Below are 103,934 nucleotides of genomic sequence, written 5' to 3'. Positions count from 1 at the left end.
TCAAGTTCCTGCTATGGATCCTTTGCTATGATGACGAAAACCTGTAGGTTCAATGAAAGCCTTTCTCCTCTAAGTTACTTTATGTCGGGATATTTTATCTGAGGAAAAGAAGTGAAACTAGGACTAAGGACAGCTCCAAAGTGTAAAGGTTAATCCCGAGTGACATGTCTGGATTTAGAACCATCTAGGAGACACATCTTTGGGCTCTTTGATGGCGTTGTTGCCAGAAGAAGATAAATGTGCTGTCTAAGGGGAGGTCAATGAGTAAGGACCACACAGTTCTGTCATAATTATGATTACAGGATGTTATGTTTCAAACCCAGGACAAATGGCTTAGGTGTCTATTTAACACATCAAAGCAGACCAGCATCCCTCAGTCCCCACCTGTTATTGGGTATGGCTCTCATACCCCACCCTAGACCCTGTGCTCTCCGGCCCAGTGTGTGGGCTGCCCTTCCGCCAGAGACTCTTCCCTATACAATCCAGATATTTTGGCTACACAACTCCTGGCTGCTGCACCTGACTCCCATGTTCTCCTTTATCTCCCCTCTTCCTCTCCCTGAATGGCCCAGCTCAGTCCTCTTGTGTCCTCTCTGGATTCTCCCAGATGTCCCCATCTGGACCTACACTGTCCCTTTTATCTATAATAAACTTCCTTTTCTGCCATACCAAGGAGCAATCATGTTCTTTCTTTTTCTTTACTTATTTATTTTTCATTCATAGGCAAGCACATCTTTTGCTCACTTATACACATCCACTCTTCAAATACAACTGCTAAATACATCAAGGAGAGAATTGTTCAAAGCCTTGAATCACTTGGTCATGCATGACATGTTCTGTGAAGCTCAGCGGGAGAAAATCTGAACTGTGTACAGAAGCCGAGAGCACAGCCCTGCAGCAAAATCCTAGCCATCTCGGAATCTCTAAAAGGTGATTCTCCATTTCAGAACATCCCTAGAACAGAGGAACACACAGCAGCCATGCGACCAAGCCACACAAAGTTTTCTTTGGTCGATTGTTTCTTAATTCTTAAATCACCCCAATCTAGCCCTAGATGTTGATGTGTCCCCTGCTCGGGTGTCTGTCCACGTCACCCGACAACAATAATTCTTATCTCCTAATTATTGCGGGCCCAATTCAGAGCAATTTGTTCCCTGGGAATTCCTCTGCTTCATTTTCAGTAAGAGGCAGGTAAACATTCTTCCCAGAGTGCTCAGTGGAGTGCTCCCCGCATCATCTAGACTGTGAAAGATGTTCCCATATTTCCATTTCCCCCATCACACGCATCGAGAGTGCACAGTTAGCTTACAGTTAGTGCTAGTTAGTTTATACCTGTTCAACTTTGAAGGAAGAGACTGACTCAAACTTAGCCCCTGTGTCTGACCTTCTCCCGACTGTAAAAATGCCCTTGGCTCAGCTTGAAGGAAGTGTCAGTTAAAGAATCAATGCCCAAGCTGCAGTAAATACCTAGCCAAGCGTCTTCTGGAACGTTGGAGAAGACGTCACAAAAGGAGTGAGCTGCTTTAAGGGAAGTGATTCTTTTTCTCTCCTGACAGAAAATAAGCCCCGATTCTGAAGAACATTTTGCGGTAGCCTGTCTCCAGGGGAACCAGGGCTACGAGTAGGCGAGGCCGAGGCCGCCCACCAGAGAGGCTGTGAGAAGGGTTGGAGATGGTGAACTGTGGGTACTTGCCCTGAGTGGGTGGACCGACTAAAACAGGAAACTCTACGCCTGTATGGAGGAAGGACGGGAGCCAGAAGACTCCCAGGAGCCCGCCAGGGCTGGGTTATCCAGGGAAGCTGGTAGGGTAGAGGGGCGAGGAGTCCCAGAAGATGTAGATGTTGTGAGGGCCCCTGAGGAGGCAAGACAGGTGGAGGTGCCTGAAGCCGCCACGAATTTAAACATGTTGAGGGTCCCTGAGAGGGCAAGAAGGGTAGAAAGGCCTCGAGTCTCCAGGGATCTAAGCATGGTGAGGGGCTCAGATAAGGACCAGGTGGAAATCCTGGAGGAGGGAGGAGGAAGGATGGAGATGCTGAGAGTCCAGGAGACAGAAACTGGGGAGGAATCTGGGCTGTCTGGAGAGATCAGCGATTTGGTGGTCTCTAAAAGCAAGGTGCCAGGAAGGTCCAAAGGGAAGAGGAGGAGTCGCCAGCATATGGAGGAGCAAGTGGGTGGGCAACAGAATCAAGAAAGCCATTTAGTCCAGCCTAGCCAGGATCGGGAGGAGTTCTTAGATCCCAACTTGGAAGGGACAGTGCCTCGCTCTCGCTCCCCGATAATAAAACACAAGGGCGTAGCTGACAGTCTGATGGGTAGCCGCCGCCGCCGCAAGAGTCAGGCCAAGTACCGCCTGGAGAGGAAGCCCAGTGTGAAGAGCGGCTCTGGATCTTTGGCTCAGGGCCGCTTGTCCCTGGCACCTCGATCGTCCCTGGCTCCTGGATCGTCCCTGGCTCCCGGATCGTCCCTGGCTCCCAGGGTGCTCCCGGTTCCCAGGGTGTCCCTAGTGCCTCGTGTGTCTCTGGCGCCCCGGGTGTGCCTGGGTCTGGACTCAAATTGTTCTAGCTCCTTGAGGAGAGAGAGCTCCACTTGGTATCAAGGGCCAGAGCTGGAATACCGGCGGCCCACCATACGCTTCAGCCTCCGCCCCAAGACATCTCGCCGCCTGTCGCAGCGGTCAGCCGCCCCCTGCGTCTCGCTCATCAGTGCCTTCAACGAGCTGGCAAAGATGGGTGACCCGGACCTGTTGGAGATGGTGGAGGAGGAAGGTAGGACCGCAGGCTAGTGCTGAACAGGCGTGTGAAATTTCTCCGCGAGCGGTTTCTGGGGAACGTTCGCAGCGTGGTAAGCCCTGCCCTGTGCCTTTCCTGCCAGGTGGAGGGTGACATTCTGTGCCCCGCGATGGACCCCGATCCACCTGTGCACCTGACACCTGCAACCTGTGACTCCCTAGGATATCCGGGCATCTGTCTAGGACCCCTCTGACTTCGACTGATTAGCGTGTTGTAGTGTCCTGGGCCAGGGTTTTCCAAGGATAGTCTGCACAGTTGGTGATGCTTTTGTAAAGAACTTGCCCCGATGTCTTCCTATCAGCTCTCTGCAGACCCTTCAGACAGGTTTTGAGACAGTGATTACAGGATGGACTTGCCCAAGGTTCTAACAGCTCTTGGGAACACTATGGTGTGTGTGTGTGTGTGTGTGTGTGTGTGTGTGTGTGTGTGTGTTACACCGCTTTAAATGAAGCCTTATTTTATTGAAAACACTAGCTTACACTGACCTATGTTTTGTCGATTTATAGTCTAGTTAACACATTTTTCCTAAACATAGTTTTCCTTCTGGAACAACTAAGTCTCAGTTCTCTTAGTAATTCTGGAGCTTTTATTTGTTGTCTTCTTTTTTCCAGTATTTTGGACATAATAGGTGTTCTGGTATTGGAAGAGGAGAAGATAAAATCTCTCACTCTGTAGCCCAGGCAGACTTCGAACTCATGGCAGACTCCAGTTGCAGACTGAGTGCTGAGGCAGGAGCTCCTGGCTCTATTAAACGAAAATGATTAGAAGATACACGTGTAGTCTTCCTATTTGGTCTTAGCAAGACCAAGAATATTGTTGTTGTCTTTCCCACACCTGTTATTTTTCTTTTTGAAACAGAATCTCACTGTGTAGACTAGGCTAGCCTCAAACACACAGAGATCTGCCTACCTCTGCCTCCCGAGAACTGGGATTCAAGGCATGTAGCACCATTGCCTGCCTTATATCTTGCTGTGTTTCTGAGGTTCAGTCACATAGTACACCATTCCTTTTATTTGTCAAGCGGTATTCCATTGTGGAGGAATGCCACACCCACTCCATCACCAAATCCTGGGCAGAAAGTTAATTTCCCTCTTTATGCTACAGTGAACATACAGCAATGAACATTCGTTTCTAAGTTATTGTTCAAAATTATTTCTCATTTTTCTTGCATCTATCTCAGAAGGTCCATGGAACATGCAGTCACTCTGAGTCACTCTGTATTGACTAACTTAAGCCATGGCCACCGTTTTCTAAGGGTCTACATGTTTGTTTTTTTTTTAAATCCCACCAGTGGCTTCTATTTCTTTTCTGAATGAAAAAATATGAAACAAAAATATATACGCTGTGATAGTTTCTGGACAATAAAGAAAAATATTACCTTGCAGTCACATGGAGATGAACTATTTCATTTTTCAGTCGTGTGCAGGTCCATGTGATTTAGTCTTAGGGTAAGCCTACTTACCAGAAGCTGTGGGGCTAGCAACCCTTTGTCATGAGAACAAATGTAGCTTCTGTCTCTCCAAGGAGTTTCAGAACATTGCTGAGGCTCATCTCTTTTCATGGCAAATGGCATGGTGGAGTATCTTTCCTTATATAATCTCAGCTATCTCTATTATTTGAGTGAACATGGGAGAAAATTATATTAATGGGAAGTTTGGCATCTGAATCCTGGACCTGGCAGCAAGACACTCAAGAGAGCAGGGTATCGGCAGCCCAGTTCCTCAGACAACTCCTGTTTTTTTCAGGTGTAAAATGAGAAAGTCCCATGCTTTCCTTTATTGGTCTGGAAGCCCATTTGTTATAGTTGCTTCTCTGTTGCTGTGAAGGGATGCCAAGACTAAGGCAATTTATAAAAGAAAATGTTTATTGGGAATCACAGTTCCAGATGGTTAGAGTCCATGACCATCATGGCAGAGAACATGACAGCAAACACGACATTGGAGTCCTGATCCATGGGCATAATGCAGAGGGAGGAAAAGAGAGAGAGAGAGAGAGAGAGAGAGAGAGAGAGAGAGAGAGAGAGAGAGAGAGAACTAAATGGAAGTGATGTGATCTTCTGAAACCTCAGCATTCACCCCTAATGACATACTGTCTCCAATAAGGAACACCGCCCTATCCCTCCCAAACAGGTCCATGTGCAGAACTCAAGTATGTCAGCCTACAGGGGCCATTTTTATTCAAACTACCAGATTTTTTTATATGCTTCTGTGACTGCTATTGACCAGCTGTAACTGGAAAAAGTAGATTGAAGTTTAGCATTTGAAATGAAAGTTTAAAAGCTGGATGTAAAGTCATATCATTATAGCTATATTAAACAGTGTGTCTAATAAAACCACCCACCCCCACCCCTTAGCTATGAGGTTATTTGAGTTCCCAAGCAGTTGTTAGTTGTTCTCAATAGGAACACACTAAGAAATCTGCTGTGAGGTGATTTGAAAAGCCTGGTGGTAGAGCTCCCTCCTGCACATCAGGACACAGTATGAGCTTGGGAACACTAACCCATCTGTGGTCTGATATTTACCAAAACACTGCTCATGGTGCCACGTGGTTATACTTTATTTTGTGCTGCTGGTAAGCACGTAACATGAGATGATCTCTTGGCAAACACAGGGGCTATTTTGAGCTCTGCTTTTGCAAGAGAACGTGTTCATGGTAAGGTGCCTTCCATGGAAACCAGTCACCCATTCTGTGCTGGCTTTCCTCTGTAGTGTGTAAATGGTGACTCTCCTCAGAGGTTAGTACCACCCTTCACAACTCTGCTTTCTTGCCTACATACAGCAAGTTTCCAGGGCTGGAGGGATCTCAAAGTGCTCACGTAGAACTGGCTCCAAATTTGACCTTCTCAGGACCCTTTTTTTTTTAACATTTTAAAAAAAATTACTTTTAAGTGTTTTAAATTTTTGTTTATTTTATTTCATATGTATGAGAGTTTTATGTGTGTGTATGTGTACTACATGGATACATGGTGCCCTCAGAAACCAAAGAGGGCATTATATCCCCTGGGACTGGAGTTACAGATGGTTGTGAACAGCCATGCAAGTGCTGGGAAGGGAAACTGATCCTCTCTACAAGAGCAATATGTGTTCTAAAGTGCTGAGTCATCTCCTCAGCCCCTTATTTTTATCTTTGTGTGTCTTCGTGTCTGCTGTGTGATGCAGGTACCTGTAGAAGCCAGAAGAGACCTTTGGGTTCCTTGGAGCTATAATAACAGACATTTATCAGCTACAAGATATAGGTGCTGTGAGCAGAGCCTTGGTCCTCTGGAAGAACTCTGCTTACTCTGGACCTCTCAGCTCTCATTTCAGCCCCAGGCCTCATGCTTGGTGTGTGTGTCTGAGTCGTGAATATTTGTACCTGGGATAACAAGTGATCTGTGTGTGTGTGTGTGTGTGTGTGTGTGTGTGTGTGTGTGTGTCTAATATAGGAGGAAAAAGAATCTAACCTCCTCAAATACTGCTGCTCAGAAGATTCAACACACAGAAAAAAGAACTTATGAAGTGGTTTGGGGCAAGGGTAGGGAGAGGAGAATGTCTGAGCTGTCACAGTGTGAAGTATCAGCTGGGCAGAGCCAGTGCAGAGAGTTTACTCCAGGGAAGGGAAGCGGGGGATTAAAGGGTACAGAGTGAGGGGAGGGTAGCAGGGACCTTGGAAGACTTAGAGCAACCCTTGGCAAAATCTTCAAATCCATCTTGTCAAGTTCAGATGAGAGTTTGAAAGTGAAAGTGTCTCTCCTGCCTAATTTTATGTCAAACAGAGCAAAGGAGGCAGGTAAAGGAGGGTTTCCTGTTTAGAATTTTCACCTTTTTCTTCATAAAAAATGGAGCCATAAAGTGCTCTGTGTACCTTGTTTAAGGACTGCTTTTTGACGACTCTGTGATGCAATCCTATTTGTGGATTGCATTGTTCCTTGGTGTAATTGTGATAACTTGTCTTCCACCTCGGTAAGTTGGTGTCCCCTGCTACCATAACTTGAGATATAAATACATATCTCTGAGAGTCTTGATCCTAACTTCTTTGTCATAAAGCCTGTTAATTAATTTTTGTTGCTTTAATGAAGTGTCTGACAGTGATGGTATGTCAGGAGCAGAGCAGTATTTAGTTCACGCATTTAGAGCTGAGCTATCGACATATGTACAGCTTGAGGGATTTCTGGCTATGCCACATATCACGATGACTGATACTGCAAGAGCAAATGCAAGAGAACAATTTACAGTAAGACGCAATGCGAGAAAGACTCAGGGCATGACGGGCTCTTTCTCTCGCAGCTCATTCTCGCAAGGAATGACTGCAACCTCCTCTAGAGCTAAAGGAGTTTCTTCCAAATGGGATGCCTGCAGTGTTCCAGTTATGTGTGACTAGGCTCTTGATGGCTCAGCAGTTAAGATCACTGCCTGCTCTTCCAAAGGTCCTGAGTTCAGTTCCCAGCAACAACATGGTAACTCACTACTATCTGTAATGAGATCTGGTGCCTTCTTGAGGAAGAGACCTGGTCAGTTGTCCTCATAAATTAGGACCATGAAACCCAAATATGGACAAATTTAACAGAACCATCATATATGGGCTGCTCATTCATGCTTTGCCAGCGTACAAATTTTCTTTTTCTATTTCAGGTTCTTGCCTTCCCTTCTCAATATTGTCACACTGGAAGCCAGACCTCTGGCATGTGAAACTCTGGGAGACACACTCAAACCATAGCCAAAGGCATGCAAGAGTGATCAGTCTTCCCTTCACTCACAAGTCAACTGAGAACTGTTTGGGGCATTGTTGAATCCCAAGCTATATATTGAGGCATATTCACCGAGAAAGCCCTTGATGTTTGGTTTTTATGTTATATACTTTTCAAAGGATGTTTTATTTCTGTTTTTCTCTTTCACAAGAAAAAGTCCACACTCAGAAAATCTAAATGATACAGTTATTAAGGTTCATGTTGTGCTTTTTTTTTTTTTTTGGTTTTTTTTTTTTTAGTTTTTTTTTCATGTTGTGCTTTTAAGTGTTAACACCTTTCTGTTTGCTTGTTTTTATTGTTTTTACTGAGATATATATTTTTCCCACTCCCCTTCCTTCCTCCCCTTTTCCTTTTGGCCTCCCACCCCCACCATGCTCCCACTTAGAAAAAGGCAAGATCTGATGAGTTATTGGACGTGTTAACATCTTAAGAATGCCTCCTGCAACACAAAAATATGAATATAAAAATAATTACAAGAACTTTATTCTGAAACCTAAGCCAAATAATTTACAGAACTCCAGAAAAAAATGAATTTGGAATATAACATATCCTAATAATTGCAACAATATCAACAAGAATCTTCTATACACCAAGTACACACATCAGGTCACACACCTTACAAGGTGGAAGCCATTGTGTCATTGATGTGTCGGCTGAAAGGGAAGCTATGGGTGCTGTGTTGTTTACCATGATGCATTGTATCCACCTGTGTAGGGAACATAGCCTGAGGAACAAATGGGAGCCTGGAAGCACAGCTAATACTGAACTCTGTTATCTTTCTATGTTGCCCATGCTTTAGTGCGGCATGATTAATAAAAACTCACAGACAGATATTGGGGTTCAACCCAAAGACCAGAAAAGCAAAGCAGCCAGCCACTGGCTCTTACCTTGATCTCAGTCTGAAAGTGGTGACCCTGCCTCCAGGAAACTTCAAAATGAGCCTAAGATTAAGAGTTGTTTCCTCATATTTTATAATCCTCTCTAGTTATGGGTTTAAAGGCATGCACCACTAACATCTGGTATGTATGGCAAGCTAATGAGGCAACTGGGATTAAAGGTGTGTGGCTGTTTTACTTTTCTGATCTTCAGGCAAGCATTAGTTATTAAAATACAAATGAAATGCCATGCCACTACATTTTCCCTCTTTGTCTAAAATAAAATATAAGGCTATAACTAAGAAAAACCATATACAATAAGTACAATAACTATATGCAATATATACAGGCCATAAATGCATCAGTAATGTCTAGTCCATTTGCATTTGACAAATTCAGAGAAAATGCTCCATATCTATCCTATCTTGGTGAGTCCAAAGTCTTCTACTTTCTATCATAACTTGCTTTCTGCATCAGGTAAATTAAAAAAAAAACACATAACTATCTAGTCTTAACTCCCTCAGAGACTCAAGAGGGAAATAATATTAATTGAGTATGCAGGAAGTGCAAGCAAGTGACTTCCAAAAAATGTGAGTAAAAACAGAAACAGTAGTCTTCCTATACAGTCACCCAAAGTTCGTCTATAATGTTGAGACATCCATCCTCAGTCTACAAGCCTAGCATGTCTGACAGACTTTTCAGTGAAGCATGGTATTTAACAAATTCCATGTGGAGTTTCTTTGACGCCCATTATATTCTGTGAAGTAGATTGGTACTTCCAGAAATGGACATGTCTCATTGTCATGAAAAAGAGCCTATGCTATTGAAACATCTTAAATGCCATATTCTGTAGATCTTTAAAGTGTTTGAATATGACTAAAGAGTTGGTAATAATAATTTTCAAGGACTAGAAATTTGCCTTACATTGTTAAATGAGCTGTATCCTTGAACAAGATTAGAAATGAATGCACCATATGTTTTAACAAAATTAATATCAAATTTGTGTCAATATACAAAATTTGTATATAATATACAAAAGTCCAATTCAATGTAAAACATTTAAAATTAGTAGTTGCTTTTTAAAAGTACATTCAATAATCTACCTTTTTATTTTATCATATCTGTATGCTGCCTTTTTCTTTTCAGAGTAGATTCAATAATCTATCCTTTTATCCTATCATATCTATAATATCTATAATCCATTGAATGATCAAAAACCATCCACCCTACCTCTTGTGAATATGGGCATTGTATTCTTAAATTTACTTCCTGCTGTCTGGGGGCAACAGTATCTTTAGGAGCTCTTGAAAGAAAATTTTGGGTTAATTGTCAAGACCTGGGAATGGTGCCTATATCATTTTTTGTCCAGTATATGTGTAATGGAAAACTTCAGGACTTGTCCCAAGTCCTGGCTAGAGTAGTATATGAAACTGAATTATTTCATCTAGCCACTTCAAAATTGTTCCGAATTGTTTATAGTCCAAAACTAATCTTTAAGTGGTGTTATCACCTGAATGGCATCGTATGAACCACGTAGAATCCTTGTTGTGTGGCACCATCTTCTTCCCAGAGACTTCAAAAATTAGTGTAGAAAATTTTATTCACTGTAGAAAACTTAAACATTATATATATATACATATATATATATGTATATATATAAAGTTTAAATTTAAGTAGACATTGAAATAAAAGTACCATAGAGATGAAAATAGGTATAGGATAAGGTCGAATTTTGGAAAACAGTGTTTTGGTAATAACCTTAGTCCCCAAATTTTTATTTTTCTTCTGTCCCACACCAGATGACTCTCCTGATATAAGACAAAAACTCTTAGTTTTTTATTTAACAACATGTTTTGATTTATAGAAGTACTAAGCCGCAGACCAACTCCAAAGCCAGTTTTGATTTTTAAGTCAGTTGGGGCTACTATTATATTGAAAAGTAAGGAGATATTTATGTTTGGGGAGTGAGATTTTACCCTGCGGGGAATATTGGTATCATAAACCAAATTTTTCTTTATTTGGTGATTCTTTATGGACAGCTATCTTTTTTTCTTTAGGCATCTATATGTCTAAGATCTCTTGACATCTCAAAGATGGATATTTTCTATTTTCCTGCAAAGACAAGAACAGAATCCTGCCCCAGCCATTGTGAGGTTTCCTTACAACTTGTAGAATTGTCACCTCAATGAGGTTTGTCCTTTTCAAATTGAATATTGATAATTTTGATGGTATTTATAGCTTCTCTTCTCCTGTAGAAAAAAGGTGTGAAATCCTTTCCCCAACATAGTACATCTAGTTTCCATTCTGAGGTCAATACATCCTTAAAGTACACCAGCTATTTAATACAGAAGTTTTTTCTATTGTCCAGTGTCTCTGCAGTTGTTGTTCCTTTTTCTCACTGACATTAAAAAAATTCAAAGTTGCAATCAATTTCTAGGGGTGTTTATCATCCCTTTCTGTTTGTTTAACATATCCTTTGTACTTCAATTTAACCTTTCTATAACTGCCTGACCTGTAGGATTGTGTGGTATACCTGTATATGTTTTATATAGTAATATAATGTCTTAGAGACATATGCTGAAACATTGTCTTCTTCATTTGTCATTCTTACCCATGATGGCCATAATTTCTAATAAATGTATAATTAACAAATCAGCCTTTTCTGAATGCAAGGCAGTTGTCCATTAAAAATCTGAGTAGGTATCAATGGTATTATGTACATATTTTAGTTTTTTAAATTCTACAAAATGGAACATATCCATCTGCCAGATTTCATTCCTTTGCATACCCTTTGGGTTACTTCCTGCAGGTAGTGGTGTTTGGTTGTACAAAGAAAAAGGAGAAGATTTTCTAATGTTCTCCTTGGCTTGTTGTATGTATTTTAAAAGTCCTTTTAAAACATTTGCTATTGACATGATGTTTTTTATGAAATTCTACGGGTTTCATCACATTTCCTGTCAATAATTGATTTGTGCATTGCCTTATGCTAGAGGATCTGGCAGACTCATATGAGATGTGTGTTATGTACCTAAATAAGCAATAAAGTCAATTCTGTATCATCGGGTATAAATTCAGTGGTTTCAAATGCAAAACAACTCATTCTGCATATTGTGAATCAGTAACTATGTTGAGAGGGTCTTTAAATTCCCTTAGTACCTTGAAAATAGCATATAATTCTGACTTTTAGATAGAATCATAAGGACTATTTTCCACTTCGCTTAAATTTTCTGATTTGCAACCTACCTTTCCTGATTTATTTGTATCAGTATAGATGCCAGGTCTCCAGTTATTGGTGTTTCCCATACAATGTGAGGGAAGATCTAATTAGTTCTCTTTATAAGTCTAGTTCTCTCACTTTTGGAGCAGTTGTTGAGCTTTCCAAGAAAATTACTATAAGCTCTTTGCCAGTGTCCACTGACGTCCAATAATTTGTTAATTTCATCACTCACAAAAGATACTATAATTTCTTCTGTGTCTATACCTGCTAATTTACAACACAATTTATCTTTCTTTTTCTTATTTCTTCTAGGTTTAAGAGCCAAAGAAATAGACTATGCTTTCCAAAGGAGTGAGGTAAGTCTGTGTATTAACTTTATTATATGCAAAATACAAAGATTATGTCAAGGTTAGAACCTCAGATGTATAACTGCTTTGGACCCTGTTTATCCTCACCTATTATTCTCTGACTTGATCATCTTTTAATGTGAGACAGATCTCACACCTCATTCACTATTTAAACTTAACATTAGATTGGTGTTCTCACTAAGAAACCCAACCCTTTGCAAATAGTTTCACTGTCAGACAGTTGCTTGATTTAAGAGTCACACAAGTTCTAGAATTCATTTTAAAACACAATTTTTAAATGGAGCAAAGCAAGATATTGTTGTATTGGAAAAGTCTCATTTGAATTCATATTGAGGTTTCCTGTACAATAAGTTCAGATGTGCTGGGGTTTGATCTGCAAGACAATAACTTTAAACAAAACACTGTAAGGACGTGTAATGCTGGTTTGTGTGTGACACTTGTTTACACCATGGTTGTTGGGATGGAAAACATATTCTTACTGAGGGCTATCTGGTTCAAGTGACTCAAGAGTTAAGAAAACAATTTTTATCTAAAACAATAAAATCAAATACAGTTGCTGTCTGTATCTGCAAGTCCCAGCCTTGTGTAGTCAATCAACTAAGTCTTGACGGGAGGAAAAGTGAGATTGTCGTGTGACAGCATGTTGTGCGCCCGAAACACACATGATGGAGTAATGAGACAATCTGTGAGTCCTCTGAATGAATAAGACCACATTTGTTCCTTGTAGAAGTATGTGACATCCATCGACTTACCAGTGCTGTTCTATTTTGTATCAGTTTACTTAACTGGCTAGTGACTGGGCACTGGGAAGGAGGGCACACGACAATGAAAGCCGTGCCACTGTGGAGGAACCATAGGCTTGACCATAGTAAGGATTCTTCTTAGACATAACAAATCTAGGTTACAGGAGCCAATGAAATACACAGACAAGAGGTTAAAAATGAAGGAAGAAACTCTACTAGTTTATGTTTCAAGTTGGAGACATAATTGCCAGTTTGGGGTCAAATCTGAACAAACTGACCTTTTTTCTAAGGTGTGAGATAGTCAAGTTCCTGTGAGGACATTACTAGGACCATGTGGTTTGCTTCAGCCATTTCATATGTAAAACTACTGCTTTTTCTGTATGTTCATAGAATGCAGATGTTTTAAGGCTCTGGGATCAAACAAGGACAAACTAAGTTCCTTTACTGTCTTCATAGTGTAAATGTAGTTCTACCATTTATTTATATTTATTTTTCTGTTTTTTAAGTTTCCGTTGTGTGTGGGGGGGTTGTGATACACACATGTATTCAGGTGTCCCTGAAAGGCCAGAAGATGTAGGAGTTACATGTGATGCTAGGAACCAAATCAGGTACTCCAAAAGAATAGCAATTACTCTTAACTTCTGAGACATCACTCTATCTCTTTGTGGTTAGTTTGTAGAGACTGCCATTTCAGGACTGTTTGATGGGTTAGTTTTATTTGTTATTTTGTTACAGTCTTGCAGTCACCAGTATGATCTGTATCGGCTGAAGTAGTTTGAATATACCTGTGCTCAACCTGTCTTCTTCCTAGCTAAGAAGACAGAGAGACTATTGTTCCTTACAATCTACTGTGTAAACTCTACAACATGCAGTATATTCCCAAAAGCTCCTGAAGTGCCCTTAACCCACATTCACTGTTTTTCAAAACTGATTTGCCCAGAACCAAGCAGTTAGAGTGACATGTTGGATGTGATGCTCAAAGAGAGAGAGAGAGAGAGAGAGAGAGAGAGAGAGAGAGAGAGAGAGAGAGAGAGAAGAACTGAATATCCAATGTGGATATGGACTTCAGGTCACCTCTGGTCACTGGGGCCACTCCTGATCCTATCCCTGGAAATTGAGAAATTGGATAGGTGAGACCTCAGGAGCCAGATCTGTGGTGTGTGCACCATTGAGTAACAGGTGGATTGGAAACCCATGTCCAAGAAAGCAGACACACTTTCGTTGCATGTGGCTTGAGTGTATCATATCTGCACAGGGATTTGTCTTGCATTGTACACTGTTTTAAAGCATAATGTGTCCTCTTCAAAGCTACAAATTTTCAGTAACTTCAAACCAATGGCAAGAAACATGAAACATCCTGTCGGTGATGCGTGTTCCCTGTTGGTCCTGCCCAGAATCCTAAAAATACCACAGCTTCTGGTTATTTTACTGTGGGGTAGAAGGTTTGAAGCCTTTCACCTGTTGCAAATTGTCTCAGGACTTAGTAGAGCTTCCTCTACAACGTTTCTTTTCCTTCCTCTGTTCCTCCCATCTCTCTTTTTCTTTCCAACCTTACACAGATATGTGTACACCCGGGCATGTATGCACACATACTTGCAACTTCGTGTACCGTTTCAGATGGAGAAATCGAGTTCAGGTTTCAGGGTGTGGTATTTCTGCAGAGAGAACCTCACTCTTCTTGCTTTGGAAACTTAAATGTTACTTTTTTTACTCAGGCCATTCTTAACAACTCTGTATCTCCCCCTCCCTCCCTCACTTTTTGCTATTAACAGAGCCTGGTCTCCAGGGATACCAGCTTCCTCATCAGTGATGAGCCACAGCCATTGGTAAGCAATGACCCGTGATTCCTTTCTTGATAGACACATAGATGTCCTTCTGTGTCCTGACCTGGGGATACTAGCACATCAATCTCAGGTCCTTATGTGTGGTGTCTGAGAATATATGACTTTCAGAATATTTATTTTTTTAAGAAAAAGATTATAGCAGACATGGTAAGAAGAGCGGCACATAGGGAACATTAGTTTACACTTTTAATAAGTTTGGCTGTTGCAGAAACTTTGTGAAAACCACTCTGTGTTTATGGGGCAGGTCTTGGAATTGAACCTTCAGCCTTCTTACTCCACTACAGTATGCTTAGCTATAAATTAATGCCTAAGAATAATCATAATTTAAACTTCAAAAATTAAACTTAGATCCAACTCAGAAGTTATTGAACTTAAAATTTGATTAAGTTTGCTGAGTAAATAAGGATGCTCTTTGGGAAGACGGGAAATGGAGTTCAGGTGTCCTCGGTTTCCCCTGGCATTGTCTTTGAGGGTCCTTACTTGTGCTTAGTAGCTCTGTCTCCTCTGCACCTTCTGGTTGAGACAACTTTAAGTACTTCCTTGCACCTAGTAACCTCCACGGTTGATGCTGTCCTCTTACTTTGTAGAGCGCACCTCAGCTGGAGCCTTCCTAATGTCTTTCTCATGATTCAAACTGGAGGTGGAGAAAGTAGAAAGTCTCATCAGCTTTGCATCACGTCCTGGGCACACCGGGACACTTTAGCCTTGATTATTTGGCTTAAAGTGGGTTTGCTCAGGTTTCTCCACTACTGTGTTTCTGTATGTTCCTCTTCTTATGTACCACACTAGTCTCTGTGTCAGTATGCACATGAGTGCTAAGGGTTGTGCTTAATCTTAGAAGCAGATGATAGTAATAACTGTTTGGTTGGTTTTTCTTTTGCTGTCACTAACAGTGCCAAAACTTGAACCCAGGACCATCTAGACAAACATTCTACTGTTAAATCACATTTCCTTTCCCTGGACTTCTTCTGTGGCCTTTCCTTCCCCCCTCCTTCCTCCATCAGCATCACATCATAGATATTTATTTTATATCTTGTGTTATAAGCTCAATAATATTTTATTTCATTACATTAGAGAACTTTTTAGTGAAATTGGTATAACTTGGACACACTCCATGATTGTGTTCTGTTTTCTTCTTGGTGTTTTCTTCATTTTTGATACTACAAGATACTGCAAGCTCATCTTGTACATTTCTAGCCTTAATCCGAGAATGAATCGCTGATCCAGAGAACTTTTGTTCTCTTTACAACCAGTCAGCACGAAGTGCATCTGTGTCAGCCAAGATCTTTTTAGACGTGTTCAAAGTAGGATGCTTTGAGGAGCAGTTGTACGGATTGTCATAGTGCAGGAGATTCCCAACATACACAGGTATAGCAACCACGGACCCAGTGCAGCCCATGGGACCAGGGAACAGAGGAAAATGGACTGTTTCCAGAACCCAAAAGGGGAAAATCAGGTAATAAGACACTCTTGAATTCAAATATAGGACAGTGAGGAGAAAAGAAGCCTGGCTTATGGCTGGAGTATCATTGGGCTATTTTTCTAAAATGAATGTATTTTTTTTAATTTATGTTTCTCGTCTTTTTTCATTAATGACCTGTACCTTTAGTGTTCTCTTTAAGAAATAGGGGTAGAACTGACAGTTCTGTGGTGTGTATGATGCTTAAGGGGAGGAAGGATTCAGCCCAACAGTCACCACCAGAAATGGAGAGTTTACCAGCTTCCCTGTAGCACAGCAATGGTGGGCAAGATGCAAGAGAAACTCATGAACACAGGCTCTCTGAGGGGCAGCGTCTATGCAGGCATTAGGAGTGTTTTGGTGTCATGATTATTTGGAATAACTAATTCTGGGGCTTGTTGTAGTTACCCATGCCTGGTGTCAAGGCAGAGCAGGTCTCGCTAAGTCAGAACCATCTCAACAACAACACCCGCTCCAGCCCGACACCCATACTGTGAAGCCAGGGTTAGCTATGATAAACTCTTTCCACGTAGGTGGTGGCTGTACTTTCAGGAAGTAAACCATTCATCTTAGGGAACAACAGTCTTGCTCCAGGGCTGGAATGTCTCGCCATAGCCGTTCACCACAGAGCACAGCTTTATTGATGTGTGCCTGTGTGTTGAAGCCCAAAAGGATTTGCGCTGACTCTCCATTGGTTGCTCCACAGCCTCAGAAGCGATTCAATTTGTTCCTGAGGAGGCGTCTGATGGTAAAACAGTGCTGGCTGCTGATGCCTGTACCTGACTGTCTGCAGTAACAGCCTGGATGCTTTCTGAATACTGAAATCAATTCCATGAATGCTGTACACACAAGGGGGGGGGGGAGTGGCTTGATCACTGATTCCCAGTTAGCAGGCAGTTGGCATTTAATCATGGTAATCCTCAAGTCTTTTCTGTTTTATAAGCCCACTTCCTAAAAGCATACATGCAAACACACTTACACATACAGTGTAAATAACTTCAAAGGCTCAGGAGTCATCAGGATTATAAATGATAGGAAGCTAGATCCTAACTGTGTATTGCTTTGTAGTAACTGGGCATCTTTAAGGACAAGTATACACACAAATATATATATATATATATATATACTAAAGTGTGTTCTTCATGTCATGTTTTCAGTAAAATAAAAGCATGATGTATTTTAATGAAATCCACTTGTCTGTAAAAAAAAAAACTGAGTGGACTTTTTTCTGCTCCATTTAGCTCTTAATCAGTTTTTTAAGAATCTTAAGACTTGGGGCTGGAGAAATGACTCTGTGTTTACGAGAACTGGCTGCTTTTGCAGAAGTCCAGGGTTGAACCTCAGCAACCATCATGGCTCATAATCATCTGTAACTCCAAACCTAAGGGAATCCTATGGCTAGCCTTCTGAGAACTATAAACTCTTCTAAAAACAGGAATGATTTCCCCAGGGTTCTACTGTGAAAATCCTGGTTGTCACAAAACAAAAGATGGATGTTATTTTGCTTTCTGAATTTGTCTTTGATTATATGTGGACTAAACTATGCCTCTCTTGGCTTCCACACATTCTGGTGAACTTTATCAAATATGTTCATTTTGCAATGCTGTGCAACAATGGCAGTGAGTGTTTCATTTACTTTCTCCTTTTTAAAACTCACTTGAGGTAGAGGAGCTTTCGTTTCCCTCAGGTTTTTCCTTTCTTTTATGAAAGGGGAGGGGCTCTGGGTCTTCTTCTAGAGACAAGCAGATAAGTCAAGCCTTTGAATTAAATTTTTTTCTGATACTTGGTCTGTTCTCCTTAGATATTTTTGTGTGTTTGTTTCACCACTCTTATCCTCATATGCCTTAAGTGCCTCTTCCTCCTCCACCACAGGCACCAGTGACCCATAGGCAAATAGAATTACTGTGTTCACAGACCTCAGATCAAGCCCAAGATTTCTACCCCTTTTATGAGAAATCTCAGCTGAGTTGAAAAGTGTGGACCAGCACAAGGCCTGTAGAAGGTGCTCAGGAGTTAGCAGATGTACCTGCTTAAAAAAAAAAATCAAGGGATATAGCTCTCATTTACCAGTTCCAGGAAGCAACTGGGAGACCTCCCACCAAACTTTGCATAATGCTGAGCCTCTCACAAGGGACTGTCACTCAAAAGTACATAGTATTGTACCTTTCCCATGAATGGTGAGGAAGAAAATCAAATGTGAAATCTTTTTCTTCCCCTGAAATGCTCAGTACTGTTTTTGTTTGTTGTTTTCTTTTGCTATCACAAAAGGGAAGGAATTCATGAGCTGCACGTCATGTAAAAGGTGAACATGTAATTTTGATTATTTGAGAAAATTCATAAAATCATAAAGAAAGATGGGTGGTGGCTCACTTGAGACACTGATGACAGACATCTGTAGGACTTAGCCATGGGGATGCTGCTTGCCCACTCCCTGCTTCTGATTCTTAACTGCACCTTGTGTTTGACTGCGCCCTGAATGAAATGTGTAATAATGCAAGACTTAGTAGACTAGTTGGTGTGGTGTTCAATTAAAACCACACATTTCTGCCCGAGTATGTATTTTGCTGTCTGTGTATGAGTATGTCCATCTTATATTTTGGTCTACTTGCAGCATTTTTGTGAAAGCATGTGGTTAATGTGCTTTGCATGTACTTAAAACATTTCAGCCTTTCCTGAGTATATATCATCTAATCCTCTCTGTGAAATTTTATGTTATAAAAGGAACCTAATTTCTGTCATGTTTTGGCTTGCTTGCTGTGTTGAGTATGGAAAAAAAATAAAGTGGTGGCCAAGTTGCAATGACTTTCTTCATGTATTTGCCTTCTGAAATTACACAATAATGTAAAATCGTGTTAATTATGTCTTCTACAGTTTCAAAGAAGCGAACAAAGCAAAGATTCAATCTTCTTCAGAGATGGAGTTAGGCAGATCGACTTTGTCCTTTCTTATGTGGAAGATGTGAAGAAAGATGCAGAGCTAAAGGCAGTAAGTGCTTATCTGGGAGGAGCAGAAAAGAAAGATGAATATTCTAAGATGGAATTGACTGAGAATCTACTGAGGATGCAGCGTTTATCAGTTAACATTTACTTCCTGAATATTTTGGACTTGATAACTGAGTTAACTTCTTTCTTCTCCCCGTCCTTTTCTTTCTTCTTCCGTTCCCTTGTTCTGCCACTTCTCTTTCTATGTGACTGACATCAATTTCATTCACCTTGCTTTAGATATTAAGTGTGACCCCACAAATAGAGGTTTTATCTCTGAACCTGTACAGGGGTTCTCAACCTTCCTAATGCTGCAATCCTTTAATAAAGTCCCTCATGTTGTGGTGATCCCCAACCATAAAATTATTACATTGCTGCATCATAACTGATATTTGCTACTGTTGTGAATCATAATGTAATTATCTGATACACAGGATAGCTGATATGTAACTCCCAAAAGGTTAGAAACCATAGGACCACTGATCTACATACTCATAAGCATACACACACATATGTATACACACACACACATATATTAATCAGGTTCTAGTGTTAATCAGGTTCCAATCCTCTTGTGTGTTTTTTATCATAACTATTATCCTAATAATGTCATCTATCTGCTTTTGGTTTCAGGGAACTAACATAATTTTCCTTGGGCTTTAGCTGGCTCTTCTCTAGCTGTAGAACTAATGCCTTAAAGGGTGAACGGTTGACAGAGGTTTCTGTCCTGCTCAATTCCACAGCCAGTCTGGCTTCCTCTGTCATGACTGCTGATGGACTCTTTCCCCTTCCCAGAATTCTCCTGTTCTCATTGCTCCATCTATACTTCCTGCCTGGTCACCCCACCTATACTTTCTGCCTGGCTACTGGCCAATCAGCATTTTATTAAATTACTACAAGTGACAAGTCTTTACATAGTACAAGACCGTAGTATAAGTCCCACAGCAGTGAACCTCTTGCACAGTTTAGACTTGCATCTCACATGATGACTGTCCATTTAAGAAATGGTTAAAACTGCTTCTGTTTTTCACTTCATAATTTTGGACTAACTATTTATCTTCCATATTATTTGATTCTTTTCAACTCTAAAATGATAAATCTAGTCTTTCACTATTTAGAGTAAACTAACTAGTGCGTTAAAAAAAAACTGAACATAAGACCCAGTACAGACCATAATGAGGGCTATTTCCTCGATGGTAGCAGGAAATATTCCCTGAAGTTCAATTTTCATTATTGCTATCTTCTTCAGAACCAATAATCTTATGTTAAGGAAGAACAAAAAGAATAAATGGTTGATTATGTTTAATAAATCAAATCATTTGATGTATCCAAAGGATCTTATACTTGTGATACAATTGTGGTAATTTCCTTGGTATAAAGATTTTCTTTTTACTGTTTTTTAGTGATTCTGATAATGTCCAGTGAAATGTCTTTCTGGTTCTTGATTAAATTTTAATGATTCATTCAGGGAAATAAAAGTCAGAATCAGTAAATAAATTAAAAAAGAACCATTGATCTACTATCTCCTTCTAATATTCAGTTTTCATCTTCTAAGTGTGTAGTCAATCGATATAATAAAAAGATAGCTTTTGTGTTGAGCTCTAACCCTGGTTCTACCACTAATTGCTTCCTGAGTTTATTATTTTTTCTTTAATGCCTCTAAGACAGCAAGGTAGGTTCACAACACCAAGTATGTTGTCCTATTCCTTGTCCCATCCCCAGGTGCTCAGAATGCTGTTAGGCTTTGATGAGTGCTCCATAATTGAAATGATAAGAGACTTGACCTCCATGTATAAGGATTTATATGTGTGGACATATTATAGATATATATGTGCAGGTATTTATTTAAATGCTGAAACATTACACAGGTAATAGCTTGAAAACTGAGTGTCATCCCCAGAACCTAAACTTACTTAGCTTTGCATCTTTCTACCCTGTCTGAGGAACCATCTACTAATGCCTCTGAGATTTATAGACAACAGCCATCTTTGTATCTTTTTATATTTTCTATGGATGATTCCTTCACACCTGACCCTTTCTTGAGGATCTCTGCTTCTCATGGTCATCTTCTTTCCCAATAGGGACAGTACAGGCTGAGAGCCTTGTTGACTTTCTTCTTCCTCTTTTCTTCATAAAATTTCTGAGTTTTGAAACTCAGAAAATTGACTTCATTTTCTAGTGCGAGGGAGAGAGCCAGCTTGTTTGTCCTGGCTGCCTGGCTTGCTTAGTCCCCAAAATAACTACACAGAAACTATATTAATTAAATTACTGCTTGGTCCATTAGTTCTAGCCTCTCACATCTTGATTTAACCCATTTCTATTAATTTGTATTTTGCCATGTGGCTGTGGCTTACCAGCAAGATTCTAATCGGTGTCCATCTCAGGCAGAGAATACATAGCTTCTCTGACTCCGCTTTCTTCCTCACAAAACTCAGTTGCATTTTTTCCACCTACCTAAGTTCTTACCCTATTGGGCCAAGGCAGTTTCTTTATTCATTAACCAATACAAGCAGCATATAGAAAGAAGGACCTCCTATACCATTTCCCCTTTTCTGTTTAAACAAAAAGGAAGGCTTTAACTTTAACATAGTAAAATTACATATAACAAAACAGGTAGCAAATAAAAATTATAGTTATAATATTTATATCTACTTTATCTTTTATCATAACTAAGTAAAGCTATATTATTAGTATTTATTCATCAATTACATCAAAGACTCCAGAAGGATATAGTATTACCTAAGTAAACAGGAAGTACATTGTAAGCAACTCCTAAAATCTAGAATTTACAGAGACCTCTTGCTGCCTGGACAGTCACCCAAAGTTCTTCTGTACCATTGGGACATCCATCTTTAGCCCACAGTCCCATAGTATCCAGCAGACTTTTCCATGAAGCAGGAAAATTCAAAGACAGTTCAGTCACTTTCTTCTGTATTCTGCAGAATGTCTCACATAGTCTTTCATTAGGTGAAGGATCATCTCACCTTTAGGCAAGTTCAGCAGTCATTTCTCTGCATTTCATGCATGTCCAGTGAAGCAGTCCAGGTAAGAGCAGTTTCTTGCCCAAATGGCTAAGAAGCCTCTTCAGTGCCCACGTTCCTCTCGAAGTAGCTTGGTGCTTCCAGGAGCAGATGCTTCTCACTGTCATGAAAAGTTCTAAGTTCTTAAAGGTTTTAAATGCCATATTCTGAAGGTCTCTGAAAGGTTTGAAGAATACCTAACTGAAATATATCTCTATACATCTAGAAAATCTAACTAACATGATTAGAAGCTTGACTATTATAGATGATTATACATTAACCTATATTTCTCAATTATACATTACTTTTTTTATTAAAGATTTCTGTCTCTTCCCCACCGCCGCCTCCCCTTTCAAGTCCCCCTCCCTCGTCAGCCCAAAGAGCAATCAGGGTTCTCTGCCCTGTGGGAAGTCCAAGGACCACCCACCTCCATCCAGGTCTAGTAAGGTGAGCATCCAAACTGCCTAGGCTCCCGCAAAGCCAATACGTGCAGTAGGATCAAAAACCCATTGCCATTGTTATTGAGGTTTCAGTAGTCCTCATTGTCCACTATGTTCAGCGAGACCAGTTTTAACCCAGGCTTTTTCAGACCCAGGCCAGCTGGCCTTGGTGAGTTCCCGATAGAACATCCCCATTGTCTCAGTGTGTGGGTGCACCCCTCACAGTCCTGAGTTCCTTGCTCATGCTCTCTCTCCTTCTGCTCCTGATTTGGACCTTGAGATTTCAGTCTGGTGCTCCAATGTGGGTCTCTGTCTCTGTCTCCTTTCATCGCTTGATGAAGGTTAATGTTCAGGAGGATGCCTATATGTTTTTCTTTGGGTTCTCCTTCTTATTTAGCTTCTCTAAGAACCCGAATTATAGGCTCAATATCCTTTATTTATGGCTAGAAACCAAATATGAGTGAGTACATCCCACGTTCCTCTTTTTGGGTCTGGCTTGCCTCACTCAGGATAGTGTTTTCTATTTCCATCCATTTGCCTGCAAACTTTAAGAAGTCCTTGTTTTTTACTGCTGAGTAGTACTCTAATATGTATATATTCCATACTTTCTTCATCCATTCTTCAATTGAAGGGCATCTAGGTTGTTTCCAGGTTCTGGCTATTACAAACAATGCTGCTATGAACATAGTAGAGCATATACTTTTGTTGTATGATAAGGCCTCTCTTGGGTATATTCCCAAGAGTGATATTGCTGGGTCCATGGGTAGGTTGATCCCGAATTTCCTGAGAAACCTCCACACTGCTTTCCAGAACACGTGGGCACAGGAGACCACTTCCTACGTATAACCCCAGCAGCACAGACAGTAAGGGCTTTATTGAATAAATGGGACCTTCTGAGACTGAGAAACTTCTGTAAAGCAAAGGACATTGTTGCTAAGACAGAAAGGCAACCCACTGACTGGGAGAAAATCTTCACCAACCCCGCAACTGACAAAGGTCTGATCTCCAAAATATATAAAGAACTCAAGAAAATAAACTGTAAAAGGCTAATCAATCCAATTATAAAATGGGGCACTGAGCTGAACAGAGATCTCTCAACAGAAGAAGTTCAAATGGCCAAAGGACACCTAAGGTCATGCTCAACTTCCTTAGCGATCAGGGAAATGCAAATCAAGACAACTCTAAGATACCATCTTACACCTGTCAGAATGGCGAAAATCAAAAACACCAATGATAGCCTTTGCTGGAAAGGTTGTGGATGAAGGGGTACCCTCATCCATTGCTGGTGGGAATACATTACATTTTTTTAAATGAACTACACAATTACAACACCTCAATCAAGAGCAGAAATATACATATAACAAGATTGACCTTAAATTTGTATCAATAAACCAAAATCCATACCAGTGAAAATTATTCATATCTATATCATATCCCCTTTAAATATAAAAGAACATTTATATACAATATTTGGGAATATGGGCACAGTTTTTTCTCTCCAAACTGCTTCCTGCTGTATGTGTGCACTGTTAATCAGGTTTTCCATGGTGTATCTTGTGTGCTAGGTTCATCTCAGCCAGACATTGGGTGAAGAAATTTTTTGAGGGTGTTTATGACAACCTTTCAGGAGGCCTTGGTCTATGACATCATATTTGCTTGTAGGCAATCCACAGTTTCTCATCCTCTGTGAAAACAAAAGAAGAACCTCTTTTCCCAAGCAACATGTTCTTAGACCCAAATTCTGAAGTCAAGATACCTTTATAATATACATTCTGGTTTAGCTAAGCAGCCCATACAATGAAATATCTCTGTACTTAGTTCCTTCACAGTTGAAATACTCAAAGATAACAAAATATACATAATCCAGATTCTCTTTTAATTTTCCATTTTTATGTGCCAATTGTTGTAAGGAGAAGGAATACAGTTTCTGTGTGATTATTTCATGTGTAAGCTAGCCAGGCGGCTGGGACAGACAAGTGGGCCCTCTCCCTTACATTTTCCTTATCCACCCCAGGCTCCTCACTATTTCTGCCACTGTTTTCTCTGCCTCACTACCACTCTCTCCTCCAACACTCCTTTCTAATGACCCATGAATATAACACATGCATGAATGTGTATTTTGTCATTTGTCATTTCTGTTCTTAAATGTCTTTTACCAACACCCTTAGCTTTTATTTAACCACCCATTCTCCAAAATTATATCACTGTAAGTGACTGTAACTCTGTAAGTTTGTTCCATTTGCTTTTTTTAACCCACCTCCCAAACATTCATGCTCATAAACTTTTTTCATCACACAGACCGTTAAAGATACTATTATATTGCCGTAGTTTTCTTCCTTCCTCCCTTGAAACACAATTAATAAAAACTCAGGGTCAGAAATTGGGATTCAACCTGAAGATCTGAAAAGCAAAACAACCATCCACTAGCTCTCACCTTGACCTTAAATAGCAATCTTGCCTCCAGGAATCTCAGAATAAGACTGTGTTAAGAGCTGTTTCCTCCCATTTTATAATCTTCTCTAGGTCTGGGATTAAAGGCATGCACCACTGGGATTAAAAGCATGCATCAACGAATTACTATGACAACTAGTGTGGCTACTGGGATTAAAGGTGTGCATGTCAATGTGGCTACTAGGATTAAAGTTATGTGTTACCATAACCTGGTCTGTAAGGCTATCCAGTCGGACTGTTTTACTCTCAGATCTTTAAGCCGTCTTTATTTATTAGAATACAACTGAAATACCAGTACATTTCCCCCTTTTGTCTAAAATAAAAAAGAATATAACTAATATCAGAAAACTATATACAATAAATACAATGACTATGTACTATATATAGACAATAAATACATCAACAATATCTAGTCCATTTGCATTTGACAAATTTAGAGAAAATATTTTGTATCTATTCTATCTTGGTAAGTCCAAAGTCTTATACCTAATTTACTTTCTATCATAACTTGCTTTCTGTGTCTGGTAAGCTATAACTATAGATGTCTAATCTTTAACTCCCTTAAAGACCCGAGAAGGAAATAATATTAACTCAGTAAGCAAGAAGTGCAAACAAGCGACTTCCAAAAAATGTGAGTAATGACAGAAACAGCTGGCTGCCTGGACTTTCACCAAAGTTCCTCTGCAATGTTGGGGCATCCATCTTTGGCCTACAGGCTTAGCATTTTCAACAGACTTTTCTGTGAATCAGAATATTTTGTGTCCTTGTTTAATTAGGACAGCATAATGTCAGCAGTTGAGGCAGGGACATTTTCTTGCCCAGTGGCTTACTTTTGCCACAAAGAAAGTAAACTCCAGAAAGTCTGGTAGAACTCTTTACTAAAACCATCTGGTCCCGTACTTTGTATTTATTCATTTATTTATTTTTGGTTGATTAGGAAACTTTTAATGACTGCTTCTATTGCCTTAGGAATTATCATTCTATTCAAATTGTTTATCTGATCTCCATTTATCTGTGATAAGTGGTATCTGTCAAGCAATTTGTTCATTTCTCTTAGATTTTCCAATTTTGTGGAGTAAAGTTTTTTTTAAATATATATATAAAAGAAAATGACAGCTTAGAATGCAAAAAGATACTCGGACTTTTATAGGTTAGATCAGACTTATATTCGTTTTTTTTTTTTAAATTTTCATTGAGTTCTACATTTTTCTCTGTTCCCTTCCCTGCCATTCCCATTCCTCTTCAACCCTCCCCCAAGGTTCCCATGCTCCCAATTTGCTCAGGAGATCTTGTCTTTTTCTACTTCCCATATACATTAGATCTATGTAAGTCTCTCTTAGTGTCCTCATTGTTGTCTAGGTTCTCTAGGATTGTGGTTTGTTGTTATATTAGGGGCATGGGCCCCTTGTTCCAACTGGCCCACTTACCTTACACCCTAAATAACCACGCAGAAATTGTATTAATTAAATCACTGCCTGACCCATTATTTTTAGCTTCTTATCAGCTAACTCTCACAGCTTGATTTTACCCATTTCTAATAATCTGTATGTCACCACGTGGTCGTGGCTTTCTGAGAAAGATTCAGCAGGTCTAACCTAGTGGCTGGCTCCATGGTGGCTGTCTGAGTCTGCTCTGTTCCTCCCAGAATTCAGTTCTCTTTTCCCCACCTACCTAAGTTTCTGCTCTATCAAAAGGCCAAGGCATTTTCCTTATTTGACCAATAAAAGCAACACGTAGAAAGAAGAACCTTCCATACCAGTTTTTAGGCTAGTTTTCTTTGCTTTATGTTTAAAAACCATCTATGAGTGAGTACATGTGATAATTGCCTTTCTGGGTCTGGGTTACGTCACTCAAAATAATGTTTTCTAGCTCCATCCATTTTCCTGCAAAACTCAAGCTATCATTTTTTCTGCTGTGTAGTACTCCATTGTGTAAATGTACATTTCCTTATCCATTCTTTGGTCGAGGGTCATTTTGGTTGTTTCCAGGTTCTGGCTATGACAAACAAAGCTGCTATGATCCTAATTGAGAACGTTTTTGTAGCATGATTGAGTATCTTTTGGATATATACCCAAAAGTGGTATTACTGGGTCTTGAGGAAGGTTGTTTCTCATATTTCTAAGAAATCACCCCACTGATATCCAAAGGGGTTGTACCAGCTTGCATTTCCACCAGCAATGCAGAAGTGTTCCCTTTTCCCTACAACCTCTACAGCATAAGCTGTCATCAGTGTTTTTGACCTTGACCATTCTTACAGGTGTAAGATGGAATGAGTTACTTTGATTTGCATTTATCTAATGAGTAAGGATTTTGAACATTTTCTTAAGTGTCTTTCAGACATTTTAGATTCCTCTGTTGAGAGTTCTCTGTTTAGGTCTGTACTCCATTTATTTTTTTTAATTGGATTATGTGATCTTTTGGTGTCTGATTTCCTGAGTTCTTTGTATATTTTGGAGAGCAGACCTCTGTCTGATGTGGGGTTAGTGAAGATCTTTTCCCATTATGTAGGCTGTCATTTTGTTTTGTTGACTGTGTCCTTTGCTTTACAGAAGATTTTCAGTTTCAGGAGGTCCCATTTATTAATTGTTTTTCTCAGTATCTGTGCTGCTGGGGTTATATTTAGGAAGTGGTTCCCTGTGCCAATGTGTTCAAGTGTACTTCCCACTTTCTCTTTTATAAGGTTCAGTGTGGCTGGCTTTCTTTTGAGGTCTTTGATCCATTTGGACTTGAGTTTTGTGCATAGATATGAGTCTATTTTCATTCTTCTACATGTTGATATCCAGTTATGCCAGTACCACTTGTTAAATATGCTTTTTTTTCCCATTTGATATTTTTTGTTTCTTTACCAAAGATCAGGTATTCAAAGATGTGTGGAATGATATCTATTTGGTTCCATTGGTCCTCCTGTCTTTTCTTATGCAAATGTCAGGCTGTTTTCAGTACTTTAGCTCTATAGTAGAGTTTGAAGTCAGGGATTGTGATGCCTCCAGAAGTTCTTTTATTGTACAGAATTGCTTTGGCTATCCTGGTTTTTTTTTTTTTTCTTTTCCATATGAAGTTGAGTGTAGTAAGAAGAGCGGTGGGCTGTGTCCCACCACCCGGCTAGCTTATACCCTGAATTAACAACACACAAATTATATTCATTTCAACACTGCCTGGGCCATTATTTCTAGCCTCTTATTGGCCCATGCCTGATCTAACCCATTTCTAATAATCTGTATGTCATTACGAGGTTGCGGCTTACAAGCATGAGTCTAACCAGCATCCATTTTGGGAAAGAGAATCATGGCACTTACCACACTTCCCTTCTTCCCAGAATTCTGTTCTGTCTACTCCACCCACTTAAGGGCTACCCTATCAAAAGGCCAAGGCAGTTTCTTTATTCAACCAATGAAACAACACATCCTACACCATTTCCCCTTTTCTGTTTAAACGAAAAGGAAGGCTTTAACATAGTAAAATACATATAACAGGTATCAAGCAAGAATTACAGTTATAATATTTTGATATATTTTATCTTTTATTATAACAATGGGAAACTATAACTATGGCTTTTCATTCTTCAACTCCATCAAAGACTACAGAAGGATATAATATTCCCTAAGTAAACAAGAAGTAAGCAACTTCCAAAACTCTAGAATTGACAGAGACATCTTGCTGCTTGTACAGTTACCCAAAGTCCTTCTGTACCATTGGGGCATCCATCTTTGGCCTTCAGGATTATAGTATCCAGCAGACATTTTCATGAAGCAGGAAATTTTAAAGACAGTTCAGTCACTTTCTTTTGTATCCTGCAGAATGTCTCATAGACTCTCTTAAGAATGAAGAACCCCAAAGGAACATCTCACTTTTAGGCAAGTTTAGCAGTCTTCTCTCTGTGGATTCTTTGTGTCCAGTTTATGCAACAGTCCAGGCAAGAGCAGTTTCTTGCCAAAATGGCTAACCAACTCCATGAGGAGCTTCTTCGATGCCCATCTTCCTCTTGAAGTAGATTGGTGCTGCCAGAAACATATGTGTCTTGTTGGCATGAAAAGCCCTAAGTTATTGAAACATTAAATGCCATATTCTGCAGTCTTTGAAAGATATGACAAATGCCTATCTAACTGAAATATATTTCTGTATATCTAGAAAATCTGACTAACATGACTACAAGCTTGATTATTATTGATGATTATCTAATAACAACCTATATTTCCTAATTATACATTACATTTTTAAATGAACTACACAATCACAATACCTTAATAAAGATCAGAAAAGCACATATAACAAAATTGACCTTAAACTTGTATGAATAAATCAAGATTTATACCAATGCAAATTATTCATATCTATATCATATCCCCTTTAAATGTAAAAGAACATTTACAAACAATATTTGGGAATATGGGCACAGTTATTTCTCTCCAAACTGCTTCATGCTGAACGGGGGTGCTGTTAATCAGGCCTTTTATGGTGTATTCTATGTGCTAGGTTCATCTCAGTCAACAGTTGAGTGAAGTAATTTTCTGAAAGTGTTCACAGCAACCTTTCAGGAGGGCATGGTCTATCATATCATATTGGTATAGAAGCAATCCACAGGGTCTCATCCTCTGTGAAAACAAAAGAAGGACCTCTTTTCCAAAGCATCATACCCTTAGATCCAAATTCTGAAGTCATAATACCTTTATAATATCCATTCTGGTTTAGCTTGGCAGCCCATATAATGAGATGTCTCTCTCTACTTAGCCTCTTCACAGTCAAAAATTTAAAGAAAACACAATAATACATATAATCCAGACTCTCTGTGAATTTTCCATTTTTACATGGCTTATTTCTCTATACTTCTTTTAATCTATGACTATCTGTACTCTGTCTCTTTAAAGACTTTACCCTTTTTTAAGCATTAACTTTACTTTAGACTTGTTAATACTCTTTTTCTACTCTCTCCCAAGTCTATGTATTTCTGTCTAACACTACAACCCATTTAGAGGTCTTTTATGTCTGAATCTGTCTTATTGGATTGTCTGTAATTCTCTACTGTCTTGAAGAGCTTTTAAAATGCTAAGCTTTTAAGAATCTAAACTGCGACAATGCCAGTCATTACAGGTACTGCCTGCTTGCCCACCCAGCCCAACATGGCGAAGCCTCTTGTGTCTCTGAGCTGTGTGCACTGCACTGCTAGCATGGTGAAGCTGCTCTGGATGTTGACTCCACCTCTCTCCCATATCAAAATGATGAACATACCCTATCTGCTAGCTCTAGGGCCGACAGGTAGGAGCCACACTCAGCACTTTAGCCCTGAGACTGAGCATGGGGTATATAAATTCTTTCTGAGTTACAGCCAAATCTGCCATGCAGAGCACTGTGCAGCCTGGAAACTCTCAGTATGGTGGCAGGAATCCACCATGCTCTCTCACCTGCCCAAGCCTGATTCCACCATCTGCTTAGGCAGGAAGAGCTGAGTCACAGGCAAGGTCTCAGCTACTTTTTTCAGTTCAGTCTGAGGGGCAGTCAGGGTTCCCTGCCCTGTGGAAAGTCCAAAGTCCTCCCCGCTCCATCCTGGTCTAGGAAGGTGGACATCCAAACTGGCTAGGCTCCCACAAAGCCAGAACATGAAGTAGGATCAAAACCCCTTGCCATTGTCCTTGGCTTCTCAGCAGCCCTCATTGTCCGCCATATTCAGAGAGTCCGGTTTTATCCCATGGTTTTTCAGTCGCAGTCCAGCTGGCCTTGGTGAGCTCACAATAGATCAGCCCCACTGTCTCCGTGGGTGGGTGCACCCCTCGTGGTCCTGACTTCTTTGCTCATATTTTCCCTCCTTCTGCTCCTCCTTGGGACATTGGGAGCTCAGTCCGGTGCTCCAGTGTGGGTCTCTGTCTCTATCTCCATCCATCTCCAGATGAAGGTTCTATGGTGATATGCAAGATATTCATCAGTATGGCTATAGGATAGGGTCATTTCAGGTTCTCTGTCCTCAGCTGCCCCAGGAACTAACTGGGGACATCGCCCTGGGCACCTGGGAGCACCAAATCTCTTGCCAACCCTAAGATGGCTCCCTTAATTAAGATGTGTGCTTCCCTGCTCCCCTATCCGACCTTCCTTTATCCCAAACATCCCGTTTCCCAAGTTCCCCCCAACCTCCCCTTCTCACTTTTCTCTCCCCATCTCCCCTTACCTCCCTCCCCCCCTCCCCCAAGATCCCATTTTTTGCCCGGCAATCTTGTCTACTTCCCATAATCAGGAGGATAGCTATATGTTTTTCTTTGGGATCACCTTCTTATTTAGCTTCTTTAGGAGATCAAATTATAGACTCACTGACCTTTATTTATCTCTAGAAACCAATTATGAGTGAGTACATCCCAAGTTCATCTTTTTGGGTCTGGGTTACCTCACTCAGGATAGTGTGTTCTATTTCCATCCATTTGCATGCAAAATTCGAGAAGTCATTGTTTTTTACCGCTGAGTAGTATTCTAATGTGTATATATTCCACACTTTCTTCATCCATTCTTCCATTGAAGGACATCTAGGTTGTTTCCAGGTTCTGGCTATTACAAATAATGCTGCTATGAACATAGTTGAACAAATGCCCCTGTCATATGATCGGGCCTCTCTTGGGTATATTCCCAAGAGTGGCATTGCTGGGTCCAGGGGTAGGTTGATCCCGAATTTCCTGAGAAACCGCCACACTGCTTTCCAAAGTGGTTGCACAAGTTTGCATTCCCACCAGCAATGGATGAGGGTACCCCTTTCTCCACAACCTCTCCAGCAAAGGATATCATTGGTGTTTTTGATTTTAGCCATTCTGACAGGTGTAAGATGATATCTCAAAGTTGTTTTGATTTGCATTTCCCTGATCGCTAAGGAGGTTGAGCATATCCTTAAGTGTCTTTTAGCCATTTGAATTTCATCTGTTGAGAATTCTCTGTTCAGGTCAGTGCCCCATTTTTTAATTGGGTTAATTAGCATTTTAACGTCTAGTTTCTTGAGTTCTTTATATATTTTGGAGATCAGACCTTTGTCTGTTGCGGGGGTGGTGAAGATCTTCTCCCAGTCAGTGGGTTGCCTTTTTGTCTTAGTGACAGTGTCCTTTGCTTTGCAGAAGCTTCTCAGTTTCAGTAGGTCCCATTTATTCAATGTTGCCCTTAATGTCTGTGCTGCTGGGGTTATACATAGGAAGCGATCGCCTGTGCCCATCTGTTGTAGGGTACTTCCCACTTTCTCTTCTATCAGGTTCAGTGTGTTCAGACTGATATTGAGGTCTTTGATCCATTTGGACTTGAGTTTTGTGCATGGTGATAGATATGGGTCTATTTTCATTCTTCTACAGGTTGACATCCAGTTGTGCCAGCACCATTTGTTGAAGATGCTTTCTTTCTTCCATTGTATACTTTTAGCTCCTTTATCGAAAATGAGGTGTTCATAGGTTTGTGGGTTAAAATCTGGATCTTCTATACGATTCCATTGGTCAACTTCTCTGTTTTTATGCCAATACCAAGCTGTTTTCAATACTGAAGCTCTGTAATAGAGTTTGAAGTCAGGGATGGTAATGCCTCCCGAAGTTCCTTTATTGTATAAGATTGTTTTGGCAATCCTGGGTTTTTTGTTTTTCCATATAAAGTTGATTATTGTCCTCTCAAGATCTGTGAAGAATTTTGATGGGACCTTGATGGGGATTGCATTGAATCTATAAATTGCCTTTGGTAGAATTGCCATTTTTACTATGTTGATCCTCCCAATCCAAGAGCAAGGAAGATCCTTCCATTTTCTGGTATCCTCTTCAATTTCTTTCTTCAATGCCTTAAAGTTCTTGTCAAATAGATCTTTCACTTCCTTGGTTAGAGTTACTCCAAGATATTTTATGCTGTTTGTGGCTATCGTGAAAGGTGATGTTTCTCTGATTTCCCTCTCTGCTTCCATATCCTTTGTGTATAGGAGGGCGACTGATTTTTTGGAGTTGATCTTGTATCCTGCCACATTACTAAAGGTGTTTATCAGCTGTAGGAGTTCTTTGGTGGAGTTTTTGGGGTCGCTTATGTACACTATCATATCATCTGCAAATAATGAAAGTTTAACTTCTTCCTTTCCAATTCGAATCCCCTTGATCCCCTTATGTTGTCTTATTGCTATTGCTAAAACTTCAAGCACTATATTGAAGAGGTATGGAGAGAGTGGACAGCCTTGTCGTGTTCCTGACTTTAGTGGGATGGCTTTGAGTTTCTCTCCGTTTAGTTTGATGTTAGCTGTCGGTTTGCTGTAAATAGCTTTTATTATATTTAGGTATGACCCTTGTATCCCTAATCTCTCCAAGACTTTTATCATAAAGGGATGTTGAATTTTGTCAAAAGCTTTTTCAGCATCTAATGAAATGATCATATGGTTTTTTTCTTTCAGTTTATTTATATGGTGGATTACATTAATAGATTTTCGTATGTTGAACCAGCCCTGCATCTCTGGGATAAAGCCTACTTGATCATAATGGATAATTTTTCTAATGTGTTCTTGGATACGGTTTGCCAGTATTTTGTTGAGGATTTTTGCGTCGATGTTCATGAGTGAGATTGGCCTGTAGTTCTCTTTCTTGGTTGAGTCTTTGTGTGGTTTTGGTATCAGAGTGACTGTAGCTTCATAAAAGGAATTTGGCAATGACTCTTCTGCTTCTATATTGTGAAATACATTAAGGAGTATAGGTATTAGGTCTTCTTGGAAGTTCTGGTAGAATTCCGCATTGAAACCATCAGGTCCTGGGCTTTTTTTGGTAGGGAGGTTTTTGATAACAGCTTCTAGTTCTTCGCGACTAACAGGTCTATTTAGGTTGTTCACCTGGTCCTGGTTTAACTTTGGTATATGGTATTTATCTAAAAACGTGTCCATTTCTTTTACATTTTCCAGTTTTGTGCCATACAGGCCTTTGTAGTAAGATCTAATGATTCTTTGAATTTCCTCTGTGTCTGTGGTTATGTCCCCCTTTTCATTTCTGATCTTATTAATTTGCATATTCACTCTCTGGCGTTTTATTAGTTTGGATAGAGGTTTATCAATCTTGTTGATTTTCTCCAGGAACCAGCTTTTTGTTTCATTGATTCTTTGGATTGTTTTCTGTGTTTCTATTTTGTTGATTTCAGCCCTCAGTTTGATTATTTCCAGTCTTCTACTCCTCCTAGGTGAGTCTGCTTCTTTTTTTTCTAGAGCTTTCAGGTGGGCTGTTAAGTCTCCAATGTGTGCCTTCTCTGTTTTCTTTAAGTGGGCACTTAGTGCTATGAACTTTCCTCTCAGGACTGCTTTCATAGTGTCCCATAAGTTTGAGTAGGTTGTTTCTTTATTTTCATTGAATTCAAGGAAGACTTTAATTTCTTTCTTTATTTCTTCCTTGATCCAGGTGTGGTTCAGTAGTTGACTGTTCAGTTTCCATGAGTTTGTAGGCTTTCTGGGGGTAGGGTTGTTGTTGAATTCTAACTTTAATCCATGGTGATCTGATAAGATACAGGTGGTTACTAATATGTTTTTGTACCTGTGGAAGTTTGCTTTGTTACCGAGTATGTGGTCAATTTTCGAGAAGGTTCCATGAGCTGCAGAGAAGAAGGTATATTCTTTCCGATTTGGGTGGAATATTCTATAGATGTCTGTCAAGTCCAATTGATTCATTACCTCCATTAATTCTCTTAGTTCTCTGTTAGGTTTCTGTCTGATTGACCTGTCCATTGGTGAGAGAGGAGTGTTGAAGTCTCCCACTATTAGTGTGTGCGGTTTGATGGCTGCCTTGAGTTTTAGTAATGTTTCTTTTACGTATGTGGGTGCTTTTATATTAGGGGCGTAGATATTCAGGATTGAGACTTCCTCTTGATGAATTGATCCTGTTATGAGTATAAAATGTCCCTCTCCATCTCTTCTGATTGATTTAAGTTTGAAGTCAAGTTTGTTAGAAATTAGTATGGCCACACCTGCTTGTTTCTTAGGTCCATTTGCTTGATAAGCCTTTTCCCAGCCCTTTACTCTGAGTAGGTGCCTGTCTCTGTGTTTGAGGTGTGTTTCTTGTAAACAGCAGAATGTTGGATCCTGATTTCGTATCCAATCTCTTAGCCTGTGCCTTTTTATAGGTGAGTTGAGCCCATTGACATTAAGTGATATTAATGACCAGGGGATGTTAACTCCGGTCACTTCTTTAGTAGTAGAGTTCGTGTGCGTCCCTTCTTTGAGTTGCGCTGGTGACGGGTCTCTAGATGTCTGAGTTATTGTGGTCATTGTTGGACTCCTTGGTTAGAGATTTTCCTTCTATTACTTTCTGTAAGGCTGGGTTTGTGGCTACGTATTGTTTAAATTTGTTTTTATCCTGGAAAATTTTGTTTTCTCCATTTATGGTGAATGAAAGCTTGGCTGGGTATAGTAGTCTGGGCTTGCATCCATGGTCTCTTAGTTTTTGCAGTACATCTATCCAGGACCTTCTGGCTTTCATGGTTTCCATAGAGAAGTCAGGTGTAAGTCTGATAGGTTTACCTTTGTAAGTAACTTGGCCTTTTTCCTTTGCGGCTCTTAATATTCTTTCTTTATTCTGTATGTTTTGTGTTTTGATTATTATATGGCGAGGGGATGTTTTTTTTTTTTTTTTTTATCCAGCCTATTCGGTGTTCTGTATGCTTCTTGAACCTTCATAGGTACATCTTTCTTTAGGTTGGGAAAGTTTTCTTCTATAATTTTATTAAATATATTTTCTGGGCCGTTGAGTTGCACCTCTTCTCCTTCTTCTACTCCAATTATTCTTAGGTTTGGTCTTTTTATTGTGTCCCATATTTCCTGAATGTTTTGTGATGAGAATTTGTTGGTTTTGCTGTTTTCTTTGATCAGTGTGTTTATTTTCTCTATGGTATCTTCAGTATCTGATATTCTTTCTTCTATCTCTTGTATTCTGTTGGTAGTACTTGTCTCTGTAGTTCCTGTTCGTTTACCCAGATTTTCCATCTCCAATCTTCCCTCGGTTTGTGTTTTCTTCATTACTTCCATTTCATTCTTCAAGTCTTGAACTGCTTCCCGTACCTGTCTGATTGCTTTTTCATGTTTCTCTTGATTTTCTTGGGTATCTTTAAGCGATTTATTCATTTCCTCTACCTTTTTGTTTGTAATCTCTAATTGTTTATGGCAGTTTTTCACCTCCTGCTTAAGGTCTTCTATTATTTTCATATAATTCACTTTTGAGTCGATTTCTTCTAATTCTTCTGGAGTAGGGTGTACAATTCTTCTTATTTCGGGATCCCTTGATTCTGGTGAAGTCATGTTGCCTTTCAGGTTGTTGGAGGAAGTCTTGCATTGGCGCCTTCCCATCTCCTCCTTCAAATGGAGCCAGGAGAGGCCTGGTGTCCTCGTCCAGTCTTTGCTGTGAATGAGTCTCTGGGTGTATCTCTTCATTGTAGAAGCAGGGACTGTCCCGTCAAGCTGGAACTCCTTAGCACCCAAACATGGACTACCGTCCAGATGGAACTCCTCAGCACCTCTCTGGGTGGGTTGTGGATGCAAGCCCTATGTCTCTCCTGGTGTCCGGATCTGATCTCCTTGCTGCTTGGGTGGCTAGTAAACAAAGGGCCCCAATGATGTCTCTCCTGGTGCCCGGACTGGATCTCCTTGCTGCTTGGGTGGCTCATAAACAAAGGGCCTACTTTGCTTGCTGCAGGCAGGCTATCTGGACGAAGGAGCTACCACCCTCCCGATTCAGATTCGGTCCTAGAGCCCGAACAGGCTGAGCTGGGAGATGTTATGTGGTCAAAGAGGGGAGGGAGTCAGACGGAGGGAGGGGGAGGGTTGTGGATGCAATCTGGGTGGGATAGGAAGAGAGAGGAGGTATTGGGCAGAATAGCCCCTGAGGATGACCAGGAAGTGTAGGAGGGATGAGGAACATCTGAGTTCCCTGTCTCGGGCTGCTGCCGCGGTCAGAAACTCACTCACCCCAATGATGTCTCTCCTGGTGCCTGGACTGGATCTCCTTGCTGCTTGGGTGGCTCTTAAACAAAGGGTCTACCTAGCTCGCTGCAGGCAGGCTATTGGGGCAAAGGAGCTACCACCCTCCCATTTGCCCTCTGATTCGGATTCGGTCCTAGCTCTAACCCATTTCTAATAATCTGTATGTCACCACGAGGTCGCGACTTACCTGCATGAGTCTAACCAGCGTCCATCTCAGGAAGGAGAATCATGGCATCAGCTACACTTCCCTTCCTCCCAGCATTCTGTTATGTCTACTTTGCCCACTTAAGGGCTGCCCTATCAAAAGGCCAAGGCAGTCTCTTAATTCAACCTATGAAAGCAAAACATCCTACATCAGTTGAGTACCATTCTTTTGAGGTATTTGAAGATTTTTCTGGGATTTTGATGGGCATTGTGTTGAATCCATAGATTGCTTTTGGTAAGATTGCCATTTTTACTATGTTAATTTTGACTACCCAATAGTAAGGAAGATCTTTCTACTTTCTGGTGTCTTTTTCAATATCTTTCTTTAAAGATTTAAAGTTCTTCTCATACAAGTCTTCCACTTGTTTGGTTAGAGTTACTCTGAGATATTTTATTCTATTTGTGGCTATTGTGAAGGGTGTTGATTCTCTGATTTCTTCCGCAGACCTTTTATCATCTGTGTACAGGAGGTCTACTGATTTTTTTTGAGTTAATCTTGTATCCTGCTACATTGCTGAAAGTGTTTGAGTTGTAGAAGTTCCTTGGTAGAATTTTTGGGATCACTTATGTAAACTATCATATCATCAGCAAACAGTGAGAGTTTTAATTCCTCTTTTTCGATTTGTATCCCCTTGATCTCTTTTTGATGTGTTATTGCTCTAGCTAAGACCTCAGGAACTATATTGAATAGATATGGAGAGAGTGGACAACCTTGTCTTGTTCCTGATTTCAGTGGAAGTGCTGTGAGTTTCTCTCTATTTAGTTTGATATTGGCTGTTGGCTTGGTGTATATTGCCTTTATTATGTTTAGGTAAGTTCTTTGTATCCCTGCTCTCTGCAAAACCTTTATCATGAAGGCATGTTGTATTTTGTCAAAAGCTTTTTTGACATCTAACTAGATGATTATGTGGTTTTTATTTTTCAGTTTGTTTATATGGTAGATTATGTTGACAGATTTTTGTATGTTGAACCATACCTGCATCTGTGGGATCAAGCCAACTTCATCATGGTGGATGATGGTTCTGATGTGTTCTTGGATTCGATTTGCCAGTATTTTGTTTAGTATTTTTGCATCAATATTCATGAGTGAGATTGATCTGTTATTCTCTTTCTTACTAATGTCTTTCTGTGGTTTGAGTATCAGGGTAATTGTAGCCTCATAAAAAGAGTTTGGCAATGTTCCCTCTGTTTCTATTGTGTGGAATAATTTGAGGAGTATTGGTATTAGTTCTTCTTTGAAAGTCTTGTAGAATTCTGAGCTGAAATCATTTGGTCCTGGGCTGTATTTGGTTGGGAGATTTTTGATGACTGTTTCTATTTCTTCAGCAGTTATGGGTCTGTTAAATTTTACTGTCTGGTCTTGATTTAATTTTGGTAAGTGATATTTATCCAGGAAGTTGTCCATTTCCTTTAAGTTTTCCAATTTTGTGGAGTACAGGTTTTCAAAACTTGACCTGGTGATCCTCTGTATTTCCTCCATGTCTGCTGTTATATTTCCCTTTTCATTTCTGATTCTGTTAATTTGGATATTCTCTCTCTGCCTTTTGGTTAGTTTGGATAAAGGTTTGTCTATTTTGTTGATTTTCTCGAAAAACCAACTCTGTCTCATTGATTCTTTGTATTGTTTTCTTTGTTTCTATTTTGTTGATTTCAGCTCTCAATTTGATTATTTCCTGCCATCTAGGTCTCTTAGGCATGTTTGCTTCGTTTTGTTCTAAAGTTTTCAAATGTTTTGTTAATTCACTAGTGTGGGATTTTTCCAGATTCTTTATGTAGGCATTTAGTGCTATGAACTTGGTTATGTTGTGTGGTCATTTTCATTGAATTTTAGGAAGTCTTATTTTCCCCCTTTATTTCTTCCTTGATCCGTTGATGATTCTGGTGAGTATTGTTTAATTTCCACGTATTTGTAGGTTTTCTGGAATTATTATTGCTGTTGATTTCTGGTTTTTATCCATGGTGATCTGATAAGATACATTGGGTTATTTTAATTTTTTGTATTTGTTGAGGTTTGTTTTGTTATTGTATATGTGGTCAATTTTTGAGAAGATTCTATGAGGTGCTAAGAAGAAGGTATGTTCTTTTCTGTTTGGATGAAATATTTTATATATGTCTGTTAAGTCCATTTGAGTCATAACATTTGTTAGTTCTCTTATATCTCTGTTCATTTTTCATCTGACTGACCTGTCCAGTGGTGAAAGGGGAGTGTTGAAGTCTCCCACTATTAGTGTGTGGGGTTTAATGTGTGATTTAAGCTTCAGAAGTGTTGCTTTTACATACATGTGTGCCCTTTTATTTCGAGCATAGATGTTCAGTATTGAAATTTCCTCTTGATGTATTTTTCCTGTGACTGATATGAAATGATCTTCTTTGTCTTTTTTGACTGATTTTAGCTTGAAGTCTATTTTGTTAGATATTAAGATAGCTACACCCACTTGTTTCTTAGGTCCATTTGATTGGTTCAGTTCTTTCCAACCCTTTACTCGAGATGATGTCTGTCCTTGATGTTTAGATGTGTTTCTTGTATGCAGGACAAGGATGGATTCTGTGCATTTTTAAGGTAAATTCAGTCTATTTACATTAAGGGATATTAATGACCAGCGATTGCTACCTCCTGTTAATTTAGTTTTGATTGTTGGTGATGTTAGTTTGTGTGTTTTTGTTTTCTTTGGGATTTTCTGCTTTGTGACCATCAGTTGTCTGTGTTTTTGTTGGTGTAGCCATCTTCCTTGGGTTGGAGTTTTCCCTCTAGTATTTTGTGTAGGGCTGGGTTTGTGACTAAGTATTGCTGAAACCTAGATTTGTCATGGAATATCTTGTTTTGTCTTTCTATGGTGATTGACAGTTTTGCTGGGTATAGTAGTCTGGACTGGCGTAGGTGGTCTCAATGTCTGCATAATGCTTGATCATGACCTTCTGACTTTCATTGTCTCCAATGAGAAGCCAGGTGTAATTCTGATAGGTCTACCTTTATATGTTACTTGGCCTTTTTCCTTTGCAGCTCTTAATATTCTTTCTTTACTCTGTATGTTTTGTGTTTTGATTATTATGAGCAAGAAAACTTTTTTTTTTGATCCAGTCTATTTGGTGTTCTGTAAGCTTCTTGTACCTTCATAGGCATATCTTTCTTTAGGTTGGGAAAGTTTTCTTCTATGATTTTATTAAACATATTTTCTGTGCTTTTGAGTTGAAATTTTTTTCTATACATATTATTCTTAGATTTGGCCTTTTCATAGTATCCCATATTTTCTGAATATTTTGGGTTGAGCTTTTCTTAGATTTAATGTTTTCTTTAACTGATGAGTCTGTTTCCTCTATTATATCTTCAGTGCTTCAGATTCTCTCTTCCATCTCTTGTATTCTGCTGTTTATACTTGCATTTGTGGTTCCTGATCATTTTTTCATGATTTCTGTTTCTTTTATTCCTTCGGCTTGTGTTTTCTTTATTGTCTCTATTTTAGTTTTCAAGTCTTGAATAGTTTCTTTCATATGTTTGATTTATTTTTCTTGGTTTTCTTTAAGTGGTTTGCTGCTGTCTTCCAATTTTTTGTTTGTCTTTTTCTCCATTTCTTTAAGGGAATTTTCACTTCCTCTTTAAGAGTTTCAATCATTCTATTGAAGTTATTTTTTAGGTACTTTTCTTCTGCTTCATCTATATTTGGTTGTTCATTCCTTGCTGTTTTAGGGTCTTTAGGTTTTACTGGCGTTGTTTTGCTCTTTGTAGTGTTGCATGTGTTCTTACCTTTTCTACTCATCTTTTCCTCTAATAGGTGTGGTTGGAGCTTTCTGAGATTATGTTGAATAATATTCTAGGTGCCAGTGAATCCAAAGCTCAGATGTTTGCTACTCGTGGTACAGTCAGTGCCACAGTTCTAGTTACCCATTGGTTACTCTGTGTTTTTAGGTATATCTCAGTGTTTCTGTGCTTTGGTCTGCTCCCTTGGAGTTTTCTGTCTCAGGCCTACTTTGGCCTAGTTCAACCAACTTTGACCTGTTTCTGTAAATACTGGTCTGGATTCCCTCTTGCAGACTTTCCCGTCTTGGAGTTGATCCTGCAAATGTTTCTGGCTCCAGTCTACTGCCTCAAAGTTCCCAGGCTTGGTTGCACCCAGAACAGCAGAGGACCTAACTCATGTCTACTCTTTCAGAGGACCCAGATTCATGCTTGGACCCACAGAGGATCCGGATTCCTGCTTATTCCCTTTGATGTCCCAGACCAATGCCTGGACCCACAGAGATCCTGGCTCAGGCCTACTTCCTCTGAGGTTCCAGACTCATACCTGGCCCCAGAGAGATCTCTGATTCCTGCCTACTCCCTCAGTGGTCCCAGATTAATACCCAGACTGGCAGAGGTCCTGACTCAGGCCTAGTACCTGAGAGGTCCTAGACTTATGCCTAGACCCACAGGGGTCCTGGCTTAGGTCTACTCCCTTGAAAATCCCAGATTCACATCCAGACCCTCAGCAGTCTCTAGTTCTGGAACACTCACTCAGTGGTTACTTCCCTGTACCTGTTCTAGTGGAGATCACTGACTCTGGATCAGGTCGTTGGCTCAATCCTGGTTTGCCAGTGTCCCAGGACTCCTATCTTGGCATTTTCAAAAGCCAGAAATTCAATAAGAACTCCTCTGTCTTCCTATTCTATAGCCTTAGTTAATCTTTGTAAAAAGTCACTAAAGGGTTCTCTTTGGCCTTCTTTAACCCTAGTATATATTCAATTCTTTTGCTTAGTTATTGAATCCTGCCCCAAGCATTTACCTTTTTGGCATAGGTAAAGGATGTGCTCATCATAAAGAGCTTGATCCTGCAGATAAGCATAAGTGCTCTTACCAGGTATTTGATCTTGGGAAGCCTCAAATCCTTTGTTCTTCTCTGGTGTCCTAAAATTTTTGCCTCTTCTCTCCATTAGCATCTCTACAGCAGTTGTGGCCCATCTTCTAGGATTGCTGAAACTAACTGATACCAGTCATGTGTGATAGCCTTATTGCTGGAAACCCACATTTTCACCATCTCCATAACAAATGGTGAATACAAGTCATAAGATACTAGTGCTTGTTTAATTTCCATTAGATCATTCATACCTATAGGTTTCCATTCACATTCTCTGAATGCTTTAGGGTATTTAATGCTGAATGATTTTTTTTTAGAGGTGATTACAGGATAAGTAGCTAAAACCCTTGGTATGTCATCTCTGACTCTGACAGGTAATAGTGATGTTAAATCCCGTCCTTTTACCTCCACCTCCCTTTATCAGTTCTGATAATTTCCTCAATCATTTCAAATCTTTTTACCACTGTTTTTGTAAAGCATTAATCTCTTGACCTGTGAATATATCTAATGACTTAAATTACTCACATAATCTCTGGGCCTCATTCTACATGTATGATTTCAAGGTATAAAATTTTTCCAATAATGATAACTTCTCATCCTTGGATAGTACTTGGATGGTGTGCAGAATACCTTCCTGAAGAGATACTCTATCTGCTAACTTAACATAACTTTTTAACAGATTTTGATTGTCACATTCAAAACTATGAATTCTTTCAGATAATTTTTCAGCACTCTTTATCATGGCTTGAACTTTTCTGGAAAATTAATAATATCCATTTCAATGGTATTAATTTTTTTAGCTAACTTTTGATTTTTGATGGTATATATACTGTCAGCTAGCTGGTCATTATTAGTCCATAAAGACTGTATCATTTCCAAAAGTACTTCATTCTTGGCTCTGTTATGATCCCATTTTTAAAGGAATATGAAAAATAAAGGCAAGTCACATTATTAAGTAAATGGATGCATCAGAAAAACAATATAAGCCCTGCAGAATATCATCTATGATATAATGAAAAGATTATTAAATTCCTTGATGGTGATATTTTCTACAATTATATAACTTCTAAATTTATTTATTGATTGATTTATTAATCAAATGAACCTATGTTTATTATAATATCTCAGTAAATTGTTTTCTGGGAATATAAACCTGAAGCTGTTCAAGTCACAGCATAGCGGGGTGGCTGGGAGTGTACACGATCCTAGGAAATTGCCAAGTCACCATGCAGCAGGTCTCCCAAAGGGGTAGCTCGGCTCTGGCAGGGTTTTGGCAGAAAAAATACTTATTGGGTAAAATCATGCCAAGTGGGTAGGGATGGGAAACCTTTGGACATGGCCCTTTTGAGCCAGTTTTAGTAGGCATGGAGTTGGAATCCACATGAGTTCCAAATGAAGCACAATTAATAAAAGCTCGGGGTCAGAAACTGGAGTTCAACCTGAAGATCTGAAAAGCAAAACAGCCAGCCACTGGCTCTTACCTCAAACTCAGTCTTAAATGGCTATCCTGCCTCTCAGAATCTCAGAATGAGACTGTGGTTTGAGAGCTGTCTCTTCCCATTTTATAATCTTTTCTAGGGCAGGGATTAAAGGCATGCACCACAGGGATTAAAGCCATACACCACCAGATTTCTATGACAACTAGTGTGGCTACTGGGATTAAATTGCATGTTATTGTGGCTACTAGGATTAAAGGTGTGTGTTACTATAACCTGGTCTGTCAGGCTGACCAGTGGGACTGTTTTACTATCAGATCTTCAAGCAGTCTTTATTTATTAAAATACAATTGAAATGCCATTATACTCCCTCTCTTCCTGCATCCACCCATCCATTTTTCCATCCATCCCTCTCTTACTTCCTTCTTTCCTTTTGTAAACCTTCTTTAGCAATTGTTGGTTATGGGATGTGGGACATTCTCATATTTGCCTATCACATGTTTTGATCATGCTCACCCATCTGTTTCTTTCTCCCTCTTCCACATCTTTATGTCCTCCTTTCACTCTCACACCCTCTTCACACCATGACAATACTTGTTTTGTTAGTCCAGCCTTCTTCTTTTAACACCATAATCTCCAGTTTCTGATGTATTCATGACACAATTTCATTCTTCTCCATTATGTATATATCATTTGTTCTTGTCCACTCACTCCTCTGTTGTTGTAGTCAGTGTTGTATTGCTGTGAAAAGACACCACGACCACAACAACTCCTATAAAGGAAAGCTTCTAATTGGGGCTTTCTTACAGTTTCAGAGGTTTAGTCCATTATCATCATAGCAGGGAGCATGGGTAACATGCAGGCTGAATGGTGCTGAAGGAGTAGCTGAGAGTTCTACATCTGGATCCACAGGCACGAAGAAGAGAGAGAGAGAGAGGGAGAGCTACTGGGCATGGGTTAGGCTCTCAAAGTCATAAAAGCCACAGGAAGTGACACATATCCTTTAAGAAGGCCCCCTAATTCTAAGTAGTGCTACACCCTGATGACTAAGCACTCATATGAGTCTGTGGGGGCCATTATTATTCAAAGCAGCACATCTGTTGATGAGCACCCAGGCTGGCTCACTCCATAATTTAGCTTATGTGATACAGCTGCCGTAGATGAGGTTCGGAAAGCATTTTATAGTAACTGCTCCTTACCCCTCTTATCTTCATCCAGCTTAAGTCTGATAGTCAAAAATTGTTATCATTCTCATATATATATATATATATCTATATATCCCTTCCCTACATATTATTACTTATTTGCCAAAAAATCTTTAAATAAAACCTTTCGTGTAGTATATGCAAAGGTCCATGTACCCCAACCTCAAAGTCCATCTCCACATGTAAAGCAATAGCCAAATCTCAGTTCTTGTCTTGCTTAACTAGTGTATTACTAAACATTTTCTAGAGTAGCAGAACTGATAGAATAGTCTCTCTCTCTCTCTCTCTCTCTCTATATATATNATATGATAGAATTGGATCAGTAGTTAAGAGCATGTACTATATGATAGAATTGGATCAGTAGTTAAGAGCATGTACTGCCCTTGCAAAGGACATGACTTCAGTTCCCGGCACACATATGGGTCAGCTCACAAGTGCCTATCACTCCAGTCCCAGGACATTGATGCCCTCTTCAGGCCTCCACAGCCATGGTACTTACATGTACAAATACATACACAGAAACACAACATAAGTTTTTAAAGATATAATGTATATTTTATAAATTAACTCCAAGAATATGTATATAAAAATTGAATTACATAAAAATTAGACACATGCTTTCATCCATTGTTTTTTTAAGATCTATAAGAAGAAACCTCTCACAGCTAAAATTTTTCCTCACCTAAAATTTTCATTTTATTTTTCACACATTTTTTCTTATGTAAATTGCTGCCCTTGTGCATCTTCTATTTCTCATCAAATCATTATTTTGTAACAATAAACATAATTAGATTGGTTGACATATTTTTCTCTTTAGCCATAATATTCTAAGATATAATTTTACTTTGAGTATTGATTAACATTACAGCTATGTGTATTTATGATTAAATGCGCACATATTTGATTGAACATCACTGATATTATACAAAATATAACCAGAAAAATTTTAATGTAAGTAGCATGGATAACATAAATGCATTAATTGACAAGGTATAGGGACTAATCATTGTTTTCTTCATTTATGCATGAATAAAATCATTCTTAGAATCAAAGAGTTACGGTCCAATTATGTTCTTTGTTCTTATACATCTTGGTGCAAAGTAAGGTGATTTGGATCAATAGGATGGAATTACTGAATTATAGATTTCTCACAACCCCTGAGTTTTGTGCAAGTAATTTTAAAAGGTGGATTGAGAGGTAGCTCAGTAGTTAAGGGCATTAGAAGCTCTTATAGAAACATGTATGTGTGGTTCCCAGAATATACTTGGAGGCTCAGTACTGTCCATATCACCAGTCCTAGGAGTCCATATGTCCCCCTTTGTCCTCTGTGGACACTCCACAAATATGGTGCACAGGCATAGATGCAGGCAAGATACTCACACATATCAAGGTTTGTATTGGGGTTAAGTCCCACTAAAACTCTCAGGATTCAAAAAGATTTGCTCTATCAGGCAAAAACCTGACTAATTAGGTCTGAGCATAAACAAAATAAATTAACTAACATAAATCTTTTCATCATATCCCGTTTCTTCTGTCTATGTTCTCTCTAATCATACTGTTTCTTGTTCCTTGCTGCTGCTGCTGTTCTTGCTGTGCTTGCTGCTCTTCCCCCTCACATGAGGTTTCCAGTTTATATAACCCACACAGGCATTAAGGATGGTATCAACATGCACTTCAGAATCATAAAGAAAAAATAGATAGAACCTGAAAAAGAAGCACTCCAAAAAAAAAATGACACCATTCAGGAAGAGCCAGCATCCAAGGGGAAATACCTGACATTGCAAACCATTAGACAAGATCTGTAGACATTTCTGAACCTTGGACTCCTCTCCCCTCACCCCAATCTCTATTGGGATAACTAGCTTTGGTAACATCCAGACCTGTTTGTCAGTAAGAGCTGAAAGGCTGTCTTCCTATCTTTTAAAAATCCCTAATGTGGTCTATTAGCAAAGGTAATTGTGGGGGACTGACTTTAAGTAGATTTGGCTATTAGACCCAAGAGTGGATGTTATCACTCTAAGGCCCCATGGGACAGTCATTCCCTTGCCCATACAGGAGGGAAATACTTGCTGAGGTATTTTGGGAATGAATTCCATTTTGAAGGGTAGAAGATGCATAGCTTCACAAGGTTTCTGTAAAATTGACAGTGACTATCCAAAAGACAAGTGTTCCTGAAGCTCTACAAGTCAGGTCCCCCACAAGTTGTACACTGTGGGTCTGTCTAAGAATCTGTCAGCTGTACACATACTGTATAGCACCCCTTGCTCCAACACATACACATAAAATAAAAATTAAGAGAATTTTTAAGAAATTTAGAACAATTTCATTAATTACAAAGCATTAAAGTTTAAAATAATGTTTAATGACCTGGAATTCACTCTTATTTCTGCCATCTGCTCTGTTGAACTCTTAGGGTGGGTGACTGTCTAAGTTACAAAACCCCTTGTCTTTGCAACTGGAGATTTAGTCACTTTGTTGGTGCTGGATGAAGGATTTTAAATTATACTCCATTCCTACTGGATTTTTAATTTTGTTATATATTGAAGAAATATATTTAAGTCAGGATAGTTGAGTGGGGATGGTTTTTAGACATAGGCTCCTTCACATTAACACTGGAAGGAGAAAGGAAGCAGAGATTCCTTGTTGTGCCTGCCAGAACTTCAATGTAAAGGAACTTACTGATCATAAATGACTCAATACATCCTAGTGAAGCCTTTCAAAGTTCAGTTTTCTGAACTGCTCACAATGAAGGATGGAAGAGGCTTTGTCTAAATCTTACAGTAATTATTTGCAAGCCATGATTTGTGGTGAATCTTAACCTTCTTTCTCTAAGTGAAAGTCCTCTTGCTAGTCACAATCAAAAACCATGATGAGATTATGGCCTGCTGTGTCACGTAGAGGGATGCTATAAAAATAGTCCCACACTACCTCAGAATTGAGATTAATAAAGAGTTCTTTATTTAGGGGTAGATTCACAGATCACAGTCTTGTGCATGAGCAGGGAACAGGAACTGAACCCAGAAGTTGAGTAAGGGAGGCCTCACAAGCTTTACATTTATATTTATAGTAAAAAGAGGCCATGCCCAAGTAGACTGGTATCTTAAAGGCTATTGACTGAAGGAGTTCCCACAGCATCTCCCCCTTTTGTCTAAATAAGAGAGTTCTAAGCCTAATACAAAACTATAGAATAAAAACAAGTATCAAGTATAAAAATTAGAATTACAACCAGCATAAACAATATCAAGCAAGAAACATATTCTTAATGTTTCAATAATTATCCTATCCTAAGGAGTCTAAGTCTTGTATTAGAAATGGCTTGGCTAAGTCATGAGAGGGAAATAACTACAACGATCTAGTCTTCAACCCCATTGAAGACCTGAGAAGGGAAATAATATTACTTGAGTAAACAGGAAGTTAATCAAGCAACTTTTAAAATATGCAATAAATGACAGAGACAACTGACTATCTGGGCAATCACCCACAGTCTCAATTGCAATGTTGGAGCAACCAACTTTGGTTAAGGCCTAGAGTAACTGACAGACCATTTTCAGAGGCAGGAAAGTTTTCAACCATCTTCCCCTGTCTTGGCAAGGTTTGGTAGTCTTTTTTTCTTGTATCCTGCTTGTTCTGCACAGACATTGTGAATTTTGTCAGTGGTCAAGGCATGGGCAGTTCTTTACCCAAAGGCCAATTTTGCCAAGAAGAAAACGAGCTCAAAGTGGAGTGTCTTCAGTGCTCAATGTTCTCTCAGGAATAGATGGGTGCTGCCAGGAGCAATTGTGTTTGGCGCCAGATGTAGATGGATGCTATAAAGTAGTCCTAGCTGAGAATTGATATAATAAAGGGTTCTTTATTTAAGGGTAGATACACAGATCACAGTTCTCTGCACAAGTGGGTAAGAGGAACCAAGTCCAGTAGCCAAGAGAAAGGCTGTGCAAGCTTTACTTCTATATTTATAGTACAAGAGGCCATGCCCAAGTAGGCTGATATCTTAAAGGCTATTGGCTGAAGGAGTTCCCACAGCAGTGGCATTAGAATTATTTGTTTAAAGATCACTGATCTTTGTAATGTTGAGCCTGTACCAGCTAAGAGCCTGTGTGTCTCTGTCTCCAAGTTTTTCATACTGTCAAATCACTCAGTGAAAGTTTGTGTGTATCATCAAATGTGAATCTTGTGAACCTTAGAGATTGTTCCTATTTTGTATTCCCAGAGTTTTGTTATTCATGGTATAGGTCAAAATCAGCCCATGACCTGAAGTCAGAATGTTTTATAGTGCATTTTTACATACAACCATGGAAGGTTCTAGAACCCATGGAAGCACAGCCTTGAGTCTGCCTAGCCCTTAATAAGCTGTCACCAAGGTTAGCCAGGCATGTCAGCTAGCATAGAGTGTTAGCCTGTCCCTGTGCACTAACACAAAGAGTCGCCCTGGCACTGCCCACAAATGCAAGGGTTGGCCTGGCATTGTCAGCTCCCACAGAGTATCAGGCTGGCACTGTCCACTAAGGCAGAGTATCTGCAGCACCATTTCATTTATTTCTGCCATAGGAAAGAAGACGCGAGTTTGAACTAAATCTCAGGAGAACGGGTCTTGAGTTGGAAATTGAAGATAAAATGGTAACTATATTTGATAAATTATGCAAGGATTTTATTTTAAGTGGGTTTTTCTCCTATTCATGTATTTGGCTAGATAGATAGTGGGTTTGGAGCAATACATAAATCTTTTACAAGACATCCTGCATTTTCACAGGTCAGTAGTCAGTGAGGTGACGTTTCAGTGAAGCTTCTTAAAATGCGCAGGAGCATAGGAAGTCGAAGAAAGGCCAATCTGTAAAGTGCTTGCCATACAAGTTTCACCCAGAAACCATATAAAACTTGGGATATGGTAATATGTTCTTATAATGACAACTGTGGTAAACAAGTGGGCCCCTGGGACATAGTGTCCATCGAGTCTACCCTCATTGGTGAGCCCCAGTCCCAGTGAAAGACCATCTCAGAGCAAACAAGCAAACAAGGTGGATGACTCCTATGGAGCTACACACAAGACTGACTTCAGTCACACACATCCACACACTACATATGCAATATCAGACACATGTGTGCATGCACGTGCACACGCACACACACACGTGTCTTCCACTAAGGGTATAGAAAGATGAAGCACTTTATTTACATATCTGTTTTACCTTGATGCTGCCTGTCACATTGCACACTGGGCCTGGCTGTCTTGCAGGATAGCCACTATTTAACCCATGGTACTCTGTTCATGAATAGGTAACATTATTTCATTCTGTAACTGTATTCATGTTTATTATTGCTTCTCTACAATTACCTTTAAAGTTGTGTTTAAGCCCTACTTAAGATCACATTCTATCTGTGACTCTTCTGAAATCCTCCAACTTTGTTTTCATTTTCTAACTATTATTTCTCATCAGTTTTTACTGATACAATCAATGAATGTGTGTAATATAACACAATATATAACTTACTTTCCTTTGTAGTGGACCTTCAGGTCGGGTCTATGAAGGAACTATGGAAGAAGAATGGGAATATCTAACAGCATGCGTATAATATAATGTAATGTAGTACAATGTAATATAATATAATAAATTTTAATAACCTCACTGATTATCGAAACAAAATCCTGAGATGATGCTTATCAAAACTATTATAGTGTGTAGAATTATATATATCACTGTGAATCAGTCTAGTGCTGAGTGAACTAGACACACTAAAGTATATTATAGATGATATTGAGTATATTTATGCTAGTATAGGCATATACCTGAAGTATATTTCAAAAAAATTCTCTCTCAGTCTCCATGTGTTTCTGTAGCACTCCTCCTTGTGGCATGCATATATACACATGTAAATAATATATATGTGTTAATTTTTATGTTAGTACATGTCTTAGTTTCTTTTCTTTCACTATGATAAGATACCATGGCCAAGGCAACTTATAAAACAAAGTTTTGGGGGGAGCAATGATTTCAGAGGTTTAGAATATGTGATGGAGAAGCACTTTGTAGAGGCAGGAACAGTTGAGAGATTCCATCTTGATCCGTGACCTGATAAGACACTGGACCTGATAAGACACTGGACCTGATAAGACACTGGACCTGAAGTATGCATTTGAAACTTCAAGGCTCTCTTTCAGTGACACACTTCCTCCAACAAATCCACACCTTCTCATCCTTCTCAAATTATTCCACTAGCTAGGGACAAAGCACTCAAACGTATGAACCTATGGAAGCTCTTTTCCTTCAAACTACCATAGTACACACACATAAAGATCTTAGAGGAATCTCATTTCTTAAAAGTTTTGCTTAAAAATTGATTAAATTGAAAATTTATTTTCATCATTGAGAATTTGAGATTTGCTTTCTTTTATCCTTAACTTTATTTCACTCTGTCTCTTTTTTATGCAGAACTCTGAAGATGGAAAAACCTTTTTTGTGAAGATCCACGCCCCATGGGAGGTCCTAGTCACTTATGCTGAAGTGCTAGGAATCAAGATGCCTATTAAGTTGAGTGACATCCCACGACCAAAGCACACACCTCTGACATACATGCTTGGGCCTGTGAAGCTCCCAGCCACTGTGAAGTACCCTCACCCTGAGTATTTCACTGCCCAGTTCAGCAGACATCGTCAGGAGCTCTTCCTCATTGAAGACGAGGCCACTTTCTTTCCATCTTCAGCGAGAAACAGAATTGTAAGTGGTGAAGGCTTTGGACACCTCTCTCCATGTGTGCCGTGTAAGACTCTGTTCTTACGGGATTGTGCAGGCTCAAAACTAAGCACTCAGGGTTTTCCTAGGCATGGCAAATATAACCATCTCATAGGATTATGCAGGGATGGAGTCTGTTAGATCCAGTTTTAACTTATAAAAATCCCTATTCCTCAAATACTATTTAAGAGCAGGTGATTGATAGTAGATCCAACAGTATAGGAGGAATTACATAACTCCAGAACAGCCTATCACTGACAGCCCAAGGGTTTGTGCATTATATCATCATTGTAAATTGATTCCTTGATCTTAAAATTGGATTTTATAAATTTAACATCAGAATATCGATCAGTTTAATTCAGTTTGAATATTTTAATTTCTTTTTATATAGATAGGCTTCAAGGAGCCTCAGACATTTTCTCCCCAATTAAATCATCTTCAGGCTTTTCAACAATATTTCTTCTCCTTCTGTAGTCCTAGGTCTTGTACATTGCTGACTGGAAGCCCCAGACACCACTGTTTCCTTGTGTTGGGTTGAGATCACATACATTTCTTATGTTACCCTGAAACTTAAGTGAATTCATTTGCAAACAACTTTGAACAACACTTAATATACAGCAACTGCTCAGTGGGAAAGAGCTCTCATTCTCATTAGATCTGATTTCAGAAGAACAAAGACCATGTTGGTCTTGCCTTTGTATTGTATGTGTGTGTGTGTGCATGTGCACACATGTGTGTGATTTAATTATACCATCTGATTCCCAGCCACTACAGACCTATTTGCCCTTGAGACCCACACATTCTCTGCTTATAAGTAGAAGATATGGCACATTCAATTTTCTTACTAGTTTTTTTTAAAAAAAAACTTATTTATTATGTGTACAATATTCTGTCTGTGTGTATGTCTGCAGGCCAGAAGAGAGCACCAGACCTCATTACAGATGGTTGTGAGCCACCATGTGGTTGCTGGGAATTGAACTCAGGACCTTTGGAAGAGCAGGCAATGCTCTTAACCACTGAGCCATCTCTCCAGCCCTCTTTCTAGTTCTTAAATCATTATTTTTATTTAAATTGACAGAGATATCAAACAGATGTAGCTACTAAAATTTTGGTACGATGAAAACTGAATATGAATTGGGAAAGAACATTTTCATTTTCCCAGAAGAATTAAAAGATACAAAGGCCTACACGTCAAACCAGCACCTTTCAGGGAATAGAGAGGCGCTGCTGTTGTATCAGAAAGCTTCTTTTCAAGCCGTAATGTTGCTGTTTCCTAAATAAGTAACTTCTCTGGAAGCAGAGGTCCTATTACTGTCCTGTGCTGGAATGAAAATGTAGTCAGTAACTTGTTCTCTATTGTTCTAATTATATTCTGATAATGACTGAGGATGCTACTAATTGCCGAGCGCCAGCCTAATGTATACAAAGCGCTGGATTTAGGCTTTATCCCACCTTCTACAAAGATGGACCAGGAGACTGTTCACTGCAGGAAGGTCACTGCTATTCCTTCACCTCATCCTTTGCTGCTCATTGTCGCTTGTAAACCTTGCCAGTGTGTTTTGTAAGTAGGAGTATGGGCTCCATTCCTTCTCTAGCACAGAAGCACCACGCTCACTGTTTAAAAGGCTGATGTAGAAAGAGTCCCTTCCTTCCTGTCCCACTCAGCATTTTAATCTGTGTATGGACACAATGAATAAATCTCTGGAGCATCATACTAGGACAGACCCTCATATTTGAAAGCATCTTCCCAAACACCACAGTAAGAAATTATATATGCATGCATGTGACACACATATATAATGTTCAATCGAGAGTCCCCATGACGCAGATGTGTGTGCACACCATCGTAATAGAAAATGTATTGAATTTTTGATATAGATTTAGCCACCTGTGTAGGTGGGAAAGCTTACACAGTTAACATGAGTTCTGAATTGAATCTCTGCTTAATGCATCTGCATGGAAAGAGAAACCGATAAGAAATTTTCTGTCACTTTGGTCATAAGAACAGACCTGACTTTCAGAGCACACTAAAGGGAGGGCACCAGCTTCCTGTCCATCTGTGGTGGACACATTCCATTGCTATAGTACATACATGTGCCACTTGGCTGAGATTCAGTGACACCATGTTTTCTAAATATTGGTGGAACCCTGCCTCGAGAAGCTCTAGAAACAACACCTCCCCAACTGGACATAACATTTTTATTTCTCCATGTGTCTATGTGACCGTTAGATTCCTTCCTGAATATCACAAATTGACCATTGTGGAGTGGACTTGCTGGGCCTGGCATTTCATACCTGGAATACAGGCCCTTCAAAGGCTGAAGCAGGAAGACCACCATTAAGTGTGGGACCACCCTGGAGTATGCAGTCAGCTCCAGCCAGTTCTGAGAAATAAAGTTAAGACCCTATCTCAAAACAAATAAGCAAATAAATAAATAAATAAATCCATGAAGATAATAATCTTGCACACATACAAAAGCTGAATTGGTAGATAATGTTGGCTATATTTTGACTATTCCCTTAACTAGCATTCCCCTTCATCTCTCTGACACTCCCTAAGATCCCTTCTCCCTGAGACAAAACACCATGAAAATTGGTCTAGGCATACAATGTCACATTGATCTCTGTGTGATCAAGTTAAAGTTCCTTAGTTTGAATCAAAAGCCAGGAGTGAGAAAACTTCATAAGACAGATTTGTGAAATGCTGAGGATGGCCAGCTGTTCGGCCACTTGTGCCAGTCAGTTAGATCTTGGACACCGAGGAGACATTCCTGAAGGAAATTGAAAGTGTATTGCAGTTGACAGACATCCAGTAAGACAGCTTTTTCAGCCTTGTGGCTGAACCTTTTGGGGTGTGGATAGATCAAACCTTTAAGCCAACATTACCTTACATCAAACCTAATGTGGCTTTAGACCCTACCCTCAGTCTGTGAAGCCAGGGCGATGTGAAGAAACTGCTGCAGAAGACCTTGACAACTGTGAAGATGGTTTCTGGGGGTTTACATGAAGACGCTATGTCCTGCACACCTGGGTGCACAGCAGAAGTCACAAAGAAGGAGCTACAGCTTGCTGTCCACAAGATCTGGGTCAGGGAACTGGTGACTGTGGCTGTGCTCTTAGCAGATTCTCAGTGTAGATGCAGAAGTTTCCTGTCAGACCCGAGGGGTCCTCTTTTCCCCAGGCCTGTTGGCCACCATGTGGAGAGGGGAATGAAGCAGATTGGGCAGCAGAAATCTTTGGTGGCCCTTGAGCACGAATAGAGACAGTCCTCTGGGAGACAGATTTCTGTGTATCAGCTCAACTTTGTTCCAGATTTAAGGAATATATAGGACTGGGGAGCCTGGGAACAAACTTACTTTGCATTAAGTGGCATCTCCTAACACAAGGCTTTGCATGTGACAGTAGGGTCCTATAGCGAGCTCCTAGTGCAAGTCTTCTTAGTCGGGGTCTGTGCCCAGTGTCAAGGTAAGGATGACTCAGGCATCTGACTTAGAGACAGCTTTAAGTTAAGGTCAGTCCTTCAGGCCCACATACATTCTCCAGAGAAGGCTGGGTGGAGAACAGGAAGCTTTACTGGAGAGAAAGAGTTCTGTGCTGTGGAGCTGAGGAGTAATCTGCCCGGCCACAGGGAAGCTGTGACCTCAACCAGCCAGCAGTGTCCTCTAACATCAGAAGATGCCCACTAGGACTTCCCTGTAGAAGTGGAGAGGCTGACTTCAGAGCATCAAAGGGCAGGATGATGCTTTTGCTGGGGGCCCAGGCAGTGGACAACTTTAAATTGAAACCCATGCTCACATGGCATTCTGAAAAGTCAAGTGCATATTAGAACTAGAGCATCTATCTCCCTCTGTACCCTGTAACAGGACAACGAAGCCCAGGGGCCAGCACATCTGCCTACACTGAACATGCTAACCCACAGATGGAGTGCACTTTGCAGGAAACAACTTCTCTTGTTACTTCAGGAAGCACACAACTCCCTGGCACTCAAACTGAGACGCACAATGGCTCCTCTCCATGCTGCAAGCATGACCTCCACTCTGCAGCCCATGGATCACTGGTTTCGGGTCCTTTGATGCAGCAAATGTGTTCGTGTTTTGTACAGCTCTGACTGAGAGAGATAGTGACCGTTATGATGAATTGAAAATCTTCTAGAAATGATTCACTATCCTAGATGTCATTAAGATATTCACAACTCATTGGGGGAGATCAAATATGAAAACTATGAAGAGCTTGCAAGGAGTTGATTTCAATATGAATGAAGGGCACAAGATTTCAGGGGCAAAAGATGCTGCAGATGTAAGCTGCAGGTGGGCCAGAACTAGGTGGAGCTTGGAGACAGGTCTAACAAGGTCACTAGGAGTTTTAGGGTAAAAGCCCCACCATCTAGGCTCTAGGTGTCTCAAGGACTGAGCTTGACCAACAGTCCCAGTATGATAAACAACATAACATCTGGCAAAGGCCCCATCTATATCATCAGAGTGATAGGCTGAAGAAATACTGAAACCAACCTGGCCACGTATCAATTTAGTCCCCTATTTCTCCAAGTGAACTATTAATAATGGCACTTGAAACACCGATTCTAGTAAAAATTTATAGCATGGGAGTGTCTCAGAGGTATTTGATACAAGAGAAGAAAATTAAATGATGATTCATGCACCCCCCAGGCCCCAAACAAGGCAATGGGGTGTTGTCAGAACCTAGGAATAAAACTCCTGCCAATTCCATCTAGCGCCTCAATCTATGGCCTCTCACGGTCCGTGAAGAAAAGCATTTTTCTGTAGTCAGGGCCTGTGTCCATTCAAAGTAGACACTGAGCACTTGTGATTATCAAAGTGTGAAAAGTTTGAAGTTCTGCAAGGTGCTGAAGTGTCTTCACATTTAACTTAGGTTTACTGTCTTAGTCCCTGCATTTTTACCTCAAATATTCAACATATTGAAGTCCCTGCATACTTGTGTGCTGTAGGTGGAATTCATATACTGACTCCTTCTGGTACCTACCTGGCAGGTTTACTATATTCTGTCACGATGCCCTTTTGGAGTTGAAGAGGGGAAGAAAAAGATTGGAATTGAAAGATTGCTAAACTCCAACACTTACTTATCTGCCTACCCACTCCACGATGTGAGTACCTTCCCAAGGGATCCAACAATAGTCCAACATTTTTCCTTTTTTTTTTTTTTTTTTTTTTTTTTTTTACAAACTGCTTAGTTCTCCTAGGCAAAGGGAAAACATCCAGACTCCCTGCTTCTAACCTAAGGAGTGTACTCGCGGGGCTAAAGTGCATTCAATGCCTTATTATGCTGGCATTTCTAATGAAAAGTACTTTGAATGATCGTTTGTATTTGCACACAGTATTTTCTTTAGGATCCATTCTTGAATTATTATATATTTGGGTGACACATTACTCAGAAAGTTCTATCCTGTCTTTACTCATAGATTTTGAATCTTTTAATGAGTAAATGTACTCATGTTTATCCATCCAATAGAGAAGTGGATTCAATCACAGGGAAAGTATTTTGCTGGCTATTATTTTCACACAACCATGAATTCAAGTTCAGAGGTCAGGACCGCCTAGAAAAGAAGCAGATGTTTAGTGCATTCCTAGGAATTCCTCTAGTGCCAGGTGTTTTGCTAGACCCACAGTGGCTCCCTCTATCAAAACATCTCCAAGATCCTCTCTACCTCTCCTCCCACCCAAATCCACACCTCTCTCTCTCTCTCTCTCTCTCTCTCTCTCTCTCTCTCTCTCTCTATCTATCTATCTATCTATCTATCTCATTAGAAATGATTTTGAAGGCCTGCAGCCAAACTTTTCCACATGACTTAAACTGCAACCAAGCATTCAACAGTATGAAACATGACTTTAAGTTGGTTCTGCAAGGATGACTGTGATCTGATTCCTGTAGGCTGCAGCAGCAATTACATAGAAGCATTTTCCCCTTTTAACACACCTGTGATCCTTTAACATAAAGGTGGGAAACTGTCCGCCCTCCTATAATGCCTCCCACCCCAAGATGTTCATAGTCTTCCGGAGAAAAACAGTGTGGGGGTTCCAGTCAAGAGACCAATATATGCCATACTTAGGAAGATCTATGCTATACTTAGGAAGATATATGCTATACTTAGGAAGATATATGCTATATTTAGGAGGATCCTGTTGGAGTAGTGCACATATTGCCAGGCATTTTTGTTAATCTTTACTTACAAAGGCTATTATGCTTTGAAGACTTTGAGGATTTTATTTACCTGCAGGACATTGTTTTTTTTTTTTGTTTTTTTTTTTGTTTTGTTTTGTTTTGTTTTGCCCATTGCCCTGTTATAAATCCAGTACCTGCTGTGGTCCCAGGGTATTTTAAGCTGTGCGTCCAGCCTTTTGGCACAGCTTCCCTTGCTCATTGGAAATCAGTGGCACTGAGCTGTCTTTAGGAGGAGCTGGACTTCACCATCTTTGACATCTGCCAACTTTGAAGTGCTGGGCTTTCTCTCGTGTGCTTTTTAGAGAAGTGATTTACACCAGCCCCAAACACCACCTTCAGGACGCCGTCTTCAATTTTTACTCACTAAAAGTCAGTGGTATTACCTACAGAACAACAAAATTCTTGAATTTGTATGGTATAAAATGCCACTTTTTATCATCAACCTTCACTTGTGTTCAACTTGAAGCTGGGTACTCATGCACACTGTGCTCAGTCATTCTCTTCTCCGCAGTTCTCATGTCCACGTAATGCTCTAACAGTTTATCAGCTGTTGTGTAAATGGCACTTCGTTTCCTGGGCCAGATTAATAAATAAATCACCCTGACTGTGGTTTCTTAGGAAAATGTTAGCAAATGACTCTATATGACTGGAGTAAGAATTAGAAGTCAATCAGCAAAAGATGCTGTCAGTTTTGTCCACCTGTCCAGAGAGGCTCCCTCCCCACCATCTGGGTCTTTCATGTTCTCCTCTTATACTCTCCTTGACTGTGCACAGGGCCAGTACTGGAAGCCATCCAGGACTCCTTATCACATCAATGAGAGGTACACCCTTCACCAGAACTGGGCTCGGTTTTCCTACTTTTACAAGGAGCAGCCTTTAGATTTGATTCGGTAAGTCATTGTGCGTCATGACCACAGGAGACCTTGCTCAGTGCCCTTGCTACCCACTGTGTTTCCCAGCCCCTCTCTTTACTATTGATTATTCATTTGGAAGAAGATGCTTGTTGCCACCATCTAGGAAAGGAAGGACTCAACATGACTATTAAGGGTCAGGACCTACCTAGCTTTTAGCTAAGCTGTAATCAGTCTAGTTCCTGCTTTGTACAAGCAGCTCCCACTTGGTCATGGTACCGAAATGCTGTGTGGTGCATCTTGTAATGTGGCAATGATGCTTTATTTTCCTTTGAAAATATAATATGATATGTCTACATTTTAGTTTAAGTATATATACGAAGTTCGTTTTCTTCCCTAGTAGAAGAACTTAGAATACAGGAGAAACTGGTCTGTGAGTTTGGATGTGTTCGTCTCAGAGATCTGTAAAGATATTGGTTCTATAATCTCAATCTTTTTAACATGCTTGCAATCAATGCAAATAGGTGACAGAATCAAAGGATATATGTGGATTTTTTAAATTATTTTTTTTTATTTTTCTGTGTATCTGAAATTGTTTCCAAACAGGAACGATAATAAAAATGAAAGCTCATAAATAGACTTATATATGATAACGATTTGATTTTCAACAAAGGGAACTAAAAAGTCCATGTGAGAAGAGGCAGTGTAAGAGTAAATGACCCTGGTACAGGTGATGAACACACAAGATGACAACAAAAAGGCAGCCATGAATGTGGGCAGGGGCTGTAAAATTGGGATGGAAATCAGAAAGGAAAGTTAATGGTACATGTATGAGATGGCCAAAGAACGAACAAACAAAATGGATGAAAAGTAAGATGAGGGACATGGTTACAGCCTAGTGTTAAAATGTTTGCTTAGTATGAAAGTTACACATACTCAAAGGTTTAGTTGTTAGCCTGTGGTTTTAAATTTATTAGTCAAGTGCACCGTTTAGTAAAAAACAAACAAACAAACAAACAAACAAAAACGCTTTTTATGCATCTTCATTTTATAAACAATAAATTCTCATTCGATCCCATTTAGGAAATAACTCAACAATTTCCTACATTGTGACTATTTTAATAAAAAGTATAGGTCTATAGGCCTTTTAGGAATTTAATATCAAGAAATATTATTCTTGAAATTTGAAAGGGAGATGAAAGTGGTCATTTTAAATTAGTCACAAAGGTCATCAAAGTAACTAACCATGACCTGATTTGAATAAAGTCCCACTCAGTGAAAGGGAACCCATGCTCAACACTGCCTAAATGGCCAAGAACCTGAGATTAGATAGGCCGGAAACCTAGGGGAAAACTAACTACTACTACTGTTCTGCTAAAGGAACACAGCAATAAAAATGACTCCTAATGGCATCTGCTGAATTCATAGACCAGCGTCTTACTTGGCCGCCATCAGGGAAGCTCCCTCCTGCAACAGATGGGAACAAATTCAGAGACTCACAACTGCACAATGTGAGAGACCTTGAAACACTCAGTCCAAAATAGAGTGTCTCCCTCAAATCCCTCCCCTCAGGACTCAAGGAACTCTGAAGAGGCACAGAGATTGTAGAAACCAGAGTGGGTGGTGAACACCAAGAAAATATGGTCTTCTAAACACAACAGAACACGTATGAATTCAGAGACTATGGCAACCTACAAAAGGCCTGCACAGGGCTGCCCCAGATAAGGTCCAAGAGTTGACATGGGACACAAGTCCCCATCCCTAACCTAGAACTTATATCCAATTGTATCAATTATATCACAAAAAAATAGTTTCTTCTAAAAGAGTTTCACTGGGTTTACAAACCATACTTAAGGGCAGGCCCCAGGCTTGGCAGTAAGTGGCCAACACAGACATAAAAATGAGCTCTACGGTGTTTTGGGAGGGTTTCAGTCGTGCAATGTTTTGACAGCATTTTTTACTGTTAGATTATTTATTTTTACTGTACAGGTCTTTTGTTGATAAGTTATGGATTCTGAATTTGTTTTTATGAATATTCTGTATGTGCATCAATGTCTACAGGTGTCTCTTATGCTTTTCCTTTGGCTTTTTTTCCTGTCTGTTTTTTGCTATTCTGGATTGCTTTTACTTTATCTTATTATTTAGATGCCTGTTTGTATTGAGAGAGAGAGAGAGAGAAAGAGAGAGAGAGAGAGAGAGAGAGCACAGAAAAGTGTGTATTTGGGTGTGTAGGGAGGAAGGGAAGATCTGGAAGGAGTTGGGAGAAGAGAACCATAATCAAAATATACTATATGGAAAAAATTCTATTTCCAATGAAGAAAAAAAGAGATTCCATAAAAGAAAAACAAGACAAAATCCGGGTTTTCAAGATATCCAGTTTCTTCATAAATTCCTAAGAATTCTTGTGTTTGTAGCAACTGTATCTCCTAAGATGGATTCTGAGAAGTTTAGGGAAAAAATATAAAAATATAGGTACCAAAAATTAGAATGTAGAAAGAAAGACATATAAAATTGTAATCCTAAAAACAAGAACAAACTACCAACAGCCTTCTCAGCAGCTTAAGGATCAATTATCAGCAGAGGATTATTTCATTTTGTAACTGGCTGCTTTGTTTACAAGAAAAAAGCATCCCATGTTTCTGGCTGTGGTCTCAGCTAGCTGACAAGCTTTGGTGCCCCACAGAGTTTTTATACTTTTCTTTTTTCTGGAATGAAGCTTCCTGGTTTACTAGACTTTGGTGGTCTGTCCCTATCTATGCATGACCCCGTGGACCCAGCATTCTGCAAACATTAATAATGTGAAAGCAGAGCAAATAGAATATATTCCAAAATAAAACACTTAGGAGTGAACCTGGTTCCTCCGAGGGAATAGGCAGGAACCAGAAATCTCAGTTGAGCCAGGCGTGAGTCTGGGACCTCAGAGAGAGTAGGCTTGAGCCAGGACCTCTGTGAGTTAGGGCATTGGTCTGGGACATCAAAGGCAATAGGCAGGAACCTGGAACCTCTGCAGGTCCAAGCATGAGTCTGGGACCTCTGAGGAAGTAAGCAGGTCCTATGCAGGTCTGGGTGCACCACAACCTGGGACCTCCAAGGCAGTAGACTGGAACCAGAAACCTTTCCAGGTCCAACTCCAATTCAGGGAGTTCTGCAGGAGGGAACCCAGACCAGGATTTACAGATACAAGTCAAAGCCAATAACCTAGGACAAAGTTGCCCTGAGGCAAAGAACTCCACCGTGGGCAACAAATTCCACAGGAGTGGGACTGAACAAGGAACTGAGGAAACAAACTATACTAGGAGCAGAAGCCAGGAGCAAATCCAGTCCCGGGAGCCTACCCAGTCCCAGATCACTGGCAGATCAGGACTGAACCAGCAACCAGATCGAGAGTAAGCGATCTCCACCATAACAGGTCCAACTCCAAGCCAGGGTCTTCTGCCAGAGGGGATCTAGATCAGGATTTACAAAAAAAAAAAAAAAAAAAAAAAAAAAAAAAAAAAAAAAAAAAAAAAAAAAAAAAAAAAAAAAAAAAAAAAAAAAAAAAAACCCAGATCAAAGCCAGCAACCTAGGCTAAAGTAGGGCTGAGAAAGCAAACTCTAAGGGAACAGACCAAAGCAAGGAAAACTGAGATATCTCCAGGAACAGGAGTAACCAACTGGGTAACTAGAACTGTGACACTAACTGCATTACCAGGAATAACCATCTGAGCTTTGAATTCTTTTGCATCTAGAAGATTATTCAACAGAATCTCAGACAGCCCCAACCACACCTAATAGAGGAAAAGATGAGTAGAAAAGGTAAGATCGCATGCTACACCACAAAGAGCAACACAATACCAGGAAATCTAAAGACCCTACACCAGCAAGTCATGAACAATGAAATATGGACGAACCAGAAGAAAATGACCAAAAAATAACCTCAAGATAATGTTTGAAATTCTTAAAATTGAAATGCAGAATTTCCTTAAAGAAATGGAGGAAATGACAAACAAAAAATTGGAAGATATCAGCAAACCACTTAAAGAAAACCAAGAAAAAGACATCAAACATATGAAAGAAACTATCCAGAACTTGAAAACTGAAATAGAAACAATAAAAAAAAACACACAAGCTGAAGGAAATATAAGCAGAAATCATGAGAAAAAAATCAGGAACCACAAACAAAAGCATGAACAGCAGAATGCAAGAGATGGAAGAGAGAATCTGAAGCACTGAAGATACAATAGAGGAAATAGACTCATCAGTTAAAGAAAAAATTAAATCTAACAAAAGCTTAACCCAAAATATCCATGAAATATGAGACACCATGAAAAGCCCAAATCATAGAATAATAGGTATAGAAGAAGGAGAAGTTCAACTCAAAGGCAGAGAAAATATATGTAACAAAATCATAGAAGAAAGTTTTCCCTACCTCAAGAAAGATATGCCTATGGAGACACAAGAAACTTACAGAACATCAAATAGACTGGATCCAAAAAAAAGTCCTCTTGCCACATAATAATCAAAACACTACACATACATAATAAAGAAAGAATATTAAGAGCTGCAAAGGAAAAAAAAAGGCCAAGTAACATATAAAGAAAGACCTTCTCACTGAAGACAACAGAAGCCCAAAGGTCATGGTCAAGCATTATGTAGACATTAAGAGACAACCAATGCCAGCCCATACTATATACCCAGCAAAACTGTCAATTACCATGGAAGGACAAGACAATATTTCCATGATAAATCTAGATTCCACTAATACCTAGCCACAAACCCAGCCCTACACAAAATACTAGAAGGAAAACTCCAACCCAAAAAAAGATGGCTACACCAACAAAAACAATTGATGATCTCATTACAGCAAATCCTGAAGAAGAAAAAATGCACAAATTAACATAACCAATGATAAAAACTAAATTAACAGGAGATATCAAGCACCGGCCATTTATCCCTTAATATAAATGGACTCAACTCACCTATAAAAAGGCACAGGCTAACAGACTGCATATGAAAACAGAATCTAACCTTCTTCTGCACACAAGAAACACATCTGAACATCAAAGACAGACATCTTCTTAGAGTAAAGTGTTGGGAAAAAGTATATCAATCAAATGGACATAAAAAACAAGTGAGTGTATCTATCCTAATATCTAACAAAATAGACTTCAAGCTAAAATTAGTCTTTTAAAAGAGACAAAGAAGATCATTTCATATTAGTCACAGGAAAAATCTATCAAGAGGAAATTTCAATACTGAACATCTATGCCCTAAATACAAGGGCACCTTCATATGTCAAAGAAAAACTTCTAAAGCTTAAATCATATATTAAACCCCACACACTAATAGTGGGAGACTTCAACACCACCCTCTCACAAGTGGACAGGTCAATCAGACAAAAAAATGAACAGAAAAATAATAGAACTAGCATGTTAAGACTCAAATGTACTTAACAGACATCTATAGAATATTCCATCCAAACAGAAAAGAACATACCTCCTTCTCGGCACCTCATGGAACCTTCCCAAGAATTGACCATATACTCAGTAACAAAACAAACTTCAACAAATACAAAAAAAATTGTAATAACCCAATGTACTTTATCAGATCACCATGGTCTAAAACTAGAAGTCAACAGCAATACAAGAAGCCAACAGCCAATATCAAACTAAATGGAGAGAAACTCATAGCAATTCCACTGAAATCAGGAACAAGATAAGGTGGTCCACTCTCTCCATATCTATTCAACATAGTTCTTGAGGTTCTAGCTAGAACAATAACACACCAAAAGGAGATCAAGAGGATATAAATTGAAAAAGAAGAAGTCAAACTCTCACTGTTTGCTGATGATATGATCGTTTACATAAGTGATCCCAAAAATTCTACCAAGGAAATTTTACAACTCATAAACACTTTTAGCAGTGTAGCAGGATACAAGATTAACTCAAAAAAATCAGTAGACTTCCTGTACACAGATGATAAAATGGCTGGGGAAGAAATCAGAGAATCAACACTATTCATAATAGCTACAAATAGCATAAAATATCTCAGAGTAACTCTAACCAAACAAGTGGAAGACTTGTATGACAAGAACTTTAAATCTATGAAGAAAGAAATTGAAAAAGACACCAGAAGATGGAAAGATCTTCCATACTCTTTGGTAGTCAGAATTAACATAATAAAAATGGCAATCTTACCAAAATCAATCTACAGATTCAACACAATGCCCATCAAAATCTCAGTAAAATTCTTCAAAGACTTCGAAAGAACATTACTCAACTTCTTATGGAAAAGCAAAAAACCCAGGATAGCCAAAACAATCCTGTACAATAAAATAACTTTTGGAGGCATCACAATCCCTGACATCAAACTCTACTACAGAGCTACAGTACTGAAAACAGCCTGGTATTGGCATAAGAACAGACAGGAGGACCAATGAAACCGAATAGAAGACCCAGATATCAATCTACACATCTTTGAACACCCGATCTTTGGTAAAGAAGCAAAAAATATGAAATGGAAAAAAAGAAAGCATATTTAAAAAGTGGTGCTGACATAACTGAATATCAACATGTAGAAGAATGAAAATAGACTCATATCTATCACCATGCACAAAACTCAAGTCCAAATGGATCCAAGACCTCAACATAAAGCCAGCCACACTGAACCTTATAGAAGAGAAAGTGGGAAGTGCACTTGAACGCATTGGCACAGGGAACCACTTCCTAAATATAACCCCAGCAGCACAGACACTGAGAGAAATAATAAATGGGACCTCCTGAAACTGAAAAGCTCTGCGAAGCAAAAGACATGGTCAACAAGACAAAACAAAGCCTACAGAATGGGAAAAGATCTTCACTAACCCCACATCAGACAGAGGTCTGCTCTCCAAAATATACAAAGAACTCAAGAAACTGGACACCAAAAGAACACATAATCCAATAAAAAATAAATGGAGTACAGACCTAAACAGAGAACTCTCAACAGAGGAATCTAAAATGTCTGAAAGACACTTAAGAAAATGTTCAAAATCGTTAGTCATTAGAGAAATGCAAATCAAAACAACTCTGAGATTCCATCTTATACCTGTAAGAATGGCCAAGATCAAAAACACTGATGACAACTTATGCTGGAGAGGTTGTGGGGTAAAGGGAACACTTCTGCATTGCTGGTGGTACAGCCCCTTTGGATGTCAGTGTGGAAATTTCTCAGAAAATTAGGAAACAACCTTCCTCATGACCCAGTAATAGCACTTTTGGGTATATATCCAAAGGATGCTAAATTGTGCCACAAAGACATGTGCTCAACTATGTTCATAGCAGCTTTGTTTGTCATAGCCAGAACCTGGAAACAACCTAAATGCCCCTCAACCAAAGAATGGATAAGGAAAATATGGTATGTTTGTACAATGGAGTACTACACAGCAGAAAAAAAAATAATGACAGCTTGAATTTTGCAGGAAAATAGATGGAGCTAGAAAATATTATTTAGAGTGAGGTAACCCAGAAACAGAAAGACAATTATCACATGTACTCACACATAGGTGTTTTTTAAACATAAAGCAAAGAAAACCAGCCTACAAACCACAATCCCAAAGAACTTAGACAACAATGCAGACACAAAGAGAGACACTAAGAGAAAGTAGAAAAAGACAAGATCTCCTGAGTAAATTGGGAGCATGGAGACCTTGCGGTAGGATTGAATGGGGGAGGGGAGAGGCAGGGATGGGAGCAGAAGAAAGTGTAGAACTCAATAAATATCAATAAAAAAACCACTTAGTACTTAAATATATTGCAGTCATTCATTGTCATCCCGGCATGGAGGGAGAATTGGTTAGAGTTCAAGGCTAGTCTAGGCTACAGAGTGAGACTGTCTCACAAACGAAGGACTGAAAGGAAAAGAGAAAAGAATAGTAGTGTCTTTTTGGTGATCTTGATGTTGTGTAGTATTATAGAAATTGCTTTACTCTTTAATAAAATCTCAGAGAGATGCAGCAGGGCCATTGACATTTACTGTGGGGAAGTGTCAACTGTTGATGGCCTAGGGACCGACACAGACAGCATTGGGAAATAGAAAAGCAAACTGCAAAAATGTTTATCAGCACTGAAAAGAGAACACAATACACACAGAGACACCTATTTAATTAGAAAGGTTTCAAAAGCTGAAGAATTAATGTGCGGCATGAGAAATCTATTTAAAATCTGCTTAAATGGTCTCCGTGGGAGGTAAGAGCTATGTCCCTCTTGTTTGCTCACTATTGTCTCCCCCAGGGCAAACTTGGAAGCTGCAGGTCACCATTGTAGTTCTCAAAGTATTAAGTAGCAAGCTTTCAGACCCTAAGGGTAGTGAAACCTGTGAGAGATCGCAGTCTGGTGATGGAGTTCTCTAGGAGGAGAGGGCTGTCCGCAGGTCTCTGAGGGTGTGCTCAGCTAAACCTGGCCCCGAGTACAAGCAGGTGTGGAACAACACTGTCAACCTCTCTACTCTGCTGCAGTCATGCCTGAGTGCCATCAGAACACCCGGTTCCACTGTGGAAAGAAGCGGGGCAATAGGGCAGACAATGTCTGTCTCTTTAATTTGTCAGTTGTTACAGGCTACATTTCTTTAATAACTTAGTATGTATTTGTTTACTGTTTAATACTGTACTTTAAACACATGGAAGTTTCAAGATGCATGAGTTCTCAATATGATATTATTTAAAATTTAGATTCTATCATGATGGCTTCCTTCTTCCATGGGCTATTTCTTTTCATCTTTACTACTATAAACTTGCCTGCCAGCGTGGAGCAGGGCACCTGGCTCATAGTTTTTCTTCCAGCCTCTGATTCTGTCTCTCGTTCACAGGAATTATTATGGAGAAAAGATCGGTATCTATTTTGTGTTTCTCGGGTATTACACGGAAATGCTGCTGATTGCGGCTCTGGTTGGCTTAGCCTGCTTCATCTACGGTTTGTTATCAATGGGAAATAACCAAACTAGGTGAGCACAAGAGACTAGCACACATGGAGACTGCCTTGGCCTAAGCTTCTGCAGCCTCCTTATTTCCCCACATTTACTTCAATGTTTCCTGTGGCCGCAGGCAGTATTTTCAAAGCAGACTCATGTGTAATGCTTCTACGTGCCAAGGGCTTTATGGAAACTGCCTTTTGCTATTATCTTGGCTTTAATTTCATTTATTCTTTTCATTTTGGAGAATTTCATAATGCATACAAAGTGTTTTTATCAAACCCACCTCCGCCTGCTCAGTTCCTCCTCGGTGTTCCACCATTTTCCTTCCCAAGTTTCATGTGTTCATTTTAAAACGCAAGTCCGCTTGGTGTTGACCTCACGTGCATGCATGGAGGACTATGTTCTGGGGCGTGTGGTCTCACTCCCATTCCCCAGCACCAGCCATCGATTGTCCATAGCTCTTCCGCTAGTGTGGGACCACATGACTCCTCATTCCGCATCCATCCTAACGTTGTCTGACTCAATCCTGTTTGGGTCTTCAACGTCAGGCTGCATTTAAAAATGTACCCTAAGGAGTCTGTTTCCTATCCTATGGCTTCCACCAAGATAGAAACCTTTGCTTTGTCCCCACCTTTGCCGTGAGTGGACGCTCATTGAACACTCCGTCTGGTGAGAACTGCTTGGATGTTTCACTCCAAACTGCATTGCTTTTTATCTGACTTCTCTGGGCAGCACTGAAATCTGTGATCCTAACATCGGAGGTCAAATGATCATGTGTCCACTTTGTGATGGAGTCTGTGATTACTGGAGACTCAACACCACGTGCCTGCATTCGAAGGTAAGTGTGCCGTGGGGCGGGACGGAGACTGGCACTTCCTTCTGGTGCTGACGTCTTTCATATTAAGAGGGTTTTATGATGGTATTGCTTTTACAGTTCTCCCATCTGTTTGATAATGAGTCAACCGTGTTCTTTGCACTCTTCATGGGGATCTGGGGTGAGTACAAAGTCTCCTCCAATTTTTTTTTGTATTATGACCATTCATGAATTTATCGCATTTTGTCTAATCTGTTGTGTAATTTGTATAACTGCCTGTTTGTTTGCTTGTTTTCCTTTTACCACCTGAAATAGCTCTGGAATAATATTTTCTTTTTTGAGACAAGATCTCATAAAGTGCTGAATTCTCTGTGTAGCTGAGGATGGCCTTTATCTCCTGCCTTTGCCTTCTAAATTCTGGGATTAGTAGTGTGTACTGTGGCACAGAATATAGGTGTTGCTGGAGATAGAACCCTGGAACGGTTTCTAGGCCAGCACTCTATCCACCTACTAAAACAAGTATCTTTATATATTTATATAACAACCTTATAAGAATAAAACTTAGCATGTGAATTTGTGGGAAAAAATTGTATATGCAACTTAAAAGCTTTACTACATTCTTATATNNNTATATCAAACTTTTAAACACATTCTGATTTTAGCTTTTAACGCTGGAGATGCCATTTGATGTCTTCCCATTATAGTTTTCATTTTCAGTTGTTTGATCACAAGTGTTTTTGGTATTTGATATTGGACCAACAAACATGATCTCAGCATTTCCAACTGACAACATGTGAAGTGCTTTGCAAACAAAATGATTGACAGCAGACATGAACATTTCTTTTTGAAGATTTATTCTTATTGGTTTCAATTGTATGTGCCCCCATCACGAGCATGCGCACGCCATATGTGAACATCCGGTGCCCAATGAGGAAAAATGTCATTGGATCTCCTTGACTTGGAGTAAAGGTGGTTGTGACCCCCCAGAATGGATGCTGGGTACGGAACTCAGATCCTCTGCTCGAGCAGCAGGTCTACTCCACTGTAAGGCGCCCCTCCTGCCCCTAGGGTTGCTGCCTTGCAACTTTTATTTGTCAAACAAACTTTTGCTTGACCGTCTATTGATGGCTCCACCCTGATGCTTCTTTCTACTGTAGTCACACTGTTTCTGGAGTTTTGGAAGCAGCGACAAGCCAGGCTTGAGTATGAGTGGGATCTGGTGGACTTTGAAGAAGAGCAACAGCAGCTCCAGCTGCGGCCCGAGTTTGAAGCCATGTGTAAACGGAAGAAGTTGAATCCTGTGACGAAGGTACAGTAAGCTATGGAGTGGGAGCTTGCTTCAGGGGACCCTCTGCTATCGGCTGCCCTGGAATAGTCATGTTCCATCTATGTGCAAGTTAATTCACAAAATTTCTATCTTTTCTGATGTATGCTTAGTCATATATCTGAAAAAGTTCAAACCTATTTACAAATAGAAAGCTATACTTAAACCCATAGGTGGAACTACTACTCAGCATTGCGTTTTCACCCCAGAGACAGGATTTTCTCACATGTATCCTCACGCCTGCTCTCTGGATTATTTCTAAAGCAAATGCAATGCATCACAGTATGAAATGTGCGATTTTTGCTACTATGTGAGAAAAGATGAAATAGAAGCCAGGGCGTGTGGAAATGAGTTAATGGGTTAAAGGGTATCTGTGTTAAGACAGTGGACTTATGAGAGAGAATTTTATTTGAGCAAATTTCTCTTCCCATGATACTTTTACACTGATTGCCTGGGAAAGACACTGCATTGGAAGTGAGCAGTGTCTAAATTTTCAAATCTTTAACCATCAATCTGTCTGTTCTTGACTAAGGCATCTTGTAACATCCATATACTCATTTGAAAGTGAAATATGCTTTATTAGCTTCATAGGCTTGGAGCCACTATGTGCTATGTGGAAGGCAGTGTGTTCTTCCTCAAGTTCCCTGTCTTCTGTAGAATCTCATCCTTCCTTGAAGGCACCCTAGCAGTACAACTCTCAAGATTCTTGTCGCAACTTAGGGATGAGCCAAATATCTCTTAATTGTGACTGAAATGCCATGTCAATGTGCAGCATTTGGGTTCTGGTGGCCTTCTCTAAGAGAAGGGATTACTTTCCATGGGCTATATAATGAGAAACCCTTTGTGAGGTCTCTACCTTTAGCATGTGCCTTGATTTTTCTACTGTTATTTGGAGTCCCAACTGTGAGGCCAAAGTGTGACTTTGTTATTTCTCCAATATTGCAGGAGATGGAGCCACACATGCCCCCGTGCCATCGCATCCCATGGTACTTTGTGTCAGGGACCACAGTGATTTTTGGGGTAAGCACCATTTATGAAACTTTGACCATTTCTCTAGGACACAATTCTTTATGAACCACAGTATCTCCTTAACCCTGTCTGCATCAGCTCTTGGCTCATTCCTGCAACGCCCCATTCTTGCTATATTGCATATTTCTCTTATACAAACATGACAGAATTTACATAGATTTTCCCTCCAAGACTGAAGTTTGTAAATAGATGTGTGGGAGAGTCCTGGCTTCCCAGCTTGTTCTTATTTGTATCACTGACTGACACCTGGTACCAAGCAGAATGTCATGTTCATCATTGCAGTCTTTGGTTAATGTTGTCAGCATCACTCATTCCCTTAAAGTATCTGTGCATATGATACGATGAACTATTGCCACTTTCTTTTTGTTGAGACACAGACTCAAATCTGAGGAAGACAAATCTATGGGGGGAGACGTTCCTCTCCGTATCTATAGCTACTATATTTATCCACCATTGTGACTTTTTGTCCTTTCCTTTCTAAATCTGTGTACTGGTCACAGTTGGATTTTATTTTTTTAAGATTTATTTATTTATTATGCATGCAATGTGTTGCTGGCATGTATGCCCACACACCAGAAGAGGGCACCAGAACTCATTACAAATGTTTGTGAGCCACCGTGTGGTTGCTGGAAATTGAACTCAGGTCCTCTGGAAGAGCAGACAGTACTCTTAACCTCTGAGCCATCTCTCCAGCCCCACAGTTGGATTTTAATTTTGGGAAGAGGGATGGGCGTGTTGGCTTCTGAGAGAATGTGATATTGAGGTATAAACAAATAAACTATTTTAGAGTGTGATTTAACTCTCTCCAATGTGTGTGTCTGTGTATGTGCCTGTGTGTGTCTATGTGTGTTTCTGTGTGCCTGTGTGTGTATGCATCTGTCTGTGTGTGTGCATGTGTCTATGTGTTTGTGCATGAGTCTGTGTGTGCATCTGTCTCTGTGTGTGTCTGTGTGTGTGTGTCTGTATGTGTCTGTGTGTGTGTATGCATGGGTCTGTATATGTGCGTGTGCCTGTATTGTGTCTGTGTGTATATACTGTGATTTTTAACAGCTCTTATTAAAATATTTCGTATATCTTGAAAGAATTAGTTTGGGTGTATTTTCTTACTTACATGACAACTTGTAGAAGAAAAATGAATGGGTCAGCAGATAATAGACAAACAGACAAACAATCGGGTAGATAGACAGATAGACAGACAGAGGATAAATGATAAATGATAAATGATAGATGATAAACTTATCTCAAGAGCCACACCAAAGCATACCAAGCCAGGGGTAGGATTCAGAAATATGACTGTCATTTGTAAACACTGAGAAAATGAATTTAAAATTTAAATGTAATAATCACCACTCATATTACTATGATGAAATAACTGTCAAGAATCAATTGAAAAGAGTTAATTGGTTCAGAGCTCAAGGACATAGCCCATCGAGGCGAAGAATGTGTGGCAATGGGAGCTTGAGGCAGCGGGCTACATTGATTGAGAATCACAAAGCAGAGACAGAGAGAGAAATGCCAGTCCTCAACTCAATTTCCCCTTTCATCCTATCCAGATCCCAGGCACAGGGAGTGGCCTCACTCCCAGTTAAGATGGATCTCCATCACAATTAACCTAATCTAGATAACTCACTCACAGATGGATCTCCTGTTAAGTTGACAGTGTTTTTCATCCCGGGAAATAATGGTTTTCTCTAGTTCGTGTTTAACCCATAGCAATCAAATGATTTTTTTCCAGTTTTTTTCCCTCGCGGTGTCTTATCTGATGCTTCTGTGGTAAAAGTAGATGCGGTGCCTAAGCAGCCGCTGAGCAGCATAACAGAATGGGAAAATAGCGCATCCCGTGGTTCTCGCTTTCCCCCTCAGATGGCTCTCCTCCTCAGCAGCATGGTGTCCATCATTGTGTATCGCCTGTCAGTCTTTGCCACTTTTGCCAGCTTCATGGAAAGTGAAGCCTCCCTGCAGAATGTGAAGAGCTTCCTCACCCCCCAGCTGGCCACCTCTCTCTCTGGATCATGCCTGAACTGCATTGTCATCTTGATCTTGAATTTTTTCTATGAGAAGATATCTGCCTGGATTACAAAAATGGGTAAGCTGGCCAAATTCTGAGAGTGATTTAAACACAGGTTTTAGCCAACACTGCCCATCCATCTTTGGACCCTCTCTCAGGAACTGGCAACTAAAGAGCACAATTTTCAGGCTGTTTTGTTCTCTAAGTAGATCCGCACTTGGTTTTTAATTCCTTAACATCCATCCATTCAGTCACTTCACAATGGAAGCAAGAAAAACTGTAAGACTAAGTACACCTTGGGCCATTTTGAGGGCTCTTATCTCAACATTCCCTGCGTGGAGCTAGCTGAATCCTAATCAAAATCCACACCTTACTAGAAACATGGGATATTCTGGTTTTACATATTTTCTTCATGGAGGATATTTGCTTCTAGAAATCATTCTGAAATAGAAAAAAAATAACAAAAACGAACAGAGCAGCAGTTCCTCATGCATAGCCCCAAAATATGGTGCCTTTCTGTCTATGTAGCATCTGTTACAACCCAGATTATTTTCTTGGTAAAGTTTTTAAATTTCTCCTGAAGTGAGAAGTGCTGGGGTCAAGGGTAAAAGACTTGAGCAAGGAATACTGCAAAGAACACGTGTCCTTCTGCTCCCACCTTGAACAAGTTAGAGAGAGACAAGGCTAGCCATTTATCTAGCAGTAAGGGCCATCCCTTCTCACGGCTCCACACAAAGGCAAGCACTGCCTGGAAGCAGCCCTTGCATCATCTTCAGATATTGAGTTCTCAGTCAAGTTTACTTTTTCTCTGGGTAAAGTGTTTTAAAAGATATCAAGAATTATGGCTCTATTCAGTGAAAATTGTTCCGAACCTCCTACCTGAGATGTTTTTAATAAATTCACGTGAGCTTCAGCAAAATGGAAGTTATCTGTGTCTTAGAATATTTTGTTCTCCTGAAAGTGTCATGGGAGTGTCTGCTCTATGGGGAAATCACAGACTCCTGATAGGAAGTGTATTCCCTTACTCTTAGCACTCCCCAAAATGATCTAGGCATTGGGGAGAAATTAATTCTTTTTTTATCTTTAGAATTTGTTACATTGGAAACCATGACTGCATTTTAATTAAGGAGAAAGAAGGCATATATTATCTCTGTCAGCATTGTAGGCAGAGTTTAGTACATGAGAAGAAAGTAGAATGTAGTTAAAAACCATCTCAGCTCTGGACATAGTTCTCAACATAAGCTTACCTGGTTTACACCAGCTTGACCATTATGAGAGGAGGCAGAAGCATGATGGGATTTTTGTTAGTGTTTAGCAGTGATGGGAAGGAGCACTGCCCATTTTGTAGAAACCCCACATTCAGACCGTCTTATACGGAGAGCAACCCCACCCTTGAAATGGAGTAACTGCTTCCGAGACTCTGTCAGCCACGGGATCAACACAACATGAGCAACAGGAAGCCAGCACAAAAGCACAGCTCTTCAGCATTGGTCAGCTGAGGTCAGCTAGAGGAGCATGTTTACACACTTTGGAATGGCATGCCTAGATGTCCACTTCTAAGTACAGAATTCAGGGAAAGTCCATTAATTCCTGGTGGTTTCTCTTGGCAGAAATTCCTCGAACTTACCAGGAGTATGAGAGCAGTCTCACTCTGAAGATATTTCTCTTCCAGTTTGTGAATTATTACTCAGCTTGCTTTTACGTGGCCTTCTTTAAAGGGAAGTTCGTGGGCTATCCTGGAAAGTACAAATACATGTTTAACTTATGGAGAAGTGAAGAGGTAAGGTCTCTCGTCCAACTCAGATTTATGGTTTCAGATAGTTAAGACTTACCTTTCTCCCTAGTACTAACTCAGTTATTGTCAAGTTGTAGAAGTCCAGACACTGACTCCGCCCTCTGATCAGTCTTATGGTGTTAGATGTTTCGTTCCCTTTGAGCAAGAACTTATATGGCACCAGTCTTGCTTGGTTTTCTGTTGCTATAATCAAATGCCCTGGCAAATGAAACCCATGGGAGAAAGGACTTATTTCCTCACTTCAAGAGTGTACCTTATCATGGCAGGAAAGTCAAAGCAGCCGGACACATGGCATCCAAAGTCAGGAATCAAAGAGCAATGAATGCCTTTGGCTGCTCAGCACCCTTTCTCCACTTACCCAGTTCAGGGTCCCATCAAGAGAATGATGCCACCCACAGTGGGGAGGTTTTCCCACTTCAATTGCTGTAATAGAAATGACCCTGCATAGGCATGTCCAGATGTTCATTGCCCAAATGATTCTATTACATTCTAACAGGGTAACAGTTGACAGTAACCATCCAAGAGTCTATGATCTGTTCATAAGACATAGAACTTTTTTTCTTGAAAGCATCCTGCAAAAGGTCAAGAGTCAAGAAAAGGCTTTTCTATGGCCCATGAGACAAGACTGATAGTTTTCAAACTGATCACATGAAAATTATAGCACCTTTTGATCCTAGCACAGACATAAGTATTCAGAATTTTTTTAAAACTCAGAGTCTGTATTTCCATCACAGTCCACAAATGGGTGTGCTGCAGCTACCCTGGTACTAGTCCCACGTGATTTGTGGACTGAATGGCTCTGGAATATCCTCATTGCCTCTCCTGACCATATTATAACCTCTTGAGTTTCTGACATTCCGGGTGTTGCAAAATTCTGTTTCTCCTCTTTCTCTGTTTTCTCCTCTCTTGTTTCTGAATAGTGTGATCCTGCAGGCTGTCTGATAGAGCTGACAACCCAGCTAACTATCATCATGATTGCAAAACAGCTTTATACTAACGTCTATGAAGCCTGTCAACCGTATGTATGGATGGGAATTTTTTTTTCTGTCATGGTATCTTTGTCAGAAAATGTCTAAGCAAACAGGAACAATTTGTGTTTAGTCCAGAGTGCATAATGCCTCTGGTAATAGAGATTATGCAGTATTTATTTAATTGCATGGCCATCAAGGATTTTCCTCCAGGTCAGGAGGTGGTGCATGCCTTTAATCCCAACACGTGGGAGTCAGAGACAGGCAGATCTCTGAGTTCAAGGGCAACCTGAACTACAGAGTTTCAGGACAGCCCCACTACACAGAAAATCTCTGTCTCAAAACTAAAAAACAGAAAAGTTTTTCTTCTTTAGTTCTGTCCTTTAGTTTTATTTTTGATTGATAAATAACTCTTATGTTTCCTCACTTGCATGTACATATTTACTGATTGCAATGCAATGTTTCCATGAAGGCTTTTTTGTGTGTTTTTGAGAGGGTCTTACCACATGGTATGGGCTGGCCTAGAACTAATAACTCATAGAGATCCAACAGCCTCTGCTTCCTGTAGTGTTGGGATTAAAGGCATGAACCTTAAAACCTGTGGCACGTTTAAGTGAATATTTCTGTTGTTGAGTGAAGCTATAAAGATTTAACTGAGAATCAATACAGTAAATCCCTAGTAGAATATTCTGCAAACTGCATATTATACTTTTGGAATTTAAAATTTTTTAATATAAAATGTGTGTATTTCGTTGAGAATTTCATGCTTGCATACACTGTACTTTAATTCTATGCAGTCCACTATTCCCTAACTCCCCCTCCATCCACTGCTCTCCATCTCCCCAGCCACTTCCCACTTCCTAGTCTTTCTTTCACTTTTCTTTGGCTGTGGTCCACTGAGGTCAGTTTATACTACGATTGTTCTCATGCATGTGTGGTCATCCACTGGAGGGTGGTCAACCTACCAGGGGCCTCAGCTTCAAAGAAAACTTATACTTCCTCTCCCAGAAGCCATCAGCTATCAATAGCTACTCATCCATTGGTGGGGATTCATCACCCCCCGAAACACACTCATCATGACTTCATGCTGGAAGGCTGAGTGCCTCAATCTTATGTGCAATAGGCACAGCTGTGAGTTCCTGAGTACAACAGTCCCATCATCTACAGAAGACACTGTTTCTCCAGCACATAGTCCTGCGGAACTCTGGGCTTTACTGTCTTTCTTCCCTCTCCTCGGCAATATTGCCTGTGCTTTGGTGTGGATTGCGTTTGGGGTGGGTTACTCAGTCTAGGGGTTAGTAACCCACCCGCAATCAAGTTACTCCAGGGTCTCGGAGGGGCGCTACCTGGAAGGGAGTGAGCTAAGACAGAAGAAGGAGGCCAAGCAGTTTTGTCAAAGCCTCCGTTTATTAGGGACGGGTTACAGTTTATATATGGTAAGGAATGGGGGGCAGGGTAACTGGATTCTTGCCACGTGTTCCAGGTCACGTAGGCCAGGAGGTAGGCTAGGAAGTCAAGTGGCCACACCTGGTTCCCTGGATAGCTGGAATGTGAGGCGGGTTCCGCTAAGAGATTGCTGCTAATTGGGTGAGGGGCATTCTGCAGACTCCCCAGGGTGATGGTTCCTGTAATGATTGTTAGTGGGGAAATGGCTCCTGACACTTTGGGATGCTACGTATAATTGTTACTATGAGTAAAAGTTGAACCTTTGATGTTTGTTTTATAATTCTTGCATTATGTTGTGTAGTCATAGAAATACTAAAGAACTTAGGTCATTTGATGAGGGAGGAGTTGCTCCCTCATCCAATAGCACAAAAATCATGAGTGTATTGTATATATGTAGTATATGTGTGTGTGTATGTGTGTGTGTGTATACACACACACACACATATACACTAACTAAAACACCAGCTCATATTACACATCAAAGGAGCATTTCTTCCAAGGGAAAAGAGAAAGGATAAAAATGGTCTCAGTTTTTGTTGGGGATTGTCACTGGGTAAGAAGCAGTTTAAAGTCGGGTTGGTTTTATTTCTTATTTAATACACAAAATTGAAAACACATTAATGGCGATAAATGGTGTTTTCAGGGTTGGAAGTCACAACATAGAAAAACTATCCATTATCCCTATGCTGACACATGCACATAGTTTATTTCAGTGAAAACATCAGCATTGTTGGCTGTATAGATGAGCAGATTCTAAATGTTAACTGGGAGGTCAAGAAACTAGAAAATAGAGGAATTGCTCCATTTAATTTTAAAACTAACTATAAAACTTTATTAATGACAATAATATGGAATTGGAAACAAGCTGGTTCTATAGGTAATGGGGAAATGAAGATGTCAAAATCTGTGATCTGTGCGAACATGACTAGATTATTTTAGCCTGGTTGCAAAAGGATATGTATGTATGTATGTATGTATGTATGTATGTATGTATATAAACCTGTAAGCTTTCAAGTTAGAAAATGTTTAAAAAATCAAACATGTGTACCAAAATATAAAAATTGGGACAAACCTCAGTTATTCAAAAATAGTTCCAAATAGATCATAGGTACCAAAACTGATTTCAATGGACCAGAAGTAGAGGTAGCCAGCCAGTAGACCTTTGAAAAGCTGCCCATGTCACCCCTCTCTGTGGGCCCTCCCTTTCTTTTTAGGTTTATCTTGTTCTCTTTGTGTTCCAATTTGGATGTGTGCTACATGTAAATAATTATTCTTTTCAATCCACAAAGGCTGCAGCTGTCCGAATGATAATATAATTTTATCTGTTGATCCATTTGCTTGTATGAACTCCACCTCTTTGGGCTCTTATTTTTCATTTGCCTAATTAATTAGCATGAAGGGACAGCTCTCCGTCTGGGTGCAATTCCTTTGCAGGGGTGCGTGCACTTGTTCCTGTTGTTTGATGCCTCTCCCACCCGACTGCTTCTCTTTGTTCATTTGCACTAATGCTTCACAAGCTTTAGCTCCAAACTCTCCTTTGTTTTCTTCCTTTCTGAGAATATGTGTAGAAAATATTTTGTCTTATCATAGTTTTAAATAATCTCATGAGGGTGCTCAAACTTTGATTTAGCTGAGGCATCTCCATGTTTCTATTTGCAGGGCTGTATTCTTGAAGTCACCACGAGGTGGAGCCACCACCTCTACGTTGTGACAGCTAAACCTCCCTGCAAAATCACTCTGACTGGGAGGCACTGCTTTAAATGCTTAAAAAGGGGGAGTTTGAAAGTCAGGTTGCGCATCGTGGTATTATTTGGTCTCCTATCTTTGGTAGATTTTTTCTTTTTCTTTTTAGACACCTACGAATGTGTTTGCTTGTTTTTTTTTTTTTCTTCCATTCCCAGAACTTAGCAGGTGAAGCGGTGATACTCTCTGTTTCATAACCTCAGTGATTGTTTTATTTCATTTATTTGTTTTTATTCATGCTATTCTCTTGAATGTGGTCATGTACATTTTCACTTCAGTTTTTATTCCAAATGTCTTTACAGCAACAAGGAATCTCTATCTTGCTGGATGCTTGTTCACACTGCCATCTTGATTTCATGAATGTATTTGATACTAAGCGCTATTGGGTTTGCATTAAATCTGCCAGCATGTCTATTGTGTTGGTTAATTCTAGTTAAACAACAAACTTTTACTTTGGCTCAATCCTACACTATCATAATCTCCTTGTATGGTTTGGACCTTGGCCCGAGGTTTGTAGTACTATTGCACTTACTCAGATAAGCCTCTGCTCTTCTTTCATGTCCCTTCTCTGTTATGTCCGATGTCTCACTTCTGCAAGTGCTTTCTGAGCTTTGCAGTGGTTTGGAGATTGGCCATTGCCCCGGCCCTGCCCACCTTCTTCACATGCTCTGTCACCTGGACTGCCTCTGACTGAGTGTTCTTCTTGTCAGCAGGGAGAGGCAGAGCCACTTGCCTTCTCCTCACCTCCCTGTGTGGCAAAAGCAAATACTATGTCTTCATTTGGACTTCATCTCCTATTGTGCTAGATTAAGGAACTCAGCCTCTATGACCATTTCCAGACTTGACATACTGGCTCTCTTACTTCTTTCTTCAAGTGTCAACTTCTATCATTTCTAACAGCTTGGTTTTTAATTGGTGGAGACGCCGAAGAGCCAGGACCAACTCTGAGAAGCTATACAGTCGCTGGGAGCAAGATCATGACCTTCAACCTTTTGGACAACTTGGGCTGTTCTATGAGTACTTGGAAACAGGTAATTTCCAATCATGGTTCTCAGGCAGCAATAACACTGATAAAATGAATAGTTTTTATCTCTTGCAATTTCCTTCTGTCTTATGTATCATAGATGTTTAAATTACTGAATAAAAAGATAGAAGAATGGATGGATAGATGATGGCTATATGGATAGTTGGCAGGTGGATGGATGATGATAGATACATGAATAGTGGCAAATGGATTGATGGATGGAAAGGTGAGTTGTCTATATCTAGGTGAATAGTGGGTAGGTAGATGAATGGATGTGAGTATAGATTAATAGATGACAGATGTTCACACACGCATATTGAGGGAGGAAAGATGGATGGATGTATTGATTGTGGAGAGATGTATAAACAGCAGGTAAATATATATACAGATGGCAGGGATATGATATATGGATAGCAGAAGGATGGAAGAAGATTCATGGCTATCTATGGAAGATAGGTGAATGGATAGATAAATGGTGATTGGATAGATGGGTAGATAGAGAAAATGATTCGGTTTTCCTTTGTCCCAGTGATTGAACAGAGATGAAACACTGAGGTGAGATCTTAGGGAACCAGTGCTCAGGCTGTTTGTGTGGTCTACCAAGGGTATTTCTGCTCATCAATATCCCATGATATGCTTTGGTAGAACTATAAAGGGCACTTTATGTACTTATTATTAAGACCCTGGTGCAAAGAGAGAGATTATCTGAACACCATTAAGTGATTAATATTTTAGATATGCTATATATTTATCTTAAAATCTGTCAGTGTAACAGAAAACATTTTATGCTTCATGATAAACCAATGTTACTATAGTTTACTTTATGTTGTGCGGTATTAGTTGGGTAATACTATGCACATTGTTGGGTAAAGAGATGGGAATTCTTGTTTCATGCAGCTCACTATGCAATTAGGTAGTTCTTGCTTTATAGGATGATGAAACACTGTATTTTCTCACTGTGGAGGATCTGAATAAATGTGTATTCACAGGCAGGGGAGCTTAGTACTGACAGAGATGCAAAATATCATTTATATCAAAATTAGTTTCGGTGTCTTAAGAGTCAACCAAGGCTTAGTTTATACTGAAAACTCTCACACATTCTTCTAGTCATAAAATAACTATACAGTGAACTGATTGCCTGACTTTTTTTACTCTTGGTTTTAAAGATACCCAAATCAAATACATTAGTTTTCTAGGTAAAGATCTGAGACTAACACCTTGAAACACATACTACCTCTTCCTCAGAATAGTTATAGTTCCTTAAGAAAAGAGAGGAATGGACTAATGTAATTGGAGACTGCTCATTTGTTTCCCAGTGGCTCAGACCCAAATAATCACACAGAAACTGTATTAGTTACAACACTGTTTGGCCAATGACTCTGGAATATTTCTAGGTAGTCCTTACATCTTAAATTAACACATTTCTATTTATCTTTGTAATACCATTAGGCTGTGTCTTACCATTAAGTTTCCAGCATTCTCCTTTGACAGCTACATGGATTTCCTCTGCCTACTCTCTCATTATATTTCTATTTAGATTTCCCATCTGGCTATATTCTTCCATGCTACAGGCAAAGAAGCTTCTTTATTAACCAATGGTAATAAAACATACAGCATAAAAAGAAGAATCCCACATCATTTCCCCTTTTCTGTCTATATACAAAGGAAGGTTTTAACTTTAACATAGTAAAATTACATAAAATAAAACAGTTACCAAGCAAAACTTATAGTCACAATATTTCTTTTTTACTCTAAAGTTTCAGTATCTAATTTATCTTTTATCATAACTAAGGAAAACTAGGGCTGGAGAGATGGCTCAGTGGTTAAGAGCATAGCCTGCTCTTCCAAAGGTCCTGAGTTCAATTCCCAGCAACCACATGGTGGCTCACAACAAGAGGTCTGGTGCCCTCTTCTGGCCTGCAGGCATACATACAGACAGAATATTGTATACATACATAATAAATAAATAAATAAATATTTAAAAAAAAGAAAACTATAACTATCTAGCCTTCAACTTCATCAAAGACCCCACAAGGATATAATATTACCTAAGTAAACAGAAAGTGCATTGGAAGCACTTTTAAAACTCTGAAATTGACAGAGATGTCTTGTTGCCTAGATAGTGCCCTGAAATTCTTCTTTAACATTGGGGCATCCATCTTCAGCCTACAGTCCCATACTATCGAACAGACATTTTCATGAGGCAGGAAATTTGAAATATGATTCTGTTTATGTTGGCAGTTTGTCAGTCACTTTCTTTTGTATCCTGAAGAATCTCTAGCAGACCCTTTCATGAAGCAGAAACCCTGAAAGACTGTGTCATCTTATTTAGGCAAGTTCAGCAGTCATTTTTCTATGGGTCCTGCATGTCCAGTTCATACAGCACACCATCAGGCAGTTAAGGTAAGAGAAGTTTCTTGCCCAAATGGCTAGCCTTGTCACATTAAAGGCAAATTCCATAACAAGTATTTAATGTTCATCAACCTCTCTGAAGTAATTGGTGCTTCCAGAAGCAGATATGTCTCACTGTCAAAAAAGTCTAAGTTCTTACAACATTTTAAATGCCATATTCTGTAGGCTTTTGGTAGGCTTTAAGAATACTTATCCATCTGAAGTATATCTCTGTACATCTAGATAACCTAACATGAGTACAGTTTGACACTTATAGATGACTATTTATTAATCCATAATTTTTAATTATATATTACATTTTTAAATGAGCTGTATAAACATAATACCATAAACAAGAGTAGAAATTTACATATAACAAAATTGACCTTAAACTTGTATCAATAAACCAAAGTCCATACAAATGTAAAGGATTTATTTCTATATGATATCTCCCCCCTTTTTATAGAAGGTGATTGACTGTGACTATTTAACCATTTATATCCTTCACCTTTTAAATAAAAACAAGCATTTATAAATAATCATTTTTGGAAATTGGGCATAGTTTTCTCCAAACTGCTTCCTGCTGTTTGTTGGGTGAAGTATTTTTAGGATTAGTGGAAACCTTCTGGGGGTCTTATTCAATCAAACCACATTATCTTGGAAAGAATCCACTGGTTCTCATCTTCTATTAAAACAAAAGCAGACCCTCTTTTCCAAAGTAACACACCCTTAGACTCAAATTTTGAAGTCAAGATACCTTTAAAATATATATATTGGTTTAGCATAGAAGCCTGTACAATTATATGTCTCTCTGTATTTAGCTCATTCATGGTCAAAAAATTTAAAGGAAACACAATAATATATATAATTCAGACTCTGTGTATTTTCACTCTTTACGTGGCTTTTTTTTTTACTCTACTTCTTTTAATATTTATTTTATTATCATTACTTCTTTACTTTCACTGTCTCCTTAAAAACTCTGTTTTTCTAAAACTATTAATTTTTATAACTGTCTATATACTTTTCCCTCTCTCCTAAGCTTATGTACATTTTTAAACACACTGTATCCTATTGAGAGATCTTTCATATCTGAATCTGTCCTATTGTATATCTGTGATCATTTTCTGACCAGGAACACCTTTTTTTAAAAAAAATGCTAAGCAGGCAAGGCCAGGACCAACTCCACAACCCTGCCTGTTTTCTCCACCCAGTCCAACATGGTGGAGGCATATTCACTGCCTCTGTGAGCCATGCTTACCAGCCAACCTTCAGGGACATAGTGGGTCTATGTTATGATTAAACAATTTGTAACACATTGTTTACAGACTCCATTTAAGTACTCTATCATAGGACCAGCAAGAACCAGGAAACAAGCTCTTAAAGTAGCTGCACAATTTTTGCTACTAATGCTGAGTCAGGAAGCCTTCTCTTAAAGAAATTGTACATCTACTTGTCTCTAGCAGAACCCACCTGAGAAAATACTACTATCTAGAAACCATACTTAACTCTGTGTTTTGTGTCTAGAACTCCTTCCTAAGCTCTCTCAGGTTTTATGTGGATATCGTTGCTCCACATTGGCACCATTTGTAATTGGAGACTGCTCATTCATTTCCCAGCTTCTTAAACCTAAATAATTACACAGAAACTATATTGATTACAAAACTGCTTGGCCAATGACTCAGGGATATTTCTAGAAAATTCTTTCATATTAAATTGGCCCATTTCTATAAATCTATGTATCACCACAAGGCTGCGGCCTACTAGTAAGTTTCCAGCATCCTTCTCCTTCAGCAGCTACATGGCTTCTCTTTGACTCTGCCTATTGTCTCTATATATCTGTCTTTGGATTTTCTACCTGGCTATATTCTGTCCTGCCACAGGCCAAAGCAGCCTCTTTATTAACCAATGGCAATAAAACACATTCACAGCATATAGAGGAGAATCCTGTATCAGACTAGTATAACTGTACACTTCATAACAAGACAGGTGAAAAGAGAGAGTGAGGTTCCAAGTGGCAGGGCTAGACTGAATGGCCCTTTATCTCTTTGGTAATGATGGGTGACCTGTGTTCTTTCAGTTATCCAGTTTGGGTTTGTCACGCTGTTTGTGGCCTCCTTTCCCCTGGCCCCCTTGTTTGCGCTCATAAACAACATTATGGAGATCCGAGTGGATGCCTGGAAGCTGACGACTCAGTACAGGAGACCTGTGGCTGCAAAAGCTCACTCCATAGGTGTCTGGCAGGACATTCTCTATGGAATGGCCATCATTTCCATTGCAACTAATGTAAGTGCTTCTTTCCATGGAATGACTTTGCCCTTCTTTTTGCTTCTGTTGGGGTGGAGGATTGTGAATGATACAGGACTCAATCCTCATGGGCACCAATTTCATCACAGAGTTGATTGCTAAGGACAAGCCACCTGAAACTTTGCTTTCTGAGCAAGAACAATGACAAGAAAATAGTATTTTCTCATTGAAATTTTATGATGTTGTTTTACAGATTTGCTAATCTAGGTATAAAATCGGTGACAATGTAACATGTATGAACAATGGAGTGAAAAATTGATTATACACAAATATGTATAATATAAAGAATACATGTTGGGGTCTGGAGAGATTGCTCAGAGGCTAAGAGCACTGGCTATTCTTCCAAAGGTCCTTAGTTCCCGGCAACCACATGGTGGCTCACAACCATCTGTAATGGGGTCTGCTGCCCTCTTCTGGCCTGCAGGCATACACACAGACCAAATATTGTATACATAATAAATAAATAAATAGAATTCATGTTTACTTACTTTTATTTACAAAATGATTTTTGAAAACTAAATCTCACAAACACTACTTTAAATCCCTTATATCTATATCTAAAATTGTTTTTATCAATTAAAGTTTTTCTCGAGTTAATCAAAAGGAAATTTGATACCTGAATATTTGTGGTTTATTTTCGAAAACTTTATGTAAAGGAAATGTGGCTGAAACTCTGGAGCTTAAATATGGTAGAACTATAAAGAGATATGGAGCACAGTTACAGAAAAATCCATGGCTGGAAATGCTTTTTAAAAACTGAGACAGGAAAACCTAACCTAAGCATGTGACTTCAGCCACCAAAGGAAAACACATAACTAAAAGCAGTAAAAAAATTAAGTTAAAATTATTCATAAATAGTCAACTTAGAAGATAAAAGGGCGATTAACACAAATACTGAGTTAGTTTGTTATAAAGACATAAAACAAAAAAATGCCAGGTGGTGGTGGCATATGCCTTTAATCCTAGCACTCAGGCAGCAGAGGCAGGTAAACCTCTAAGTTAAAGGCCAGCCTTGTCTACAGAGTGAATTTCAGGACAGCCAGGACCACACAGAGAAACTCTGTCTTGAAAAAAAACATACAAACAAAACAAATAGACAATAAACAAGAACAAACAAAACACCCAAATCCATGAAAACAATAGACTTCTTTTTAGCAGATTGTAAAATTTTGCTTGAAATGACCAATTACTAGATATTTAAATATTAGATTATTAAAGAATCAATGGAAATACCAAATGTATTCATTGAGATAGAAGTAACAGACAAGTTTTTTTCTAAAAAAAATATACCACAAACTACACAGGTGCCAGAGTTAGACAGATGGTTTTAAATGCACTCATATGGTCTAGAATAAACAAACTATTTCTGTGATCATTAGGCTTAAAAAGAAGAATAACACCCCCATATAATGAGGTTCTGAAATTAATTGTTCTAAGCTACAAGAAAAATGTCAAACCACACTCTCCTTTTATTCATCAGCCTATTATTGACACAATGCACATACACAAGACACAGACTCACACAGGTACACAGAAAGACACAGTCATAAATACACACTGGTACATTCATACATCATTATACATCATTCATACATACATATACATATGGTCACACATAAGCATGTACACACAGATTTTACAGATGTATACAGATGCTCACAAATACAAACAGAAACACACATATAGATGTGAAAATACACAGAGATACAGACATATGAATTCTCCTATTTCCCCACCTGTCTCTCTTCTAGACCACACAAGGGAATCTAAGAAAAATGAATATGTCAATCAAAAACATGAGTCATGGCAAGGTCAAGGAGAGAGAGCATGTTTTGGGGCAGCAAATACACATAGGTTCAATTCTTAACTTAGCTATTCTGTAGCTATGAAATTTTGAAAATCAGTTCCAGACTACCCATGTGCCTTCAAAAGTTTTAGAGTGGTGTTTGAGTTACCTCATGTTCATGTTACTCACGGAAGTGGGCTTGCATGCAAGTCAGACTTTGTGCACTGGACTGGGCTCATTGTTGTTCTTTCCCTTTGTCCATCAGGCCTTTATTGTTGCCTTCACATCTGACATCATCCCACGGTTAGTTTACTTCTATGCCTACTCAAGCAATTCCACAGAGCCCTTGAGTGGATATGTCAATAACAGCCTGTCAGTGTTCCTGATAGCTGATTTCCCCAACGACACAGCGCCCATGGAGAAAAAAGACTTCACCACTTGCAGGTCTCCTTCTGTCTAGGTTTTAGTACTGTACTTTTAATGTCTCTCTTAAATTATCTTTTTCCTGATGTTTGTCTTGTGGTGTAAAAGGTTTACTTGATACAAGGCATTTCCTGGGTTGATATCATACATCATTTCTGGAATTCATACAGTGTATGACCTGACAAACTATACAAAAGGAAGTAATATTATGGGCCAAGGTCATGTTGTTCTTAAATAGTTTCTTAGTTTTGAATTATTTTTGAAAATGATGCTCACTAAATAGGACAGGATCCCTGGACTTGAGCTATAACATCGGTCACTCAGTATGATTAATTAAGTGAATTTTACCATTTATTTTGAGAAAAAGAAATAGAGAAATAACAATGTAATAATGGGACTAGTACACAAGCCATCATTCCACTTAAAGATTTTCTTTAGTGTAGAATTGTGAGGGGGATTTGTGAATTGTTACCACACCCAGTTTATCATGTTCTGTGGGGATCTTTATACCATAGACTATTAAAACAATACTAAGTAGGTGGTTAGATAATAGAGATATTATAGTTTATAGATCACTGATGGATATATGCAGGTAGTTGGATAGATAGATAGATAGATAGATAGATAGATAGATAGATAGATAGAGATAGATAGATAGATAAAAGAGGTATATGATGAAGATAGATTGATTAGATATACATGTAGAGAAAGAGTTGATCGATTGTAGACATACATGGTAAAGGTATGCATATATATAAGATAAAGATTGATGGGTAGAAGATAGCGATAAGTAGGTAGATTGTATTGATATATGCATGGATAAATTGATATGTAGAAATAATTTATTACAGATTGATGATACAGGTAGATAGTAGATCATAAATAAATAGTAGATAGATAACAGACAGACTGATAGACATGTGCACACATATGTACACAAAAAGGTCTTGAAAATTGACTTCATCCTCATATTAACTTCTCACTTTGGGATTCCAACAATGAGAAAGGAAGCCATTTCAGGACAATAGGAAAAAAACACTGATCTGTGGCACATTTGGGTAGGAAGGAATCATGGCACAGTGTTCAAGACTGGGATCTCTGTTGTCTGATCTCTGGGTTTCAACCACTTTCTAAAAGCTAGATTGAGTGATTGAAGAACATCAGTCTAGTGAGCTTGTAGAAGGGAATCATCCAAAAGTCTGAGCATGAGAAGAACACAGAAAGAGAACACTGCTTTGTCAATACATCTGAAAGGAAAAGGCATGTTCCAGGAAACAGAAGTGGTCCACATAGCATAGTGAGTTGGTTGGGTCAGATAGGAGGAGGATTTCTACAAAATGCCATCATAGCTTGGTCTCTCATGGAAGAAACTGAACTAGACCAAGGAAGTTTTCCTGGTTTATGTCTCCTTAGGTAGGTAATATGGGTAAGTAGCACAAGCCTGGGGCTGGAGAACAGAAAAAAGGTTTAACTGTTTCTTTCCTGTGACCTGAGTTTGTACTCAACTTCAATCTAAGAGAAATGATAAAAGTTTATTCCAGGTCTGTTCATGAAACTTGCCACAAATGTCATCTGTCATTCTGTCTACCTGTCATATATATATAATATCTATCTAAATATCACAGATTATCAATGTCTCCATCTATCTCCACATCTATCTTCGTATCTACCTATCATCTATAAACTATTTATCATATGTATCTATCACAGACCCTCTCTCTGTCCATCTATCTACCTGTCTACTATCTATCACATCTATGTGGCATAAATCATCTCTCTATATATGTTTCCCTATCCATGTTCATTTTTGGTCTTATTCTCTGTTTTGTAGGTACAGAGATTACAGGAACCCTCCTGATCATGAAAACAAGTATGTCCATAACATGCAGTTCTGGCATGTCCTTGCCGCCAAGATGGCCTTCATCATAGTGATGGAAGTAAGCTGACCTGAGTCTCCCACATCTCTTTCATCTCACCTGTCTATTTTTTAAAAATATTTATTTATTTATTTATTTATTATGTATACAATATTCTGTCTGTGTGTGTGTGTCCGCAGGCCAGAAGAGGGCACCAGACCTCATTACAGATGGTTGTGACTCACCATGTGGTTGCTGGGAATTGAACTCATGACCTTTGGAAGAGCAGGCAATGCTCTTAACCACTGAGCCATCTCTCCAGCCCCTCACCTGTCTCTTTTGCCACTCCCCGAAGCAACTTTTCTAAACACACCTGTTACCAGAAAATTAGCGCTCTCTTCTTTCGTTTGAAAAAATCACTTGTCATAAGTTGCAACTCCACTATGGGAGCTTGATATTCACTTACAATTGGTACAGGCCCCTTGGCAAGAGAAAAAGAAAGGAAATGCCTGGCAAGGTCAGGAAAAGGGGAATTTGTAGAGCACCTGTTCCAAAGGCTCTGTTTCAGCCATTCTCATCATCTAGCCTTCCTTTGTTTTTACCTTTGACAGATGAACCTGATATTCATCAAAATATGTCATTGGCTTAAGGTTAATTAGCTACTATCGGAGCTGGGATTTGGGGGCAGACAGATCTCTGTTAGTTCATCAAGACCAATCTTGTCTACAAGAGCCACTTCCAGGACAGGCTCCAAAGCTACAGAGAAACCCTGACTCAAAAAAAAAAAAAAAACAAAAAAAAAACAAAAAAAAAACAGACAAGCAATTTTCTTTCCTTTTGTTACATAAGATTAGAGGGTGCTCTGAAGGAGGTACTTTAGATTGGGTTATAATAGTTATAATATGATGAGGGGAAACCAGAAATCACTAGCATCGTCAAGAGTTTGCTGGTGAGACTCCTAAGTGGAGGTTCATGCCTGAGAAGGGAGAGAAGGCTTTAGTGTTGATAATTGTGCTGGGACTCTGTTCTCAGGTGGCCTGGGGGTTCAGCCAGCCTCCTGGGTGAGAATTTCTTCTCCTCCCTGTGTCCCCAGGTTTTGCTCTATCTTTCCTGCCCATGCTCAGTATTCTGAATTTCACTGTTTAGAAAGTGTGCTTTTAATATGTGTCCCACCTCCACTCTACACCACAGCCTCTGCCCTTTCTGTTATAAAGATAAAAACCGTTCACTGTTGAAATGACCTGGTGCAAGTGAGAAGGAAACATGGAACATGCAACAAACCCACTTAGAAGTTTATTAGAGGGGCCATGTACAGGCCTGGGGAAAGTCAGTGTGCACAGAGAGAGGAAGAGGGCACACCCTGCTTTAAAAGCTGCCTAGCGCATGCACACAGGGGGTTGATGTGATTACATCATACACAGGTGACGGGGCTCATGCAGACACTCAGGGGCTTAGCTGAGTCAAATGTGGATGATGCAACCATGCTTGTATGGGTCACATGGGGCCCCAGGGCCATTAGACACTTCTGCCTGAGGGTTTGTCTGCACATACATGGCCCTAGAACCCGAAGTGTCAGCCTCATTGTGGCTGAAATCATAATATTCCACCCTTTTATTATAAAATTTGGGGAGTTTGGGGTCTTTAATGTGTGGGAATGGGGTGTTGTAAGGTCTCTCTTGACTGCTTCCTGCTGATTTTGTGGGCCTCAGAGAGTTCAGAGAGTTGAAATGCTTGACCACGTTCTGGGGTGACTGATTACTGTTGGGTTTTGTGGGGTTTTTTTTCTTTTTTCTTTTCTTTTTTTTTCTTTTTGAGCTCTGTAAAACTGGCTGGCTGGCTGGCAGCTTGGACCTTGCAAAAATGCTGGAAAAGCAGAAAATTATGTCTGGAAAAAATTCTAGATCCCAGTGATTAGGGAGGAAAGTCCCAAGATGGAAGATAGAGGGTTTGGGGGGCGTGGCATGGAGGAGGAATTTCCCAGTGATAAGGGAAGAATTAAATGATATTTATTCTGAGTGGGTCTTGTCTGCTTATGTCCAATTGGCTCCCTGGAGCTCATGAAAACAATTTTGAAAAGAAATAAATTTTAGACATATTAAAAGCTTATAATTACTATGGAATAGTGTTGGAATAGAAGATGGTGGGGAGGAGTGAGGAAAAGAAGGGGGAATTATTAGAAAGGGAAATTATTAGACCCCTCAGTGTTTTATCTGGAGCAAATCTTAAGGCACTTGTTCTCCTTTAGCGTCATGGTATTACCTTAACATCCAGGAGACACTGCTGCAGTCAGTGATAAACCTGCTATGTGTTAAAGTAATCTTTTGTGAGTTTTTGGAGTCTGGGGCTGTGAATGTACCAAATTTGTTTTTGTTTCTTACTACCTTGGCTTTTGGCAATCCTTGTACCTCTGGCTCTATGTTTAATGATGGTCCCTGTAATAAAAAAAAACTGAGTGGTTAACTGAAAATTTAAGCTTGACATTGGAGATATAGAGATGTTGGTAGAGCAGATAGAAGAAAGAGGAAGAGGAAGAGTATATGGTTTTGGCACAGGAGAATTGAGTACGGTGATGAGACTTTTACTTTTCCGGAACTAGAGAAAGAGTGGCTGATCTTGGTGTCCTCTGGAATTTAAGGGAACAGGGCCCTGTTCCCTTATCTTGAGCTGGAAGAGTAAAAGTTTTAAGGTGAGATGATAGTGAGAGTAGATCAGAAGCTTATGCCTGAACATACAGGTGTGGGCTGTCCTGGAATCCCTGCGAAAGGACAGTCCAGGTGAGCTGTGTGGAGAGGTGAGTTTCAGGGTCAGTCCAGGTGAAGGTGAAGATTTGAGATTGAGAGCTGAGAGGAATAGAGAAAAAAGAATCCTTAAGGTCTAGAACTGAGAGGTGGGAGGTTCCTGGGGAGAAAGTAGAAAGAAGTGTGTAAGGATTAGGTACTACAGGATGAAGAGGAACCACTGCAGAGTTAATAAGTCAGAGGTCTTGAATCAGATAACAGGTTTCATTAGGTTTTTTACCAGCAAGTATAAAGGTGTTAAAGGGAGAAGAGGTAGGGCGAAGTAGCTTTTTTCTTAGAAGGTCCAAGATAATAGGCTTAGGTCCCCTGAGGCTCTGAAAAGGGGAAGGGTACTGAACTTGGGTAATGTACTTAGTAGGGTCTTGGAATTGGATAAGGATGGGGGAATGGTGTTTAGCAACACAGGAGTTTTGGGTGTCCCAGACTTGGAGGTTTACCTGAGAGGCTGGTAGAGGAAAAGACACATTGGGGCTGGAAGGTTGGGAGGCTAGAAGGAAGAGGAGGGGAGCTGCTGGTGAGATTGGGGTAGGTGAATGTAAGGAACAAATGAAATGAAAGCTCCTACTTTTGCTAAAAAAAAATCTCTTTCCATAAGAGGTACTGAGCAGATAGGCATGACTAAAAATAAATGATTGAGATAAATATCCCTAAAAACAAGTTAAGTGGTGGGGACTGCTGAGGTAGGTAGATAAGGCTGTCCTTCTAGCCTGACAATAAGAAAACTAGAAGGAGAGGTAGGCCCCCAGAATTCTGTCAGTACCGAGTATATGGCTCCAGTGTCCAAGAGAAAAGAGATGGACCATCCTGATACTGTGATGTTTACCCATGGCTCCCTGTTACAGATGATGGTTGTGGTCAGGTCAAAGGGCAGCCTCACGTATCCATGACCAGACCTAGAAGGTCAACTTGGGAATTTTCTGGCTTTTATGTCTTCATGACACAATGTGCATGAAGACAATGGACTGTCTCTAATGTTCTTCCCTATGGCATCGTGGACAAGGTCTTATGGGACCAAGATGAGAGGATTAGGGCATCCTCGGGCCCAGTGACCAGCTCTACCATATTTGAAACACAGGCCTGGTGGGGGGGGGGAGGTAAGAAACCAACACAGATAAGATGGATCAGGTGGTCTGTCACCTCGGCCAGTAGGAGGGCTGTAGCTAGCATGTGACAGTGATGATTGCAGGTTTTGTCATTCCTCTCATGGTACACCTTAAAAGCCAACTCTAAGACTTCTGCTTGTGGGGTCAAGGGGCCTTTCTCCAAACATCTAAGTTTAGCCTTAATGTCAGGGTAGCACTGAGGGGAAAAAAAAATGAGTCATAAGTAACAGTCTGCCTTCCGTGGTTTCTGGATCTAAGTTAGTATATTGTAACATGGCTTCAGTGAGGCAATTCCAAAAATGCAGAAGGATTTTTCTTCGTATCTTGGATGACCTCTGAGAGCTTATTATAGTTTACTGGCTCGAGGGCAGCCTTATGGGACCTGCCAGGACATGAGTCAAAAACCAGTCCCTAGCTAAAATTTCACCTGAGGTGTGATAGTCCCAGTGTGGTTCCTGCTTGGGGACCGCCTCTGCTCCCAGAGGGTGTGTTGCTTGTGTTTGGTGAACATCCTCTGTATGTAGTCTGGCCTGCTCCCAAACTTGCTTGTGCTCTTTAGAAAGTAGGTTGTTAGATAGGATCATATAAATATCATGAAAGATTATGAGACTGGGACTTAGAGCTTAGATAGTAAATAAGTTGTATATAAGGAAACTCCTTCCATTTGCCTGTGCACTGACAGTAGTTATAAAGCTTCCACAGAATATCAGGACCAAAGGTGCTGGTAGCTGGCCACTTTAAATTGTTATCTAAATTATAAGGAGGTCATTTTTTGAACAAAGATGGACAAGTGTGGGAATCTGTAAGTAGGGCATTAAGGCTTGGGGTTTCAGGGCCTCTAATAGGCATCCCGGGGAAAGACTGAATTAATCATCTTGGATAGCTTGCTACCCATAGCTGAAACTGTGAAAACCTGCAAAAAAAAAAAAAAAAAAAAAAAAAGAGTGATACCACAAGGCTTATAGGGAGACATCTCCCCTTTATAGGTGGTATGTAAAATGACAGCAAACACCACAGGGCTTGTAGGAGAGCATCCTCTGCCTACAGGCAGGGTGACTTGGAAGCCAGAGAGGTCCAGGAGGTACCACTGACAAGTAGTCCAGAAGAAAAAATTTAAAAAAAAAAAAAAAGAAAAGAAAAAATGAGAAAGAAAAATTTGAGGGACCCGGGGCCCCCAGTCACGGGAGTACTGACCCCAGGTCATCCAAATATGATTTTAGCTAAGGGAAGCAGTCCAGAGATGAATGTCAGTAAAGGACTCAACCATAGCCTTAAAGACCATGGCTGGGGGCTGTATCCCCGTTTCTAGGAATTCCCAAGGATTGCCTGGAGCTCAACAGTCAATTCCTCAGGTTCAGAGAAACGGTTAAGCTGACCAGAATTGGGGGAAACTCACCAACTGAAGCCACTGGTGGTGTGCATAGAAAGAGGGGTGGCAGGGCCTACCGAGTCCGATGGCACCAATGAAATTACGTGACATGAGTGAGAAGGAAACATGGAACATGCAAAAAAAAAAAAAACCTGCTTAGTTTATTAGAGGGGGCATGTACAGGCCTGGGGATGTCAGTGTGTAGAGAGAAAGAGGAAGATGGTGTGTCCAGCTTTTAAAAGCTACCTAGTGCATGCGCACAGGGGTTGATGTGACTAAGTCTTACACAGGCGACAGGACTCAAGCATGCACACAAGGGCTTAGCTGAGTCAAATGTGGATGATGCAACCACACATGCACATGGGTCATGCAGGGCTCCAGGGCCATTAGGCACTTCTGCCTGAGAACTTGTCTGCATATGCATGGCCCTAGAACCCAGAAGTGTCAATCTTATTGTGGTTGAAATCATAACAACTGTTATGCCCAGATCCATGAAGTCCCCCCAAAACAACAAGGAGAATGAGTCCCAGATGCAAAAGCAAAGAGCCTTTATTTTATTCAAGTTTGCAAACTCAGTCTTTCTGTGTGTCCAACGTAGTAGAATAATCGGATAGCCCCGAGCTCAGTTGGGGTTGGGTTTTTATAGGAGTAAAGCTCAGGGTGAGGGATTTCTAAGGTTCAACCCTCTGATTGACTGACATTTGTTTAGGGGCATCTTCGTGAATGTGTGCTGGAAAGTGATCCTATGTACAATGGTTGAAACATTAGGAATTTCTGTTCCTGGGTAGTGCCTGGGTAATCTCAGTTTGTGGTCCTTCCTGTAACCAGGTATTGCCTCTGGGTAAACTACTGAGTTCCAGGCCTCCAATTAAGCTAATCATGGCAAGATCCTACACTGGCAGGTGATAATGGTTGGAAGTTAAAAACTTCCAATTAAGCTTATAATGGTTGGCTGAGTTCTACATTCACATAATTCCTAGACATTCTACTGCTTCTCATAGAAACCCAAACTGATGCGCTTGTTTTCAGTTCTACACTGCACCATTGTCCTCAGAAGACCTGACTGTCTTCGTTCCTGAAAACTCTCTAAGAATCTAAAACAGAGTGGCCGCTATTCTTTAAGTTTCATCTTCACACTAAATCATAAAGTACATGGTTGAGTGTGAGCTGTGTTATCTAAAAGAAACTAGGACTGTTTTAGAGATGTTTCCTTAGTTTCTTAAGACGGGGCACAAATAAAGGGCAGGCATTTTAATAGCCATATAGCCATATTCTGTTCCTCTAGTTGCTTATGTAAATATATATATATATTTTAAAGATTTATTTATTATGTGTACAACATTCTGCCTCCATGAATGCTGACACACCAGAAGACAGCGCCAGATCACATACAGATAGTTGTGACCCACCATGTGATTGCTGGGAATTGAACTCACGACCTGTGGAAGAACAGCCAGTCCTCTTAACCACTGAGCCATCTCTCCAGCCCCCTAAATATATATTATTTAATTCAATTGTATGTATGAAAATTATAGGGTACACACACACACACACTCACATGTGCACAGGCATGTGCATATGTATGTGTCTGTATGATTCAACTTTGTGCTTCTTGTGTCCAACACAGTTTATCAAAGCTCAGGGGGACCTGTGAGGACTCCTTGATGACTTCTTGATGATCCTAACAGTATCTCTGTTCTTCCTTTATCACCCCTTTAGCACATTGTGCTTCTGTTCAAATTTTTATTAGCATGGATGATACCAGATGTTCCAAAGGATGTCACAGAGAAAATCAAACGAGAAAAGTTAATGACTGTCAAAATTATCCATGACTTCGAGCTCAACAAGTTGAAAGAAAATATGAATTTTGAGTACAGTAACATCATGAGGGATGACACAGAGGAAGACAACAGATCTCTGGGGATCAAATCCTCTGTCTAATCCACACACAAGGTGAGAAGCTCTGCACCCTTCTCTGTCCACTGTTGCCTCTGGGTTTCTGGCTAGATGTTAGAATCCATATATCCATTTGTTTTACTTTCTTCCTTTTATTTTTAACGCAGACTTCATGCCCTTTGCTAGAGGCTGACATCAGAAGAGAACACAGGCAGGCACAATCCACTGGGCTCTCCCAGGATGTAACTCATGGAGTCCTGAAGACAGTTGCAGGTGGTGCCACTGGATGCAGAGTCTGGGAAATCATGAAGTATTGCTACTTACAGTGAAATCCTGGCCTTGGGGATGCTTGGTCACTTCCCAGAGCAACTGCGCATCTCTGCTCTCTCTTCTTGAGTGTTCCGTCTCCCTCCCAACAAGAAAAGGGTCACATTGAAGAGTAAGCTAGCAAAGAGATCTGCCATTTCATAGAACATTTGCCTTTGTAAAATGCATACATTAAAAACCAAAATCAGATGTCTTGAGAATTCTCACTTATTGACAAATGTTGGGTAAAATTATAGCAGGACTGTGTTCTTGACTGTGTCAGATGAAAGTTAGCTTCTGTCAGAATCCCAGATCGCCTTTCCTGGTAAAGGTAGAATCAATTTTTCCATGAGACTAAAAGAATTTTCACAAAAGACTCTCAGGAGGCTTTTAAAGGTAATGTCTCCATTTTGTTGACTGACACACCGTGGAGTCAGGTGACTACAGGCTTCCAAGTGAAGGAACTACACAAAGCCCAAGTTTCTTCTTAGGAGGTAAAGAATGAAAGACAGTGTGCTCTCTTCAGCAGCACATATGCTAACATAGGAACGATACAGAGAAGATTAGCATGGCCTCTAATAAAGAAAAAAAAAGAATGCAAGACAGTACATGGACATTAACTTATTCAATGATAAAGTGAAACTCTTCCATTTTTCCAAGATGCTGATTTTTGCATCATGAAGTTTTGTTTGAGATCTAACCATTTGTATAAGTTGGGCCCAAACTATTTACAAATTGTGATCTCTTCACTCTGAAGAAACTCCAGACCTTGTAATAAGTTTACAGTCTTTTCATGGGCGACCTTGCCCCCACAATGTCCAGTGCCTTCTTTCTCTGCCTTTGACACATAAGACATGGTCTAGGTGACTGTTAATTTGAAATGAATTTGACATGATAGACTATTTCAGATGTCAACCCGTCTTAGAGAAACTGTCAGTGTTGTGAGCCCAGAGTTTATCACCAAACGATAACCAACCACATGAGAAGATGATAATCAGGTGGACAAAGGTATATTTGAGAAGTACCCCTTCCATATTTATCCTCTGTGGATATACACAATCTTTGTCATTGCTTCAGTTAATGCAATATCACATTCGTGCCCGCCTGTACCTTAGTGCTAGAGTGAGAGATAGGGTTCAGCCCTAGAGTGCTCAGATCTTTAGGTTTAAGTTAGAATTCAGCTACAAAGGAGTATTTTTTTAAACCAACTACATACAAAAAAAAAAAAAACCTGATCACACGATTTCTAAAAATAGTGTTCCCTTAACAATAACGCAATCTTACAGCATAGCTGATATTACCATATCAACTAACTGCTGATACATATTATGTATCTAAAACCAGGGATTATGGATTTTATGAATGACAGACAAGCTAGTCCATCACATCACTGATTTGTTATATAGTAGATAGACTACATGTTTGGGTTCCTTGAAATGATTCTAAAATTAAAATATAATTTCATATATTGTTGTGATAAGGGCGGCGGGCTATGTTCCTGGCTTTATACCCGAAATAATTGTACGGAAATTGTATTCTTTTAAACACTTCTTGGCCCATTAGTTCCAGCCTCTTATTGGCTAGCTCTTACATATTGATCTAACCCATTTTTACTATTCTGTGTAGCACCACGAGCTGCCTTACCAGGAAAGATCTTAACCTGCATCTGTCTGAAGCAGGAGAATCATGGCGACTCCCTGACTCAGCTTCTTTTTCCCAGAATTCTGTTTTGTCTATTCTGCCTACCTAATTTTCTGTCCTATTAAAGGGCCAAGGCAGTTTCTTTATTTAACCAATGAAACAACAGATAGAAAGATGACCCTCCTCCATTAATATATGGAGATGGTTAACTTAAGAAAGCAGGTCCTTTTGAGCATAACCAAGCCACAGCTGAGGTTCTTGTCGACTGTCAAATTAACACTGTCACTGCAATGCTCTTCATACACTGTTTGCATTGCCTTCTTCAGAGGTGCTACTGTTAGAAAAAAAGGGTGGATTATAGGTTTTTGGAAATCCACTTTAATATTGTGACTTCAAAGTATCATGGAGGCAGACTCCAGCTAAGGACAAATCTGATTTGTAAAGCTGCCCATTGCAGGTTCAAAACCAATTCAAGCACCGAGTGTCTAAAGTCATGGTAGACATTAACAAAACTGGAATTTATTCTATTACAAGTGCTTCTTAGGACTTATCTGTGTTTTCACTCATATTTGCCTTGGAATTTTCCACTGAGCACTTTCTTCCTGCCTTGTATTTTACCCTGAGATACTAGAGTAACTTTCTAGAAAGTCGTCTAGCCAAAATGAGATGGAATTTACCCAGGTGGATTTGCGTCATTTCACCAAAACACTGATTGGTGTGAGAATGCTGAGTTAGATGCACCTGAGCACCGGATGTATGCTCATGTTTAGGAGTATGGCTGTGATTCTTTTTTCTTCCAGTAAAACAGGCAGTTTACTCTTTTCCACTGATATTTCAGGGAACAATTGAGATCTCATGTGAAAATAGAATCCTCATTTTCTATTTTCCCAATTTCCCAAAGGCCCAAACCACACAACTCTTTTCAATGGTCCTTTTGCAATCATCATCTTCATTGTTTCTTTTCACACAGAAAACAAAATCCTTCAAGTCACACTGACTTTAGACATCAAGAAGGGCCTTAATTAGATAAAAGATGTGTTAATTTTGCAGTGTTTCTGGACTCTTTTTTTGGGGGGGGTGAAGAGGAGAGTGAGAGAGAGAGAACTGTTTCTTCTGGATCTCAGGTAAGATTCATTGGGGTGCAGCTGTGGGTAGAAAGATGCAGATCTCAGCTGAGCTCCAATTACTAATGGTGAGAGAATATATCTTGAGAAATTTCAGGCTGGCAATATTTATATGACCAAGGAAAGCCTTTGAAGTGTGATTGTAGGGTCAGGCACTGTGAACAATCATTGACAATACTGGTCATTCAAAAATATAACCTATTGTTTTGGACAAACCTCTCATAGTTATTATGTAATAGAACGATGTCATAAAGGAAAATGTTGAATTGCTAGACTTTGGACTCTGCCACAAGAAATCAATGGAACCATCATGTTACTGTTCTTCCTGCAATTTTAATCTACTTTTCTGTGTAGTAATTAAAACACGTCAATTATTTCAGAATTATGTAAAAATTAATGACAATGTTTAAAACATAACATATAATATGGTGTAATCTGTGTAAAATACAACTGTCCATCCCTCTAAATATGTCATTGGATACGAGATGTAGTTCTTCTGCTATCAGGTGCTGTATCCTGAGGTCGGCTCAGAGTATACAAGCTTGCTTTTCTCTCCATTTCTCCCTCCTTCTGTCCCTCCCTTCCATTTTCCCCTCCCTCCTTCTTCTTTCCCTACTTACCTTTCTCTCTTCTTCCTTCCTTTGCTCTTTGCCTCCTTATTTCCTTCTCTTCTTTCTTAAAGGGAGTACACAGGTATTTAGGGAAAATTGTCTTTATTGATGCATCCAAACCTGAAAAACCATATCACAAGTACAAGTAGGTGTACAGTCATTTGGGTATATTATTTTCAACTCTTTGTATTTGAAGACTGTCAAATAAAAGTTGGTTAGAAATATTTTTAAGTATCCTACCTATTCAACATGTTTATTTATACATAGAACAAAAAGGAACACTAGAAGAGCTGGGTGATGGTGGCAAAGCCATTTTAATCAGCACTTGGGAGGCAGAGGAAGGGGACTGTCAGTGAGTTCAAGGCCAACCTCCTCTAGAGATTGAATTCCAATACAGTGGGGACTACACAAATAAACTCCATTGGAAAACAAAATGAAAAGCAAAGAAAAAAACAAAACAAACAAGATCAACAAAACACTAGAAGAAAGTCTATCAAGTCTATAAATAGAAAATAGAACTTGTGTTTGCATCTAAATCTACAAATTCACAGAAAGCATGGGTGTCTGAGGGTCATGTTAAAGGAGACAAAATCACCAGTATTCAGACTGTAAGATCTCCACTGGGCTAACAACTGGTTTTCCTTTGCAAATGAATTGGCAGCAAAAAGAGATGAAGAAGAATCCTCCAGTTAGAGCAGCTGAGGAGACAACACTCACTTGTGCCTTCTCTGTGGACTCTGATTTCACCCATCCATGAAAATCAAATCAACAGATAACCAGAGGAGGCTGGGAGCCAGCGACCCTGTACTCTGAATCACGGACCATGTCTAACATTTTCCCCCAAATATAATAGTTTTATTAACTATTTAGGAATTTCATACATCATATCCCAATCACACTCATTTCCCATTGCTCTCAGGTCCACCCTCCCACACTTTCACCCTTAAAGAAAAGACTCATATCATAGACGGTCTTCCCTAAAAGTGTCCAATTTCTATCGCACACTTTATGTCTGGCATTATGTGGATTTTTGAGAATATGTTTATTTCAGAGGTACTTTATGAAAAGGCATGTTGCCTGAGATCTCCTTCATATAATCCTGGATGAGAAAGGTAAGGGAATCCTGTCTGTTTTGAAAGTTTTTGCTTCAAATTCCATAGTAAGCATACTCCCAACACATGCATGCACACATGCATGGACACACAGACACACACACACACACACTCAGCATACCATCAGCTGAGTAATCTCATATCATAAAGTTGACCATAATAATACTCTTATGTTCAGAAATACAATTTCTGAGCTATGGAAAGAAAGGTGATATTGAGCAAATAAATGAAATGGCAACCATATTCATTTTAAATGTTTTGAGAAGAATGCAATTCTCTAGAAATTAATGGAGTGATAATGATGCTTTTGTTGAGAAAACTAAACCTGTACAGTAGCCATACTTACAGTGTGTAGTGCAAAACATAAGTGTACAAGAGCTCCCAACTTAATTCCCACTGCATTGTTGTCTCTAAATTGTTTCCTGCTGTTTGTTGGGTGAAGTATTCTTAGAGTTCACAGAAACCGTTTGAAAGTCTTGTTGCATCAAACTACATTATCCTGGAAGAAATCCACATGGTCACAACTTCTGTGGAAACAAAAGCAGAACATCTTTTCCAAAGTAATATATACTTGGACTCAAATTTTGAAGTCAAGATACCTTTAAAAAATATGTGTTGGTTTAGATTAGCAGACCCCACAATCAAATGTCTCTGCAGTTAGCTCATTAACAGTCAACAAATTTAAAGAAAACATGATAATATACATAATCCAGATTCTGTGTATATTCCTCTTTTCATGGCTTATTTTTCTATTACCCATTTTTTTCTTAAGCCTACATACATTTTTTTAAAATACTCTGTGATGCAATCAGAGGTTTATTTTTGTCTACATCTGTCTTTATTGTGTATTTGAATTTTCTGACTGTAGGTGCCTTTTCTTAATTCTAAGTAGGTATGGCTAAGCCCCAGATTTGCCTGTTGGCTCCACCCCATCCAATATGGCAGAAGTATGTTCACTGCCTCTGCAAGCCATCTTCACCATCCCAACTCAAGGTAAACACAATGTCTATGTCACCATTAAACAAGGAAGAGTAGGCTACTCACAAATCCCATTTAAGTGTTCTGTAACAGGACATTTCAAAAGAGCAAGGGCCATTTGTGCCATTAGCACAAACCAGGAAGCTTTTTCTTATACAGAGCATATGAGGTCCACATGACGCCATCCCTGTTTTCAACTCCAAAAAACATCTTGAAGAGAACAAAAGGAAGAGAGAAGTTATAGCAGAAAAAGCTATGACCAAGCAGTGGTGTTGGAGTGAGTAGTCTGTTTCACCCTGAGGTTTCAGCCTGTGTGGAGCAGAGCATATGTCTGCCCTCCATAGCTGTGCAGCAATCCTGCACTAAACACTGATGTGTGGCCTGCCTCAGGGCTGGTATGTAGTCCCTAGTCAGTACTTAGCCACTCGATGCGGAGGAGCTACCCCTGGAATCATCCAACTCTTCTTCCACAGTTACATAAAAGGAAAATAAGAAAAAATTGTGCCAACAAAAATATCTTTAATAAAGTAAAGGAAACTATTGAGTGGTTTTGTTGTTGTTTTATGATTTTGCTGCAATTGTTTTGTAAAACAACAAATCTAGACAATCTGATGGTATAGGCACATATACACACTCCCATTGATTTAGTCAAATTTGCAGATTAAAATAGACACTGACCTAAGTCTTACTTACCCAATATTTTGGTATTTGACAGAGCTATATTCTAGTTACTGAAGAACATCTAAGCCTTTATATTCCCAGTTTCCAGAGGCTGGTGTCAACAGCCTTCTTATCCTAGTTAACAATTGAGATGATCAGACTCATTTGTTTCTCCACAAGTTTTTCTGATACTCCTACCTCTCTGTTTCTGTGTAAGGATATTTTTGATGACATTGGCTCCAGCTGGACATTTCAGAAGGATCACATCATGTCCATATCCCTTCCCACATCATCATCATAGAAACAGGAGTGTGGTAGAGATAGTACCAGGTGATAGGTCTTCTCTAGTTGACTAAGAAAGGCAAAGCACAAAACAAAGCAGAAAGAACCCACAGACACACTGCGTGTAGGTGTTTTGCCTGTATGTGTGTCTATGTGCATATTTGGTATCTTCAGATGGCAAAAGCAACGTGGATCCCCTGTAACTGGAGTTACAGATAGGTGCAAACCACCATGTGGGCTGACTGTAGGTCCTCTGAGAGAGCAACAAGTGCTCTTGACCACCGAACCTTCATCTCTCCAGCCACAGTACAACAGGTTTTAAAATGATACAAAAAGAGAGAGGTTCCAAGGCTGCAGGCTGATATGGAATCTTCTTCTGTAGTTGGTTTATGAATAAAGTTATTTAGGCCAATGGCTTAGTAGAGCAAATCCAGGCAGAAGATCAAAACATTGAGAGAGAGAGACAGAGAGAGAGAGAGACAGAGAGAGAGAGACAGAGAGACAGAGAGAGAGAGAGACAGAGAGAGAGAGAGACAGAGAGACAGAGAGACAGAGAGAGACAGAGACAGAGAGAGAGAGAGAGAAGGCATAGTCAAAGAGATGTCATGTAGATTCCAAAGGAGAGCTTTGCCAGTAAGCCATAGCTTTGTGGCAAAACCCAGATTAATGGAAATGGGTTAATTCAAGAGCTAGCTAGAATAAGCTAATGTAAGAGCTAGCTAGAATCATTGATTGAACAGTGTTGTAATTAATATAGTTTCTGTGTCATTATTTGGGTCTGAGCACAGGAAACAAATAAGCAATCTCCATCTACAAAATGGCTCCCCAACTTGGGGCAAATACATTCACATAAAAACTGAGAGAGCTTGGGAAAGAATTCTAGACACAAAGGAATAGAGTTAAACACAGATCCTTGGTGGCCACAAGTTTTCAGACAGATTTTGTTTGCTGGCGACAAGCAGAGGTGTGGCTTCTTTAAAAGAAGTCTTCCTGACTCAGTGTTAGTGGCAAAAAATTGCATAGATTCTTTAAGATCTGGCTTCCTGGTTTGTGCTCACAGCAGGAACTCAGACTTTTTTGGGATGTCCTGCACATAAATGTGGTTCCTGAGCAGTGTGCTACTAATTGCTTAATGGCAACATAGATCCACAGTGTCCCTGGAACTGGGATGGTGAGCATGGCTCACAGAGGTGGTGAATGTACCCTGCCGTGATGGACTGGGTGGAACAAACAGGCAGGGCCGTGGAATTGGTCCTAGCCACGCCCATTTGGAATTTAAAAAATAGTGGTCAGTCCTGGCTATGGGAAGTAGACAAAATTGCCGGGGGAAAAATTGGGATCTTGGGGGTGGGGTGGGATGGGGGTAAGGGGAGATGGGGAGAGAAAAGTGAGAAGGGGAGGATGGAGGGAACTTGGGGAAACAGGATGATTGGGATAAAGGAAGGTTGGATAGGGGAACAGGGAAGCACAAATCTTAGTTAAGGGAGCCACCTTAGGGTTGGCAAGAGACTTGAACCTAGAGTGGCTCCCAGGAGCCCAAGGCGATGTCCCCAGTTAGTTCCTTGGGCAGCTGAGGATAGAGAACCTGAAATGACCCTATCCTATAGCCTTACTGATGAATATCTTGCATATCACCATAGAACCTTCATCTGGTGATGGATGGAGATAGAGACAGAGACCCACACTGGAGCACCGGACTGAGCTCCCAAGGTTCCAATGAGGAGCAGATGGAGGGAGAACATGAGCAAGGAAGTCAGGACCACAAAAGGTGCATCCACCCACTGAGACAGTAGGGCTGATCTATTGGGAGCTCACCAAGGCCAGCTGGACTGTGACTGAAAAAGCATGGGATAAAAACAGACTCTCTGATCATGGCGAACAATGAGGGCTGATGAGAAGCCAAGGACAATGGCACGGGGTTTTG

General features: G+C 39.8%; 1 protein-coding gene and 1 non-coding gene across 2 annotated transcripts; both read left to right on the top strand.

Annotated features, from left to right (window-relative positions):
- Positions 1 to 2,156: 2,156 nt before the first annotated feature.
- Ano5 (anoctamin 5) lies at positions 2,157 to 95,341 on the top strand. The gene is made up of 22 exons (XM_050122129.1): positions 2,157 to 2,766; positions 11,921 to 11,964; positions 14,492 to 14,545; positions 16,729 to 16,770; positions 18,894 to 19,007; positions 49,066 to 49,134; positions 50,946 to 51,230; positions 56,251 to 56,364; positions 58,215 to 58,330; positions 67,115 to 67,249; positions 67,952 to 68,057; positions 68,154 to 68,214; positions 69,191 to 69,342; positions 70,303 to 70,377; positions 72,250 to 72,472; positions 74,005 to 74,174; positions 75,110 to 75,207; positions 79,247 to 79,377; positions 83,839 to 84,044; positions 86,117 to 86,295; positions 88,106 to 88,211; positions 95,120 to 95,341. Exons 1-22 carry the CDS (start codon positions 2,157 to 2,159, stop codon positions 95,339 to 95,341), a joined length of 3,312 nt encoding a protein of 1,103 aa, XP_049978086.1.
- Positions 95,342 to 96,115: 774 nt separating this feature from the next.
- On the top strand, positions 96,116 to 96,221 carry LOC126488588 (U6 spliceosomal RNA). The gene has a single exon (XR_007588745.1). It is a non-coding gene; the product is annotated as a U6 spliceosomal RNA (small nuclear RNA).
- Positions 96,222 to 103,934: the final 7,713 nt, after the last annotated feature.

This window comes from Alexandromys fortis, unplaced genomic scaffold (genome assembly GCF_014885135.2).
Source record: "Alexandromys fortis isolate MF-2015 unplaced genomic scaffold, M_Fortis_MF-2015_v1.1 scaffold_170, whole genome shotgun sequence".
Taxonomy (NCBI): Eukaryota; Metazoa; Chordata; class Mammalia; order Rodentia; family Cricetidae; genus Alexandromys; species Alexandromys fortis.
Note: the sequence above shows the minus strand (reverse complement) of the source record. Positions and strands in the feature narration are given on the sequence as shown.

Coding starts and splice junctions, on each gene's coding strand:
- Ano5 (XM_050122129.1), top strand. CDS start 2,157: ATGGAGGAGCAAGTGGGTGGGCAACAGAATCAAGAAAGCCATTTAGTC. Junction 14,546..16,728: donor GTGATGAGCCACAGCCATTG/GTAAGCAATGAC, acceptor GTTGCTCCACAG/CCTCAGAAGCGATTCAATTT. Junction 84,045..86,116: donor TCATTTCCATTGCAACTAAT/GTAAGTGCTTCT, acceptor TTTGTCCATCAG/GCCTTTATTGTTGCCTTCAC.